Source organism: Cydia strobilella, chromosome 24, assembly GCF_947568885.1.
Source record: "Cydia strobilella chromosome 24, ilCydStro3.1, whole genome shotgun sequence".
NCBI classification, from domain to species: Eukaryota; Metazoa; Arthropoda; class Insecta; order Lepidoptera; family Tortricidae; genus Cydia; species Cydia strobilella.
In genome coordinates this window covers 6,827,833-6,972,011 of record NC_086064.1, presented here as the reverse complement: position 1 = coordinate 6,972,011, position 144,179 = coordinate 6,827,833, and the positions used below count along the sequence as shown (strand labels likewise).

The following is a 144,179-nucleotide window of genomic DNA, read 5'->3' as shown; positions in this document are numbered from 1 at the left end:
TTGCGAGAAGTAATTTTCGTAATGTTAAGCTTGGATAATGGTGCCTAAGGGAATTTCACTTCTTTATTTAGTTTGTTTGTTTTGTGAGAAATTTATACTAGTAAAATTACTCTTAGTTATTTTAGTGTTTTTTCTATGGGGTCTTTTGCTATTTTTGAAGCCAGATCATTGCTTGGACTGACAGTTTGTCCAACTAAACATTCATCACGCCTGGCGGTGTTAAAGGTGATGGGTGGTTAGGAGTCTTTTAGTTCCAGGCTTGAGAGGGCCTGGCATCTCTTCTTTACCAACATAAGAGATGAACTATCTCCCAGGTCTCAAAGCCCAGCTGTTAGATGGAAGTGAGGGCATCACGTGCGTGCCATTCGGAGTAATCTGAGCTCACTAAAGTCGGCAGTAATTGGGATCTGGTCCCCTATTAAATATATTTATATATTTCGGTGCTCTGGCGCATGCTAGTGCTGATTGCGGGGAAGGATTCTGTCGTGACTGTTATTATATACTTAGTCTTAGTTGCGGCAGGACCTCTCATGTGGTTGGTGCTGGTGTGTGCAAAGGGTGCCGATCCACTGATAGACACGGAATAGGGCGACTTACTTCCTACTTCTTTTAGCCCGCGGGCGTAGGAGGGGGAGTCAAATACACGGACCATTAGTTTTGCTAATCTCGGTTTGGTCTACCGAACTTTCCAGCTTCTAGTAGGGATACACTTGTGTATATTCCAAGGCACTAGGTCAATGGTAAGTGCGATCTGTGCTTTGGGTGTACCTAGAGTAGGGCCAGAGGGTAGGATTATAAATAGGGTAGAGTCATACACTATATGTCTGTAGGTATTTGTGTGTAGGGTCTCTTTTATGCTTGGTCTAAGACTCTGATATGGTTGATATAAATTCTTCTTTTAAAGACTTAAAAATATGGCTTCATTAACCTAAAATATGTGTATTTAAAAGGTAAAGGATTCTTTTGCCTAAATCTTTCAAACTTTTAATTTATCTGGGGAAAATAAATTAAATTCCTATGAAATCTTTATTTTTTTATCTATTAAATTTCTGGTTTTTGGAGTAAAGACGAGGTACTGAGTTTTGCAATCAGGTTTCTAAGGTATTTGCAAAATAAATTCTTAAAATATCAAGCTGGGTTTAGGCATACAGATCGTTCTGGGATAGAAGAATGGTTTGTTTTAGGGACCCCTTGGCAGGCAAGAGCAGTCCAATGGGAATTTGAGTGGAATAATGCTCAACTTGATATTTCAGTCTCATAAAATATAGCAAATGACATTAGTGCTTCGTTTATACATCTAAAAGACTAGAAATTTAGTCTATACTTTTAGTTTTGGGAATTGGGAAAAGGGATTAGTATCCCTAGCTTTCGAACATAAAAAAAAAAGAAGTAATTTTGATTGACTGATGATACTTGGCGCTTCTTTCATCAGATCATCTAGGAATGCTTAGGTTGCGAAGCGTTGGTCATAGCCCGTCTGGCTACAATGTTAGGATAGGTGACCCGAATGATGTTTTAAAACGGGATAAGGCCTTCTGACCCGCATCGAGCATGCGAAGCAGTACGTGTGAACTCACACATCGTTTAGAAGGTGATAGTATAATTATAACTTTTCCTAAAAAGCTAGGGTGTAAATGGGCTTATCCTGGGAGTGCTGCTTCGTATGTTATCCCGAAGGCTTAATAGGCGTAGCGGGACTTCACCAAAAACATTTTTAAACTCATTTTTCCAATAACATTTTTTAACCTCATATTAACCATATATGCTGCAATTACCTAAATAATGTCATATGTAGTAAGCCTTTAACAGCATTTACATTACACAAATAGATTTATCAAAATTGTAATATTAATTTCATCACTACGCTCGGAATACTATTTTAGAATGCTTCGCTACGCTCAGTTTTCAATTATGGAATCATTTGCTTCATTCAGGATTCGATGTGCGGCCTCACCGTAAATATGTCAATTTCCTCCCAAGCTACACAAACTACTATTTCTACTACTGTAACTATTAAAATATTCTTTGAATTATTCTTTAGTTTCATAATAATATATCTTCAGTACCATAAATATTTATTTCTTAAAATATAGGTAATAATAGAATAATACCAGAGTCCAAAATTTAGTCGATACTCATTAAAGAATCTAGGGTTCCGCGGTACACTTCGAGGGGTTCTAACTATTATCTAGACGATCACATGGCCAAATTTTAGGGGTAGATTCTTAAGAGGTGTTTAGCATAAGAGTAGATTTTAATAATAATAGTTGGGGTGGTGACAGTGGTCAGGGCCGCAGAGAGAGGAACCGGCGGACTATCCGCGCCGTGTCCAAGATAACCGCCTTCTGCATCTGACCCTTGATCCAACCACCTAGCGAGAGTCTCTCAAGGTGTTGGTCGAGACTCTTCGCTATGAGACCGTTCGCTGAAACGACTATCGGGACAATGATCGTCGAATCAACATCCCACATGGCGGTTATCTCGTGAGCCAAGTCTAGGTACTTACTGGACTTGTCCTTCTCGGCTTTCACGAGATTCTCATCATGGGGGATGGTGATGTCGACGAGCACGGCCCGGCGCTGCGATCGATCTATTATCACAATGTCAGGCTTATTGGCTACAATAGTCCTGTCAGTGATGATAGATCGATCCCAATAGAGCGTGGCACGACCATTCTCGAGAACTGGCACAGGTAAATACTTGTAGTACGGTACTTCGCAGTCCACAAGGCCGTATAGAAGAGCAAGCTGCTGGTGAATAATCCTGGCTACGAGATTATGTCTGTGCAAGTACTCGCCGTTAGCAAGATGAGAACAACCGGAAATGATATGCCTGAGTGACTCTCCGGGACGGCGGCATGCCCGACAAATGTCGACCGTACCGTCCTTCAGGATATATTTCCGATAGTTGTTCGTCATCATAACTTCGTCCGCAATTGCACAGGCAAAACCCTCGGTTTCTCCGAAGAGGTCCCCGAATCGTAACCAGTTCACCGACGCGAGCAGGTCTACATCGGGTCCCGTGAGGGCCTTGTAGAACCGCCCGTGTAGCACCTTACTCTCCCATACCGCCTTGCGGCCCGCAGCACTTTGTACCACAGGTTTGTGCCAGTTCTCGTTTGCCAAGGAGAGCGGCGTGAAGTGCCTGTCCACTGCCACCACATCACGATGCATCCCACACTCGTTGTTAAGGAAATAATTCCTGAGATTGCACACCTCGCGGTTGTGGAGATCTTTGGCGTTAAGGAAGCCTCGACCTCCACACTTCCGTGAGATATACAATCTCATAACTGACGAGCGTGGGTGTAGCATACGGTGTGTGGTGAGTAGTAGACGGACCCTCCGATCCAGGGCGTCCAGCTCGGTCTGAGTCCACCTTAGTATGCCAAAGGAGTATATGAGTATGGGCATTACCCAGGCGTTGAAGGCGCGCACTTTATTGCCTCCTGACAAAAGACTGTTAAGGACTTTTGTGAGCCGACTGAAAAAGCACTCCTTCACCGACCGTCTAATACCCTCGCCCTCAATACCCAACGACTGTGACATACCAAGGTATTTATAGGTTTCTGATTCAGAGATAGATCTGAAAGACATTGTCTCATTATTATTATTATTATTATTATTATATTAAAATAGATCTTTACCTATAGATTACAGCTAGGAAAACCTATTAGAAATGTGCAGTCAAGCGTGAGTCGGACTTAATTACTTAGTTTTTGATCCGACCCCTACGGGTTTTTTAGACATTTCACTCACGGTTCACATAAAAAATACATTGTTTAAATTGTGTAATGTACGGAACCCTTGTAACGCGAGTCCGACTCGCACTTGGCCGGTTTTTTATTTCTTAGTTTTTAGCATATTGCGTTTAGAATTTGCGCTCGGCTCCAAAGGTAAACCTCTAAATTATATTTGGAGATTTTATGAGTGATGAGTCACATGGACCTAGCCACACCACACACATTACATACATTACATTCGTTACATTCTCTTTGCCGCCGCCATGTCTCGCCCGAACCATTGTATTGTTAACGTGTTTATTTCAATATACAGTCAATATAAAAGTACTTATTATTCCACACCAACATAGGTCACCCTAGCCGCTTTATATAAAACTACCGTAATACTTATTTTAAAGTGGTGACCTCCCAACGTTTGATTAGACTAAAATTAGTGAAAGACAATATTATCGTGCTAAGTGTCAAGTTCAACAATGGGACCGCCTAAGTTACCTTCAGACGGCGAGACTCGATCCAGCGAGGCTGATTTAAACAACCGAGACCATGGTCATTTCAGTGTCGAGCCGGATACCGGATTTCTGGGTAGATCAGCCCCGGATCAGGTTTATCCGAACAGAGGCGGTGTTAACGCCACAGCGTATAGGAGAGGAAGTGACGCAAAATTCGACATGGTAGTCTACTACTATCACACCACTACCAAAGGAGGTCATTCTACGTCTGACAGACTTCCTCACCAACCCACCAGAGATGAATAGATACCATCAGGCCTTGAAAAGAGAGGACTCAAAGAACAGACAGATTGAGAAAGTGCTGAGTGAAATGGATTTGGGGGACCAGAAACCCTCAATCTTCAACTTCAAACTTCAATTGTTTTTATTGTAGGTACACAATAGTACATTTCGATGCTAGTGCGGAAAGTATGTCATGACATTTCCGCGCGTGTATCGAACGACGTTTTTTAATACAGTTGCGAAAAAATAAGAAAAACAACAAGTAAGGAATTCGAAACTTCTTCTTCTTCTTCTTTTAAAATTATGGCTTCAGCCCAGTGGGACTATTTCGCCAGTATCAAGGTATTAAGAGGTTTAAAAACGACAAAAATTGTACGGTTGTACAAGACAGTGTACGGTGATTTGTTAGCTCTTGTAAATCGATAGCTAGACTTTACAAGAAGCACGTGGACTACCGGCCGTTGACTCCAAGATGGTGGTTAAACGCGCTTCAAAATTAATTCTCCATTCACTGCACACTACCACATTAGTTTATATTACACTTTAAACAATATTAATGAGCAAAAAACAAAGTAATTAATCACGATGCTAACTATCAAGATGGCGCTCGAACCGGAAGAACCAATTCGAAACTTTTATATTATTAATTCTGTGACATCATTGACATTGACATTATGAAGAGGTGTTTTTTAGCTGGGTGTTATTATTATTGAACCCACTTCAATGAGTTTTTTTTAAATGCATGTTCTATAAGACAAAAACAATTGTAAATATAAAAACATTGTACTATTATTACCCAAATATGGTTAATTACGATTATTTGTGTATCGTACATTTATAAGAACAATATCGAATGTTGCCTTCGGAAACTTGAAGCAGAAAGAAAAAACGCCTCTTCTTTGACAGGCGTTCCGTTCCATTCAGACAACTTATTAAGAACGGTTTTTCAATATTCAATATTAAAAAAATAAAAAATAAAAGTAATAAAATATGAAATATGTATATTTTTCGTATTCTTACATTAACAGTAGGTTTTTAAGTTGATTACGACGTTTAAAGGAAACTAATATTAACACTCATCAATAAGTAGTCATGAATTGGAACAAGAATAAATTTAAAAAAATTGGAAAAGTAAAAAGCACTAGTTCGCGAAAACCAACTTTCCGCACGCTAAACAGCTACGTAAAGTAAAACACTTTTTGAGCAACTGTATTAAAAAATATTTATAGGGTTGTTAAGATTAACCTAATTAAATACAGTTGACAAAATGTACCTGGCATAAAAATATACTAGTCAGGTTGCTCTAGTTCCTACACGAGGCTAGGCTTAGCCTGTCTCGTAGGTAACCCAGACTCGAATGAGTTTATACAATTAAATAACATAACTTAAAGCCTATAAGAAGAGGAGATACAAAACAGAATTAATTTTACATTTTTTACAATAAATTATTAAGAAACATGCATTCTATCTGCTAGTTAAGTTTTACAAATTGTTGTGACACCGATTATTTATCTTATTTTTATTTTATTTTATTTTATTTAAAAGGTCTGCCAACAGCGGTTACAATTATACATTGTTAGGTTACGTTGTTTTACATTTGATTCTTAAGGTTATTAAAGAAAAAGTGATAATAAATTGATTACACAAAATATAAAACTAAATCTAAAAATACCCATAACCCTACCTACCAAAAACCTACTAAATATAAAATACCTCTCCCAAGCTACCCGCCTCTGGAATGGAACCTAGAATTATTAAGCTTATTGAACAGCTAATTAACTTAAAATATCTCCATATATTTACAAGTAAAAAATGGGAGCTAGCTCGGCGACGGATGGTAAGGTGCCCAGAAGGCTGGTAGCATTGCCACGCTGAATTGCGATGCCAATTCGCTGGGCAAGGAAGTAACCAGCCTTCTGGGTCACCCGTAGCATCAGTGAGACCAAAGACTCCGATAACTCCGTAATAGATGGATACAGTGTAAGGAAAAAACGTGCCTCGAAAATCACGAAAGTTTGATTCTCGATCAGATGGCGCCACTAGTTTTGGCCTACTCTCATATAGAGGGCGTTGAAGGTTTCATTTGTTATTTATAATTTTAACGTATATCAGCATAGAGTAACTTATACTAGAGCGGTGAAAGAACATGGGTCAAAATCATAAAAATAATTAATGCAAATAAAAAAAACATTTATCCTTATTTAAATACATTTTATCGTATTTTTATAAATCTTCATTTTTGGTTTTAAAGTGTGTCGATAGATAGCAGTGAATTTACTGTGGTTAAAAAATTTACTATGACAGTACCGCTCTATCCTATTATATCCTCTTTAGAGAGACGCTTTTCTAGCTCCCTAAATATACAATATACTTACTTAAAGTTAAAGCAAGACTAAGAAATTAAATAGGAAACTGAAAAGGTGTAATTCTACGCTTTTACCGAGGTGGATGATGAGAAGTTGCTGTGGTTGGCCGCAAAGCGGCTGAATGCTTGGCTGGGTGGAGCTGATCTCTTGTATGTCAAGTGTGTAGGTAAAGATTATTATTTGTAAATTAGGTTTTAGTCCTAGAACCTATTAGTTATAAGCATATCGCAATAGGGTATTTGACTACTAGTCAAATCAGTTTCTTTTTTCGAACTGTCAAAACGATTTTGTTTCTATGGAATTTATATGAAACACTAGCATGTGACGTCACAATCAAATTACCTACTCTTTATAGTTTTATACGAGTTTTAAAATAGAAATTGTGTCTAAAAATAACTGCTGTCTACGATTCTCTATTATTCTTCTGGTGCTTTATTTCATGCATGGTGTAAAATAATTTATTTTAAATACAGTCAAAATACCCTATTGCTGAAAGTCCACAGTGAAAGAACATGGGTCAAAATTGTATAAAAATAATTAATCATCATCTTCCTCGCGTTGTCCCGGCATTTTTGCCACGGCTAATGGGAACCTGGGGTCCGCTTGGCAACTAATCCCAAGAATTGGCGTAGGCACTAGTTTTTACGAAAGCGACTGCCATCTGACCTTCCAACCCAGAGGGGAAACTAGGCCTTATTGGGATTAATCCGGTTTCCTCACGATGTATTCCTTCACCGAAAAGCGACTGGTAAATATCAAATGATATTTCGTACCTAAGTTACGAAAAACTCATTGGTACGAGCCGGGGTTTGAACCCGCGACCTCCGGATTGCAAGTCGCACGCTCTTACCGCTAGGCCACCAGCGCTTCTATAAAAATAATTAATGCAAATAATAAAATCATTTATCCATATTTAAATACATTTTAATGTATTTTTATAAATCTTCATTTTTAGTTTTAGAGTATGTCGATAGATGGCAGTGAATTTACAGTGGTTACAAAATTTACTATGACAGTACCGCTCTATCTTATTATATACTCTTTGGTTCAACCAACAGCGGTTGTAGTCTTGTAGTGCGCAGCAGGAAGCAGGCCCAGCGCCAACCCAAACAACAACCTGTGACGAACCAGTGAAGTGTCTTAACCCTTAAATGCATAATGATGTATATATGCATCGTATATTTGATGGTCCGTGGCTCAATATGCAGCTATCCAAAATCACATTTATTACTTTTATACAGCATGACACATCTATTTCAATTTATTAAAAAGTTATACAAAAAATCATGCATTTAAGGGTTAAAATAAAACAAATAATGTGGTTATCAAAGTGATCAAGTGTATTTCGGTATATCAAACTAACATGTTTTCTTTAAATATTATGCAATATGAATGACATTTAACCAAAGTTTTGTTTATTATCATAATTTATTTAGCAATTTCCTAGTTCAATAATGTATTATTTGTAAATAGTTCAGTACCTAGTATTAAGATTGTTGCAGTGCCCTAACGGGGTATCATGTACCTACTTCAAAATGTTTTGTACCATCCTCTGTAATGAACATGATCGCAATAAAGATATATGAATATTCTAACATTTTTGTAATAACTTTAGTTCTTATATCTAATTATCACTGTACAACAATGTTACTGCATTAATCGAATTTAAACTATCGTGAGACATATTAACTTAACTAACTTAGCGGTTAATGTCATTGCATTCATTGCGTATTACGACTCGGTACTCGTATCACACAGTTAAGCCCGGTTCACATTTGTCTGTCGTATCGTGTTGTGTTGTGTCGTGGCGCATATCGGTTTCATACATTTATTATGGTTGCGTTACTTGTGTTCACATTTTTCTGATGCACGCTGCGTCTAAATGAAAGATAAGGTAACACTGAGGCTATGGTCTCCTATTTTATGCTATACGCGGCGTCTGACGTTAGCGTCAACGTTCAATTCCGTTCCGATCGACGTCTGAACGCAACGCACAGCGTCGGCGGTCAAAACGTCTGCATTTCAGTCGCTGCTCGCGAACGATCTCGTGGTCGTGGTAGTGTGTGTGTAATCATGGACGTTCTAACGCTTTTAATGGTATATTTGATACTAGAAGAAGAGGCAAAAGACAAACGTATAAGAAGAAAAATAAGGGCAACACGGCATCGGTCATCCGACTGCATCACATTTTTTTTCCCAACATTGATGTATATAAATATTGTTTTTATAATTCTTGTCACTTTTATCATATACCTAATGTATTAAAAGATTTAACCGATTCTATTAACAATTCGTCTGTTTCTTTATTAAATCTCTTTATTTTGTGTGACGCGAGAGACTACCTTTCACGCTGCAATGGTCCGAAATGACTAGAGACGCGGCGCACAGTGTTAAGATGCCGCGTACGTCAAGACGCCAACGTCGACGTGTGAAAGAGACCACAACAGTACATCTCTATAGTAAGCATTGTGACGCAGCGTACGACGTGACGAGACGTCGCGTATAGCGTAAAATAGGAGACAATAGCCTGATCCCTATTGTCCTTCCGCCTTAGCCTCTTCAACCAGTATCTCCTTCAGTTGTCGACGCATGATCTTCTGCAGGTCGTGCCTGGGGAGCTCAGAGAGGAACCTTATGCCGCCAGTCAGTCGCATGTACCAGGCGACCTGGAATTAGAATAATTTAAAGTAGTCGCGCATACTTAAGGTGGTTCGATTTTCATGCAAAATTCAATCTGCTTTAATTAAGGCACTACACACTATTACTACACAAATATTTGCTCATTTATCTACTTTCGAATATTCGTTTGCGCTAAATTAATAGAAAAACTTTGTTTCATACAGAAATCATACATAAATCAACGTAATTTTTTCATCAATTTTACGTATGTGTGTGTCACAAATGTCGTGTACAAATACGTTGCGTGCGGCGTTGCCACTCTATGACGTTGGCGACGTTGCCTGGCCGACCTGGCAGGATTTGCAGTGCCGTCATGTTTAGTGCATTTTTATTTGACAGTGTTGACACTGACACATAGGGTCATGTTTATTGTGTCAATTTGTTTGTATAAATTCAAAATGATAGCAACGTCTAAATCAAGTTACAAAAATCATCGGTGTTCTGGTCCGCGAAAATCCAGAAAAATTCAGACTCAATTGAAGCGGAATTCATGATGGTGAAGTTTCGTAAGGTAGGTACAGTTTCATTCCTTCATTGTACATTGTAATTTTCTCGTGCCGATCTTTTTAGAAAATAATTCTCACTTCTTCCGTAATGGTAGATATAAGCAGTGAACAATACCTATATAATGTAATTATTACTGTTTTGGTTGCCGAATAGTCAATGTGTCACTAACTCTAGGTTTTTCAGGACATCCTCACTGCAATAAAGTAAAATAAAACATTTCCTGGGGATGAAAATTATGGAATTTTGTCTATGAATGAAAAACACAATTATTACTAGGTAAGTAAATGATAACTTTATTAGAATCCATATTGTTGCATCATCTTTCTTCCTATAACATTAGAGAATTTGTGCTATCATGATATTATTTTTCTTTCAGGTACAGGGACAACTACGGATAACAAATATGAAAAAATGTTATTTCATTTGTTGTGTGAATCCATCTACACCAACAAGACATCCACTGCTGGACATAGGCCACCCCAGGGATCTCCACAACGACTGGTCTTGCAAGACCGGCCAAAATATCGAGAAATAAATAATATAAATAAACATGATAAATATCCCGTTTTCTATAATAGTTATAATTAGAAGGCCATGCAATGTTGTTACTCACTGTACCTACTTGAATCCAAAAAAAATATATAAAAAAGTTTTAATTTTATTTTACAATTACTACTTTATTATTAGTACATTACGATACAAGTGCGAAAAGTAGGAAATTGGCAACGAGTGGCGATAAATTGAAACACGACCGAAGGAAGTGTTTTAATCGACACGAGTTGCGAATTACCTTTTCGCACGTGTATTGTACAACGTTTTACAGTACATAATTATGGCCCTTTACATTTTCGACATATGCACGTATTGTACTAATTACCGCACTAGGGCGGTAACGTATATGTAGCACCATATGTACTAAAAAGTATTTTACAGTACATATGGTGCAACTTTCTCGCCCTAGTGCGTAAAGAGCACTTTTCATGCATATGTCGAAAGTTTAAAGGGCCATATGTACTGTAAAACGTTGTACGATACACGTGCGAATAGGTAATTCGCAACTCGTGTCGATTTAAAACCCTCTCTGCGGTCGTGCTTTAATCTGTCGCCACTCGTTTCGAATTTTCTCTTTGCCGCACTTGTATCGTAAATAACTATTTCAAACTGCAAGGGTACGATGATAGATCTCAATTCAATTTAATTTTGCAACATTTGGCTTTATTAGGTTATAAATTGTATGGAGATGAAATCTATCACCGTACCCTTCTAGTTTGAAAAATACTATAGAGGCTGGGCAGTAAGGGATTGCTTTACTTGTAGAACTATATTTCGCCCTTTAAAAAAAAACTGATACCTGACACTTACAAACCTGGACTTCCTTGGGCTAGTGCTACTAAGAATCGTCAGTATTCTCCATCCTTTCTGAGTTGGAAGAACCCAAAAAGGTGAGATTTGTGAAAGTCAGGTTTTCAATATATGTGGCGTTTTCAACCAAACGGGTACCTACTTATTGTTGTCATATTTCCATAAAGCTTCAAAATGAAATCAACCTAATCGACAACCGACAATGTGGTACCTTTTAGTTCAAAACGTCACATATTTTTATAAAACGTTATAAACTAATTTATTAATAATACTGAATATCTGGGAGAAAAAGAAAACATAAGTAAAAACTCAAAAATGCTCGTTTTCCCAGAGATAAGACCTAGCTAGATCGAACCCCTTACAGCAAATTTCATCGATATCGTTAGAGCCGTTTCCGATATCACTGAAATATATTTCGGTTATTCTTTATTTATTCTTTATTCTTTATTCAAACAAACACAAGTATAAGTTTACAGCAACCTACGCCAAGACACTTATACTGTTAATACATAGTCAGTATCATAAACATGTATACATTTTTCGAACTACGAGTATCTCTAGGAACTTAAATTAAACATACATACTACAAAGTTACATAGGTAGAGTTTAAAAAAATCCTGACACTACTTTGTAAGGACGGCCACTTGTCTGCGAATATGTCTGCGTTTTGGATTGAAGCTAAGAAGTTATTTAGTAATTCTATTGCTCGGTACGTGGGTGCGTTTGAACCGTGATAGGTGCGGACATTTGGATATGCGAAAAGGTTTCTGGCTCTACGTGCGCTACGCCCTACTGCAGCTATGTAGTTGTCTGGGGTAAAAATACGCATACGCTCCAGAACAGATGGGTTGTCAATTTGATTTCTTAGAAGTAGACAGTAGTGTAAGGCAAGCGTTTGCTTACGCCTTAGCTCGAGAGACTCCAACCCTACCATTCCCAGTACAAAGGATGACGGAAATAAGTACGGGTAGTATCCATAATACCTTTTGTAAAGATGTCTAGTAAATTTACGTTGGACGCGCTCGACCATGATGTTATACTTTGCTTCCCGAGGGTCCCATGCGATGGAACTGTACTCAAGCTTGCTACGGACATAGGCATTATATAGAATTATTGCAATTTTTGGGTCACGAAACTCTGAAGTCGTTCTTATAATGAACCCTAAAATTTTGTAGGCACTTTTGCAGATATTTATAATGTGAGAGTGCATGTTTAGCTTAGTGTCGAGTGTTAACCCTAGATCTTTTATTTCTGTTACTCGGTCAAGGGGAATGTTTGTAAGAGTATATGTCTGGAGGATAGGATCTAGAGACCGGCTAAAACTTATTACTTTGCACTTAGATTCATTTAGGTACAAGCGGTTTGTTTTACTCCAGCTGTCGACCTCGTTGATTGTTTGCTGTAGTACCGTACAGTCGGATGCATTTACGACCGGTTGAATTATTTTAAGATCATCCGCATAGAATAGTGATTCCACACCTGATATATTACTTGGTAGATCATTAACCATTATTAAGAAAAGAGTAGGCCCCAGAGTGCTACCTTGACTAACCCCGGAACGTGTGTAATACCTTTCAGATTGGTAACAGTTTAATTGGACATATTGTTTGCGGTTCCTGAGGTAGTCAGAGAAGAAAATAAGAAGTTGAGGGGTGAAACCTAAAGCTGATAGTTTGCATAGGAGAGTATCATTGTCAACTAAGTCGAAGGCTTTCTTAAAGTCAAAATAAACAACATCAACTTGTCGTGCAGTATCCATTTCGCGTAAAACGCTATCGAAGAAGCAGATGTGGTTGGTGGTAGTTGATCGGGAAGCGCGAAATCCATGTTGACAATCTACTAATTTACGATTTATCTGATTGAGTAAACAGTGGTTTAGAATGGTCTCAAACACTTTACCAAACACGGACAATACAGCAATGGGCCTGAAGTTTGTGATATCAGAAGACTTGCTTATCTTAGGAATTGGGGTCACTCTTGAGACCTTCCATTGGGATGGGTATACGCCCAGCTTAAGCGATAGGTTGTATATGTGAAGTAGCGAGTGTTCTAACACATATACACAGTCCTTGACTAGAAACGGGGGTATACCATCAGGCCCAGCTGACGACTTAGGTTTGAGTTTCCGAATAGCGGCTCTAATTTCTGAAATACTGATCGTTGGGATAGCAATTATAGATTCATTGTTATTACCAGCCTCCCGTTCCGCCTTTTTGGGATCTAGTTGTGGAGCTTCAGGTTGGAATACTGAGCTGAAGAAGGACGCAAAAGCATCGACTGCTTCTTGATCAACGACTGTTTTACCTTTATATATGTATTCAGATATTTGATTTCTATTCTGTTGTTTACTTTTGACGTATTTCCAAAATTCTTGAGGGTTTCTACTTATATTACATTCAATATCGTGAAGATATTTTTTATAATATTTGTTAATTAGCTCCTTTACTTGAGACCTGTAATATTTAAACATTTCGAGGTTAAATTGTAGGCCTAATGATTTAAATTTTTTTAAGTGATAGTATTTTAGTTCGATATATTTTTTCATTTCCGGAGTGTACCACGATGGATATGTATATACTTTAGTTTTGGGTAGACGTTTGGGCACAGTAACATTGAAAACGCCGTAGAGTTTTTTGTAAAAAACGTCCACTGCAGAATCAATGTTGTCTGTATTAAGAACATCAGACCAGTCAATAGACTCTAGCTCTGTATACAAGACAGGGAAATCAGCTTTAAAAAAATTCCATCCGGTCGGAGCATCACTATGTTCAACACTACGCGGTAAAGGTAGGGCCCGCCTTGCCTGTCCTCTTGGCAGGGTGACAGTCACTCCTAAAGGTGGATGATATGGATCTATAGGTATCAACGGCTCTACATCACTACCCACGCACACATCACTGAGACTAGTTAAAACTAAATCCAAAATGCCACCATATTCGTTACAAATTTTGTTTAATTGCCTAAGTTTGCAAAATTCAGTGAAACAATTAAATTGGTCAACTACTTCTTTTTTACGAACCCGAATCCTCTTGCACGTATTTCCACGAACATACCGCAACGCCATTGCAGCATACTTACACTGCATGAAATTGTCTACTACAAGCATCACGGAAACACTGTTTGCATGTGTGAGTAATAGTAGGAAATAGCATGACAGAAACACTCTGTCGACTTTAAAAGTGTTTTTTGCACTAATGAAGTATTCAATGTTTATTATAATAGTTCAATATTTATGTAAAGAGTGCGCTAAACATACTTTTAAGTATACAGATACCAACACTATTCTACAAAAAAATAAAACCTGAAAATTTGCGAAAGTGACGCCATCTAGCGGGGTTTAAGCTTTGGGTAACCTAGTCGAACCACCTTAACATGTTTTTTTGTTTGTCTTAGAACACAAACAGTCATAATAACATGTTACATATGTTGTACACAATGTACAAAAACTGAGAAGTGATACAAACAGACCTAACAAATACTAGTTTCTATTAGGACGTTTAGGTAAACGCGCGTAAAGATTTTGTCGCTCTTATCTGTAAATTTCGTAAAGTTTGGACTGCTAAAAATTTGAATTTGTATCCAAAGTTGTTTGTTTTTGTTGTTTGGTTGTTTGATTACGCATATCCTGTACCCTGTACTCCACCTTTAATGGACTACAGTTTTGTTATTATGACTGAAGTGTAAATGAAAGTTAGACGAAATCAATTTTCTCCAGAAATTACTTTAAAACAAGTGACAATTTCTCTGAAAATCGACTTTATTTCAACATAATTTTGATACTTAAACAATCTACAACATTTGCTGAAACTGTTCTTATACATCATTTTGTATAATTTACCACCATATTTTTTTGATTAATTTTAAAAAACTGCCCCATCTCGTCATATATATATTAGGGCTTGTGCACAAATGACGCGAGGTTCGATAGGGGGGAGGGGGGTCACGGAAAAATCACGGCAGATCACGTTGAAGCTCACCAAATATCAAAAAGTAGCCAAAAAAACCTCGCGTGATTTGTGCACAAGCACTTCCCGGTGACGTTCGCGACCTCATAAAAAAGGCAAAATGAGAAGACGTGCTAATAGAAACCAATACTTGTTATTTAGATATTACGACAGAAGGTGTACATACAATTTCAACGACTAAATCTATCAATTTTACATTTTTACGCTTAAATCGTTACCGGGCTCTTAAGCTCAAATTTTTAAATGACATGCTAAAATTTTATGAAACTTACCATGAACATTTACGTAACAAAAGGAAATAGAGCGAGTAGATATTATGTTTAAAAAACTTCTACTTCTACGTTACTTATAAGATGTAATGTTTTGAAAAGATGTGTCCCGCCGAGTTTGTTGCCGGTCCCATATATCAATTATAGGATTGAGGGGGGGGGGGGGGTTTCAATCTTCTCAGGGCAGAGGTGTAGCCTACTTGAATAATAAACCATCTTTATCTTATCTTTATCTACTCTCTGTAATTACTAGTACCTACCTAATTTCAAAATATATATTATTTTTTTTATTTGGGGAGAGCAGACCCCACAATCAGATGGGAATAATGCTAAGGAGAGAGAGAGAGAGAGGTACCTACCCAATTTCTAACAACGAAAATATGCACTAGACATATATATTTGCACTAGGTATATGTTGTTACTTGAATGTTCATGACTTTTATTATCTTAATTTCATACATTTGCGTTTACCTGAGGGTTCACGAACTCGACCAGCTCGGCCTCGGTGGCGGAGGCCCCGGGGCGCAGCACCACGAAGGCCGTGGGCTTCTCGGTAACTTTCTCAGCCGGCTTGCCCACCACGGCCGCCTCTAACACCGCGGGATGCTCAAGAAGGACTACCTCCACCTCTCCTGGGGATACCTGCAACACAGATTAATTAATAGTTCTTCCTGCACGAAAGTTCCGTAGTCAACTAGGAACACTTATAGTTTCGCCATGTCCGTATTGTCTGTCTGTCCATATTATACACGAAAAGTGGAGGTGCTTTTTTTCCGCTTCAACCCTTATAGTGTGTGGTATCCTTGGATATGTCTTTTATAGTGGTCATCCTCATAAAACATTTTTTGATAAACTATATTTTCGGCAATAATCACACTGAAAGAAAAAAAATGTGTTCGTGCAAGCGCACGCACGCGCAAACCCGCATTGTGTATTTAGACTCTGACTACGCTAACTTTGCACAAACTTGGCAGTGAAAATGCACATATCTCTAAATTTGTTACCTTAGAAATAATGATGTGTTCTTATAAATTTGGCCACTTTAGCCATCACTATCTATTTGATGTTGATTGTACTGTCAAAATACATTCTTCGCGTATCCACTAGTACCTACTCAGCATTGGCGACTGAATGTCTGGCCAATTCTTTTGGGTGATTTAAGAATTGTTCCCATCGGGGGTTTCAAAAACACCTTGTATAAAATAAAAGTGCACGTTGTATCTTACCTTATATCCAATAGAAACAATGATGTCCTTCAGCCTGTCCAGAATATAGAAGTGTTTCTGGTCATCGTAGTACCCCAAGTCTCCCGTTAAGTAGAAACCTTCCTCGTCTATTGGCGACGTTACACCTGAGATATATAAAGAGAGAGAGATATAGATAAAACTAAATTCGCTGTGTCTCGGATTCTGATGATGTCAATGAGATCAATTGAGTCCAGTGCACTTTTTACCTAATGGATAGAAATATAGATAAATAAGTAATATACTCTATAGCACACCTCAGTAGAACATACAGCTTTTGGAAAACAATTGGATGTTGATATTCCTCACTTTACTTCTACATCGTACAGTAGGTCAGGTACAGCCGGGCCGGGTAAGACCGAACTATTTTCGGCGAGTTAGAAGGACGTCGCAAAAAAAACCTACTTAGTTAAGTACACTACTACCACTACTACTACTACTACTACTTACTACTACTACTTAGTAGGTAGTTACCTACTTAATTTTCACTAACTTTTACCTCCGAATGTTTAATGCAAATGATAAAAAGAAAACAAGCTTTTATATAAATTCGTGTTGATTAGTCTAGGATAATTTATATTGTAATTTTATATTATGAGAATAAATATATATATCTAAATCTATTATTAATTTATATACACGAGTAACTTACATTCAAAGTTAATTTTTTTTTTAAGATAGCAAACCGCAAATCCATTTTAGACTAATAAGATCGGACTAATAACTAATTCTAACTCAAGCAAGGAGAATAAGTTGCATACTTTGAAAACGTCCGGTCTTTTGTCATTAAAGATTAACTTTTTCACACTTTTTTAAACGTTTTTAACACGACTGAGCGGTTACCTCAAATTTTTGAGAGGAAGAGAAAATTAGACTTTATTAGCCGCATGGTATAATAATATACTCCGCCTGGTACTCTCTTCCGAGACTCGCAAACCACGTGACTGACTCAAGTCTACGTCATCGTGAACCTGTGAACAGCATGATGACGTAGACTTGAGTCAGTCACGTGGTTCGCGAGTCTCGGAAGAGAGTACCAGGCGGAGTATATTATTATATCATGATTAGCCGTTAAATTTGGGTATGTGACAGGAGAGAAGTGAACCTAGGTTGTATGACTCACCTATGTATCCCTTCATGACTCGTGGGCTTCGAACGCAGATCTCCCCGCGCTGGTTTGGTCCAAGGATTGCTCGAGTGTCTACGTCCACCACCTTTAAATATGATAACAAATTATAAGTTTTATTTTTCTATTGATAATAAAGATATTGACAAGACAAGACAGCGGACCTAAGGGCCCACCATGAACATCGTAATTATATTTTCGAATGATAGAGCCAGATAACGAAATTTAGATTTTCGACGTTTGTAAAACACTACCAACAAATGGTATCGTTGTGTTCAGTAGTAATAGGGGTCATAAATAAATAAATAAATAATAAATAAATAAATATTATAGGGACATTCTTACACAAATTGGCTAAGTCCCACGGTAAGCTCAAGAAGGCTTGTGTTGTGGGTACTCAGACAACGATAAATATAATACCTATACAAATACTTAAATACATAGAAAACATCCATGACTCAGGAACAAATATCTGTGTTCATCACACAAATAAATGCCCTTACCGGGATTCGAACCCAGGACCATCGGCTTCACAGGCAGGGTCACTATCCACTAGGCCAGACCGGTCATAACACATTTTAATTCATGTAAAGAAAATGAAAAGCAAATCTTTAGGTACCTATTACGCTGCACTCTTACAGGCGCAACTCTTGAGACACAAAAAGAAAAACGGGATATATACATATACGTGTCGGAGAATGGCTGAATTGTGCCATCTATCGACTTTAAGAGGCGTTTTATCACGCAATCTTTGACAAATAAAGCAAACTAGGGTGATAAGTCTGTACACCTGTGGCGTTCGACGCAGTTACGCCGAGGCGTCATAGAGTGCGCTATTAAAAACAAATGATATCCAGAACAATTGAAGTTATGCTGTCAATCAATCTTTAGATGAGAGGTTGAGACCGAACGGGAGAAGATAACGTCGCTGGCGGTTCCTGGGTCTAATCCACTGGTTTGCTTTGGATAAGAAATGTAACGTGTGCTGTGATTTGTAAACAGTCTTGTGCAGTAAAGACTGTGAGTTGAATTGAATTTCATTAAAAGCCCTCGTGGTCACCCACGATTGAAGGTTCTGATGTGCTCCCGAAAGTATGATACGCCCACGATTCCCGACATATCTAATTATTTGCCAGAGTTAACTTTTATTGCGTTATCCCCAGAAGTGACCTTTTTCTAAACGTGTTTCAGTACTTTGACCCACATGAAACACATTTAGAAAGGGGTCACTTGGGGATATACGAGTATGATAAATAAATTTCTAAACTTGCCTTTAATGTGTTGCCAGCACACGCAACGCCCAGACTGGTGGTTCCCACTGAAGTAGCATCTTGCGTGGTTATCGGACTCACTTCAGTCGCGCCATACAGGTTTTGCAACTGCACATTAGGAAATCTGCAAACATGTTATTTTTTTACAGTCAATCTTATTTATTAGAAATGAATATAAAACTAAAACTAACTACAATTATAATAACTAAAACCAAAAATTAAAAATACCTATCAAATTTTTGAGCCCTTGGTAGGGTGCCCATCACGCAAGCAGCGTTCCCGCGCTGGATTGCTATGGCCAATCTTTGTGCGAGAAAGTCGCCCGCGCGAGGGTCACCTGTGGCCTCCTTTAGGCGTTTGCTGATCGCCTTGTGGAGCCCCCGTGCCCCCTATCTCACGGACCTAGTGTATTGACGCCAAATGCTACAAACTCGTATTAGGTAGTGTGCGCCGAGACAACTATATTTTTTTACCTTGAAGCTTGTTATGGTCAGTGTCCGACCGAAGTTTCGGTTTTATTCTCGGAATAACTCATGTCTCGGCCGAAGGTACGATATGGAACAAAACCGAATATTTGGTTTCATCACAAAAACCGATTTTGATTAAGTACCTATATAATTTATTATTTGGATATTAATTTGGCTGGTTTAAAGAGCTCATTTTGGGCGGGATAAATACGAAATTATAACTTGTCCCAAATAATAATTGGCTTATGTAATTTTCCCCTGAGTTACGGAAATACCATACTTTATCGTAATTCAGTGGAAGGTTTGTTAGGTAGGATAGGATATACGGTCCACCGCTTACGGTTATATTTTACAAATATTGTTAGTACAAATCACGAAACTCTATCTAAATCCACCAAATTTATCGAAAACAAAAAAAGTTAAATGTTAGATAAATTGTGGCTTTCTATTACAGAAAGGTCCATATGCTTCAAGTGCAATAAGGACCTTTTTATCTGAAATTAAAACAGAAATTCTGATAGAACGGTCTTTATAGCACATGAAGCATAAGGATCCTTCTCTAATGGAAAGCCACAATGTTTCACTGGAACAGGGAATTTGAAGAGCATCTACACTCTCTATTTAGTTTTCTAATACTATCCTTATTACCAGATCTGGGCATCCGGCAGGGTTTAATCGGTGGAGGTCAGAGTAGCAGCCCACCACAAGAGATTTAAGAGCAACTGATAGTGTGTACATTTTTAAACTGTAGCAGACGAGCGTACCGGATCGCGACTTTGGTCTGGTTTGGTCCGAAGCCTGTTCGATTGAGTGGAAGGTAGTTTGCCGTACGTCAGTTAAGGACGCAGGTATAAGAAGTGAGAGCAAGAAATAAATATGCTGACCGGATCAAAGTCGCGGTCCGGTACGTCCGTCGATTACAACTTTAAATGTTTTGTTGGAAATTTTGGGTGAACTTACTTCTTCGAGAATGCCTCCAACAGTGAAGGCTGAAGCGGTGCAGCAGCGGTCATAATCACCTTCAAAGAGCTGAGATCGTACTCGTCTGTGTTAGCGTTGACCAGCTCTTCAACTAAGTTGGGAATGACCGGTATCGTGTTCACCTAAAACAGTTTAACGGCCTCTTAATCTAGGCGGTAGCATGCCTAAAAAGCTGAAGGTTGGATCCAAATCCCGGTAGATGAAATAATAAAGGTCTGTCTTATAATCAGCTTACGTGTGTTATTTATTCCTCCGTCACAATACATTTTTTTTCTCTTAATGATTCACACTAGGTACGTATAAAAAAGTCATATGTCTATTTGTGTAATTATATGTGTAAGTTTATCAATATAACAATATTCATCTAGTGTCTCGGTTACAAAGTTCATTTTACTTCAAAAGACCCTGCACCTACTTAATCTTTCTGGTTTAGCCCTATGGTTGACTGGTAGAGAATGCCTTGTGGCATTAAGAAAACCTATTGTGCTATCATGCATTGTGCAATAAAGATTAAATAAATATATGGCGCAGTCGGTAGGATACGAACTTACGCTCCCAAAGGACTCGAACTTTATGGGCACTTTTCAAGTGATTGGAAGTTCCAACATATTACATCATCCCCAAGATACGCTCAGTCAAATAGTCTTGTGGAACGAAGTGTACAAACGATAAAAAATTAACACTAACTCGGACTTCAATCTCGCACTTCTCGAATTTTTGAATACACCTATAAGTAATGACATACTTTCACCTGCAGAATTTCTATAATTGGAAGTTCGATTCCAATTATATGAGCTGCACAAATTTCGAAATGATGAAAAAGCCTTCGTATGCTATCTCACAACACAAATACACACAAATACAAATCAAAATAGTTTGATATGTTCCCTAGTTAAAACTTTGAAGTTGAGCAGAGGAAAGGGAAGGTTCCAGGCGCTCCAGCCAGTTGGTGGCGAGTCAAGGGTCTAGTGGCCCACTGGGTCATTTTTGAAAAAATAACCATCCAGAAAATATCAGGATTTTTAGTGATATCCGGACTTTTGCCAGGATATTCCATTCTTTCATATGATTATGACAACATTGACAACCGTGACGTCCGTGACTCGTGACTTTCTTTTTGGTATCCGTATGGCTATTTACAAATACTCCGTCCTTTCTCGAAGCAGCATGTCAATGCAAAGAAATCTAGAAAGCCTTAAATCATCCTTACCTTATAGTCCTGTATAACTTTCAAGTCTACATGCATATCTTCTGTGTTAACAATTGTTTTGCCGGCGCACAAGAACGGGTAAGCCCGGAAAATGCCGTAGGCTCCGCACAGATTCGATCCCGGGAAATAAAGGGTTTCCAAAGATTCAAAGTCGTACCACCTGAAATCAAATATTTATAATAATATTTACTCTGTGCGGAAAGAGGACGTGGAATATATGGGGCCCAATTCCACGACTCTTTTCGAACAAACTCTGCAAGAAATTGTAGAAATTAAATTGAAATTGAACTAAAGGCGAAACATAGTGGCAACACCAGTTGACTTGTCACCACAATCACATTTTTGTCATATTTTAAAGCTGTAAAAAGTAATGAAATAAACTATTTGTATTTGTATATTTTTATTAATATTATTTTTACTTTAAAACATTTGGTGCTGGAACGCAGAGGAGTAGCTCCATACAGGGCAACACATTTCGGTTCTCCGAGAGATCTCCCCGAAGTCCTACTCAACATCAAAGGTGTGATATTAGGATTCCTTGATTGAGGAATTGCATCACCTTCACGCAATAGGCGCAGAAACCAGCCCGTGCTACAACACAATAGAATACAACACTTACCATCGTGGCTCAGCGCAGTGCGCAATAAAGTTTAAATGAGTATGCTGCACTCCCTTGCTGAGTCCCGTTGTCCCAGAGGAATACAAAATCAAGGCCACGTCAGTCGCCCCGTTTACGCTAACTGGCTCGTAAGTGTTTATATCCACGTCCACATTTGACGAAAACGTCTTCAGCGACTCGATGCCTGCGATGACTCCATCGAAACATATGAAGGATTTGATGAAATCTAATTTCTTCAGTACGTCGCTGTGCTTTTCCCAGAATAAGCGGCTGCAGAAAGCGTATTTTGGCTTCGTTAGTGTTAACTTGTGTGTCAAAACAGCTGAAAATAGCATTTTTATTTTCAATTTGTGATGTAATTATATTTCTCAAAATAAATAAGAAACTAATATTTGTAGACTTATTTCCTATTAATTTGTAATTGATGAGGAGACAGCCAGCAGCTCGTAAAGACTTTTGTTCTTCAAAAACTGACGAGAACGGTCCATTTCATCTTAATTTTGGACAATAGTTGATGTTTTTGGAGTATATTTGAGTGTTTTTAAAGGTACCTGTTCCGCAGTCAAGCGCGATTGGCGTGCACGTAGCGCCCGCCATGATTACGCCAAGGCCAGTAGGTAGCAGCGTGGCCCTCGGCTCGCCCATGACCGCCACCGTGTCCCCGCGCACCACCCGCTGCGCCAACGCACTCGCTACTCTAACCGCATGCTGCGTGAACTGTGAGTACGTCAGCTGATCGTCCCTCGTACAGTTGCGCTGAGTATAAAAACCATTACATAGATGTGCTATACACGTGCGCCCCAGAGACACAGAACATACGCAATGCGACAAAATTAAAAACACGTTTTAACATTCCTGACAACATACCAAAAACAACCTACGTAATTTGGTCGCGTTTATTGTTACCCACCATAAGAACGGTGGGCAACAAAAAACGTCTACGTCTCTTAGGACTTTTTAGAAATAGGCAGAAAGGAAAACTGAGACTATGACAAGGACAAACAATAATAGCCATATAATAGCGCTTTCTGTGCTATATTAAAGCTACGGTCAAATGGGGGAGGGGCCATTTCCTCTATATTATTGTACCTCTATGATAAAACCCACAAATTATCAATGAACTATTAAAGGAAGTATCAGGCGTAAGTATTCGAATGTTATTGTAGAGGCGTATTGTAATGTATAACTGGAGAATACCAACATTTCTTATGCGAACTGCCAAGGAGTGGAACGCCCTGCCCGAGTCTTGTGTTTCCGCATAATTACAATCTGGGGCTCTTCAAGGCAAGAGTTAATAGGTATCTCATAGGTAAGCGTGCTCCACCGTAGACCGCATCATCACTTACCATCAGGTGGGATCGTGGTCAAACGCCTGCCTATTCATCTTAAAAAAAGAAAACTGGTGTGGAAGAAGGGGGGGACGGAACTGTCTTATGGAACTTTGGGTAGGAGTAACAAAGCGCTATTATTGTTTCATATTTACCTACTTCTTAAAAGTACTTAGAGCCACTTCAAAACGGTACACACCGGGAATCGTGGGAGTTAGTATCATACTAGAGAGAACACATATCAGGGTGCCTAGCCATGATTCCAATCGTTATCGCCGTAGCGAACGATGCGCTGATATCTCTCTGTCGCTATGGAAATACACTACACACTAATGTGCATAAATATAAATAAAAAAATAAAAAAAATAATACCGACTTCAAAAAGGATTAAGTAAAATATCATCTCGTTTTACATGGGGCATTTTCTATGAAAAGGGACATTATTGTCGATGGCGCTTACGCCGCACAGCGTCGCACAGCATTGTATTTATATCGGAGCATCGTTTATAATGGCGTAAGCACCATCGACAATAAGGTCCCTTTTTATAGAAAATACCACATATGCGCTAGCAACTTATACGTTTGTAGTCGGTGTCAACACACCGCCAACCAGAATGCCAACCCTGGTGTTGTTCGACGAGAAAGCAAGAACCAGCATTATAATATTTGGCTTGGCATCTACCTCAAACTAAAAGGTCGGGCGAAACCCGATATCCAGCGCGCTTCGCGCGCTCTTACATACAAATATTAAAATCGTTAATATATGTATGCCTATAACATTTGAGGAGATCCCGGGATTCCTCATGAACCCATCATCAGAACTGGGTTTTGACAAAAACGGGACCAACTAGGGACTATGTACATTCAAATAAAATAATTTTTTGGCAAAAATTTCATTTTTGGTACAAACTTTTATCGCTGACTGTCATTTTTTTGACAGGCAACTAATACTCATCGAGACAATTCTAAAAACCCAAATAACGATTAGGTTTTGTTGTTTTACCACAGAGTTCCTATGGCCACCTCCTGTCTCCATCATCAGATCAGCTCGATGGTACCATAATATTGCATTGTCACACGATTTACATATGGATGCAAATTTTCAGCTTCAACGGACACCGGGAAGTGGGTCAAATTTAACTTGCAAGATTTGACCCTTACAAACATAGTTACATACATACTTACATAGGTACATTGCAAGTTAAATAAAAGCTTTTAAATAGTTATTTACGATACAAGTGCGGAAGAGAGGAAACTCGAAACGAGTGGCGATAAATTAAAACACGACCGTAGGGAGTGTTTAAAATCGACACGAGTTGCGAATTACTTATTCGCACGTGTATCGTACAACGTTTTACAGTACATATGGCCCTTTAAACTTTCGACATATGCACGAAAAGTGCTCTTTACGCACTAGTGCGAGAAAGTAGCACCATATGTACTGTAATAGTTATTTGTTATACAAGGGTGCAAAGTTGTATTTTACCCGCGAGTGTGGAATTGAAACACGAGCAAGCGAAAGGATTCTATAGTTGAACCACGAGCGAAGCGAGTGGTTCTAAAATAGAATCCTGAGCGTAGCAAGTGTTTCAACACACAAGAAGTAAAATACATTTGCACCCGTGTGTAACACAAAACTTTTCACCTCACTATAGCGAGGAAAGTGCAACATCCACAGGCGTTAGATCATCTTCATCACTGAAATCACTAATTTTTTTACGATATTATAACAAAAAAAACTGGAAATTCTGTATTTTTACGTGAGAAGTTTTTAAGTAAAAATTTTGTTGACAATGTTGACATTTCTGACGTATGAAATGTCAATGATGCGTTTTGAAATTGCATCGACTCAACTTGTGCATTCAGAATTATATTTAACATCATTATTAAAAAACAAACGTTTCTTATGGAACTTTAAGGTTTATGACATACAATCATTAAATAAAGCTAAATTTGGTATTTTTTTATTAGATTCTCAAACCATTTGTTTAATGATAATTAATATCAAACGAATCATTATTATGAGCGTTTTACGTTTTGTTATCTGTCAAGCTACTTAAACACGCTCCATCCAAGGTCAAATTACTTTCCCCACTAGTGGATAAAATGCGTTTTTCCCCGCTTGTTTTAAAGGATAAAAGACAACTTTCCGAGCTAGTGAGGGGAAATAGTTATTTGTTATACAAGGGTGCAAAGTTGTATTTTACCCGCGAGTGTGGAATTGAAACACGAGCAAGCGAAAGGATTCTATAGTTGAACCACGAGCGAAGCGAGTGGTTCTAAAATAGAATCCTGAGCGTAGCAAGTGTTTCAACACACAAGAAGTAAAATACATTTGCACCCGTGTGTAACACAAAACTTTTCACCTCACTATAGCGAGGAAAGTGCAACATCCACAGGCGTTAGATCATCTTCATCACTGAAATCACTAATTTTTTTACGATATTATAACAAAAAAAACTGGAAATTCTGTATTTTTACGTGAGAAGTTTTTAAGTAAAAATTTTGTTGACAATGTTGACATTTCTGACGTATGAAATGTCAATGATGCGTTTTGAAATTGCATCGACTCAACTTGTGCATTCAGAATTATATTTAACATCATTATTAAAAAACAAACGTTTCTTATGGAACTTTAAGGTTTATGACATACAATCATTAAATAAAGCTAAATTTGGTATTTTTTTATTAGATTCTCAAACCATTTGTTTAATGATAATTAATATCAAACGAATCATTATTATGAGCGTTTTACGTTTTGTTATCTGTCAAGCTACTTAAACACGCTCCATCCAAGGTCAAATTACTTTCCCCACTAGTGGATAAAATGCGTTTTTCCCCGCTTGTTTTAAAGGATAAAAGACAACTTTCCGAGCTAGTGAGGGGAAAAATCATTTGCGATACATACATTACATACATAATAAAAATACGGTCGAATTGATAACCTCCTCCTTTTTTGAAGTCGGTTTAAAAGTGATAGAGAGATGTTACCGTTTCGTTCGCTACGGTGCAAACAACAACCGGATTGCACAAACTCGGATTACACGCATTTAGGACCAAAATTCAAGATTACTTACGAAACATAAGCGATCGGGTTTTGCCTTCCGCAGCCGATCCAACACGTACTTCCCAAAATTGAGGTGCGCCGGCACCAACAACTCTCCTTCACCGTGTACGAGCATGTTGCTAGGGTAACTTTTATTATAATACTAAACATACACGCACTTCGCTTAAGTTGTATGGCGTTTGGCCTTGAAACTAAATTCGTTGTTAAGACATTGGCAATTATCTAAACCAGCGGTCGGCAACAGGGGGCCCGCGGGCTAGCCTCCCTGGCTTTATATATATTGTAGCCGGCTAACTAGAGCGGTAGAAAATGAAAACTAGGTTCTTATAGTAAAACAATATAATAGTAAAAACATAATAAACTAATTCTGTCAGTACACGAGTCAAAACCAATAAAATATCGTCACTGGCTTTTACGTTTTCGTATTCCAATCTTCGTCGAGCCGAACGATGAATTCCGGCAGCGGGTACAACTGCGGGCTACGCGGGCTCACCAGGCGCAAGCAGATAAAAACTTCAGGAGCGAATATCCAGAAAAATAAGTAGCTTCTATCATGCGTCTTCAGTTTTAAACCAATAGAAAGGGCTGCAACAATCGTGCGTTCTTAGTTTCCGGGTTGAAACCTAACCCAAGCCTCATTCATTTACAAGAACCAGTGACGTACAAATAAGACTTAGATTAGGTTTAATTTAAACATAAACTTAATACATTATATACAATTATACTAATATTACCTGCATTAGACGCAGCCCTCGTATTACTATCGTATTAGTACTTTTAACACAAATCATAAACATGCGAGTCACATTAAATAAATATAAGTAATCAGAGTTGTGGTTTATTTGCAACAAAATTCCAAGAGAAAATTTATGAGAAAAAACAATTTTACAACCGGCCAGTGCGCGCGATGGCTGCACTATGCAGGTTTGCCATGTTACAATGAAATATTGACAAACGACAATGTCTGATAAAGTCACAAATATTAACAAAGTGGGGCCCGCTTCTACTTCGTTAACTACTATTACTATGTGGCCCTTGGCTACTAAAAGGTTGCTGACGCCTGATCTAAACGATGTTATCAGTTATAGCTCCTAGTAAAGATACGTGTACAAAACATGAAATGGACTAGAAGACTAGTTTTTATTAATCTTATACCTTTAAACGAGCATTCATAAATAAACATATATATTTATATATACACATATATATATATATATATATATATATATATATATATATATATATATATATATATATATATATATATATGTGTATATATAAATATATATATATATTTATGTGTATATATATGTCTTCTAGTCTATTTCATGTTTTGTACGTACCCTAAAAGGTTGCTGACCCCTAATCTAAACGATGATTATCAATTGTAGCTAGGGCTGCCATCCGTCCGGCAAAAGCAAAAAAGGAAGGAAGGAATGGAAAAATTCGCATGCTTCTGCAAACAGTAAATGTAGATAAGATAAGGGGAGGTAATGACACAACGGTAATTAACAAAACAAAATGATACGCAGATAATGCGTTTATCAATTTTCGCTCGACTCCATAAGCAAAGCTCTAAATTTTATTTGAATATTTTATGAGTCACATGGACCTAGCCGCCACTTACATTCTCTGCTTTTTTTTTACATACAATCGAAATAACGCAGCGCTCTCATTTTAAAACGAGACTTTGAAATAACATTAAATTAAAAATTTTAGGTCTGTGGAAATTGTATACGTAAGTATGGAACATTTAATTTTATTCAAGTATATAGGTACCCAAAGTCTGGCAAACACTTCTTGTCAGTCAGTAAGAACTAGGAAAACTGGACTCATCCCTTTCTTTTGGGTGCTAGTACTAGCGTAAGACAAAGACAGGATGAATCTCTCTGTCTACGTTTGAAATGAGACGGTCCTGGGCCAAGCCAAACTAGTATGACGTATATATAACACTTGCACCGCGTGTGCTATCAAAATCGTTGCAGACTTATCATGGTCTAACTCTATATTTGTATATCTATATATATGAACATTCAAGTTGGTAACATATAGTTTGTAGAAAAAGGCGGCAAATTTAAACAATGTAGGCGTGAAGGATTGTCCTCCCACAGAAAATTTAAAGTTCGCGCCTTTTTCTACTGACAAAGTGGGTTTGCCAGAGTATAGTTTGCAAGTCATTTCCGTCAGTAGACAAAAGGCGGCAAATTTAATAATGTAATCTAGCCGTGAAGAGTTTTCCTCCCATAGAAAATTTGAATTTCGCGCCTTTTTGTACTGACAAAGTGGGTTTGCCAAAATATACATATAAATTGTAATCTAAACTTGGCTTAATAAGTTCACATCAAATGTCAATAAAATCTATGAATCTAATAAGGGCCCTCCACAGTCGTGCGCGAATCGCGGCGCGAAGCCGCGAACGCGAGTGTGCCAGTGTGGAGTCTAGTTCGCTAATCAGCGAAATCGGCTGCACACTCGCGTTCGCGGCTTCGCGCCGCGTAGTCTGGAGCGGGCTGTACAGTAATACCCCGCTTTACGCGAGGGATACGTTCCGCAAAAAATCGCGTTCAGTGAAATTCGCGTATGCTCAGAGATAGCGGGGATTTCCGCAACCAAAGACAAGTAAAATGACTGCATATTTTTAAGTATACTCTGGCGGACCCACTTTGTGAGTAGAAAAAGGCGCAAAATTCTATTTTTTCTATGGGAGGTCAACTCTTCGCGCCTACATTATTTTAATTTGCTGCCTATGACGGAAATGGCTTGATAAACTATACAAACAAGCGAAACCGTGCATAACGGGGTCGCGTAAAGCGGGGTATTACTGTATAGCTAAGGCATGAGGGGAGGGGGAAAATTGCCGAACGGGATAGTCTTATGTGTCTTTCAGTAGGAGTACCAGAGAAAGTGCTATTATTGTTTGTCCTTGTCACAGTCTCACATTTTTTTTATTCACTACCGTAAATTTAGTATAGTTTATGGTGGGCAACAAATCTACCCGACCAATCATTTTGTCGCATTGCGTATATATTGTCCCTCACGGGCGCATGCGTATAGTACATCTATAGGATCCTACCATCTATAGTTGGTCAAACCAACTTGTCAGTCAGTAAGAACCAGAAAAATTATACTCATCCCTTTTTTTGAGTACTAGTACTAGTGTAAGACAAAGATAGTATGATTCTCTCTGTCTATGTTTGAAATGAAACAGTCCTTTGACAAACTATATGATCAAAGCGAATCAGAATTCTGAATGCGGTCAAAGCAAAAACAAAACGCGTTAAACGTCAATGTGCCATTCGATGGACATAACCATTAACCTCAAAATCATTAAATCGGGTATCACGATTACGTGAATAAATTCACTTGAATTCACTAAAAATGTCTAACAACAGCCTGTTTTTGAAGTCAGGCTTTGTGCGGGCGCCGCTGCAGAACGGCGTTGGCCGCTACGTATGCCAATTGCAGCGGATTGTGCTTAAATTCTGTAAAAGTCATGGAAGCAGTCGCGGTATGAGGTGAGGTTCTTATTTACAAAATAAAAATAGTATCCATTACTTCCGCTAAAAAGTGTTTATCGGTGGAGCGATTAGCTAGTTGGGTACGCCATCTAACTAGGAATAGATATATGATTTAGATTAGTATCGGCCATCGGGTATTCTTGCAAAATAGTATTTTACTGATTGACAAAAAAAAATTAAAATTTAAACTGTTTATTTTTCATAAAGAACAAAAATTACAATATTCTTAGCTCTAATCTTATATGTTTAATATTATATGGGCTAAGGGATATGGGGATGCAACCCCTGCTTACAACTCCAATATCTAACATATTTTGCCCGATTTGTTTTTTATTTTATTTCATCAGACACCAGCGTTCGTAACCATAAGCAGATTATATAATAAATAAATAAAAATTGTATGCCCGATTTGTTGACCATAATATTATCCCAGTGACTTTATAAAATAAAATAAATAAAAATAAAAATAGCCTTTATTTCTGAAGTTTTGTAACAATCTACTTAAATATACCTTATTTTTCTCTATAATTATATATATATTACTATTTACTATTTTCTAGTTCCCATCGACAACTTCAGCTTGTCCTCCGACATAGGCCTCCTCCAAGTCCTTCCAGGTATCCCGGTCTCTTGCTTTCCTGGTCCAGTCCACTCCGCCTATCCTTTTTAAGTCATCCGACCATCTACGAGTAGGCTTTCCTCTCTTCCTTTTGTGCCCCCTTGGGTACCACTCTATAAGGTCTCTTGTCCACTTTTCTAGCCCTTCTCTGATGATGTGACCGGTCCACCGCCACTTCTGTTGCTTGACCTTTTTAACTACTCTCCCACACTTTGATCTGGCTCTAATTATGGACAATTTCACTCTATCCTTGAGTTTAATGTTTAACACGCTTCTTTCCATGTTGTTTTGACATGTAGCGAGCCTTTTTTCTTGTTTTTTCGTAAGTGCCCAAGTTTGGCATCCATAGGTGAGTACAGGTACAATGCACATATTAAAAACTTTAAATTTCTGGCTTGTTGGTATTTCTTTCGCCTTCATAACCTCTTTTAATGACCAAAATTTCTTCCATGCATTTGATATTCGTTTTTCAATTTCCTTGTTAGACTGATCTGATGGTGATATTATTTGACCAAGGTATACATACTCAGTTACATATTCTATTGTATTTCCGTTTATATTGATTTGGTCTTTAGCTTTCCGGTTGTCAAACTGTCATCACGTCATTGTTAAAGCTCCAGTTAAAATAAATGATTAAAAGTGTTAAACCGCGCATCCGAAGATAAACCCGAATTAATCAACTTATTGAAGGTTCAAATAATTCGGCAGTCCGAACTATCGTGAAAAAGTGCAAGATAAATCGCGTAAAACACATCGCAAAGATAGGAAGAAGTGAGGTTATCTATAACCCGACCAAATCACGGAGAGACAAATTACCGTCTGCAACTAACTTCACTACGGAAAGTGACAGTCGGCTTGTCCGGTGTGACCAGTGAGCAGAAAAAAATAATCCTACTACAAACACGTTCCATTACACGAAAATGAATGCCTCCCTGCAAGTACTATTTGACAGCTTAAAAGTGGAAATGGAGAAACAAACAGAAAAAATACACGATTCTGTAACGAAGACCATGAGTGACAGAATGGACGAAAAAATTACATCGATCCTCGATGAAAACAAAATACTAAGGTCAAAAATAGAAACTGGAAGAAAAAATCGTGCTTTTAGAGAGGGAAAATAAAAAGAACAATATAATGTTATTTGGACTGGAGGAGAAAGAAAAAGATCAAAGCGACCTGATAGAAATAGTGAAAGAAAAAATCAAAAATGACCTGCAAATTACCTTAGAAAAATCTGAAATAAATAAACTGCACCGGATTGGTAAGAAAAAGGAAAAAGTGAGACCTGTTCTTATATCTTTTGTCAACGAATGGAAGAAAACTGAAATAATCAGAAATAAAAAACGTTTCCAAGATGTGTATGTAACAGAAGATTATCCCAAAGCAATATTGGATAAGAGGAAGGAACTTCAAGCAGAATTAGAGGAAGAGAGAAGGAAGGGAAACCATGTATTCTTAAAGTATGATAAAATAGTGATAAATAAATCAGAAAGAGCCCAGGAAAAAAGGAAAAGATTGCCATCTACATCACCCGGACACAGCAATCCAACAAGGAAAATGCCCTGTAATTCTTCCAACCCCAACAAGCCTAATGCCTTTGATGTAATGAGGAACAGGACAAATTCGCTGACTTCATCACCCGCACCGGAAAGTAGAGAATAGGCCAGGTCCATCGACAACTTGAAACATACACAACACAAAAGCAGAAACAAGAAAACAAAACTTCACCCCAACCCGGTTGGTCTCCGTGGGGTTAGCGACCACCACCTTCCAAAGTCACATAGAGAAACCCAAACAGAAAGCGATCAAAAACAAAAAGAAGATAATATTTACATTGCAACTTTTAACGTTAGAACACTTAAAACAGAAGAGTCATTATTGCAACTGGAACATGCTGTAGAGAAAATAAAATGCCATATCATCGGCTTAAGTGAAGTAAGAAGGTTAGGCGAAGAAATTCTAGACCGTAGCGAATATATTCTCTTTTATAAAGGTGAAACGAAAGGCATGTTTGGAGTTGGTTTCTTAGTAAAAAAGCAGCTATGCAAGGAAATTGAACAATTTATAGGTATCTCAGAAAGAATAGCTGTTTTAAACATAAACTTACCAGGATCTAGAAACAAATGGTCCATAATTCAAGCATATGCACCCACAGACATAGCTAGCAAAGAAGAGAAAAACTCCTTCTATACATTATTAAGAAGCACCATAGAAAATACCCACAAAAACATTATATTGATGGGAGATTTCAACAGCACACTGGGATCCGAGGAGACAAATAATAGTAGCGTTGGCAAATACACTACAGGAAAAAGAAATGATAATGGTACCAGATTAATAGAGTTTGCGATGGAAAAAAGATTATACATAACGAATACATTTTTCAAAAAAAGATTTAGCAAAAAATGGACATGGCTAATCTAATCTAATCTCTTTCATCTTTTACTGGGAGTAAAAGATGAAAGAGATTTTATATTAACTAATAACAAAAAAGCATTTTTTGACGTAGAACCACTAAACAATGTGAATTTTAATTCAGATCACCGACTGATTCGTGGAAGAATTACTACCAAAAATACCCAAAAATCAAGAAAGCATATAACTAAAAATAAGACTGTAATTCCACATCACATCCCAGAAGAGATGAAAAAACATATATCGGAGAAACTTTCACATGCAGACCAAATTACTAACATACAAGAAAAATATAATATCATAGAAAGAGAACTAATTGATTTAAATAAGCAGTTCAAAAACATATCTGAGAAAAGAGACAGAATGGGACCAGAAGCGAGAAACCTCATAATTCAAAGGCAACATCTGCTTATAGACAAGAAAACCAATAGAAAAGAAATAACATCTATCAGCAAGCAAATAAATGAAAGTATCAGAAAATACAGACATAAAACAAGGACAGATAGGATTCAAAATTGCATTGAAAAAACAGGAGGAGTAAAGAAAGCCATGAAAGAGATTAAAGAAGAAAAATCTTGGATCCCTTCGATTCAAGACAAAAATAAAAAACAGACATCCAAACGACTACATATAATGGACGTGGCCACTGAATTTTATAGAAACCTCTACAACGACGATGAAAGTCAGGAAAATGAAAATAAGGACTATGATTTCCAGAGTAACACCGATGAGGTTCCCGAATTCTTAAAAAGAGAAGTGGAGCTTGCTATTTTAAGTCAAAAAAACGATAAATCCCCTGGCGATGACAATATTACTAATGAGTTATTAAAGGCAGCCCTTAACAGTATTATTGATCCGCTCACTAACCTTTTTAATGAAATCTTAAAGAATGAAAAAATACCAACACAATGGACAAAAACTACAATCACACTCTTACATAAAAAGGGAGACAAAAGCGACATAAATAACTACAGACCTATAAGCTTAATGAGTAATATATATAAAGTGTTTTCGAAATTAATTTTAGGACGAGTTACAAAAGTTTTGGATGAGAACCAACCAAGAGAGCAAGCTGGATTCCGAAAAAACTTCTCCACAATAGACCACATCTCAGTCATCAAACAAATTGTTGAAAAATGTCATGAATACAGAAGACAATATTACGTGGCATTTGTAGATTATAATAAGGCGTTTGACTCACTTAAGCATAACAAGATATGGGAAGCACTTAAGGAACAAGGCGTCCCGGAAAAATACATTAGGATTATAAAAGAAATATACTCAAAAAGCACAGCAAAGATTAAATTAGAGAGAATAGGTGAAGAATTTAATATAGGAAAAGGAGTCAGACAGGGTGATCCTTTGTCGCCAAAGATATTTATAGCAGTCCTCGAAAGTGTGTTTAGACGGATGAACTGGGAGAGCTATGGTCTCAATATTAATGGAAGAAAACTTAACCATCTACGTTTTGCAGACGATCTGATTCTGTTAACAGATAATCCCAAAGAACTCCAGTACATGCTGGAAGAACTAGACACACAAAGCAAACTGGTCGGCCTGTCCATGAACATGTCAAAAACTAAATTAATGACAAATAACTCTAAAGACCAAATCCCAGTGACTTTACTGTGTAAAAAAACCGGCCAAGTGCGAGTCAGACTCGTGCACGAAGGGTTCCGTATCTATCACGATTCATGAGATACAGTCTGGTGACAGAGGGACAGGACAGATGGACGAACAGCGGAGTTAGTAATAAAAAGTCAATATCAAAAAGGGATTTTAATATATTCTGTAAATTATGATTTTCATTACATCACCTTTAAATATAGTTCATTGTTAAAGGGACTTCATTGAGCAAGATCTGGTGGAGTTTGCTCGGGAGAACCCCGGTGTGGTGGTGTACCTTAAACCACGGCGTCACCGCGCGCCCGTCGTAGTTGGAGAGTACTGTAAGTTAAAATATCCACCTGTCTTTTTATGGACTAATAGTATAATAGAATTTAACCCTTTTCCAGGCCGCACCAATATACACAGTTTTGTCAAAAAAATCAGTTTTATTGGCACATAAGGCTCTCGAGTTTTAAGAAAAAAATTATTATGGTTCTTTAATTTAAGTCACTCAAATAATTTACATTGTCACTATGCTAAGTTAGCTAAGTTACAAGTTTCACTTATTATTATTAAGAAAAACGGGACTATAATTAAGTTTTTTATCTCGAACGTTTCAAGGATGGTATTGTCCTCGTGGTCTCGGAGAAGACTGGCTAAAGTTGACATCGCGATTGGTATTATCCAAGTTTGTATAAGTTTGAGACCTCTGAAAGGACATAGGGTAGTGTTTGTCTATGAAAGTAATGGACAGAAGCTAGTTTCCTATAATTTATGAGACAAGTATAACCAGTGGGGGACAACTCCTCCTTTCGGGCTTTCTCGGCTTCGTACAGACGACATCGCGCGGCGGCCATAGGTTGGAGCGAGACAGCGATCGGACCTTTCGTTCCCACCTATGGCCGCCGCTTGCCGCTGCCGCCGCCGCGCGATGTCGTGGCCGGGCCTTTAGGGGCCAACTTGACGTCCCGTGCACGACCACGGTTAAGATAATGACTTGAATTTTGACAACCCTAAATAGTCAAAAGGGATAGTGCCATACATTCGTAAGGGACAGCATGATTCGTCCCTGAATCGCTGTCAAACTTCGGTTTTGTAGTGTCCTTTCTGTACGTTGGTACAGTATTTTAATATATTCTGTGGTTTATCACCATGGTTTATTATCACGCAGAACGGCCACGCACCGCCGCGCCCCGACTCGAATTACCTCGCCCCGCGAAAGCAGATTGACGGCCGTTTGCCGGCCGCTCGGTACTATTTTTAAGCAACTTACTCACACTGTGACGCATAACGCGTGTACAGACGTGCCATTCACACATAGAAACGCAAGTGATTTTACTTCCAGTAAACGGCGACCGTGTCTGGATGAACATGTGCAATAAGCAGCAAACAGAAATAACCAAATGGATGGAAGTACTCCGCACCCAACAGGGTGATGTGTCTAACACCCGTCTCCGGAAGTATCAGCACACAGACCATCCGTCCATACAGGGTGCCTGGACACCTTGGACGTTTAAAGTACCTGAACTTAATACTGCTACGCTACCGGATACAGAGTTCGGAAGGAATGACAGGTAATCTTTCTGATATCGACTGTTTTGATGTCTTTTCAATTTCCATCCATATAGTGTAATTTGCTAGTGGCGTAGCGAGGAGCGCCAAGTGGTTGTCCACAGGGCGATGTGTCTATCATCCGGCTCTGGAAGTATCAACACACAGACCATTCATACATTGACCTGACATTTTGCCATAGCTCGATCAAAGATATGTAAATCCGTATAAGATAGGTATATCCGTATAGTCTAAGAAAAAACTTGCCTGGGAAAATCAAGAAAAATTTATGCTCGAATTGATGGCACCATACCTTTGGCCTATCTATACTAGTGTAGATAGCTACACAGATTGATATTTAACAATTATAACACATATCAGTGAAACAACATGGGTCAGTCATATGGCGTTCTAAAAATAATTAAAAAAATAAAAACATTTATCCACATTACACATTATTTTTATTGTTTTTAATTTTAATCCTGTGTCGAAAGTTGGCAGTAAATTTACTGTGACTACAAAATTTACTATGACAATAACCCTCTATACATTGAAGCGCTGGTGGCCTAACGGTAAGGGCGTGCGACTTTTAATCCGGAGGTCGCGGGTTCAAACCCCGGCTCGTACCAATGAGGGTTTCGGAACTTATGTACGAGATATCATTTGATATTTACCAGTCGCTTTTCTGTGAAGGAAAACATCGTCAGGAAACCGGACTAATCCCGATAACGCCTAGTTTACCCTCTGGGTTGGAAGGTCAGATGGCAGTCGCTTTCGTAAAAACTAGTACCTACGCCAATTCTTGTGATTAGTTGCCAAGCGGACCCCAGATTCCCATGAGCCGTGGCAAAAAAATGCCGGGACAACGCGACGAAGATGATGATGAATAACCCTCTATACATTCTATTCTCTTTGGCTCAATTGAGGCGTTTATTTGCCGCCTACAGTTCAGACACACACCTAATATTCGCGTGCTTTTGTCCATAGACTGCCGCGTTCGGCGACGGAAGAGCTTCGGCTGCTGTTCGAGAAACAGAGGATGGACGAAAAACAACTCAAGACTGGAGAATAGATTACAAACAGTAGCTGGGCGTGGGCGAAGCGGGCCCCCGCTCACGGCCTCACACTCAAAGGGGCCTCGCGCAAGCCAACCCTTTTTATCATCTTGGGAATACACATCAAGAAAAGGGCTTCGAAGCGTGTATTATTTGAAATGTTTGTAATTTTTGGGTAGTTGTGTAAAAGTCTGTGACAACCCTATATGTGCCATTTTCAATCAAAAGGGTTATTGTCGGTTGTCAATAAGGCGCTATTTCCATACAGCTTGCAATTTGAAATCAACCTTATTGACAAGGGACAATGTGGTACCTTTTGTTTTGTTTGAAAATGTCATGTTCTTGTGCGGTGTCGGTTACTTTTTCGGATTGTATGGATCGTGTCTAATAGTGCAACAGTGACAACCCTAGTAAATGTACTGTGCTGCATTCCTCTAGGGCCGCGCCTATGTTTAACTAAGTTTAACTTGTAACTTAATGGAGTTGATCGAAGTTTTTTACAGATGGCGCATAGGCTTAACGCGTCAATCCTATATGTTTTATTTTATTTTATAATATGACCTGGATCTATGTCCTTTAAGCCAAATTTCATAAAACAAAACTAGACAGGCAAAACTTATGCTGGTGCTATCTATAAATAACCTTTTGACACACCATGTACAGATCTGATGTAGTGCATAATTGTTTTCCATCGTGTTTTCTCGGAAACGTTCGTATTTGTCATGCTACCTCAGTCAACCTCAGTACTGTTTGTACCGAGACTGAGTGAAATAGCAAGACACGTTCGTACAGTCAAAGGCAAAAATATCGATCCAGACAAATGACTCAAAAATATGTGAACATGACTTCATTGTCTAAGGTGTAAGAGCGTACACATATTTTTGAAACTTTGGGAATGTATATATATTTATGCCCTTTTACGTTTCCGTGAAAATACGATGGAAAATAATTATTCATTAGCATCTGTAATAGAAATATTGATAAAGAACCGAGGAACAATCTTGTTAAAATAATTATAATTAGTTTTAGAATTTAGATTGTACAAATATATGTTTATAAAATTACGCTCGTGTTTTATTTTACTTTGTTCTTGAGAAAATGAAACAAACATTTTAGTAACAAAATATATTATTTCGAAGTTGACAAAACTAAGGTACATAACCTTTAACCTTTTGGACGCCAATGACGGATATATCGGCACTGCAGGTCCAACGCCAAAGACCGATTAATCCGTCACAGACCACAGAGCAACATAGCTGTAGGTCTTTATGCATGTGCATAAAGTTCAATTTCAGTTTTGATTTTGACACCGGTGATGTGGCGTCCGAATGACAGCTTTTGTGTTTGACACGGCGTCGAAAAGGTTAACAAAAACTTTAATGATTACTTACAAACTATAACTATAGATCTTATAGAGAGATCAATAATAACAATAACTTATAAGAATCTTCTATTGTACAGTTGCCACCATATATATCCGTGCGGCCAAGGTGTTCACAAATCAAGAGTTAGAAATTATCCAGATAATTATAGTCTTTGATAATTATCGCGATAAATATCGGATAATTATCCCAGGTATGGATGGTGCTATAAATCTCGTCTTAGAATCTTCGTAAATTTTAGGTTATTATCAAATCGATAATTATCAGGCATAAAAATCACGATAATTATCAAGATAACTATCATTGATAATTATCCTTTCGAACCCTGTCACAAATATCTGAACAAAGCCTCTATTATCAAGACGTTAAAGCGCATTGTATGTATTATATGATGACCGTACAACAATAACAAAAAAAAAACATACCTAACTAAACTTTGGATAGTTTTTCATTCCCATTGGCATGGTAACCTAAAATTCTTTTCAGTTATATTGCGTCCTGGGCCACCCCACACATCTACTGACCGCGCGCGAATTCCGTGCACGGCTGAGGAATGTTAGGAATGTTGGGCGTCATCACCGAGTGGTGTCATTTTGACGTACGGACGCGGCGCACACCCTCCCACTTCCTCGACCTCCGAATGCACGGAATTGGCGCGCGGATAGTAGTCAGCGCTATGGATAATGGCGTCGCTGCGCAGTTGCGCCAACGTTGCGCCGAGCAGCAGCCATAAAGTTGACTAGTCGCCGGCGCTGGTGGGGGCTAATTAAGGGCCTGACACTCTTTGATAGAGAAAGATAGTCTTATTGCGATTCCTATAAGAGGAAAGAGAAAATAGTGCTATGCTTTGTCTTTATCACCGATCGGGCATTTTTTCGTGGTCGGGTTATGGCATCATAACAAGGAGGCTATGGCGAAATACCGAAATTTACAAGTGAAAGAGAAAAGACATTGGACATGCAAACCGGATAAATTGCGTATTATACATTTTATATTATTTCTCTTACCCCCGGTCGCTCGGTAGCGCTTCTATAACTACTTGTATATACTATATCTATGGGTGGTCCCAAAAAAAAACGCATAAGCGTACCAGAAGGATTTTCGATGCTGTCACTCCCGCAGTGACATTGACAGCCGGCATCATGGGTGGGACAACAATATAATGAGGGCTACCGCGTTTAATTTCGCCGCTAGGGGCGCTAGTGTTGATGGAGGTCTTTCAAAATGTCAAATACATAGAAGTTTTGGGGGTTTCAAGCTTTTTTATCGGGAATTGTCACTCCTTATTCATAATTGTAGTAAATCTTTGTCCATCTTTGATTAATCATGGTAAACAATAGATATAGCTCAACAAATTTAAGTGGTTTAAAAAAGTGCCAACTAAAATATATGCAAAATGAAACAGGTTGAAAAAATGGCACATTAAGACGTTAAAATACCTTTGTGTATATTAGAACGTATTGATTTTATAAAAATAAGCATCGAAGAATTTTGAGATGTTTTTCTAGACCTACATCTACAGTGGCGCCAACTGGTGAGTACAAAAACGATAGCCCTTATTATGCGCTTGCAATAGAGATAGCAACAGGCGGGTCAGTATACCAAAATCCTTGTGGTAAGCGTAATTGGTTTTAAAAAAAGGGATGGAAATTTACTTAGTGCTTTTTGTACTCATTTGGTTTGTGCGATACACTTTAAATAAACTTCAGTAGATGGCGTTGTCACAATACTCGTTTCGAATACGCAATGACAATTTTTTGTGGTTTTTCATGATTCTTCAGTCTTTACTTTTGGCTTCAATCTATCCATTTTCTTCTTTGAATGTGCATTCCGTTTATGCACCAATAAATACCTGCGAAAAGGAAAGTGATATATAAAAGTTCCATTGGGGACATATGGCAACCCTTGAAAAATGCTCAGAGCATTGACGGGGCCAATTTACTTAATGGCGGGGACACCGGGACACCAAGCTTCAAACGGGGACATGTCCCGGTGCATGACCTATGGCAACCTTATACTGCTTGTACTTTTATGAGTACGGGACCACTTTATTCTAGGGCTCGCGGTCGAATCCGTGTTTCGTTTACACGTTTCGAATACCCGTCTCCGAATAATACGTAAACGGTTTTCTGGCCCGTTCCGCACGTTTAATTAAGAAACGTGTAGTTAAGACCCGTGTACACGGATAAACGGGTATTCGAAGATACGTATCTTATTTATCCGTGGCTCCGGACACGTCCTTGACGATTGTAGCGAAGGAACGAACGCCAGCTACAAATGAATAGACAAAAGATTCATGACGAGTTTCTGTCATATTTAACCTTATTCCGTGGGGTCATAGAGTCGAAATTTAATAAACGGTTTAGAAAACCCTTTCTTGAGCAGGTAGTTTTTGCTTGCAATAGATATTACGAGTATTCACGCTTCTTATCAAAGTAGTATTTCATATAGCACTTTAAATAGCTACTTTTTTTACGTTGCGGGTTAGCAATAAAATAAAATAAAAACCTGCTAGTACCTATTTAAAAAAAAAAATTAGAACCATCGAGTTCAGTATGTAGGCAGGAAGTCAAACTAATGTTCGAAATTGGCATTAAGTAAGTATTTATAAAAAAATACAATTTTAACTTGCTTCTTTATTTTTAGTTTAATTTAAGAACATGATATGAAATTGTATTTCTTGTCATATAATGTAGGTACACCTTATAAAACAAAGTCCCCCGCCGGGTCCGTATGTCTGTCTGTGTGTTCGCGATAACCAGGCCTCACCTATCAATGAAGTTTTTCTTTGGGAATGTTTATGCGTATATTTTGTTAAGGTTTTGTTTAAATTGGTAGAAGTATGACGATGTTTGCTAATGAAGTTAGAAAAAATCACGCTGGCCAGGAGCTTAATCGGAAACGCTGCCCAATCTATTTGAGATATAACGACACAATTTATGGTGGAAAAAAGTCTACAAAAAAGTGCGCGATGGCTGTCTGTCTATATTTTAAGAATAATTAACCCATTATTAACTTCTAAAAAAACCGGACAAGTGCGAGTCGGACTCGCCCACCGAAGGTTCCGTACAAAATTTAATTTTAAATTTTAGTTGTTATAGCGGCAACAGAAATACATGTGTAAAAAATTTAACTGTCTAGCTATCACGGTTCATGAGATACAGCCTAGTGAGTGGTGACAGACAGGTGGATGGAAGTCTTAGTATTATTGGGCTTCCGATGTGAATACTTGTTACAAAATGTATTTTATTATGCTTGACTCTCCATGCGAAGCCGGGGCGGGTCGCTAGTTATTAATAAACATTTTAAATCAACTAGATAAAATTGCACCGTCTCAATAAATTCTAATTGTTTTTGCTCTAGGTACCTCTTACCATAATAAAACGCTTTTTAGTGCGGCGCGGCTACAAAACAATGGAAAACATTTTCTTGTGCAGATGTTTTGACCTTATTACAACGACATAAAGCTTATAATTCGCGGTGACACTTGTGATAATAGTTTGGGAACCTACATGTTTTCGACGATGACAAACAAAAGGATATTGGAAAACAATGGATGGATGGACCATTTAAGTTTATTACCTGAACGCTAGTGAGAAAGTGACCAAAGTGAATTATGAATGATTACCAATTTAAAGATCTATCTTAATGTAATTAGCAATATTATCGCAAGTTATCCAAGGTAATATGGGTTTTTATGGTTCTTGGGTAAAGTTCTGCTTTTCATTTGAGCATGATTACTCGATAATCCCGCTTTTGTGTACCTAACTTTTTTTGCGCCGTTGGCAGGTTTGTTGTTTTCGCAAAGCAGTAATACACCTGAGATAAAAATAACCACGAAATAATTAAACTGTTATTTTTAATGAATATTGTATTCTGTCTGCACACCTATTATTAATGAAAAAATACAATACCATAATGTAATTATAAAAAAAAAACTATGATCGATATCAAATTTATGTAATTAGCTTAGAAGCAATCGGTTTTATTAAATGATATAAATAGTTTAAAATAAAAATTATATATACCTACTATTAAACATAGGAAGATGGCTCAGTACCTATGTTTCATCAATACGGTTAAAAACAATTTAAAAAAAAGTAATTGTGCGGTTTTATGAAACCACGATGCAAGTGAAACTTTTCGGATTGTAGGCATTTAACTGAAAATTTTCGGAAATTAATTCGAATTACGGTATTAAAATCGCGGTTTTAATGTTAACTTAATAAATTGGGGCGATAGAATAAAAGTTTTACTTTAAAAATCGTAGACAAACGAATTCATCTGAAGTCAACATAATAATAGTGGAAAGTGGACCTTGTTACCATTGTACATTGGCTCAAACTGGTTCGGAGTATTCAGACCCGTTCGGAACGGTCTTAAGTACCCGTGTAAACGGAGATACGTGTCTGAGATACGTTTCTTGGGAACGTTCCTTCGAAACGTTTTCGAATCCCGGCGGTTCCGTGTAAACCGGGTTCTTAGTACCGCCGGGCTTAAGAACACGGGTATTCGTTTCGGCGTGTAACACGGATACCGGGAGCCCTACTTTATTCTACCTATATAGCATCAAGTGAGTTATGTTTTTATTTATTTTATTTTTTATTACATACACAATACACACAACCAACAATTACAGGAAATCCTAATTCGACAGTATGGAAATTGACACAAAAATAGGTACAATACATTAGCTTACAGATTACAGTAGCACAATACGTATAGCAAAAGATAGATATAACTCCGTAATAGATGGATACAGTCTAAGAAAAAAACGTGCCTCGAAAATCACGAAAATTTGATTCTCGATCAGATGACGCCACTAGTTTTGGCCTACTCTCGTATAGAGGGCGTTGACGGTTTCGTTTGTTATTTAACAATTTTAACGCATATCAGTGAAAGAACATGGGTGAAAATCATATAAAAATAATTAATGCAAATAAAAAAAACATTTATCCATGTTTAAATACATTTTAACGTATTTTTATAAATCTTCATTTTTAGTTTTATAGTATGTCGATAGATGGCAGTGAGTTTACAGTGGTTACAAAATTTACTATGACAGTACCGCTCCATCTTATTATATCCCTCTTTGGTATAGCGTAGCCCTTGTGAATTCGTTCAGAGAACAAGAGAACAAATCTAACTCAATCGCTACTCGATTATGGTTCGAGCGAGCGGCTCGGCCAGCAGGCTCGGCCGCCGCCACTCATAATAATCACTCATAGTGCCTTTTGCAACGTTTTGGTTGCAATGTTTTGTATCTAATGGACAATTAATATTATTATTATTCACAACGACGGGACTTACTCGCGTAAAATAAGTTTTAAATTTACCTCCGACGTTTCGAGGACGGCGTTGTCCCCGTGGTCTCGGAGAATATCGGATGAATATTAGGTATTTTTTTAATAATTGTCATATTACCACAGAATAAATAATAGTACTACCGTACTGAAAGGCAATTTCCTACAAAACCGAAGTTTGACAGCGGTTCAGGGTCGAATCATGATGTCCCTTTCTAATATATGGCACTATCCCTTTCGGCTATTTGGGGTTGTCAAAATTCAGGTCATTATTTTATCTGTGGTCGTGTACGCAAAGGGACGTCAAATTGTGCCAACCCTAATAATTGCTCGGAGCAATGCTGAGCCGAACGGAGCCGAGTTTGCCCGAAGCTAGAGTTTCGCACCCCTGATATTACTTTATTAATTTTCATATGGGGCATTTTCTATGAAAAGGGACCTTATTGTCGATGGCGCTTACGCCGCACAGCGTCGCGCGGCATTGTATTTATATCGGAGCATCGTTAATAATGGCGTAAGCGCCATCGACAATAAGGTCCCTTTTTATGGAAAATACCACATATTAGGTGAGTAAACGGTTCACAGTAGACATTGTTATACGCATCCCAAAGAGCCGATACAGGTGGACTGCAATTTGTATGGACAATTTGAGCTGCACGCCAACTGCAATGTCGGCGTGCAGTTCCCATACAAGTTTCAGTTTGGTAACTGGTGGTGTTGTTGCAGGGGTGTAAAAAAACCGGCCAAGTGCGAGTCGGACTCGCGCACCGAGGGTTCCGTACTTTTTAGTATTTGTTTATATAGCGGCAACAGAAATACATCATCTGTGAAAATTTCAACTTTCTAGCTATCACGGTTCATGAGATACAGCCTGGTGACAGACAGACGGACAGACGGCCAGACGGACAGCGGAGTCTTAGTAATAGGGTCCCGTTTTTACCCTTTGGGTACGGAACCCTAACAAAAGGGAAGGAACGGAAAGATTTGTATCTTTTTGGAAGCTTTGGTAGCTCAGATGGTTAAGATTAAGAGTCCCGGCAAACTCGGCCGAATTGCACCTTCCCATGCAAACGGAGTTTCGGTCTCATTTAAAAACTACGTGTTGTTATGAAACTTTGCACATACAATGACAAGAGGTATATCTAGGTCTGTAATTAGTTTATATATCTCCAGTTTATAAAACAAACCAAATGGAGCAAAAACAAGTTTTGTATGAAAAAGTTAAATTCGCTGTGCTGTATTTTTTTTCCTATGGTATCTGAAACTACATAAAGTCATCGATATACCTTATCCTATTGTAAGTACAAAGTTTCAGAGCAATCTAGCTACTCGTTTTAAAATGAGAGCGTAACTACGCTTGTATTGAGAACGAAGCTTGCCGGGGACCCTAAAGAGCGATTGGGACGGTATTCTGAAAGGTCGCAGATTCGAGTTCGAGTCTTGCCCAAAGCGGCATTTTTTTAAAATACTTATAAACATTTCTACTATTGCTCACAGTCATAAAATTAGACTATATAGTAAAAACTTAAAAAGGGTAATTACTTACTACATACGTACATACCTATGAGTCTTAAAACTCTTCCCACATTCACATTCATGCTTTTTCCCGTCACTATGCACTCTCCGCATATGCCCCAGCAAATATGACTTGCATTTCAGTGTCGACTTACAAATATCACACACATGTTTACTAGCACTATGGACATTCCTTCGGTGTGTAGTTAAAGCATTTAAATTCTGCAAAACAGCATCACATTGGTCACATTTGACGTCCATTTTCAATAATCCTTTTCGCTGATTTTTCCCAAAATGTTTATTCCGTAAGTGCCTGTTCAAATATCGCTTGCACTTGAATACCATATCGCATAATTCACATGTGTATTTACCCATACCATGTACGTCATGCATGTGACCATGCCAGGCCCTGTATGAGTATGTCTTTTGGCATATATTACATTGGTGTTGTTTGTTTGTTACTCTATCAGGTGCCAATGTTCTTGGTTCATCGGAGGAGTCAGTCATACCATCTCTTAATCTTTTTTTAGTTTCGTAGTCTTCATAATTTGTCTTTAGTTTTTCGTAGGAGTTGATTAGCTTAAAATCATAATCTGTTTTATTACAAGGTTTGCCTTTAGGTTTATATGGTAACGTATTTGTAATACTTTTGTTATGTGTAGGCATATGATGCTCAATAGACTTTATGTTGTCGAAGTAGGTGTTGCAGATATCACACCGGAAGTATGCCGGATTGGTGATATTAACTTGGAGATGGGTCAAATTGTGTTTGTAGACGTCATGTCTGGAATAAACAATATTTGTTTCTTAGTGACCAGCTGCTAGACTTAAATTATGTAAAAGAAATAGATATAAAAGGGCAACTTTTAGACTGGAGAAATGAGCATTCAGGAAATGTCAGGGTTTTTAGGGTGATGTCTGGACGATTTTCAAAAAGAGACAGACAATTACTAGCGACCCGCCCCTGCTTCGCACGGGTAAACCTTAACAAATTGTTCACCTAAACCTTCCTTAAGAAAATCCGTTCAGTTGTTCTTGAGTTTATTGCGAAATCCAGACTGGTTTTGTAGGGGTACCCTCATATTTCAATTACACTACACATACAAACAGACAGACAGACGTGGTGGGGGACTTTGTTTTATAAGATGTTATCTATACATCTTAAAAAATCTCATCTATACACATATATTAACCTTTTGGACACCAATGACCAATATATTGGCACCCTAGGTTCAACACCAAAGACCGATTAATCGGTCATAGACCACAGAGCAACATAGGCCTACATGCATATGCATAATTTTGCGTTTGACATGGCGTCGAAAAGGTGGTTAGTGGGGCAAATTTTATTTTGTGGTATTTTTTTTTGATTAGATTCTAAAAAATTGGTAAGTATGAAGAGTATTCTGGGTGGATAAACACCAAATCCTAATTTGGGACAAAAAAACTGGAGAAGTTCGAGTCGGACTCGCCCGCCGAGGGTTCCGTACTTTTTCGTTTTTTTTTGTTATAGCGGCAACTTTTTAACTGTCTAGCTATCACGGTTCATAAGATACAGACAGACAGACGGACAGTGGAGTCTTAGTAATACCGTTTTTACCTTTTGGGTACGGAACCCTAATAGACCTGTACCAATAACTTCTGAGGTTATAAGAATATTAATGTTGCTTATTTTTTATATATAGTTTCCAGACCATATACTAAACCTAAAAATAATATTTTGTGTCATCCTAGGTATTTGCTTAGGTAGAAATTTAGGTATTTCTTTTTTCAATCAGCATTCTGTAAAAAAAATATTCGAGACGAAATTCTTTGTTTCCCTGTAAAGGCAAAGTGGCTTCCGACGTACACACGCATTTTGTGTCATTTTCATCCACGGGTATAATGGCATTTAATAAATACCTAATATTGATCCTAAAACGCCTAAAAAAATATTAGAGTCGGTAAGTGAAGTGTTGTACTTTACAGAACATTGTTATATGTTATTCAAACAAATCTGTGTCAAATTCATCCACCGCTTTTATTTAAAAAAATTTTTTTTCTAATTAACACCCTGTATCTGCCACAAAAAAAAATTCATGTTATTAAGTTTACGTCTACAATATTATAATACCACATTGAGACATCATTCATAATTTGGGTCATTTTGATCCACGGTTTTTTTACTATCTGGCAAAATAAAACTCAATTGAGCAAGAAGGGCGTGCGCGGGGAAGGGTACCTACGCGGGTGGGGTGCTTATTATACTTGCCGCAATATCAGCTGGCGACTGAGATCTTAATACTATCTCCTTTACCCTTGTTAAGACCAACCAAGAGATGGCATTATGAGCTGTCTCGCCACTTAGTTTTGCGATACAGTGTATTTATTTCATTCGGAGGCATAATTACATTGTTTTATCAATCTTACCGTAGTAGGTATATAAATATAATTAAAAATAAACTGTAGGCTGCACTCCTCATACTGACCAACATTTGTGACGTTCCTAATCAAAAGGTACCACTTTCTCTGACAGGTTATTTGTATAAAGATATAATCAAATTTCGTCTTTATGGTAAACGACAAAGTGGTACCTACCTTTTGATTGAGAATGTCACAACAGCGACTTAAAAATTACTTTTGTTTCGATTTTTAGTAGACTTTTTAAGTTTATTTTAAGACGCAATTTATTGTGATTTTTGTTATGTTTAAGCGTGGCAAGCAACATTAATTACATTGATGATGATGTTCATTAAATACAATATTTTTTCATACTATACTGAACTGTCACCCTATACATGAGAATGAACAGCGCCCTCTTGACAATGATCATATATTACTGGTCAGGCTTTAATATGTGTCATAATTTAGTAAAGTCCCCTTTGTGGATTCTAAGTTTCCGAGTTACAGCAGTTTAGTGAAAGCGTTTTTTTTTTTTAATATAAATTAAGGGTTGAATAAAGAGGAAAGAAAATTTGATTATTTTTGCGCTACGACGCACGGTTTAGGAGATACAGCCCTATAAAGTTTTTTTTATTGTTTTTTTCTTTTTTACATTGTGTTTTTTGTATATTACTTTGGGGTTTCATAAAGGGGAACGAAAATTTAATTATTTTTGCGCTACGACGCATGGTTTAGGAACTTTAGGAGATCAAGTCCTATAAAAAAAAAACTCTTTTTTTTTTTATAAATTAATGGTTACATAAAGGGGACCGAAAAGTTGATTATTTTTGCGCTACGACGCACGGTTTAGGAGATACAGCCCTATATAGATTTTTTTCTTTTTCTTTTTTACGTTTCTAAATCTTAATTAAGGGCTTCTTAAGGGGAACGAAAATTTGATTATTTTTCGCTACCATGCACGGTTTAGGAGATACATCCCTAAAGTTTTTTTGTTATTATTTTTTATTTTTCTTTTTCTTGTGTTTTTGTATATTATTTAGGGGCTTCATAAAGGGGAACGAAAATTTTATTATTTTTGCGCTACAACGCATGGTTTAGGAGATACAGGCGATACAGCCCTATAAATATTTTTTTTTTAAATTTTGCGTTTTTTTAAATATAAATTATGGGTTGCATAAAGGGGAACGAAAATTTTATTGTTTTTGCGGTACCACGCACGGTTTAGGAGATACAGCTCTATAAAGTTTTTTTTCCTGGTTTTTTTTTGTTTTTTTTTTTAAAGTATTAATTACGGGTTTCTGAAAGGGGTTTTTTAAATTATTTATGCGCTACGACGCATGGTTTAAGAGATACAGCCCTATAAAGATTTTTTTATTGTTTTTTTTTTTCTTTTTTTCTTTTTTACATTGTGTTTTTTGTATATTACTTTGGGGTATCATAAAGGGGAACGAAAATTTTATTATTTTTGCGGTACCACGCTTGGTTTAGGAGATACAGCTCTATAAAGTTTTTTTTCCTGGTTTTTTTTTTTGTTTTTTTTTAAAGTATTAATTACGGGTTTCTTAAAGAGGTTTTTTAAATTATTTTTGCGCTACGACGCATGGTTTAAGAGATACAGCCCTATAAAGATTTTTTTATTGTTTTTTTTCTTTTTTTCTTTTTTACATTGTGTTTTTTGTATATTACTTTCGGGTTTCATAAAGGGGAACGAAAATTTTATTATTTTTGCGGTACCACGCACGGTTTAGGAGATACAGCTCTATAAAGTTTTTTTTTCCTGGTTTTTTTTGTTTTTTTTTTTAAATATTAATTACGGGTTTCTTAAAGGGGTTTTTTAAATTATTTTTGCGCTACGACGCATGGTTTAAGAGATACAGCTCTATAATGTTTTTTTTTTAATTTTGCGTTTTTTTTTAAATATAAATTATGGGTTGCATAAAGGGGAAAGAAAATTTTATTATTTTTGCGCTACGACGCATGGTTTAGGAGATACAGCCCTATAAAGATTTTTTTTTTAAATTTTGCGTTTTTTTAAATATAAATTATGGGTTGCATAAAGGGGAACGAAAATTTTATTGTTTTTGCGGTACCACGCACGGTTTAGGAGATACAGCTCTATAAAGTTTTTTTTCCTGGTTTTTTTTGTTTTTTTTTTAAATATTAATTACGGGTTTCTTAAAGGGGTTTTTTTAAATTATTTTTGCGCTACGACGCATGGTTTAAGAGATACAGCCCTATAATGATTTTTTTTTTTAAATTTTGCGTTTTTTTTTTTAAATATAAATTATGGGTTGCATAAAGGGGAACGAAAATTTTATTATTTTTGCGCCACCACGTACGGTTTAGGAGATATTATATTCGTTCAAAATTTCGCGCCGACCTCGAAATTCGAATAAATATGATGAACAAACCGACCAAAACAAACAATGCGCTGTCGCCATTCCGTGCGCTAGCGACTCTGACCCCCATCCCGACCGCATCATCTATCCATCACGCCGCGTGAGTGAAGTGAAAGAACGAACGCTGGCTCACTCACTTCATTGCAGTGCTTGGCTTGACTAGTTTTTTTATGTGATAGTCAGCAAACGAGCAGACGAGCCGGCTGATGAGAAGCAGTCATCGTCGCCCATGGACATAAGCAACAACACAGGAGCCATTAAGCATTGCCGACCCTTGAGAACCCTAAATACCCGCTTCTTGAAGAATCCCATGTCGAAGCGCAAAGGAAATACCTCAGGAGGCAACTCATTCCACATTTTGCACGTTCTGGGAAGAAACGAGCGAGATGCCCGCTTATTCTTGGTGTGCCATGTGTCTAAGAAGTGAGGATGAGTTTTGCTCCTTTGGCGGGAGGTGCGTGCGGTGATAAAAACGAGACGATGACACCAGATCAAAAAGTTCTTCGGAACATTCCCCATTGTACAGTAAGTTCGGGATCGCCGACAATACGAACTGCCCGCCGTTGGATGGAGTCAAGGGGAAGGAGCTGGTATTGTGGAGCGCCAGACCAGTGATGAGATGAGAACAGTACTCCATATGAGGTCGAACCTGCACTTTATATAACAAAAGTCGGTGACCCGGTGTGAAGTACTGTTTGGCTCTGTTTTTTGGAGGCCAGTTTGGCTTTTTGTTCCAGATGACTACGAAACTGGACTTCGTTCGTAATGTCGACACCAAGTATCGCGATACTTTTAGCGGTGGTAAGGGGAATGCCCTGAAACTTTGGCGCCGTGACAAATGGGGTTTTTTTTGGCGGAAAACGCGCAGACTTGTGTCTTACTAGGGTTGAACTGGACGAGGTTACGTCTACCCCATTCGGAGACCTATTCAAGGGACGTCTCGATCTCAGACACAAGTCGCATCCTGCACTCCGACACCTGCTCAGGGGGGGGCGTTTGCACGACCTGTATAACAGCTATCACCAGTGCTGTCATCCGCATAGCAATGAATATTGTTAGTAAATAACATATCATTGATATGCAGAACGAACAGGGTAGGCGATATTGTATTGGGAACAAAAAAAAAATGTTTCCTTAGCTTGCAGGGTTGGCGCGGTCACTTTTAAGCATTCCAGCTACAAGTACACCCAGTGAAAGGGTGTTTTCTGTAGCTGGGATGGTTTTGACTGCTAAGCGATCGCGCTTAAATCCGGCAAAGGTGAACAAAATATTTTTTATTCACGATAATTACAACCACTGTAGCTGTACTGTAAACAATTTTTAGTCAGTGATTGATGGAGATAAGAAATAAATGTTTATTCCTAGCATAGTTATGTTTTTTTTAATTATTCCTCCTAAAAAATGTCCTCACGCCGGCGACGCCGCGCCGCGCCGGGTTCAAAACCCAGCGCGCCGCCGCCGGGTTTTTTGGCTGCGGCGTGGATCTCTAATATATAGCTATAATAGCTCTATTAAGTTTTTTTTCCTGGTTTTTTTTTAAAGTTTTAATTAAGGGTTTTAAAAAGGGGAACGAAAATTTGATTATTTTTGTGCTACGATGCACGGTTTAGGAGATGCAGCCCTATAAAGATTTTTTTGTTGTTTTTTTTTTCATTGTGTTTTTTGTATATTATTTTGGGGTTCCGTAAAGGGGAACGAAAATTTTGTTCTTTTTGCGCTACCACGCACGGTTTAGGACATATAGCTCTATAGAGATTTTTTCCTGTTTTTTTTGTTTTTTTTAAAGTATTAATTAAGGGATCCTTAAAGGGGAACGAAAAATTGATTATTTTTGCGCTACGATGCACGATTTAGGATATGCAGCCCTATAAAGATTTTTTTTTTGTTTTTTTTTTCATTGGGTTTTTTTGTATATTACTTTGGGGTTCCGTAAAGGGGAACGAAAATTTTATTATTTTTGCGCTACGACGCACGGTTTAGGAGATACAGCCCTAAAATGATTTTTTTCCACTTTTTCTTTTTTGCGTTTTTCAATCTTAATTAGGGGTTTCTTAAAGGGATTTTTTTTAATTATTTTTGCGCTACGATGCACGGTGTAGGAGATACAGCCCTATAAAGTTTTTTTGTTATTTTTTTTCTTTTTTTTCATTGTGTTTTTAGTCAGCTTTACTTTGGGGCTTCATAAAGGGGAACGAAATTTTTATTATTTTTGCGCCACCACGCACGGTTTAGGAGATATTATATCTATATATATAGCTATAATAGCTCTATAAAGTTTTTTTCCTGGTTTTTTTAAAAGTTTTAATTAAGGATTTCTTAAGGGGAACGAAAATTTGATTATTTTTGTGCTACGATGCACGGTTTAGGAGATGCAGCCCTATAAAGATTTTTTCCTCTTTTTTTTTCTTTTTTGCGTTTTAAAATCTTAATTAGGGGCTTCTTAAAGGGGAGCGAAAATTTGATTATTTTTGCGCTACGATGCACGATATAGGAGATACAGCTAATACAGCCCTATAAAGATTTTGTTTCTTTTTTTTTCATTGTATTTTTCATGTATTACTTTTGGGTTACATAAAGGGGAACGAAAATTTTATTATTTTTGCGCTACGACGCATGGTTTAGGAGATACAGTCCTATATATTTTTTTTACAATGCATGTGCTCGAAAAGTGCGTTTCCTACGGAGCCATATCGTGCGGAAAGTACTTCTTTTCCGCACTAGTGCTTTTTGTTTTCAATTTTTTTTTACAGTACATATGGTGCTACTTTCTCGCACTAGTGCGGAAAAGAGCACTTACCGTGCATATGTCGAAAGTTTAAAGGGCCATATGTACTGTAAAACGTACGATACACGTGCGAATAGGTAATTCGCAACTCGTGTCGATTTAAAACACTCCTTTTAATAATTAATCTTATTTGCCATGACATGTTTTTTTATTTACTCGCACAATGCATAGTAAAACATTGTATGATACACGTGCGTAAAGATGATTTCCGCACTTGTTGCATAAATAGCAATTTTTTTTTATCAAAGAATGAAAGAAAGTCACGGTATTAATAACCAAATTTTACTTTAGTGGTACCTTTTCCCTATCACTGTCACAAATGTATGTGGCGTTCACGTAAACGCGATATTTTTAAGATTTCCCTGCGCAATGTTGCCAGCTCGCTCGCAAATCAAACATGTACTTACAGTTCTTTTGCATAATGGTGACATTGTACAATATCTATGAGTTTTAAATAGGTAAAAGATAATTCGACGCATTCTTTGCTTGCTTGTTGCTTGTTGTTGTGTTGTTTGCGTAACTTCTTTGAATAAGTTGCGTTAATTTGGCGCACAGGCGAAGTAAACATGCGTTGCGTACGGCAAGGTCACGCCGCGGCCCCACCCTGCACGGCCTCCGTTGCCCATTCAGACCGCCCGCTAGCTTCGTTTGAACGCAAATAATATTTTTGTAATATTTGTTTATGCAGTGGATGCAAGTGACACAAATTCATACATCTTATTTATCCCGCATTTCAAATTAACAAGATGTAAACTCTAATATCTTTAATATTCTTTTGTAACGGTGACAGCCTGTTACAACAAAATCATCAAATATCTTATGAAGCTATGCCTTAATAAGACACAAAATCATTTAATGGACCTATTTAAACGATTAAATTCGACCTAAGTAATTTTTTTTAACTCTAATTTTTTTTTGTGTCATTTAGAATATTATGACATAGTATCAGATTGCAGTGGACGTAATTGACACAAACTATGTTTTCACACTAAAAACACTATCCTAAATGCAACACAGTTACATGTTTTCTCTCGAATATTTTTTTCTCCAAGATAATTCAAAATAAAAAATAATTACCACAAAATAACAAATTACTAGAAAAGCAAATTATATATATGACACAAAACAAAATGTAAGATTTACATCTTAACAAAGTATTCATAAGCGAAAACAGAATTGACTTTAATATTTTTATAACCTAGGGGTCAAAATATAACCAGCGGTACAGGTCTATAAAAATCTAGGACCTAGGAGAGAAATAACAGTAACCGAAATATTACATTGCACACTTTTTTTTCCCGATTCATGGCTTTACTCCTGGCTAAGTTCAGCAAGGTGGATTCTGCCATGGTCGAGGTGTAGACTTTTGACTTGTGAGATGAGAATGTTCGGTTAAATTTTGATCTCGTGGAAGGATAGGCTGGGAACCGGTTGGACTAAAGCGAAGGGGGTGCCGACACTTAGAAAAATTTTCATCGGAGTGATGTTATTATGACACCTGTTTTTTATTGTGTTATCGTAGAGAATACGCTAAAATAAGCATGTTTTGTAGGAAAAACTTTTCTCTAAAATCAAAAATGGCCGAGATATTTGACCCGCAAGTTGAAACCACTACTTGACAGATTAAAAGCAATCATTTGGAACAGTAAATTTAAGTAATAGAGACAAGATAGGTACGACGACGAGCGAAACGAGGAGGAGTGTGTTAGGTTGACCGCGATGATCGCGATCAAACCTGTTATTGTACCTACAAAAAAAATTCTACGTCTTTTTTTTGCACCTTTGCTTTAGGCCAACCTGGGAACCTACAACAAACAGACAAACACACAGATTGCACACTTACCGATCTAAAAAGTGTCTATAGCACAACGAGCATTGTATACCCTGGGGCTCCACCACCTGTTTAAAGAACAGCGGCACCAGAAGATTGCCGGCTGCAAAATTATCTACACACCAATCTTCGTCGTCATTTGTTTCTGCCTGTTTTTCGATCTTTATGTCCACGCTGAACAGCAATTCTAAATTGTCCTTACTGTCGCGTTCCACATTTGTTTGGTCCACTTTTAACGCGATATCTAAAGACTGATCCATGGTTTTATAATGCTTCTTTGTTTTGCGGTTTTAAAAGCATTCTCAATCGGACAGATTTATTTTGCTACTTAATATTGTCAAGTCACGTGTGCCGTTGTGCATAGCAGTAGATGAGTAGTTTTGACTTTGACGTGACAGCTGACAGCGTGACAGTGACACTGACATAAAACAATATTTTTTTTAAATTTATTACGAGCATTGGCAGCTTGGCCATCACCTCAAACATAAAACACAAAAGTAATTATACAGCTTATACCTAAAATCTAACTAATACACAATACAATGTGATACGAATCTAAAAGTTATTACATTTTACATACATTTTATGGTTATTTCAATCATTTACAGACTGCCAATAGTGTGAATAACAAATTCATAGATTACAGGATATAATGCCCTTTCTACAACATAAAACAAAGATGGTAGGATCATAGATAAGCCATACGCAACCTATACCACCTACCTACCACGGTGAAGGACAGAACATTACGAAAACCTCAATTAGATGTTTTATCTGTTTCTTACAAATAAATCCATACTAATATTATAAATGCGAAGTCTGTCTGTCTTTCTGTCTGTGTGTTCCCTCTTCACACTTAAACCGCTGAATCGATTTAGATGAAATTTGGCATAGAGATAGGTTGAGTCCCTGAGGACATAGGATAGTTTTTATCCCGAAAATTATCCCTTAAGAATGTAAAAAGCGGGATATTGAGATAATTAATGAAGTGCCTGCTAATTTGGGTGCATAATATGCTCAAATTGATTGATTGCTATGAGAATTTTTCCAGGCGCTATACTTTAGGTGCTGTTACTAAGTCCACGCAGACGAAGTCAAATCGACAGATTAAAGCCCCCTATTCGCACTCCTACCTTGCAGTCCGCCTCGCAGGATATATAGTTGGTCAAACCAAAACATAGACAGAGAGAATCATACTATCTTTGTCTTACACTATTACTAGCACCCAAATAAAAACGAGAGTATAGGTTTTTTGTTCTTATTTACTGAAAATTGGGTTTGACCAACTATAGCTTCAAGTGGTTAGTTGAGGTTCCTAAAAAACTCACTCCGCAATCCTGACAAAGATCCAAAAATCATGATATGTCAGGGAAAATTCTGATATACGGCCACCCTGGGAGGTTCAAGGATATTAAAAGGATTTAAATATATTTTTAATGTAATTTTTATTATAATAACAAAACTTCCGTGAGACACAGACATATTAAATATATTATTAACGGGTCACAGGTATTTAAGTCGAAAAACGCTCGACATGTTTCACTTCGTACCGAGGAGGAGCGATTTTCGACTTAAAACACGTGAGTGACCCGTTAATAATATAATTTTTATTATATTACAAACTTGCAAGTTTGCAAGTTCTACTCTATAGTCCCCAGTTGCCAGACAGGCTGAATGTATTGCGGCGGATCGCGCGACCTACCCTTTTTGTGAATTTTCTTCAAGACTAGGTAATAATACTCGAAATCCACATACATCTTGGCCACCTTGTGGTGAAGAGTGAGAGGCGCCGTGACACTGTTCAACTGACCCCATTTCTTTTTCTTCTGCTCGCTGTTCAACCACTCGAAAATCCTCACAGAGTTCTTAAATATCCTTCTGAGCTTTTTACAAATGAAGCCGACCCTAAAATTTATCGATGTCTTGTCTATATATTGACGTTTTTCAAACTGTTTGAAATAATGCCGCGCCATGTATACAAGCTGCAGCATACTGTCTAACACTTTTGTCCTAAATTGGTGATTGGTAGCCGTAATATAGTTTATATCTTCCGGATTATTCTTATTCCAGAGATTCGGTCTATCGTGATTTTCTATGAACTTCTGTACTCGTCTACTCTCTGGTTTTAATTGTATAGTTCCCTGGAGACTTCTTCTTATATATTTACGTAATAACGCTTCGTCAGTTATAAATTGGTCGATGTCCACTGCCGATTTTAATTGTTTCATTAAACTGGGGATATATGAGTCTATGGGTACTTGTGAAATAGAGATATTGTCCTGAATTCCTAGGTGTATTTTTCTTAGTTCTACTGGAGTCGTGTATATGCCTAAAAATAAAAATTTGGTATAGGGAAAATAAGATACCTACGTATATTACATTTTGCATTACACCTTATCGCTCTACTGTAGGTACATTATACTGGTATCTAGTAAATAGTTGAAATACAGTAACCAATTATTTAAATGTACCTATTAAAAGTATTAAACAAATAAACAAAATATTTAGCAGGTACTCACATATCAAAAAAAAGATTTTCGTGAAGCTACGAGGCATCATTATAATTTGTAATAAAATATCTCACAACACATTTCTATTATTGTGTTTAACGGGTTATTAATCGGTTTATTAAGAAGTTTAAATACCGGTACCGAATCTTAGATTAGGTATACCTATACTTAAATTGTAATTAGTTTTGTATTAATCGTATATATTTTTTGTCGATTAGCGGATTTATCAGTACCGCTACTTGTCACCAGATGTCACGAGTGTCGCGACTGACGAAAAGTGTATTGCTCAACAATTTACAACTAATGTTACAAGCCGAAGAAGTTCAGAACAGAGTTCCGATTAATCCGGTTATAAGATTTTTTGTTTGCCGCTACATCTATTGTCGAATAGCAGTACTGAGAGTTCCGCTGTTCCGCTACTTGACGCTAGATGGCGACTACGAAATAAGGCGCGCGCACTGATGTATGGAGTTACCACTCTTTCTTTACTTATATTTCTCCATGATATATACACTTGTTTGATGCAAGTAAATTTTCATTCGTTCTAGTAGAATAAAATAGAGGTTATAATTTTTTTGGACTTTTTAGTCGGTTTGATTCCCGGGCGAGACAGGCGAATTTAAAAAATTCTTTGAGTGCAGTTTTATTTATAAAAAAAAAGAATGTTTCCTTTAAGCAAAATGAGCTAACTTAAGGTTTTAAGGTACATTCCCTTCAGGGCCCATAATTTACTTCCACACTGTATATATATTATATTATTAAATTTTACATATAACTTGGCATGAATATTTACTTAAAATATATCCATTTGCATAATATAGGTATAGGTTTATTTTTTTCATCGACAACTGAACAAATGAATTTACGATATTTTTATACAAATTACTCAAAATACGTCCACTGCCGACGTTATACATAAAGCGTCCAAGAGAGGCGCGACTTTTGTGTTTAAAAACAGGCCAAAGGCCGAGGTCCGCGTGGGGCCGAAAGCCCGAAGCGTCCGAGAGTTTAGTGCTCAAACACAGAACAGTCGTACAAGTGTCTAAATGTGAAGGCCGAAGGCTTCGCGGGCTCTGACATAGACTATACAGGGCGCCGCAGTTGTTCTCAATGTAAGGTCTGGCCAAGCGACACTCAGAGCGCGCTTTGACCATAGAGGTACAATAATATAGAGAGGAAATGGCCCCTCCCCATCTGACATAACGAGATGCTCTTGTGGAACTTTCAGTAGGAGTAGCAGAGAAAGCGCTATTATTGTTTGTCCTTGTCAAAGTCTCACTTTTCCGTTGTCCACCGTTTTTATTAAGAGGCCGTAGTCGATTTTGGAGCAAAAATGTAAAATTGATAGATTTAGTCGTTGAAATTATACACGTTTTGTTACGTAATATCTAAATAACAAGTATTGATTTCTATTAGCACGTCTTCTCATCTTGCCTTTTAATAATGAGGTCGCGAGCGTGCGTCACCGGTAATGCATGAAGAGAAGGGGCAGTTTTTAAAAATTCATCAAAAAATCATGGTGGTAAATTATACAAATTGATGTATAAGAATAGTTTCAGCAAACGTTGTAGATTGTTTAAGTATCAAAATCACGTTGAAATTAAGTCGATTTTCAGAGAAATTGTCACTTGTTTTGAAGTAATTTCTGGAGAAAATTGATTTCGTCTAACTTTCATTTACACTACTTCAAAGTCCTAATAATAAAAATGTAGTCTGCAAAACGTCAAGTACAGGATATGTGTAATGCAAAATTACCATGTTTAGCAGTCCAAACTTTACAAATAAGAGCGACAAAATCAGTGCTTTACGCGCCTTTACCTAAACGGCCATCAGAAAAGCAAACATTACTAATTTAGTGAGTCTGTTTAAAAAAAAAACTGATCTGATAAAAGGTAAGATAAGAAGACGTGCTAATAGAAACCAGTACTTGTTATTTCAATTAGGTAACAAAAGGTGTAAAATTTCACGGACTAAATCTATCAATTTTACATTTTTGCGACTAAAATCGACACCGGCCTCTTAACAACAATAAACCCGACCAAATTACGTAGGTTGCTTTTGGTATGTTGTCAGGAGTGTTAAAACGTGTTTTAATCTTGTCGAATTGCGTATGTTCTGTCCCTCACGGGGCGCCCTTCACACTGTAACACGATATTCAGATTCTCTTATACACACTGTACCACTGTACTATACAGTGTACTATTGTTCTGTGTCTGAGGACCAACCTTCGGCCCTACGTGAAGCTCGGCCTTCGGGCCTAGTGTTAATACCATCTAAGATAGATATAACTCCGTAATAGATGGATACAGTCTAAGGAAAAAACGTGCCTCGAAAATCACGAAAATTTGATTCTCGTTCAGATGGCGCTACTACCTTCGGCCTACTCTCGTATAGAGGGCGTTGACGGTTTCGTTTGTTATTTACCAATTTATCGCATATCAGTGAAAGAACATGGGTCAAAATCATATAAAAATGATTAATGCAACTAAAAAAAATCATTTATCCATATTTAAATACATTTTATCGTATTTTTAAAATCTTCATTTTTAAATCACATTTACAAACGGGTCTATCGCGAATTTTGTAAATGTGATTTAATATGTGTTCAAACCGCGAGTTTAAAATGTTATATCTTCATTTTTAGTTTTAAAGTGTGTCGATAGATGGCAGTGAATTTACTGTGGCTACAAAATTTACTGTGACAGTACCGCTCTATAATATTATATCCTCTTTGATACAATTTAATCCATTAGAACTAAGTACACAGGTTGGGCGTCATTTTCTTTAACCCTCTCCTTGATAGCTTCGTATTCTTCTTTCGTAAAACCAGGATCGTATTCCGTATCTTCTTCAGTAAGATCAGGATTGTACACTCTTCGGCACCATTTGGCTACGGTTTCTGGGTGAGGTAAAGCCAAGTCGAATTCCTCTCTCACGAAATTATACGCGCGCGGTGAAACTAGATGAAGCGTCATCGCATATTTCTTCAGACCAGCGTTGTTCTCTGATAACTTCCCCCTCGCAGAGGAAATAAAGTGATCAAGTAACGGGTTCTTCCTTAAACACTTCATAACAGTGATGTATTCTTTGTCATCTATTTCTTTCTGTACGAACCTAATCAGGTTCTCGCTTTCAGCTTCTTTACGTTTTCTAAGTCTTTTAAGTTGCGCTCTCAAAGCTGCAATTGTTAATTGGCGTCGCGTTGCTACCTTTTGTATTCTATTTACTGACTTTTGTAACAGTTTAATTTTTTTTGAAAGTTCTTTATTTATGTCACAACACGAGTGGACTTTGTTGGCAGAAGATACGACAGTAGTTTGGGTCACTAATGGATCCTGAAAGTAGACACGAAGTGCGTTAATAGTACATTACGATACAAGTGCGAAAAGTAGGAAATTACGAATAGCGAATTACCTTTTTGCACGTGTATTGTACAACGTTTTACAGTACATATGACTTATTGCCCTTTAAATTTTTGATATACGCACGTACTTATTCTTAGTGCTAGTTACTGCGAAAGGGCGGTAAATTAGCACCATATGTACTGTAAAAATAAATAAATTTGGACCCGGGTATGTCCTTAAACTACGTCCGGACCCGGATATGTCCTTTAACTACGTCCAAAAGAGAGGTATGGGCACTGTGAATGACATCTCGCTTTGTATGGTAGGGCACAGGACAGCGGATGTCATTCCAGATCTAGAGCAGAGCCCAACTGGGGAAGTACCTCCACCTTACAGAAAACCGCAGCCGAATAACACTAGACCCTACTCATAGTGTTGTGTTTCTGCCGGTAAGTAAGGTTGCCAGAGCTCAACGAGGGAGAGGAGTGTTAGGGACGGCAACGCGCGTGTAATATCTCCGGTGTTGCAGGCGTCCATAGGCTACGGTAACTGCTTACCATCAGGCGGGCCGTATGCTTGATTGCCACCGACGTGGTATAAAAAAAAATATATATATAATAGCGAATTTGAAAGACGATTCATTGTTACCAATTGTCTGACATTTTATTCCCTTCTTGTATGTAATTTTGATATTGATTCTCTATTAATTTATCAATTGTTACCAATTGTATTTATTTAATTCTTGTTTAAAATTTAATTCAATGAATGTTTGTTATATTTTATTTTTTCTTGATTATGTATGACTTGTCAAAAGTGCTTATTTTTAAGCCTACTTGGGCTACTTGAAATAAATAATTTTTGAGTTTGATTTAGGGGCAGCTGCTTTACGATTATTAATGAGTAGGTAGAGTTAGACCAAGCTAACCCTGCAGCAATCGATAAAAAGTAGTTTTTGAAAATCAGTATGTGATAACAACACACCTAATATGTTTGCAAGTTAAATTTGACCCACTCCCCGGTTTCCGATGAAGATGAAAATTTGCATACATATGTATGTCGGGTGACAATGCAATATTATGGTACCATCGAGCTGATCTGATGATGGAGATAGGAGGTGGCCATAGGAACTGTGATAAAACAACGGAAAGTAATTGTGTTTGGGGATTTTAGAATTGTCTCGATGAGTATTAATACTTGCCTGTGGAAAGAAAAGTACAGTCAGTGTTCGCCCTGGCTCTCCGAAACCTGTCGCGCGAGTGACTACAAATACGTGAATTAAACCGTATACATTCACAAAAAGTTCACGATAAAGCGCCGTGCACGATAGGTGTGGTATTCAAAGGGTAAAACAAACTGAATAGGTACCTCATCAAACTCCTCCAGGACTTCCATTTCATAGCTGGGGCTTGATACCATGGTGTCGGATGACGATGGACTCTGAAATTAACATGTACACTAAATTTAAGTTTAAGTCACAATTTAAGTTTTGTCCCTATTCACCACGGTTGACATTAATATTTAAGTACCTATAACATTTAAAACTTTCGCGGTTTAAACACATATTAAATCACATTTAGAAACGGGTCTATCGCGAATTTATTTTGTTACCTTTATTTACCGACGTTTCGACACAGGTTTCACTGGTCGTGGTCGCGGCTAACTGACGTCCCAGCAAAATGTCAAAACAGAGATTTGTGTGACTACCCCACGAAAAGTCCATTTAAAGTTCGAAACGAAACGAAACGTCCGTGTCGAAACGTCGGTAAATAAAGGTAACAAAATAAATTCGCGATAGACCCGTTTCTAAATGTGATTTAATATGTATTTAAGTACCTAATTGTGTAGTCTCGTTTAATTAGTAAATAGGTACCTTTTTAATTTCATCTAGGTATTCCGTATCGCTACTGGAGCTGCCCAGTGGGTCCGTGGCCGATAAACTCTGAAATTACAACGTACGCCAGTAATTAAATATGGCACACTTTTAGGGGTTGGAAGGGGGTCAACCAAATAAGGATTACATAATCTATCTGGATATCTATAGGATGTCTGTTATATATAAGGATTACTGTCTAAGCTATTAATTATTTTGTTCAGGTGCATGATTCCATTTTGTTATTGAGCGCTTCAATCACCAACAAACTGGTTACAGTTTGGCGATGCATAAATTTTGTTTGTAAGCATGTACCCTTTGTGTAAATAAAAAAAAAAAAAAAATGTGACAAGGGTAGGAGTGGAATCAGGATGTCCGCTATCTGGCGTGGTTGCAGTGAGCGGAGTAACGAAAAATAGTATAAGCGACGCTAAATGAAGCGGACGCGTGCGACAGGTGCCCACACTAGCGGTTGCCTTTAACAAACTAAAACTACTACTAGTAACTAGCGGAATTATCAGTACTGCTACTCGACACTAGATGTCACGTGTGTCGCGACTGACGAAAAGTGTATTGCTCAACAATTTACAACTAATATTATAAGAAGAAGGAGTTGAAAATAGAGTTCTGGTTAATCCGGTTATAATATTAGCTGAAAGTTGTTGAGCATTACTTTTCGTTCGTGGCGACATCTATTGTCGAGTAAGCAGTACTGATAATTCCGCTACTTGTAGCTAGATGTCGACTACGAAAATAGTAGTCTTTTTGGTAACAAAACTGATGTATGGAGACCCACTTCCCATTATTCGATCTAATTGTGTTTAAGTTTTTTAGAATTGCCTCGATGAGTATTAGTTGCCTGTTGAAAGAAAAGTACAGTCAGCGATAAAAGCTTGTATCAAAAAAGGAATTTTTAAGAGAAAACGTAAACTAGTATTGTAACCCTAAACCAGAAAGGCATGACAATCGTTTTTTTTATCCTACTATTAATATTACTGCCGGACTACCTGTCCGAGCGCTCAAATCTACTGGAGCAACCTGCTTCAACGTCGCAGTCAGTTACTTATAACCGTGGTGGAATGTACAGTATCTTATCGCAGTCATAGTATATCGTACCTCTCTTATCTCATCTGGGTCTCCCACAATGGTACTGGGGCTGGGTACCATGACCATGACGTCAGAGGCTGATGGCATCTGTAACAATAATGTGTGCTGTAATGATTCTGATTTTTTTTCAACACACTTGCTCGTAACGTGGAACTTATTGATGCGCTTTTAGGCTCATAATATTACACACGCGTGCTTTTTAGGGTTCCGTACCCAAGGGGTAAAAACGGAACCCTATCCGTGTCTGTCTGTCCGTCTGTCTGTCACCAGGTTGTCTCATGAGCCGTTAAAATTTTCAAAGATGATGTATATCTGATGCCGCTATAACAAATTACTATAAAGGACGGAAGCCTCGGTGGGCGAGTTCGACTCGCACTTGTCCGGTTTTTTTTTATTATACTATCGCACTCGTGCGGTAATGTATGATAATCTGATCGAATTAAGATTGTAACTAATTGCTAATAATATGTATGGAGTCGGAGCCTTCTTAAATTGGTCGAGTAGATTTTACAACAAGGAAAGAGGGCGCCGGCAGGCAGTATGGCAGATGCAAGACGCATACTAGCTGTTTTAACAATTAAAATTTGATTAATATGAATGTTTCGTTCTCTTCCTCGCAAGTGTGTTGAAAAACGTCGTATGAAACACGTGCGTATTGGTCATTACACACATCGGCTTTCTTGTTGCGCGATCGCTTTTACCACGCGCGCACAATATCGCCTCGTGTGTAATGACCAACGTAGCACACTTGTATCACTATGTATTATAATTATATTTATTTGCTCCTTTTTGGGACCGTGAACGACGACAGCGCCATATAGCGGTTACAATATAGGCAAATTTGGGGCTTTTTCTATGAAAAGGCACCTTATTGTCGATGGCGCTTACGCCGCACAGCGCCGCGCGGCATTGTATTTATATCGGAGCATCGTTAATAATGGCGTAAGCGCCATTGAAAATAAGGTCCTTTTTTATAGGAAATACCGCATTTTGTTACAACTGTCAAGCGAGAAGTATGAAGTAAAAATCGTAATAAATTCACCTTTTTCTGTGTAACATTAACATTACGTGAAACCTTTTTATTAGTGACGGGGCCCTGAAAAAATAACAATAAACTGGTTAATGATTATTATCTCTAAAATGTATCAGACATATGTAACTCCGTATAAGATGAATACAGTCTAAGGAAAAAACGTGCCTCGGACATCAAGAAAAATTGATTCTCACTCAGATGGCGCCACTACCTTTGGCCTACTCTCGTATAGATGGCGTTGACGGTTTCGTTTGTTATTTAACAATTTTAACGCATTTCAGTGAAAAAACATGGGTCAAAATCATATAAAAATAATTAATGCAAATAAAAAAATCATTTATCCATATATATGTATATACATTTTTTGGTATTTTTAAACATTTTCATTTTTAGTTGACATGACAGTAACCCTCTATCCTATACACGGAGTTTCATGACCCACTGAAAACCTAAAAACAGTTTATTCAGAATCGATAGGAGAATCGATTGCGCTATATTTTAATGGGGATAATTTTTGTATTTTTTTTTACATGCTCAGTCAACAAGTTTGTAATGCAACAATATCAATAACTAGCATTTGACACGTTATTTGCCAATGAGCAACACCCTTAACTGGCCATTGGTAAACCTTATCTCGTTGCAGTAAGGTATGCAAGTGGTCAGTTAACAATGGTAACTAGCAATTGTTTGATGTCACAAAAACGACGAAGTATCGTGTGTAGAATTACCAGTCTAATAGAATTGTTAAGAAAACGAAGCAACAAATATTTTTTTAAATATTTATCGGATTAAAGAACGACGGACGAACGGATACTCAAGATGAGTTTAAAATAAAAAAGAATCTGTTGGGGTGTCTCAGGTTTTCAGTGGCTCAAGTAACACCGTGTATATTCTCTTTGAATGTATAAAACAGCATTATATTAAGCTTAGAATATGGGCACAGGTCAGTTGACGTCTTTGGCGGTCAAACGCTTAATGACTTCAAAAGTTGTTGGCAAAAATATATTTTTATAGCTTTATATACTCACGATTATTGTGGGTACAGCTTGCTCCTTTAAATAAGTACGTGAATTATTGAAGTTTATAAAAAAAGAATCCGTGGTGAAATGTTTCGAACACAGCTTGTCACATTTTCTTGGCAGCCAATCGTTATCTTCATTGCAAAAGCGCAAAAAATTTAGCCATTTCTCTCCAACCGGGGTGTTTAATTTGGGAAATCTGAAACAATATCTGTTTTAAAAAACAAATAAATATTATAGGATATCCTTACACAAACTGACTACGCGTTGGGCAGACAGAATAATGTCAGAGAAAAACGCCACAATGCAGGCTAACATGCACTGGGCCCAAGAAAGAGCGGCTTGGAGAGCACTGGTGAAGAGTGTCCACATTTGTCACGTGCCTTACCCATGAGGATATGACAAGGAAGAAGAAGAAGAGAAATTGACTAAGCCCGACAGTAAACTCAAGGCTTGTGGTGTGAGTACTTTAGACCACAATATATATAACCCAAACGTATTTTCATTTTATTTATTTTCCATTCAATCAGCACTAACAGCTAAACCTTACATGCTAATTGGTATAAACACTTAAACAATTTACATAGTCGCCATCAGATATATCGGAGCGGCCGAGGTGCTCAAAAATATCTGAACACGCACTCTAACGCCCAGACAATAGAGGCGTGTTCAGATATTTGAGAGCACCTTGGCCGCTCCAATATAAAATACCCAGTACCTGTGAAAGCTATAACCTTCTTCTTCCTTCCTCTTATGGTGTGAATTGCACCAGCGCATAGCACAGGACATTGTAAAATTGTTATAGATAATGAATATTAATATTTATATTGTCTTTTTTACTCGGATAGCGTCTCGATAGGGTTATTAAATAGTGTTTGAAAACAATGCACTGTTCAGTTTTTGTTTTTAATGGCATGTCCAGCAGGACAATTTTGCCAACGACAAGGTTGCAGGAGTTCGGTTCTAAATGTTGATCCAGGCCGTATAAACGTGTGATCGGTTGGTAAATCTTAAGAAAAAACAATAACGCACAATTAAAGCACATCACATTCAGTACTGCCAGTGTCAAGTCAAGTGTGTCAACTTGTCAAGTATCAATGTATTGACATAAGTCGATGCGTTTGGAAACTACAAACTAATAACACCTTTAACGTAACACACTACCGCACGGATCCAAGGGCCTGAAGTTGCGCTCCAGACTACGCAGCACGAAGCCGCGAACGCGAGTGTGGACTACTCCACTTCGCTGATTAGCGAACTAGACTCCACACTCGCGTTCGCGGCTTCGCGCCGTGATTCGCGCACGAGTGTGGAGGGCCACATAACAAATACACCTTTTCATTATTAGCATTTATGATAATGGAAACGCACTCACTTAAAACCTTTAATGCTGTATAAACTTAACAAAGAGAAACTTATATTGGGTTCAGTAATTACAAGAATATCGATTTGGTCAATGTTGTTGTTTATAGTTAGCAATAACTCTGCAAAGTTTTTCTTTAAAGAACGAATATTAACGTGAAGTATACATAAGCAGTTATTAAAACTATTTATAGAAGAAAACCAGTAATTAAATTTATCATGTTTAACAGTATTTATTGACAGGTGGGCAGCATAATCCTTTTTCTCTTTCACTCTTATAAATTTCGGTATTTCGCCATCGCCTCCTACCTATGCTGCCATAACCCGACCATGAAAAAAAACCCGGTCGGTGATAAGGACAAAGCATGGCACTATTTTCTCTTTCCTCTCATATGAATCGCAATAAGACTATCTTTCTCTATCCAAGAGTTTCAGGCCCTTGGGTGCGGTAGTGTTTTATGACTTTTAACCTGCAAGAATGTTTGTTTTCATTCCAAAATTAAGTTTCCAGGTAATTAACAAATTAAAACTATGAATAATTTATAATTCAGCTATAGAGCAAATTTTTTGGACGCGCGTTGGTAGAATGAGGGCTATCGTTTTTTTGCTCACCAGTTGGCGCCTCTGTTGATGGTGGTCCAAAAGACTAAAGAACAGCTGTCAGTCATTGAAGTGACAAGTGACATTTGACATTTCGAACTATGGAAAAGACCACCATCTACACTAGCGCCCCTAGCGGCGAATTCATACGCGATAGCCCTCATTGCTGGATCGACTCGATGGAAAGTGTCAAGCCGACTTAACAGCTCTGAATTGCCACCTAGTGTTGAGTAGCATTTATCATTAAATTGTATTTATGTAATTAATTTGGCTTTGTGAGCAAACTTCAGAATACATAATATACTAATATGGGATAACAGATGGCGCTAGTAGGTTAAGTGTTGCTTGTTAGACTAGACACCTGGACCAACCTGGACAAAAAGTAAGTTTTTATTTTTACGGTGAAAATGGTTTAAACGAAGCACATACACACGTTTTAATCATTCATAATCTTAAACATTTGTCTCCAATATATATTTGTAGTGCCCTATTAGAGTTCATAGCTGTTCATTATTTAAAATATACCACACATTTGAACCTATAAAAACAATAAATTAGAACAGGGACTAACCCCGAAATCGAAAAAGAGGTTTAGCTATAATCGCGAACACCGAAGTTCGTACATAGCGGGCATTTTTCTCTATCAATCTAATTAGGCCTTAATTGTAGTAAAAGAGAAAGATGCCCGCAACTTCAGGACTTCGGTGTTCGCGGTAGGCCCTCAGCCCCTCAGACATTTTAGTTGATCCGGGGCCGCGGCCGCGGGGCTCAAGAGGTACCATCTGTCCAATGTGTATTTGCGTCTCACGATTTGCTTAACGAGAGAGTGAGACGCAATGCGCATTGGACAAAGAAATTGGACAGGTGGTATTACCATCCTACCCTTTTATAGACCTGTACCAATAACTTCTGAGGTTATAAGAATATTAATGTTGCTTATTTTTTTATATATAGTTTCCAGACCATATACTAAACCTAAAAATAATATTTTGTGTCATCCTAGGTATTTGCTTAGGTAGAAATTTAGGTATTTCTTTTTTCAATCAGCATTCTGTAAAAAAAATATTCGAGACGAAATTCTTTGTTTCCCTGTAAAGGAAAAGTGGCTTCCGACGTACACACGCATTTTGTGTCATTTTCATCCACGGGTATAATGGCATTTAATAAATACCTAATATTGATCCTAAAACGCCTAAAAAAATATTAGAGTCGGTAAGTGAAGTGTTGTACTTTACAGAACATTGTTATATGTTATTCAAACAAATCTGTGTCAAATTCATCCACCGCTTTTATTAAAAAAAATTTTTTTTCTAATTAACACCCTGTATCTGCCACAAAAAAAAATTCATATTATTAAGTTTACGTCTATAATATTATAATACCACATTGAGACATCATTCATAATTTGGGTCATTTTGATCCACGGTTTTTTTACTATCTGGCAAAATAAAACTCAATTGAGCAAGAAGGGCGTGCGCGGGGAAGGGTACCTACGCGGGTGGGGTGCTTATTATACTTGCCGCAATATCAGCTGGCGACTGAGATCTTAATACTATCTCCTTTACCCTTGTTAAGTTAAGACCAACCAAGAGATGGCATTATGAGCTGTCTCGCCACTTAGTTTTGCGATACAGTGTATTTATTTCATTCGGAGGCATAATTACATTGTCTTATCAATCTTACCGTAGTAGGTATATAAATATAATTAAAAATAAACTGTAGGCTGCACTCCTCATACTGACCAACATTTGTGACGTTCCTAATCAAAAGGTACCACTTTCTCTGACAGGTTATTTGTATAAAGATATAATCAAATTTCGTCTTTATGGTAAACGACAAAGTGGTACCTACCTTTTGATTGAGAATGTCACATCAGCGACTTAAAAATTACTTTTGTTTCGATTTTTAGTAGACTTTTTAAGTTTATTTTAAGACGCAATTTATTGTGATTTTTGTTATGTTTAAGCGTGGCAAGCAACATTAATTACATTGATGATGATGTTCATTAAATACAATATTTTTTCATACTATACTGAACTGTCACCCTATACATGAGAATGAACAGCGCCCTCTTGACAATGATCATATATTACTGGTCAGGCTTTAATATGTGTCATAATTTAGTAAAGTCCCCTTTGTGGATTCTAAGTTTCCGAGTTACAGCAGTTTAGTGAAAGCGTTTTTTTTTTAAATATAAATTAAGGGTTGAATAAAGAGGAAAGAAAATTTGATTATTTTTGCGCTATGACGCACGGTTTAGGAGATTCTTTATTCTTTATTCTTTATTCAAACAAACACAAGTATAAGTTTACAGCGACCTACGCCAAGACACTTATACTGTTAATACATAGTCAGTATCATAAACATGTATACATTTTTCGAACTACGAGTATCTCTAGGAACTTAAATTAAACATACATACTACAAAGTTACATAGGTAGAGTTTAAAAAAATCCTGACACTACTTTGTAAGGACGGCCACTTGTCTGCGAATATGTCTGCGTTTTGGATTGAAGCTAAGAAGTTATTTAGTAATTCTATTGCTCGGTACGTGGGTGCGTTTGAACCGTGATAGGTGCGGACATTTGGATATGCGAAAAGGTTTCTGGCTCTACGTGCGCTACGCCCTACTGCAGCTATGTAGTTGTCTGGGGTAAAAATACGCATACGCTCCAGAACAGATGGGTTGTCAATTTGATTTCTTAGAAGTAGACAGTAGTGTAAGGCAAGCGTTTGCTTACGCCTTAGCTCGAGAGACTCCAACCCTACCATTCCCAGTACAAAGGATGACGGAAATAAGTACGGGTAGTATCCATAATACCTTTTGTAAAGATGTCTAGTAAATTTACGTTGGACGCGCTCGACCATGATGTTATACTTTGCTTCCCGAGGGTCCCATGCGATGGAACTGTACTCAAGCTTGCTACGGACATAGGCATTATATAGAATTATTGCAATTTTTGGGTCACGAAACTCTGAAGTCGTTCTTATAATGAAATACAGCCCTATAAAGTTTTTTTTATTGTTTTTTTCTTTTTTACATTGTGTTTTTTGTATATTACTTCGGGGTTTCATAAAGGGGAACGAAAATTTAATTATTTTTGCGCTACGACGCATGGTTTAGGAGATCAAGCCCTATAAAAAAAAACTTTTTTTTTGCGTTTTTTTTTGTATAAATTAATGGTTACATAAAGGGGACCGAAAAGTTGATTATTTTTGCGCTACGACGCACGGTTTAGGAGATACAGCCCTATATAGATTTTTTTCTTTTTCTTTTTTACGTTTTTAAATCTTAATTAAGGGCTTCTTAAGGGGAACGAAAATTTGATTATTTTTCGCTACTATGCACGGTTTAGGAGATACATCCCTAAAGTTTTTTTTTCTTTTTTTTGTCATTGCGTTTTTTGTTATTACTTTGGGGTTTCATAAAAGGGAACGAAAATTTTATTATTTTTGCGCTACGACGCACGGTTTAGGAGATACAGCCCTAAAATGATTTTTTTCTCTTTTTCTTTTTTGCGTTTTTAAATCATAATTAGGGGCTTCTTAAAGGGGAACGGATATTGATTATTTTTGCGCTACGATGCACGGTTTAGGAGATACAGCCCTATAAAGTTTTTTTGTTATTATTTTTTTCTTTCTTTGTCTTGTGTTTTTGTATATTATTTTGGAGCTTCATAAAGGGGAACGAAAATGTTATTATTTTTGCGCTACGACGCATGGTTTAGGAGATACAGCCCTATAAAGATTTTTTTTTTAAATTTTGCGTTTTTTTAAATATAAATTATGAGTTGCATAAAGGGGAACGAAAATTTTATTGTTTTTGCGGTACCACGCACGGTTTAGGAGATACAGCTCTATAAAGTTTTTTTTCCTGGTTTTTTTTTTGTTTTTTTTTAAGTACTAATTACGGGTTTCTTAAAGGGGTTTTTTAAATTATTTTTGCGCTACGACGCATCGTTTAAGAGATACAGCCCTATAATGTTTTTTTTTTTAAATTTTGCGTTTTTTTTTTAAATATAAATTATGGGTTGCATAAAGGGGAACGAAAATTTTATTATTTTTGCGCTACGACGCATGGTTTAGGAGATACAGCCCTATAAAGATTTTTTTATTGTTTTTTTTCTTTTTTTCTTTTTTACATTGTGTTTTTTGTATATTACTTAGGGGTTTCATAAAGGGGAACGAAAATTTTATTATTTTTGTGCTATGACACATGGTTTAGGAGATACAGCCCTATAAAGATTTTTTTTTAAATTTTGCGTTTTTTTAAATATAAATTATGGGTTGCATAAAGGGGAACGAAAATTTTATTGTTTTTGCGGTACCACGCACGGTTTAGGAGATACAGCTCTATAAAGTTTTTTTTCCTGGTTTTTTTAGTTTTTTTTTAAAGTATTAATTACGGGTTTCTTAAAGGGGTTTTTTAAATTATTTTTGCGCTACGACGCATGGTTTAAGAGATACAGCCCTATAATGATTTTTTTTTAAAATTTTGCGTTTTTTTTTAAATATAAATTATGGGTTGCATAAAGGGGAACGAAAATTTTATTATTTCTGCGCTACGACGCATGGTTTAGGAGATACAGCCCTATAAAGATTTTTTTTAAATTTTGCGTTTTTTTTTAATATAAATTATGGGTTGCATAAAGGGGAACGAAAATTTTATTGTTTTTGCGGTACCACGCACGGTTTAGGAGATACAGCTCTATAAAGTTTTTTTTCCTGGTTTTTTTTGTTTTTTTTTTAAAGTATTAATTACGGGTTTCTTAAAGGGGTTTTTTTAAATTATTTTTGCACTACGACGCATGGTTTAAGAGATAATGATATGTTTTTTTTTAATTTTGCGTTTTTTTTTTAATATAAATTATGGGTTGCATAAAGGGGAACGAAAATTGTATTATTTTTGCGCCACCACGCACGGTTTAGGAGATATTATATCTATATATATAGCTATAAAAGCTCTATAAAGTTTTTTTTCCTGGTTTTTTTTTAAGTTTTAATTAACGGTTTCTTAAAGGGGAACGAAAATTTGATTATTTTTGTGCTACGATGCACGGTTTAGGAGATGCAGCCCTATAAAGATTTTTTTTGTTGTTTTTTTTTTTCATTGTGTTTTTTGTATATTATTTTGGGGTTCCGTAAAGGGGAACGAAAATTTTGTTCTTTTTGCGCTACCACGCACGGTTTAGGAGATATAGCTCTATAAAGATTTTTTCCTGTTTTTTTTTTGTTTTTTTTTAAGTATTAATTAAGGGATCCTTAAAGGGGAACGAAAAATTGATTATTTTTGCGCTACGATGCACGATTTAGGAGATGCAGCCCTATAAAGATTTTTTTTTTGTTTCTTTTTTTCATTGTGTTTTTTGTATATTAGTTTGGGGTTCCACAAAGGGGAACGAAAATTTGATTATTTTTGCGCTACGACGGTTTAGGAGATACAGCCCTATAAAGTTTTTTTTGTTTTTTTTTTCATTGTGTTTTTTGTATATTACTTTGGGGTTCCGTAAAGGGGAACGAAAATTTTATTATTTTTGCGCTACGACGCACGGTTTATGAGATACAGCCCTAAAATGATTTTTTTTCCTCTTTTTCTTTTTTGCGTTTTTCAATCTTAATTAGGGGTTTCTTAAAGGGATTTTTTTAATTATTTTTGCGCTACGATGCACGGTGTAGGAGATACAGCCCTATAAAGTTTTTTTGTTATTTTTTTTTTCTTTTTTTTCATTGTGTTTTTAGTATATTACTTTGGGGCTTCATAAAGGGGAACGAAATTTTTATTATTTTTGCGCCACCACGCACGGTTTAGGAGATATTATATATATATATATAGCTATAATAGCTCTATAAAGTTTTTTCCTGGTTTTTTTTTAAGTTTTAATTAAGGGTTTCTTAAGGGGAGCGAAAATTTGATTATTTTTGCGCTACGATGCACGATATAGGAGATACAGCTAATACAGCCCTATAAAGATTTTGTTTCTTTTTTTTTTATTGTATTTTTCATGTATTACTTTTGGGTTACATAAAGGGGAACGAAAATTTTATTATTTTTGCGCTACGACGCATGGTTTAGGAGATACAGTCCTATATATTTTTTTACAATGCATGTGCTCGAAAAGTGCGTTTCCTACGGAGCCATATCGTGCGGAAAGTACTGCTTTTCCGCACTAGTGCTTTTTGTTTTCAATTTTTTTTTACAGTACATATGGTGCTACTTTCTCGCACTAGTGCGGAAAAGAGCACTTACCGTGCATATGTCGAAAGTTTAAAGGGCCATATGTACTGTAAAACGTACGATACACGTGCGAATAAGTAATTCGCAACTCGTGTCGATTTAAAACACTCCTTTTAATAATTAAACTTATTTGCCATGACATGTTTTTTTATTTACTCGCACAATGCATAGTAAAACATTGTATGATACACGTGCGTAAAGGTGACTTCCGCACTTGTTGCATAAATAGCAATTTTTTTATCAAAGAATGAAAGAAAGTCACGGTATTAATAACCAAATTTTACTTTAGTGGTACCTTTTCCCTATCACTGTCACAAATGTATGTGGCGTTCACGTATATTTTTAAGATTTCCCTGCGCAATGTTGCCAGCTCGCTCGCAAATCAAACATGTACTTACAGTTCTTTTGCATAATGGTGACATTGTACAATATCTATGAGTTTTAAATAGGTAAAAGATAATTCGACGCATTCTTTGCTTGCTTGTTGCTTGTTGTTGTGTTGTTTGCGTAACTTCTTTGAATAAGTTGCGTTAATTTGGCGCACAGGCGAAGTAAACATGCGTTGCGTACGGCAAGGTCACGCCGCGGCCCCACCCTGCACGGCCTCCGTTGCCCATTCAGACCGCCCGCTAGCTTCGTTTGAACGCAAATAATATTTTTGTAATATTTGTTTATGCAGTGGATGCAAGTGACACAAATTCATACATCTTATTTATCTTGCATTTCAAATTAATAAGATGTAAACTCTAATATCTTTAATATTCTTTTGTAACGGTGACAGCCTGTTACAACAAAATCATCAAATATCTTATGAAGCTATGCCTTAATAAGACACAAAATCATTTAATGGACCTATTTAAACGATTAAATTCGACCTAAGTAATTTTTTTTAACTCTAATTTTTTTTTGTGTCATTTAGAATATTATGACATAGTATCAGATTGCAGTGGACGTAATTGACACAAACTATGTTTTCACACTAAAAACACTATCCTAAATGCAACACAGTTACATGTGTTCTCTCGAATATTTTTTTCTCCAAGATAATTCAAAATAAAAAATAATTACCACAAAATAACAAATTACTAGAAAAGCAAATTATATATATGACACAAAACAAAATGTAAGATTTACATCTTAACAAAGTATTCATAAGCGAAAACAGAATTGACTTTAATATTTTTATAACCTAGGGGTCAAAATATAGCCAGCGGTACAGGTCTATTTAAGGAGTCTCAGTGTTTCTCAAATTCCTCGTTAGATTTCGCTGTGCTTACCGGACTAAAGTTATTAAAGTTATTTTAGTTAAGTTACTGAATTAGCATACATAATAAAGTGGCTTTTGTTTGTACGAAAATATTATACTATGCAATGTAAATTAATACATATAAATTTTTGAATGTGAGTGCATATTTTCTAATTTACGCTCTCACAATGTGGACAAAGAAACGACACATCGTACGTAACACTAACTGTCATATAATGTATTGGCTAGCGGTATTTTGAAATAGCAAACAAATTGTAAAATGAAAACGCGAAGGTTTGATCTCCAATACAAAATTTGAATTTTTTGCCTTTTACTACTAGAAAATTTGTATGCAAGACTATATACAGTGTGTAAATCCAATACGGGCAATAAATTAAATGAGATATAGAATTTATCCGTGTAATCATTAAAGGAGTTTGTTATAGTACATTACGATACAAGTGCGAAAAATAGGAAATTCGCAACGAGTGGCGATAAATTAAAACACGACCGAAGGGAGTGTTTTAAATCGACACGAGTTGCGAATTACCTTTTCGCACATGTATCGTACAACGTTTTACAGTACATATGGCCCTATAAATTTTTGACATAGTTGCGTAATATTGTAATTATCGCACTAGTGCAGTAAAGTAGCACCATATGTACTGTAAAAGTTAGTTACACTTAATTATGAGTATTATGACGTGAGTATTATATTCTTTATGACCCCGTAGTGTTTTTTTTTTACCGAGCAGCAATGTACTGTAAACTAAACATGACATTTACATTATGAGATACGACCTTTTTATTGTAACTGCCGTAGACATTACATAGATGAGCTATACGCGTGCGCCCGTGAGGGACAGAACATACGCAATGCGACAATATGATTGGTCGGTTAGATTTGTTGCCCACCATAAACCATACTAAATTTACGGTCGGGAATAAAAAAAAGTGAGACTGTGACAAGGACAAACAATAACAGCGCTTTCTCTGCTACTCCTACTGAAAGATACATAAGACTATCTCGTTCGGTCATTTCCCCCCACCCCCCATGACCGATCCAGTTATACTAGATTCATGGTAACTGCCAACAAGCGTGAACAGTTACTTTAAAAAGCTCGTAACTTATGTATCGCTTCATTGCGGCCCGTATTATTTTGTATGGTTAATATTTTCATTATATTTCTAAGCAAAATTTGTCTCAATATACTTTACGGTCCTATGCTAACCACCGTTTAAATATTCGCCCGCATTGGATTTACACACTGTATAATTATGATTTTTCAACGGGAAATGTAATCTCCTGGGCAAAAAGTACGCTTTTATTTTACGCTATTTCACTTCAGTGGGTTTTCCTGTCAACAAGTGGCCAAAGTTGTGCATAAAATAAAACGTAAAGAGCTCAACCGATATCAATGACATGTCGACACGCTTGTTTGACCTACTCCCGCCTTACATTATAGATATTTTTACTAGATTATTTAATGACTGCGTAACAAACGGAGTTTACCCCTATATATTATACTACTCTTTGAGTTTACCCCACTAACTTAAAAAAGGTTAAGGTTCAACCTGTGTATAAAGGAAAGGCCGAGAAACACGCGTTAAAAAATTATAGACCTATTTCGTTAATTCCGATATTTTCAAAAGTTTTCGAGCGGTTATTAAGTGACGAACTTATGTCTTTTTTCAATAGAAATGATATGTTCAATAAACAGCAATATGCGTATCAACCGGGCCGGTAAACAATTGACGCGGCGCGTGACGTAATAGGCAGAGTAATGGGTCACCTGGACGGGCGAAGGCAGGTCGCTGCGATCTTCTGCGATCTGTCACGCGCTTTCGAACTGGTAAGTCATCCGCTTCTATTAGCCAAGCTCGATCACTACGGCGTCACGGGTAACTATCACCGAGTAATTAAATCATTTCTTGATGCACGCAAACAGCTCACGTCCGTAAACGGTGCAAAATCTGATATCCTAGAACTCGGTCCCTGCGCAGTCCCCCAGGGCTCGTGTATGGGAAACAACCTTTTTATTTTGCTAATGAACGACTTCACCTCTGCAACTGACCAGGCGGAATTCGTCCTATTTGCTGACGACGGTTGTGTCATTGTTGCGGCTGAGACTTACTTCTTACTAAAAGTAAAACTGCAAATGGTCATGGATCAAATATCAGCTTGGTTTTCAGCTAATGGCATGGTGCTCAATGTCGAAAAAACCAACATAATACACTTTAGCCTACGGTGCCCAAGTGATCAATCACTAAATAAATTAAACCTCATGTGCAATGGCCAACCTGTACCTCAATTTGGGACTAACCATCGATGCCGGCTTAAAATGGGCACCTCATATAGACTCGCTGTGCCTACGGTTATCTTCAGCTTGCTTCGCCCTAAGCAGATTATGCCCATGTATGGATTTGGCTAACGTAAAGAAAGCCTACTACGGCTACTTTAACTCCATATTAACTTACGGTATTGACCTTTGGGGCTGGACTGCGGAACGTGAGCGAGTATTCAAACTCCAAAAAAGAGCATTGCGCATCATCGCTGGTGTTAGTTGGGATCATCCTGCAAAGGACTTGTTCATAAAACACAACATACTAACCGTACCTAGTCTTTACATCTTGGAAATGAGTATGTTAGAAGTAATATTAACCACTTCCATACCAACGCTGATGCGCACGGCTCCATCACGCGACGGCGACATGACCTGAGCTTGCCACACACACGTCTGGCTAAAACTAAAAAATGCCTTAACTTCATTGGTCCAAAGATTTATAATAAGATCCCTCCGGCAATAAAGCAGGCCCCGAGTTACGCTTCATTTGTACGTCAAATGAAAACAAAATTAGTCAAAGATGCATTTTACACCATTGACTAATTCTTTTTGTAAATAAGTATTTAGATTGTAACAGTAATAGTTGTTTAATGTATATTTAATATGTAATGTAATGTGTAATTGTAAACCGACGGACGTATAAAATGTAAAATTTTATGAATAAATAATTGAATTGAATTGAATATGAAAAGTGTCATATCACTGTGTTATACACCAAGTTACAAGCGGGGACATGTTCCGGTGTACGAGGGCGTATGGCAACACTATCTAAGTTGTTCACATGTAAACAGCGCCGACGACACAATTCGCTATGTGCGAAGAAGGAAATAAAGGGAAATATTAATAACCACAAATTACAATACAAAATGCTATTTAATAAAAATTACACTTTGTAAACAATATACCCCTCAATACTGAGGAATACGACGCAAGGAGGAGGAGGATAAACAATAAGTACATTCCCGTTGCCAGGGAGGTTTTGGGATTATACTGAGCAACTTTTACTATGGGACCAACCATATATACATTTTTTGATATTTTAAATTTTTGACAAGCCACAGATGAAAGGTTACATAAATTTTTTGATATTTTTATGTTTAGTGTTAATCGTGTGTCGATAGATGGCAGTAAATTTACTGTGACTACAAAATTTACTATGACAGTATCCCTCTATCCTATATATTCTCCTTGCCACAGCACAAACCTTCTTGAGCTTAATGTGGGGCTTAGTCAATTTGTGTAAATAAGTCCAATATTTTATTTTATTTTATCAAATTTGGTGTGTATTTGGTTTGTTAGCTTGGTCTCGTTTATGCCTGGTTAATGCTCTGTTAGACGTATACGATTTATTACATACTTCACACGTATATATATGTCCCTCATGTATTTTCATATGCGCAGTCAGTTCGTATTTCCGTGCCATATGTTTTTTGCATATTTCGCACGTATATGGTTTGATTTTGACGTCCATGTGAATTGTTTGATGCCTTTTTAATGCATATTGACTTTCAAACTTTTTACCACAGATTTCGCAACAATAATTTCTCTCTCGGGGGGCTTTCGGCCGAGAATATCCTGAATGTGTTCTCAAGTGAGAAACAATGTCACTTCTTCCTACAAATTGTTTATGACATATATCACACTTGAAAGGTTTGTATCCTTCGTGTCTTCTCAAATGCACGAGTAAACTGCTTTTTTGTGTGAACTGAGTTTCACAAATTTTACAAGAGTAGCGTTTATCACCCGTGTGTACTATTTGGTGTCTTCTTAAGTTCGTACTTTCAACAAACGCTTTATTACATATCTTGCATTTATACGGTTTTTGTCCTGTGTGTATTCTGATATGCGCAATCAGATAGCTTTTCTGGGCAAACCGTTTTTCGCAACTACTGCATTCGTAGGGCTTGTCTTTCAAATGAATCCGTTTATGAACGTTCATGTTATTCTTATATTTAAATTTCTTCTGGCATATATTACATTCATAAAGTTCCTGTGTCGTATGTGTACTATGTACCTGTGTTGTATGTGGACTACGCACTATACTATGCGTATTAATATGCCTGATCAAATTAAATTTTGTTGTGTAATCCTTACAACATATTTCGCAAGAGTATATTTTTACTTTTCCGCTAGGTACTACCGTCACTATGCTCGAGTTATCTGTGATGGGAATGTCGAAAGTAGAGCCTGTGGGAATATCTTTCTTGATTAACTTTTTTTTCACACTCCTCGCGGGGTTCGGCTCGCGGTGTGACGTCATGGGACACGGCTGGCTCGGCTCGCGGTGTGACGTCACGGGACACGGCTGGCTCGGCTCGCGGTGTGACGTCACGGGACGCGGCTGGCTCGGCTCGCGGTGTGACGTCACGGGACGCGGCTGGCTCGCGCGCGGGGAGTCGCGGAGGCGCTCGAGCCTCACGGAGCACCCCAGCGCGAGCTGTTCCTTGGCGCACAAGGACACAGCCGCTGGAGAGGCCTCCGCGTCAGCTGCGTCGGTCGACCCTTGACACAAAACACTATAATTAGTACAGTAAGGACATGAATCATGGTTAATGTCATGATACATGGCCAGCACTAGTACAACAGTATATCCCAAACTATACATCCCAGCAAGCTGACCGATTTAAAATACATCTAGGTAAGTGCGTGACTCATATGGCTTATGACCGCACACTATGGAGACGGAGCATACATGGTCGCGATCCTCAGCAATGAGGGACCAAGGAAGAAGAAGAAGAGAAGTGGTAATTAAAATCATTTATTTTTACATGAATGTTTAATATTATGTTATTTCTACACTAAATACTCTCCAAAATGCTATAAAATGTTCGTATTATGCCTTTGTTGTAGCCACAACGTTGGTTTCATTTTCACTTAAGATCCTGAAGAAAGGCTATGTAAAGAGCACCCTAAACCGGCGAGCGTGTACTCGTATGAGGAATGTTATGAAACTGAAGGAAGCGAAAGAGGTATGTCAGGATCGTAGCATGTGGAAATCCGTGGTCTCTGCCTACCTCTCCGGGAAATAGGTGTGATTATATGTATGTATGTATGTATGTTAAGATACAATAAAAATAATAAGTAAATCGTAAATGATGGTGGATCAATGGAGTTTTGTGATAATACTATTTAACAAAGGGGAAACATATGATATGAGCGACATAATTGTTTGCATTTGAACTTTTTTTATAATCTGCCTTCGCAATTTTAATGTATAGGTGGCTATAGAAGCGCATAATGACGACTGACCTGCCTCCGAGGCCTCGTCATCCGTCACATCGCCGTCCATGGCTGAGGCAAAGTCGGGTACAGGGTGTGTATCTGAAACTAAAAACATGAATGGGATTAGAGACTGTCAAATGTTTTAAGATGGCGCCAGCATAGGTTTAACTTGTCTCTAGTTGTGTTCTATGGGATTTGGCTTGAAGGGCTAGACCAAAACATAATATTCCAATAATAAAACAAGAATTGAACACCAACATGACTGACAAGTAACATGCTAGCTGTATCTGTAAAATCGCCTCAGAAACACTATACTACTCTCCAAAACCCAAATAGCTGACGCGGCTGAAACAGCCTCCAACTTCGAGCAACACCGGGAAGGGAGATGGCATTCGTACTATTTCCCTTCTGCCGAAGCATAGGTACAGTCAAGTGCATAAATATATATACATTCCCAAAGATATGTGTACGCTCTTACACCTTAGACAATAGTCGTTTTCACATATTTTTGAGCTATTTGTCTGGATCGATAATTTTGCCTTCCACTGTACAAGTGGCACAACTTTACCTATAGCGGTGCGTGTCGTGACTCGTCCGTACACAAAAAGAGATCGAGGTGTGCAAGATTTGTCTTTGTGACGTGTGTCATATTCAATGTATTTGTGTCGTCATTACAGATTGGACTTTAGTAGTGAGTGAGCAGTGCGACTGTGTGCACATTTCCCCTCGCAAAAAATGGCAGAATGATTTGTACGGTAAGATATCGCTTAGGCTCCTCCCTTCCGATATTTCGAAAGCCGGTGTTGCTCGAAGGCCGCCAAGCTGAAGTGGGACTGGGCGGGACACGTTTGCCGTATGCCAGATGACTTGTGGGCTAAATCAACAACCAATTGGGGACCCAAAAAATCGAACCCGAGATCGCGGCAAACCTTGACGGCGTTGGCGGGATGACCTGGACGCCTTTGACAGGAACTGGTGGGAGACGGGTCAAGAGCGGGATACGTGGAAAGGGAGGAGGGGAGGCCTTTGCCCAGCAGTGGGACACTCTAGGCTCAAATAAAATAAATAAATATAATTAAATAACTTACCAGTTTCATTTTCGTATTCGCTGACCTGCTCTAGCTTTACCACGGGTTTTCCTGAAGGGATAAATCAATAATATGAACACAAGATCATAGGCAAGTGATAGATAGAGGAATCTTCCACAAAAGTCTATCCAAAAGCTAATTGGCGAAACTGTCATAGGAATCATCATTCGCCGCGCCGATTATAAATGAAACAGTTTTTTTTTTTCATTTTGTTTAGCTGTAGGTTTGTAAGCTCTAAATATATGTTAAGATCCAAAACCTAGCCGCCGCCATACAATCTAAGTTACCCTCTCATTTTAAAATAACATTTTCAAAAAATTAGAGTGAGTATACATTTTACATACAAAACTTCGATTTGGTCTTTGCTCTATTTTCTTTGTATAACAATTTTAGACACAAAAACTAGTAACTTACCAGACATAGATCATACATGAATGTTTATGCCAAGTTTCATGTGATTTTATGTGTGTGTAACAGGGTTTGAAATTATCCAGATAATTATAGTCCTTGATAATTATCGGGATAAATATCGGATAATTATCCCAGGCATGGATGATGCTATATTCATTTTCTTTGAATTATTTAGTAAATTTTAAATTAAATTAAATTAATGTTTATTTCAAGCTCGTGGCTCATAAAATGTTAGTATGTAACAATAAAACTTAAAGGGCTATGTTAGTGAAAATAAATATCCTAACTAAATTTACAATCTCGTCTTAGAATCTTCGTAAATGTTAGGTTATTATCAAATCGATAATTATCAGGCATAAAAATCACGATAATTATCGCGATAATTATCAAGATAACTAACATTGATAATTATCCTTTCGAACCCTTATGTGTATTTTTTTTAAATAATAAGTGCCAAATTAGAGTGTAACTTTGATTGCATTGGAGCAGCTTTTTGGTGGTGCATTTGTGACTCTAGATGTCAAGTTGTGTACTTACGCAATGCATCAAACAGCATATTATCATCATCATCTTCGTCTTTCTCAACCTTATGTGTTGGTTTTACGTCTAAAACATAAACAATACACCGAATTTAAACTATCGTGAGACATATTAACTTAGCTAACTTAGCGGTTTAAGTCGCGTATTTTTAGTCACTCGCGCGACATGTTTTGGAGAGCCTAGGTCTCCATTTTCAAGCACTAACAGTGCCTGAGTAAGTAGGGGTCACGACGGGCGGGCGTCACGTACACGTAAGTCACGTACGGGCGAGTGACTAAAAATATGTGAGTGAAACCGCTAAGTTAGCTAAAATAAACAAAACATTTAATTTGAATGTTTATCATGATATCATTACATAAAGTTATTGTTTACTGGTATTTTAAATTAGCTGGTATTTTTTTTATGTAATTATAAGATTTGATGTATAATTATTCAAAAAAACATCTTCTCTTTAGGGGCAGTAGTGTAGGTTAGAAGTTAGAACTGGTGGTAGTTTTAGATATAAAAGTGCTTTATAATATGCCTAAGTTGAAGAATAATAAGTTACACTTTCACTAGATTTAGTTGTTAAGAGTCCCCGGCAAGTTCGGTCTAATTGCACCTTTTAATACAAACGTAGTTCCGCTCTCATTTTAAAACTACTTATTCGATTTGAATGAAACTTTGTACATACAATGACATGAGGTATATCTAGGTCTGTAATTAGTTTATATAGCTCCAGTTTATAAAACAAACGAAATAGAGCAAACGAAAATTGTATGAAAAAATTTCAGCACTAGCAGGACTATGGAATTCTCCGCGCGAGCTCGGATTTATACCTACGACTCGCTTCCCGCCGGCGGTACTAAAGCTAGCCTGGTAAAGCTAGCTTGGTTGCAACTCGCGCTCACGCACGCACGTCACCGCGCGCTATGCCAAAAATATCGTTTTTTCCTCTTTCAACAGATGAGGAAAAGTAAGTCGACATTCTCAATATAGGTGCCTACTGTTATTATACAGTACACCGCACAGTTTATACTTATCATAAGTTTAAAATAATAAGAAATAGATTGTTTATTAGTTTTTAAAAGTAGTTTAATTTAGATTTATATTTGCAACTCGTATTTTATCTGTATTTTTTTCGCATCATCTTATTGATAAATCTACTGAATTTCCTCACGCCACAGGCTTGACCTAGTGTGAGAGCTACTGGTAACCAAATTGTCATATTTGTAAGTGAAACCAATTGTTTTATCCTATATTTTATCTATGCCTGGTAACGCAGTAAATTTTTGTAGTTTTTTGTATTATTTTTACGATAGTTACAAGCTACATAGGTACTATTAAATTGTTTTAAAGATGTAGGTAATGTTTTTTACGACACTTTTAAATTGTTAGATATCTACCTAAGACACCTAAGTCACCCTAAGTGTTTGAAAGAAGCGTCGGCAACCCTAGCGTTGTGCCGGTGCGGGGAGCGGCGCGTTGAAGGTCACTCCATTGTATTTTTGTGTAGGTATCAAAAACTATTTCTGTTCGTAAAAACTATTATATAATCTGTGGCACTAGTCTTGCTTGCTGCCGCCCCTAACGTCTTGCCGCCCTAGGCCCGGGCCTGGCGGGCCTATTTGGCCTTAGGGCAAATCCGCCACTGGAGAAAACCGTCAATAAGGGAAGACTGCCTACAAGTTATTTTGTCGCTTTAAACTCTTGCATAGTACACTTACTCCACCAGCAAAAGGTAGAGGCGAAGGCAAGGCTTGGAACCGATTTTTTCTTCATACAAAAAATACCGGTATTATTACGTTTAATGGGACAATCTAATAATACAAAGTCAATATCTAAATATATGATTTAGTCCTACGTACGGAGCATACATATAAATAAATAAATAAATATTATAGGGACATTCTTACACAAATTGGCTAAGTCCTACGGTAAGCTCAAGAAGGCTTGTGTTGTGGGTACTCAGACAACGATTTAAATTAAAAAAAAATTAAAATTATTTATTTTCGTAAAATATACAGGTGTCTATAAGTAGGGGATAGTGCTGCCCGGTAAGCAAAATTTGCCTGTGTTGGGCAACACCGCTCTTCCTTAATTAACAGATTGTTACACGAAACATTTTTTTAAGTACTAGTTTAAGTAATATAAACATGTATACAATTAAAATTTTATATATAACATTTGTTTAAAGAACTAAGTGAATAACTGGGTTGTTAGACATGCAGTAATAAAAAAGGAATTAGAGGAATTAAAATTAAAATTAAAAAAGGAGTAAAGGAGCCAGTAATTTGTGTGTGTGTGTGTGTGTGTGTGTGTGTGTGTGTGTGTGTGTGTGTGTGTGTGTGTGTGTGTGTGTGTGTGTGCGTATGTATGTATGTATTTAGTAAGTTGATGTGTGAATCTCTAGTAACATATAGTATTTTATTTTTGTAAGTCTTCTATTTCCTCGTAGCTTTTTGATTTTAACCATTTTGTAATTGTTGATTTGCAATCGTAGTAAAGTTTTGGGTAAATGTTTAGGCACCTATTGACTTTGTTGTACATGTGACTAGACTTCACATTGTATTGTGAGCGCGCAAACTTGCTTTTAGTTTTAGTTATATTAGCAACGTTTTTTATTGTCCTTCTGGAGTCATAGTCGGCACTGTAAGAAAGGGTTTTATGTTTTTTTAAGGTCATTTGTAAAATATATAGTTTCCTTATTGATAATAGGTCGGTTAGATGGTATAATGATTCTGTGGGGAAACGGATCTTTTTAAAATACATTGTTTTTAAGAGTGCACGCTGAGCTCTTTCCAGGTTAATGAGTCGCGTTTTAGCCGCCCCACCCCAGACAGGTATACAGTACACCAAGACGGACTGCACCAGGGATGTGTAAATTTCTGTTAATATATTCCGTTGTTTATACGGGTTGTTAGTGCTCTACCTGGTACAATATGCCTTAGCGTCCTGAAGATCCAGTGCAGCTTACGGACCCTACAGATTAGTTGATCAATGTGAGCGTACCAATCTAGATGCTCGTCCAAGGTGATCCCTAGGTATTTAATTTTTGATACTTTTTCAATGATCGGGCAGCTACAATTTTTTAGATTCGTTCTGTCACAAGTGTGAATTTTTAGATCTTCATCAAAGTTGGGTTGGGTGGAATTCGTGATGCTAAAACTCATGTATTTTGTTTTGTCTGTGTTTAGCGTTAGCCGATTTAGTTTCAACCATCTAGAAATCTGAGCTAGACCCTTTTCAGCACTTGTTTTTGCTTCCATCCAGGTTTTACCAGAGAAGACTATGGCTGTATCGTTAGCATATGAGAAGACTTTAGCATTTGTTATTGCCATGTCACAGAGATCGTTTATGTAAGCCAAGAACAGTGTTGGTCCCAAGACACTACCCTGCGGAACTCCGTACGATACATATTCATCATTGCTCACATGCACACCCAGCTTAACTCGTTGCTTCCTGTCCGAAAGGTAACTTTTAAATAAGGACAGAGCAGTTCCCCTAACCCCCATCTTTTCAAGTTTTTGAATAAGGATAGGGATAGAGACGGTGTCAAAAGCCTTTTTTAGGTCTAGAAAGACTGCCAAGCATTTATTCTTATCATCTACGTTATCTACAACTACCGAAGTGAGAGCTGTTATAGTATCTTCTGTCGATTTCCCCTGCCTAAAGCCAAACTGCGATTCTGATAAAAGATTATATTTTGTAAAAAAGCTTAGCAGTCTAGCATTAAGAACTTTTTCAAGGATCTTCGACACTGCAGGCAAAACAGATATTGGCCTATAATTGCTGACATCGCCTCTATCCCCACTCTTATAAACAGGGGTGATTAGTGATTTTATTAGGGAATATTCCTGAGTTGATACACAGGTTTATGAGGTGTGTTATGGCTGGAACTATTTCTTTAGCTGCATATTTTAGAAACTTTGTTGACACATTGTCCCAGCCAGGGGCGCTACTAGATTTCAGACTGGACAGAGTGTTAAAGACTTCATCCTGGCTTACGGATAATAGCACCAAAGAACTGGGTTGAACAGGTAGGCTATTTATATATGCATTTAAATTGTCTTGAGGATCAGGGATTATTTTTAGGGCTAGCTCTCTCCCGATATTGACAAAGTACTTATTTATAAAATGAGCTGATTCCGATGGGGTGGTTTTAATGTTTAATAGTTCTGTGTTTAGTTTATTTGAGTTCGTAGTATAAGTTATGTTTTTTATATTTTTCCATAAAAGTTTATTACTATGCATTGAGTTAGCTAATAGCTCCTTTTCGTATTTTCTTTTTAATGTTTTTATCAGATTATTGCAATAATTTCTGTATCTGGTGTAGGTTATTTTCAAAATTTTATTGTCGGGATCATTATTAAATTGTCGTTGGAGTTTATTACGGTTACGGATACAACGCAGGATCCCGGGAGTGATCCAGGGCTTCACTATACGACTTTTGCTAGGTATAGAAGTAGTAATAGTATTATTTTGTACTGTTTCGTTTAACATGTGTATTAATCGATTGGTTAAATCATCAGGGTCATTTGATAACAACAAGTTAGATAAGTTTTTTTCCTTTAGGTATTTCAGAGCGTCTTCAAAGTTTATAGTTGTTTTAGTTTTATTTACCGGTGGAGTTGTGCATTTATTTTTTGACAGTGAGAGGAAGGTTGAATAGTGAACGATATATATAATACTTATACAAATACTTAAATACATAGAAAACATCCATGGCTCAGGAACAAATATCTATGTACATCACACAAATAAATGCCCTTACCGGGATTCAAAGCCGATGGTCCTGCTTCACAGGCAGGGTCACTAACCCACTAGACCAGACCGGTCGTCTTATAGCCAGATATTTGGCTATTTCAGGTATAAAAAAAAAACGATTCTGAACCCTGGGCGAAGTAGTGAAGCTTTTCCTGTTTAACTGTGTCTGAGCAACATGCATACATAAATACAACAGTTCTTGCCCTATAATGGTTTTACGGTGAAAAAAATATTCTGCTATTGCTGGTGTTCCTCATACCTTAAGTAAGTTCGGATTGGAATTTAATGTACAATCTGAAACTAACCTGCCGCAATTGTAGCTCCATTGAGTCGTGCCTGTAGCTCTGCCTGGCTGTGCTGCACTTGCAGCTTAAAGTCGCTCGCATCTTGCAGACGGCCCACACACACCAAGCAGGTGCCGCATGAGTCACTTGCCAGTGTAAGCTGCATATATTATATATTATGATAAGAATGTAAACAATAAATCGTAGATATTAAAGGATTATGATCTTGAAAACGTCTATGCCTAGTGTGGGGTACACTACACTGTGTTTTTGTGTGTATGCCTTTATGATAAATGATTTAGATTTTTTTTTATAGTATAATAAATAGTAGTATAGATAGAGTATGATGATAAATCAATAAAGATGTCAAATTTAAGTTTCAACCACATCGAGTAAGCGTACGGCCTCATTCGCACGAGAGTTTAAAAAGCGTCACGTTATACCCTGACGTTAGCAGTTCCAAATGCTAAATTCGATTTAACGGCCAACACTTAAAGTTACAAATCTAACAACGCCCGATATCATAACAAACACAATATCTAACATAATATGGATTATTTGTATCTGAAATAAATGCTTTCATTTCATTTCATTTCATTTTTCATTTCAATTCATTTAATTTATGTCATATCCATTTGAGTCAAAAAAATGCTAAAAGCGCTCGTGCGAATGAGGCAAACGGTTTTATCTTTTATAGTGACACGCCGAATAGTTTAAATCACTGCGAATCCGCACCCCCAGCGTATTTTGAGCAGCCAGGTCGGTTTCGGCCTCGGCGACAGAGTACGACGATCGTGAGCTCTCAGGCGGCTAACGTAGCCCTATTTTTGCAGTAAATGTACGGCCACTTTACCTGTATATCGAAGCAGTCTTTGAGCATGTTGGAGTATATCTCAATTTTGCCGAGATGGATGTACGGCGTCGTCAGGTCCTTGTCCGGAGCACTTCGTAAGCAACAGCTACACAAGTTCATCTCGTCCATCAGATAAATATAAACTACCGTATTCAAATTAAACAAGATTTTATAATATGTAAACAGTGAACACAAACACATCCAAATAGTAGTCTCAATTTTCATCAAGAATTGACATTGACACTGACAAGACAAGATTGACAAGTGGAGTGTAAAAAATGTTAATAAAACAGACTGGCGGACTTCCGGTTCGAGCGCCATCTTGATAGTTAGCATCGTCATTAATTACTTTGTTTTTTGCTTATTAATATTGTTTAAAGTGTAATATCGATAGCTTATTATACAGTAAACTAATGTGGTAGTGTGCAGTGAATGGAGAATTAATTTTGAAGCGCGTTTAACCACCATCTTGGAGTCAACGGCCGGTAGTCCACGTGCTTCTTGTAAAGTCTAGCTATCGATTTACAAGAGCTAACAAATCACCGTACACTGTCTTGTACAACCGTACAATTTTTGTCGTTTGTAAACCTCTCAATACCTTGATACTGGCGAAATAGTCCCACTGGGCTGAAGCCATAATTTTAAAAGAAGAAGAAGAAGAAGAAAACAGACTGGCAAACCGGACCCCGACTTTGGTTCGATCAGCATCAAGTCAGTATTCTCAGCATATAATTTGTGACGCCACTTTATAATAATAATTAGTCATTATTCACAACGACAGGACTTAATCGCGTAAAATCTTCTTCTTCTACCTAGCGTTATCCCGGCCTTCGCTTAAATAAGAACCAAAAAAACCATACATCCTTTTTTTTGGGTGCTAGTACTAGTGTAAGACAAAGATAGTATGACTATCTCTGTCTATGTTTGAAATGAGACAGTCCATCCTTTTCTCGCTTTTACTTATGGATGCGTCGAACAATGACCTTGGTGCGGTGCGACGGTGTGTTAGCGCCTTTACACCATAAATTCGCTTCACACTCGTGCGCGAATCGCTGCGCGAAGCCGCGAACGCGAGTGTGTAGTCGTTCTCGCAGACTGCGAAACTAATGCAATGCAAATGCCGCGGAAAGTCGGAAACACCTCTTTTATTCTGAGGGAAACACTACACCTAAAAATGCGCGTTGACGTAAAATTATGTTGAAAAGAGCTAAACAAACAATATATTAAGTAACTAAGATGGAATCGCTAAACCAGTGCCACTGCTGCCTGCAGCGGCCTTCGGAGAGAGATTTGAGGACACCATACACCCTTCTCGGCATAACGGAAATATATTCGGTCATGTTAGAAGAATGCTTTGCAATGAGAGTAAGTAAATATAAGTACACAATATTAATTAGCTTGGTAGGGAAATACCTAAAAATTACCCTTTGCGAAGGCCTACACTCGCCTGGAATGCGCTGGCTGTATCCATCAAGTCGACTACTTTCTTCCATCCATGCAACTACTTCTATACTGTTACCAGTGTTACCTATTATGTTTTACTTAGGTTCAACTAAACGAAAACCTAAAATTAACCCAAAAAAAGGTTTATCAACATGGTATCTTTACAAGTTCTACTGCTTACTATAAGTTCTATTGCTATAAGTGTAACATAAATTTAAATACTTACGAACTCTCTGTGGTTCCCAAGATACAGGCTCGGCCTAGTTTGGGGACCACTGTCAAGTTTTCTGTGATGTAATGTTTTTTGCCTAATTAAACCTTTTTCATTTTTTCATTTCATTTCATTATAATATTATTGTGTAATATTACACAGAAAACATGCATTTTTGATCGTGTAAAAACACGAACTTATTCCTAAATTTATGAATCTTGTGTGCCAAGAATATGGACATAAATTACTACACATATGGTAGGGTGTAAGGACTAGTATACATTTGCAGCTAACACCGTGTCATGATGGCAAGAGTGGTATCTGCGAGGTGTGTCTGGGGCGCTTGCGAGAGGCATGCCAATTCAAGATGCAGGTGCAGCACTGCCAGGCCGAGCTGCAGGAAAGGTTGGAGGGAGGACTGAGTGTCAAAGGTGAATATTAAGTGTTTAGATCAAGATACATACAGCATACAGCCATGTCACACTAGATAAACAAAAGCAGAAAAAACGGTGGATGACTCTTTAAACTATGGTTTTATAACATTCAAATTAATTAAAAATGAAGTATATTATCTGATTTATAGGTCATGTTACATTATTTCTTTCAACAATCTACTACTATTTCCTCCTGGCTGATGGGACAGAATAACAACTAGACACAATTGAAGCACCAACTAATAAATAAGCACATGCACACTATGGGGAAACGTGACATGGGGCGGTGCAGACTCTGTATGGAGGCAGAGGAGACGCCCCACACATCCTCACAGAGTGCCCCTGCCTAATGCGCACTCGTGACTTGATTCTGGATGGACATATATTGCGCCCGGAGGAGTTAAAGTCTCTCGAAACCAAAAAGATCCTGCAGCTGTTTGAAGTTGCAGGTTTGGATCGAGAGTTGTAGTAGGTGGCGATCACAATAGATCAGAGATGGTCGCAGTGATACATAGGCTCTGGAGCCTTACATAGCCCCTAGAAAAAAAAGAAGAAGAAGAAGCACCAACATTTCTGGTTTACTTTTTATATATTTTTTTAAAGGATGTTTCGTCAAAACCCCAAAAAAGAGGTCGTAAAGGGTGGGGTGTATAGCCATAAGCGAAAATGCATTGGCAGTCTCAACCGCTCTTGACACAGCGTTGCAACTTACACTACTATACTATTTTAAAGTATAGATTGCACATCATCCTGGCCGCGTCTAATAGTGGCGATGCCAGGATGATGATGCTACTTTAGATATTTGTATAAAACCTTATCACGTTATATTTTAGATGAAGAAGCCTTAGAAGAACTACCTGAAGATGGCCCGTGCAGCGAGTCTCCCGAACCTTCTCTACGTAAGTGTCTATCTAGTGTGCTATTCAGAATTTTGTAGAATAAATTGACAGCAGTTATAATAAAAGGAAACGAGTTGAGCGCTATTTAGCAATAAGGCGTGAAACCTTCGAATATCATTTGTTATTTTACGAGTTGCTTATGTAACATGTCATTACGTGTTCAGCTTCAGACGAGGAGCCCCCGGGGCCGCTGCCTGAAGATGAGCCGCTAGACCATTATCCATTACGTAAGTACACACTTCAAATTTTGCTAACCGTTTTAACACGAGTATAGAAATAGTTGGGTACTTCTAATTAACTGGTTAGTGGTGACCTTGGTGCTAAAAAATAAGCAATTTAAATTGACTCCGTATATTAAATAAATAAATATTAGGGGACATCTTACACAAACTGACATGTTCACCTGGAGTGTCCAAAGCCTCCATAAAAACCAGATAAAAAAAAAAAAAAAAAAACTTACACAAATCAACTTAGCCCCAAATTAAGAAAAGCTTGTACCATGGGTGCTAGGCGACGACATACATACTTATATAGATAAATACATACTTATATACATAGAAAACACCCATGACTCAGGAACAAATATTTGTGTCCATCACACAAATTATTGCCTTTACCGAGATTCGGACCCAGAACCATCAGCTTTTTTTTTGCCTGCCAATAGTTTAGTTTATTTAAAAAAAAAAACTAAATATAAAATTATTTATTTTTTAACTAATGTTTACAAACAAGGCCTTTTGCCAATAAGTGGCATACAGACAGCAATAAAATATGCAAGAACTGTAAAATATGAATTTACTTTACTGTCTGAAATAAAGGATAATATAATATAATAATGTTTACAAACATAGGGTGTCAAATCCTCCTTTTTAAGTTAAAAAACTTGTGTTAGGAGGTATTCGCTCTTTCATACAGTTATATTCAGCGCTAAAAGTAAAAACAAAATTTTTTATCTCATATATACAATTATCACACAGGTAAAATATACGTACATTTCAGCTTGTACTACTTATCATATAATGATCGTTTTTATGTAATAATAATAAGAATTAGAATTGAACATCAGAATATAGAAATCATGCTAACTCGGTATTGGGTATCTATCAGATTTTGTTTGTGCATTTAAGGCGCAGTTACCAGTGAAGCGACCAGTAAAGGCGCCAGTCGTTGCGCTCCGTTTAAAGTAATTTTAATATGCTTGAGTCTCACGGGAGTTTTATAGTTAAAACCCTTTGAACGCCAAGAGCAGGTTTAGTTTTAGTTTTTAAGTTTAGGAAATAAGAATTGTTTGCGATGCCCTCACAGGGTTCATGTTTGAAGCATCTTTTGTAAACATTATCATCTGTATAACAACATGAGTGCAATAAATTACTTGATAGCATCGTAAGAAGTCGTACCCGTGGCGCCAAGGACGCTTATAAATGCAATGGCGTAGGTAGTAGGTACGTTCTCAACGTAACCTTGAACGTTTCTAGTACGGTTTATATAATTTGTATTTGCTATCTTATGCCAGTATTGGCGTGTGAATGACGTTCTTGGGGCGACAGATGTTTCAGTGGCTTCAGCCGGTGAGTACGGAGTTAGCACGGCGCCTCTGTCCTCGCGCGCCAAGGAACAGCTCGCGCTGGCGTGCTCCGTCAGGCTCGAGCGCCTCCGCGACTCCCCGCGCGCGAGCCAGCCGTGTCCCGTGACGTCACACCGCGAGCCGAGCCCCGCCAGCATTGTGAAGGATGAGCCCGGTGACACTATCGCCGAGGAACAAGCCTACATGTCCGGTACTCGCCCGACACACTTCATACACAACTCTATTTTAATCAAATATCCCAAATAGGACAAATTTTCTACCCAATCATCATGTTTAAACTAGGGAATGCAAACCGGTTAACCGAAAAACCGGTTAACCGAAAAACCGGTTAACCGAGACATTTACGCTCGGTTAAAAACCGGTTTTTGGAGCCAACAACCGGTTAATAACCGAAATGATATTTATCGTATGAAACGACCTAAAAAGGTATAAAATAGCTTTAAAGTTAAATTATTTTAAATGTAATGTAATCGTTTACGTATTATTTATTATTTTTCAATGTGAAAACCATTGGAAGTTGTTAATGCCATCCTCCTTATTTTTTATAAGGGTGCTGTGTGTAATCCTGACAGTAGTTAGAATACTTGTAAGGGCCAAGTCATCTTAAGCCTAAAAAGGGGGTCAACCTCGGAATGAGAGATAATAAGCTGGAAACTCGTATACACCTTCGTTATGACGTATTAAAGGTTCTCTTAAAAATCGACGCATCGATCGTGTGCGCGTCAGAAGTTATTCAAGGTCAAATGTCATACAAATCGGATTTTCGCGGATATCAAAATTTCCATAGCTCCGATGTTATTTACATGTAGCAAAGAGTTGTAGCAAAGAGTTATAAAATGTACGACAAGTTAGGTACCAAATATTTCTTCATGAGATGAGACGTTTTCAAGATATAGGGCACAGAAAGCGTAGTGATCAGACATACGTAGGTACTATGAGGCAAGGTCAATCGGCGAATAATACCTAATAATACCTTCTATAGAGTTATTTAATCATCTTTTATTGATCATATACAGCTTTTAAAAGTTATCTGTCCTGTAGAAAATATAAGTAACCGCTTGTGTCCAGGTAAGTATACGTAAGGCGTACTTACAGGTTATTATTGAAATCGATCGTACACTGAGTTCCTATGGCCATCTAAGGTTCCCATTAACAGATCAGCTCGATGTTATTACATTGTCATCGGTCTTTAATAATGTATGCCAAATTTTAGCTCAATCTGAAACCATTAAGTAACCGAGAAATGGTGGGCAAATTTTGTAGCCAAGTTTCATAGTTAGATACGAACATCGGGAGTTAAATATAAGCTTGTGAAAACATTTATTATTATTATTACTTAATTTTTTTTTATTGGGAAACAAACAGCTTACAATCTTACACAATATGAATTAATATTAATAAAACACAAGCCAAAACAGCAAGATGTACCTCTTTCCTGTAGTAATACCTAAAGTTATAGGCTATAAAGCTCAATTTCCTGATTAAACCTGTGTAAAGGGGGTCATAAAATCATTACATATATGCACACAAGCTGATAACTAATGTCCACAGGAGGGGCAACTTTTGGTTTAAAATCTATGTATGACCCACAAGTGTCATTTTAACGATTTAAAAACTTTATAGAATGTAGTATTCACAGAGATTACCAGCCAAACTTGCGTCATAGTGCGTTTGGCTGGCCACTGCGCCTTCTATGTCATGTATTTTGAAAACGGCTATTCGCATGAAAACATTTTTGGTACCTAATTGTCGCAAATTTTATGCTCTACAACTTTTTCCTACATGTAAATAACATGGGAGCTATATAAATTTTGCACAAACATCTGACGCGCACACGATCTATGCGTCGATTTTTAAGAGAACCTTTAATCAGGGACCGGACAACCCTTTCCGCGATAAAACCCTTTCAATGGGCGACACTTAAACACGGCTAACACATTGAAAGACTTTCCCTTTTGAACTGCAAGCCCATTACCCTTACCTTTGACTAACCCTTACCGAAAAGCTAACCAAAAATAAGGCTAGCTCTTAATAAGGGTTACCCTTATCTTTAAGCGCTTTTTATAAAGGTTTCCCTTTGCGTGAAAGAGACAGGATTAGTATATATCTACGTTAGTGTATGAAAAGGAAAGAAAATACGTGCCTAGTCAAAGAACGCCGCCGTCGCCGCCGACGATCGCTCGGATTCGAAGTAATGTGTGCTTTATGAACAAGGTAGACGACTTAAATTAGCACGCTTATATGCTAAAAGGGAAGCCCTTTTATAAGGCTAACCCTTATAAGCAATATGCAAGGTGTTGGTGAGCGGATGATAAGGGTTTTGTAAGGGTATTTGGGCTACCGATTACTCAAATGTGGTAGCTTTATATAAGGGTTTTTAAAAGCAAAACAAAGGGTTCGTCTGGCAAAGGGTATGGTGATTTAAGCCTTACGCAATACCCTTATAAAACCCCGATAAGGGATAGCGGGCCGGTCCCTGCCTTTAATACGTCATAACGAAGGTGTATACGAGTTTCCAGCATCTCTCATTCCGAGGTGAAACCTTTAATTTAACTGGGCCATAAAGTAAACGCAATATCCGTGATGAAACAAACAGCATTTATTTTCATGCACATATCGCAATTGAATACTTAATTCCTCCTCTACACTATCTTGCCCGCCAGTCATCGTCTATCATCGCCGATAGTGTAGAGGAGCCATAAAGTAAAGCAGAACATCTAGTTGGAACCCTAAAGCGCTGAAAAAATATTCAGAAATAAATTTTTACAATGTTTTTCGTAAAACCGATTTTTAACCGTTAACCGGTTTTGTGTCATGTTTTCGGTTAATAACCGGTTTTGAATTTTGTCCGGTTTTTGCATTCCCTAGTTTAAACCCAATTTTGTACTAAAATGACATATTAGATGGAAGATTTGGGGCAATCAACCTAATACAACCATTTTAGTATGTGCTGGTATCTGGAATATAAAACCAAGAACTGGACAAATAATCTTCTGCACTAGGTACTATACTTTTTCTGCTCAGGAATAGGTTCCTTAATTTGACGGTTTCAATGGGGTTTCAAACTTGTAACCGTCAGATTAAGAAAATACGTGCAAATAATTGTCAGATTAAGTATTAGAACAATTATAGCATCAACGTGGTCCATTTGACCATACTAACTAACAATCTGGCACGCTCTAGTAACTCCAAAAATCCCCTTTTGGCCCCCCTACTATTATCACTGGATATTGTATCACTTTTTTATTATTAGAAATGTTAATCTAATGGGGAATTTCCTTCAAATATTGAGGTTATTGTCAATTATATAATTACATTGTCCGGCCGAAACTTGAGCTAAACCGAACCTTCCGTTTCGGCAAAATATCCGATTTCGTTCGGCCATTAATAATCATAATTTACCTATAATAACCTAAAATCCTGATGATATAATAAATTTTATTTTTTCTGTTTTAGATCTAGAATCATCGATTAAATCAGAGCCTAATGATGACGACGTGGGAGATGAGCAGCTGCTCGACGTGTCATGTACTCGTAAGTACCTTATCCTTACCCCAGTAGCATTTATACGTCATTATGTCGTCAGTGACGTCATTATGACGTAATAATGCCGTCATTATGACGTCGCTGACGTCATTTTGCTACCTGGGTATATTAACATGCAATATGACCGTGAGCATTATGATTTAACTGAAACAGATGTCATAGGGGTTTTATTAACAACAATTACATAGGTACATTTTTACAAGCTTTTATTTAACTTGCAATGTACCTATGTAAGTATGTATGTAACTATGTTAGTACGGGTCAAATTTTGCAAGTTAAATTTGACCCACTTCCCGGTTTCCGATGAAGCTGAAAATTTGCATACTATGTAAGTCGTGTGACAATGCAATATTATGGTACATACCATCGAGCTCATTTGATGATGGAGACAGGAGGTGGCCATAGGAACTCTGTGATAAAACAACGCAACCTAATTGTGTTTGGGGATTTTTAGAATTGTCTCAATGAGTATTAGTTGCCTGTGGAAAAAAGTAGTCAGCGATAAAAGCCTGTACCAAAAATGAAATTTTTGCTAAAAACTTATTTTAGTGATTTCATATTTATTTCGGAGCTCTCCAAACCAGCCACATTGTTACAAAATCTAATGAAAAAAAACAATTAACAAGATATAAATCTATTATATATATATTTTAATGTTATTTGAGTTTCTACATTCTTTCGATCTACATAGGTGAAAAAAGTGGTGTGTATGTGTACAACTAAATAAAATGGTCAACATATTAATTTTTTTTTTCAGCAGCCATTGAGCTGCGGCGGCGATTGTCGACGTCCAGCACCATGAGGCTCGAGGCGTGTCCCGTGACGTCACACCACGAACCGACTGCAGCGAGGAGTGTGACGTTGCCTGATGACACCCGCCAACAAGCCCACACACACCAACCTACCTTAAACAACCAGCACACAGACACTAATGCAATGTATTCATGCAAAATCTGTTCACAAAAGTTCTCAAACAAAACTCTGTTCGACCGACATGCACATACTCAAATGGAACTCGAAACATACATTTGCGATATGTGTAACATGAAATTTAGGCAGAAATCAGATTTAATTAGACATATTTTTACGATACATATGAAGATAAATCACGTGTGCAAAATTTACAACAAAAAGTTTGAAATAATGAATTCATTAAAAAAACATCAAAGACTTCACACTGGTGACATACCATACAAATGTACGGTATGTGAGAAGAAATTTGTTCTTGTTTCAAGTTTAAATTTAGACCAAGGAATTCACACTATTGAAAAACGATACAAGTGTGAAGAATGTCACAAACAATTCAAATATAGAAATGGATTAAACAAACATAAAAAAATCCACACTGGAGACAAAAGATTTAGTTGCGATCAATGCGGCAAACGTTTTTTAGAGAACAGCACTTTAACTATACATAAAAGAGTACACACGGGTGAGAAATTATATAAGTGTGACGAATGTAACGAATTATTTGGATACCTAAATTCTTTTAAAAGGCATATAAAAAAACATGCTCGAGGTGATATTTACAGCTGCAACATTTGCGACGAGAAATTTCCAATAAAAAATCTTTTAGCTAAACATAAAAAAAAGCACATCGGAGAAAAAGCGTACCACTGCGAAGAATGTAACAAGAGATTTAACAGAAAAGATTATTTAGATACCCATAAAATAACGCACAATGGAGACAGACCATACATCTGTGATAGGTGTGGTAAGCGATTTAAACGAAAACATAATTTAGATCAACATAAAAAAAATCATGCAGAAAAATCTCACAATTGTAGTATATGTAACAAGCAATTCACACACAAACATCAGTTAGATGCTCATAAAATAACTCACACTAAAGAAAAAGCATATATTTGTGAAAAATGTGGTGCGCGATTCGCGCAAAATTATATTTTACAGAAACATAAACAAATTCATGTTGAAAAGGTACTTGGTGACGGAGTGACTGTGAGTAAGATAACTAAAGGAAAGATTAGTAAAGATTAATACAAAATAGTGTATCAAACGTGCTTCAGTGTGCAAACAAAATCTTATTATAAAACACTAGCTTTTGCCCGCGACTTCGTCTGCGTGGACGTAGTAACCCCAGCTAGAGTAAGAATAGCGCCTGGAGAAAATCTTATAGCAATTATTCAATTTGAGCATATTATGCACACAAATTAGCAGACACTTCATTAATTATCTCAATTCCACCCCGCTTTTTACTTTCTTAAGGGATAATTTTCGGGATAAAAACTATCCTATGTCCTTCTCAGGGACTCAACCTATCTCTATGCCAAATTTCATCTGAATCGATTCAGCGGTTTAAGCGTGAAGAGGGAACACACAGACAGACAGACTTTCGCATTTATAATATTAGTATGGATTAACCTAAATGTATATTAAAATTTAGTTTAAGATAAAATAAATTGTATGCCCGAAAAGGGTAAAACCAAGGACAATAGAAGACAGTAGTAGGATAGTAGTTTTCTATTGTCCTTGGTAAAACTGTTGATAATCATCAAAAAATGTACCTAGTTATACTTCTTGTACCTACACAGTTTACACAATAAATATTTCTGATTTCTGGTTATTATTTATCTGTAGTTTTATACCACTCTTACTAAATCAAAATATATAAACATGAATGGTAAAGGCAAAGTATCCTGCCTTTTCGCCGAACTTCTTTTAGCCGAATTTCACTTGCCAACCAACATTTCGCCGATGATTCTTTTTGACAACTAACTATTTATTGTCATATTTTTGTATGACAACGTTTCATTTGGCAGAATTATTTTGAAGCAGATTATTATAATGATTCACAACTTGCGGGATACTTATCATTTGTCAGATGTTTCACTAGGCCAAACAACTATTAAACGAATAACGTTTCGTCAGTGTAACAGTTCCCTTTTCATACATGAGGCAACTTTTTAATTAAACTAAGTTCATTTGGTAGAAACCCAGCTCTTGAACTTTCCTGAAACAAATATGAATTTGTAATAGATATAACAACATTAATCTTATATATGATAGAGGACAGGTAGGTGCGACAACGAGCGAAGCGAGGAGGAGCATGTTAGGTCAACCGTGAGCAAACGACGGACAGAATCGACTTTTTAATAATTTTACGTATCTTTTTACATAGTTACTAAACGATACTCTGCTATAATAAAACATTTAGTAAACATTAAACAGCGAAATCAATATTACGCGTACTAAAACATTCTACTACTCGAAACGTGGCATTTTGAAAAGTGACTTTATAAAACACAGACCAAACGTACAGTTGGTAACTGTGAGGTTGGGAAGTAAAACAAAATCTTTTGATAAGTTGGCACATGACCATTCCGCGAAATGAAATTATACGAAAAGTTGGTTGGGAACTGATAATCGGCAATACAATTTTCGGCGATAAATTAGTGAACCGTCACATAATAAATAACCGAGTAAAGTTGAAAAATATGATCATATTAGCTTTTGCCCGCGACTTCGTCTGCGTGGACTTAGTAACAGCAGCTAAAGTAAGTATAGCGCCTGGAAAAATTCTCATAGCAATCATTCAATTTGAGCATATTATGCACACAAATTGGCAGGCACTTCATTAATTATCTCAATTCCACCCCGCTTTTTACTTTAAGGGATGATTTTCGGGATAAAAACTGGGATCCAGAAAAGGAAATCAGGGTGAGAATAGAAATAGCCCGTATATAGTGCTTTCATTAAAATGCAAAAATTGTAAACCAATAAAGACATTAAGTTAAAACTAAGATGGAGACTAGTATATCTACTGAGCTCGTTTACTTACCTGTACTAACAATGGCATTATGTTAGACAAAAGCCATTATTTATTTTGTGTGAGCGCGTGGCCTTTGTGCCTGAGGCTCACACACAATGGCCACGTGCTCAGGCACAAAGGCCACGCGCTAACACAAAAGAAATAATGGCTTTTGTTTAACAGAATGCCATTGTTAGTACAGGTAAGTGAACGAGCTCAGTAGAGATAGCGTTAACTATACAATGCTATGTACTATCTATACTTTATTATGGTGTTAAAACATGGACCTTAAATAAAACAATGGAGAAGAAAATGGAGGCCTTCGAAATGTGACTGTACAGGCGTATGCTGAGAGTATCATGGACCGCAAGAATAACGAACATGGAGATCCTAAAAGGAATGAAGAAGAAAAAGGAAGTACTAGCCACAGTTAAGCGGAGAAAGATTGCATATTTTAGACATCTACATAGACATGAAAAGTATAATCTGCTGAAAGTTATAATAGAAGGAAAAATAGAGGGAAAGCGGGGAAGGGGAAGAAGGAGGATGAACTGGCTCAATAACATCAAACAATGGACAAACATCAAGGACGCGGCCACGCTAACAAGACTGGCCAAGAGTAGAAAAGACTTTGCAAAGGTGGCCACCGACGCCCGCTAGGGCATGGTAGCCGAAGAAGAAGAAGAAAAACTATCCTATGTCCTTCTCAGGGACTATCTCTATGCTAAATTTCATCTAAATCGATTCAGCGGTTTAAGCGTGAAGAGGGAACACAGACAAACTTTCGCATTTATAATATTAGTATGGATGGATACGGATAGGGAAATTTTTCGTCTTCTGACTAAGGGAACCGCCTTAAATACATAGAAAATAACCATGACTCAGGACCAAATAGCGAAATAGCTGTGCTCAATCAGACTGGAAACCTCATGCAATCGTTTATCTTGTTCTATAAGGTCTTTATTTAAGCATTTTTTTTCATGTGTAGTGCATTAGCGATAATCAGAGCATACCGGGATTCGAACCCAGAACCATCAGCTTTATGCAGGGCTTTACCCACTAGGCCAGACCGGTCATCAGTTAAAAAAAAATTAAAATTTAATTAAGTAGCTCAATGTCGTAAAATGGTTTGTATTTTTTTTCCATGACCTCTTGATTTCATAGAAAAATTAATAAAATGATGATAGACTAGCTTTTGCCCGCGACTTCGTCTGCGTGGACTTAGTAACAGCAGCTAAAGTGCGCCTGGAAAAATTATCATAGCAATCATTCAATTTGAGCATATTATGCACACAAATTAGCAGGCACTTCATTAATTATCTCAATTTCACCCCGCTTTTTACTTTCTTAAGGGATGATTTTCGGTATAGAAACTATCCTATGTCCTTCTCAGGGACTCAACCTATCTCTATGCCAAATTTCATCTAAATCGATTCAGCGGTTTAAGCGTGAAGAGGGAACACACAGACAGAAAGACAGACTTTCGCATTTATAATACTAGCTTTTGCCCGCGACTTTGTCTGTGTGGACTTAGTAACAGCAGCTAAAGTAAGCATAGCGCCTGGAAAAATTCTCATAGCAAATTCAATTTGAGCATATTATGCACACAAATTAGCAGGCACTTCATTAATTATCTCAATTCCACCCCGCTTTTTACTTTCTTAAGGGATGATTTTCGGGATAAAAACTATCCTATGTCCTTCTCAGGGACTCAACTTATCTCTATGCCAAATTTCATCTAAATCGATTCAGCGGTTTAAGCGTGAAGAGGGAACACACAGACAGACTTTCGCATTTATAATATTAGTATGAATTACGCTACGTCTTACGTAAGCGAACAACTCGCGAAGCGGCGCGGCGGGCCCACGGCGTTCGTAACGAGATCGCCCACGCAGGACACTTCTATAGGTATCAAAGGATTGATTCAACCCCGCGCCGCATCGCTTCGCTTAGCGTTCGCGTGTTGTTCTCTTACGTAGTACGCTGCGTTAGAGTCGTAAAAAACGGGTTTGTGTTAGTCGGGCCATATCACTGTTATTAAAAACGGGTTTGTGTTAGTCGGGCCATATCACTGTTATTAAAAATCAACAATCAAAATCCGTTTTTATCTTATGTAGATATCGTACTCATTTATTTGTAAAATACACAATTTTATATTTATAACAGAATTTAAATAACATTTTTCAAATTTATTGGTCACACATAATTCATAAATCAGAAATTTTATTTGCATAAAACATGGTTACAAAGGTATTTACAACAGATGAGTTTCACATGCTTTGTCAATAAAGACATGCAAATATAAGTATACTTATTCTAGTATAACTAAAACTATTATTACGAATTTACAGTCAATACATTCAATAACATAATAGCTACGGGCAATTTTATTTCTCTTCAGGAATTCGTTAACAGAGTAGAAACATTGCTCTAGCAACCATTATGAAAGTTCTCTTTTCAGTTCCCTTAAGGACAAGTTTTTGAGATTATTCGGAAGAGCATTAAATAATCTAATGGCCATCGGATAGCAACTGTTTTTAAATAATTTCGTTTTTACTTTCGGCAAATAAAAGTTATCTGGGTAACGAGTATTAAAATTCCCCACATCACACACTTTTTTTATAGATTTGGATTTGTCTTTACAAAAACACACATTATACATGGCAATGTTTAAATTCAAATACAAACAAGAAACCTTTGTACCCACAGTATCCACTGTGTCAGAATGTCCACTTTAAGAATAAGAATTGTTTATTGCCACATTATCAAGTACAAAAGAAAATAAAATAAAATTACATAAAACAAGAATAAGAAAAAACAATTATTAATTTATAAGTAAATACAATCAATTGGGCAAAGGGTTTCCAGTCTCAGCGTGTGCCGGGCCGAGATGCCTGGCGCTGGTTTTCAGACCGGTCCCAGACTAGGACGGCCGGAGAGTAGCATAATTATTAACTAACTTTAAAATGTCTAGTACTTTATCAAATCGTCCTCTTTACCATTTCAGCCACTCAACCAAATGGTCGCCTAGCTGTATCGATACGTCATCTCTATAAAAAAGGTACACCCTACCAAAGACCTATGTAACTCCGAATAAGATGAATAAAGCCTAAGGAAAAAACGTGCCTCGGAAATAAATAATAGTCATTCTCGGATAGATGGCGCCATACCTTTGGCCTATGCTCGGCTAGATGGCGTTGACCATTTGATATTTAAGAGTCCATCAAAGTGCTCACTAGCGCCACTGCTAAATAATTGTAATTATTTAAAATCAACGATAGATATTTAAAAAAGGGGGCCGCTACGTACTGTATTTTGTTCTTAAGTACCTTTTTAATACATTATAACAGTTATTACGTTTGCTGAATTCGTCAATCTATGCGTCCAAAGTTAAAACGGCCGTTTTTGTTTTGAGTTAATGTACAAATACGATAAATCTTGCCCTATGACGGTCTTCCTAACCAAAACTTTTAGACGCATGTCATTTTTCTGCACATTGACCCTACTGTGCTTTAGTAACAATGATATCATCTTTAAGAACAATAGTTATTTGTTATATAAGGGTGCAAAGTTGTATTTTACCCGCGAGTGTTTCAACACACGAGAAGTAAAATACATTTGCACCCGTGTGTAACACAAAACTTTTCCCCTCACTATAGCGAGGAAAGTGCAACATCCACAGGCGTTAGATCATCTTCATCACTGGAATCACTAATTTTTTTACGATATTATAACAGAAAACACTAGAAATTCGATTTTTACGTGAGTCGGTGAGAAGAACAGTAAAAATTTTGTTGACAATGTTGACATTTCTGTTCTGACGTATGAAATGTCAACGATGCGTTTTGAAATTGCATCGACAACTTGTGCGTTCAGAATTATATTTAACATCATTACAAAAAATCTAACGTTTCTTATGGAATTTTAAGGTTTATGACTTAAAATTATTAAATAAAGCTAAATTTGGTATTTTTTATTAGATTCTCAAACCATTTATTTAATGATAATTAATATCGAACGAACCATTATCATGAGCGTTTTACGTTTTGTTATCTGTCAAGCTACTTAAACACGCTCCATTCAAGGTCAAATTACTTTCCCCACTAGTGGATAAAATGCGTTTTTCCCCGCTTGTTTTAAAGGATAATAGACGGCTTTCCGAGCTAGTGAAGGGAAAAATATTATACTTTCAAATTAGATTTTGTTTGCACACTGAAGCACGTTTGATACACTATTTTGTATTAATCTTCCTTTGTTGTTTGTGTTTATCTTATTTTGCAACTTTTCCTTTAGTTAGTTTCTTCACAGTCACGGGTACCTTTTCACAATGAATTTGTTTATGTTTCTGTAAAATATAATTTTGCGCGAATCGCGCACCACATTTTTCACAAACGTATGCTTTTTCTTTAGTGTGAGTTCTTTCATGTGCATCTAACTGATGTTTGTGTGTGAATTGCTTGTTACATTTACTACAACTGTGAGATTTTTCTGCATGATTTTTTTTATGTTGATCTAAGTTATGTTTTCGTTTAAATCGCTTACCACACCTATCACAGATGTATGGTCTGTCTCCATTGTGCGTTATTTTATGGAGATCTAAATGACTTTGTATCTTAAATCTCTTGTTACATTCTTCGCAGCGGTACGCTTTTACTCCGATGTGCTTCTTTTTATGTTTAACTAAAAGCTGTTTTAGTGGAAATTTCTCGTCGCAAACGTTGCAGCTGAAAATATCACCTCGAGCATGATTTTTTTTATGTGTTTTTAAAGAGTGCCTATATCTAAATAATTGGTCACATTCATCACACTTATATAATTTCTCACCCGTGTGAACTTTTTTGTGTTCAGTTAAAGTTCTGTTTCGTATAAAACGAAGGCCGCATTGATCACAGCTAAATTTTTTGTCTCCGGTGTGAATTTTTTTGTGTCCGTTCAACGAACTACGATCCCTGAATAGTTTGTTACATTTTTCACACTTGTATCGTTTTTCACCAGTGTGAACAGTTTTATGTAATTTTAAATATTTATCAAGTGCAAATTTCTTATTACATACCTTACATTTGTATGGTTTGTCACCAGTGTGAAGTCTTTGATGTTTTTTTAAATACCACATTCTTGCAAACATTTTGTTGCAAACTTTGCACACGTGATTTATCTTCATATGTAACTTAAAAATATGTCTGATTAAAACTGATTTCAACCTGAATTTCATATTACACATATCACAAATGTATGTTTCGAGTTCCTTGTGAGTGTGTACATGTCGGTTGAACAGAGTTTTGTTTGAAAACTTTTGTGGACAGATTTTGCATGAATATATTGCATTAGTGTCTGTGTGCTGGTTATTTATTTGTCCGATTGAGCTAGGTTGGTGTGTGTGGGCTTGTGGGCGGGAGGCATCAGGCAACGTCACACTCGCTGGAGCCGGCTCGCGGTGTGACGTCACGGGACACGGCTGGCTCGGCTCGTGGTGTGACGTCACGGGACACGGCTGGCTCGGCTCGTGGTGTGATGTCACGGGACTCGCCTGCACGGGCACCGAGTCATGGGGCGCCAATGGGACCTCAACAGCTGCGGCTGGACACAATAACAAAATATTGCATATTTACACGCCACTTATTATAACCTAAATGAGGATCGAAAGAGCTTGTGAGTTTGTGACTCTAAGTAGAAACACAAATAACATTAAAAAATGCAAATAAATACAGTTTTAAATATGATAGTCCATGAACCTGATTGTGTTAAAGTGTTAAGTGTCAATTATAAGTTAGAACCGATTTTAAGGGTTCCGTACCCAAAGGGTAAAAACGGGACCCTATTACTAAGAGTCCGCTGTCCGTCTGTCTGTCACCAGGCTGTATCTCATGAACCGTGATAGCTAGACAGTTGAACTAAAAAGTACGGAACCCTCGGTGCGCGAGTCCGACTCGCACTTAGCCGGTTTTATTTTGTTAATTAGTTTTTCGTTATCCCCTAAGGCCCAAGGTCGTACCTATAGTACTTCTTCAGTTCGATGAAATTTAAACCATATTCAATTGGAACAGAGTTGCATTTCTTTTATTTCGTTAAATTTTCAAACAAATAAAAATCAAATCTATTCCCTGCACTATAGGTTCAAATTTCAGTGGCAAATTTTGAATTTTTCATTTGTATGGCCCATACAAATGAAAAATCCACTTCGCAATTCACCACACGACTAAGCGTGCTGGTGTAACTATTATAAATGCGATTTTTTTTATTTTTTTTATGATGAATAGGCAGGCGTTTGACCACGATCCCACCTGATGGTAAGTGATGATGTGGTCTACGGTGGAGCACGCTTACCTATGAGATACCTATTAACTCTTGCCTTGAAGAGCTCCAAATTGTACTCATGCGGAAACACAGACTCGAGCAGGGCGTTCCACTCCTTGGCAGTTCGCATAAGAAATGTGGAAGCAAAACGCTTCGTGCGTATTTTTGGAATTCCCACCATGAAGCGATGCCGGAGTGCCGTTTGTCGTGACTCCAATGTATCGGGTCCCATTTGTAGTGCTCGTAAGGCCGATCTTTACGAAATAATATGTGCGATTTTCAACCAAAAGGGTACTTTTTGTCGCTTGTCAGTAAGGCGCTATTTCCATATAGCTTCAATTAGACATCAACCTTATCGACAACCGACAATTTGGTTGGTCACATATATCTGTCTATGACTTGGCTTGGCGTGTCTAGATAAATGTATGTATTTTTCCGTAAACGAAACTATCTTACGTTTTTGTAACTCACATGATAAAATTCGACTCCTATGGTGTCTTAGTTATCTGTTAATGGGCACGACCATATGATGTATTAGGACAAAGATAGATATAACTCCGTAACAGATGGATACAGTCTAAGGAAAAAACGTGCCTCGAAAATTAAGAAAATTTGATTCTCGTTCGGAGGGCGCTACTAGCTTTGGCCTACTGTCGTATAGATGGCGTTGACGGTTTCGTTTGTTATTTAACAATTTTAACGCATATCAGTGAAAGAACATGGGTCAAAATTATAAAAATAATTAATGCAAATATACATTTTATCATATTGTTATAAATCTTCATTTTTAGTTTTAAAGTGTGTCGACAGATGGCAGTGAATTTACTGTGGTTACAAAATTTACTATGACAGTACCGCTCTAGTATAAGTTACTCTATGGTTAGGATAAGGTACTTACGTGACACAGCAAGCAGCTGGTCTTCTTCCACTTCGTCATCATTTGGTTCTGATTTAATTGATGATTCTAGATCTAAAACAGAAATTTTAAAATTTATCATATCACCAGCATTTTAGATAGGTAAGATGATTATTAATGTCCCACTGAACCCGGATTTTTTGCCGAACTCGGTTTTGTTCCAGTTTCGACCGAAACCAAAACTTCGGTCGAACACTAATATAGTATAGGGCATTTTCTATAAAAAGGGACCTTATTGTCGATGGCGCTTACGCCGCACAGCTTCGCGCGGCATTGTATTGATATCGGAGCATCGTTAATAATGGCGTAAGCGCCATCGACAATAAGGTCCCTTTTTATAGAAAATACCACATATAATTATTGAATTGATAATAACCTCAATATTTGAAGGAAATTTCCCATTAGATAAACAACTCAAATAATCGAATTTAAACTGTTGTGAGACATACTAACAGTTAATAATTTCGCGAGTGACTAAAACAAGTGAGTCTAAACCGTGAAATTATTTAATTCAAATAATATCCAGTGATAATAAGTAGTAGGGGGCCCATAAAGGATTTGCCACACTGGATGCGTTTTGTGGGCAGCGGTCAGGTCAAACTTTAACTTCAAAGGTTGCTGTCAATGTTGTTTATACATAATGCGGGTTTGATCTGACCGCTGACCGCAGAACGCATCCAGTGTGACAAATCCTTAAGGGTGTTTTGGAGTTACAGCGTGTCAGATTAAGATATGAGGCATTTTCTATGAAAAGGGACCTTATTGTCGATGGCGCTTACGCCGCACAGCGTCGCGCGGCATTGTATTTATATCGGAGCATCGTTAATAATGGCGTAAGCGCCATCGACAATAAGGTCCCTTTTTATAGAAAATACCACATATGTGTGATATCTTGCTACCGGTGGAGATCTATTAGCCGTCTATGTTGATGGGTTGGTTGGTGGGGGTGGGTGGGCAGTTAAAAAAGTAGTGTAGAATTAGTTAGTATTGTCCACGGAAATGCTATAATTGTGCTAATACTTTATCTGACAATTATTTGCACGTATTTTCTTGATCTGACGGTTACAAGTTCGAAACCCCATTGTAACCGTCAGCCTGTCAGGAAACCTATTCCTGAGCGGAAAAAGATCTTGCAGAAGATTTTTTTGCCTTGTTCTCGTTTTTATATTCCAAAAACCACCATAATAAAATGACTGTATGATTGTTGATTGCCCCAATTTTTTCAACTATTCTGTCAACCTACTATAAAACAGGATGATTGGATAGAAAAGTCCTATTTGAGCGTTTCTTTTTTTTGCCATTTTTTTTATGTGACCTTTTTGCCACTTTTGTGTTATTTCTAGTCAGGATCACGAGCCCATTTCATCCTTATAGGAGAAAAAAAGTGTCCCAAGATTTCGATACTTTTTTGAACTTTCCTTTTTGTTATCGCCATACAAAGTATATGGGGAAATGGTAACACAATAGGAAAAAACCTTGGGACATTTTTTTATGCCATTAGGATCGAAAGAGCTCTTGATTCTGAGTAGAAATAACACAAAAGTTGCAAAAAAGGTCACATAAAAAAAAGGCAAAAACAAAAGAAACGCTCATTTGGGATATAATGTGTGATTAATCTAGAATTGTGTATGAAGTCCCAAATCTTCCATCTAATATGACATTTTAGTACAAAATTGGGTTTAAACATGATGATTGGGTAGAAAATTTGTCCTATTTGGGATATTTGATTAAAATAGAGTTGTGTATGAAGTGTGTCGGGCGAATACCGGACGCGTAGGCTTGTTCCTCGGCGATGGTGTCACCGGGTTCATCCTTCACACTGCTGGCGGGGCTCGGCTCGCGGTGTGACGTCACGGGACACGGCTGGCTCGGCTCGCGGTATGACGTCACGGGACACGGCTGTCTCGGCTCGCGGTATGACGTCACGGGACACGGCTGGCTCGGCTCGCGGTGTGACGTCACGGGACACGGCTGGCACGGCTCGCGGTGTGACGTCACGGGACACGGCTGGCTCGGCTCGCGGTGTGACGTCACGGGACACGGCTGGCTCGGCTCGCGGTGTGACGTCACGGGACACGGCTGGCTCGCGCGCGGGGAGTCGCGGAGGCGCTCGAGCCTCACGGAGCACGCCAGCGCGAGCTGCTGCAAGGCGCGCGAGGACAGAGGCGCCGTGCTAACTCTGTACTCGTCGGTTGAAGACACTGAAATATCTGTCCCCAAGTAAGTCATGCACACGCTATACTGGCATAAGCTAGCAAATATAAACCGTACTGGAAACGTTGAAGGTTACTTTGACAACGTACGCCATAGCATTTATAAGCGTTCTTGGCGCCACGGGTACGACTTCTTACGATGCCTTAAGGGTTCTAGGCGTTCAAAGGGTTTTAACTATAAAACTCCCGTGAGACTAGAGCATATTAAAATTACAGTCTGGCAAAAAAAGAGTAGAAATTAAAAAGTGGCAACACTGTAGTGTCGTCCCGTTTTTCTTAAATTGATTTGAAAGGGACGACACTACAGTGTTGCCACTTTTTAATTTATACTGTTTTTTGCCAGACTGTACTTTACACGGAGCAGTCTGCATCGCCTTTACCTTCACTGGTTTGGTGGTACACGTCGCGCTCTCGACCAGTAAAGGCGGTGCTTGCTCCTAGAAAGATATCCTGAGCATTTATTCGACTTAATAATACGTGATTAACCCGTTTAAAATAATTTTAATACTGATTTAAACTTTCACGATTTTTACTCATTATTATTAACAACGACGGGACTTAATCGCGTAAATTTAAAACTTATTTTACGCGATTAAGTCCCGTCGTTGTGAATAATAATTTTAGCACTCATGTGTTCAAAGGGTTAGTGAAATTCGAAGTGTGTACTTACGTAACAGATAATGGTCTTGCGGGTTATCTTCAGGCAGCGGTCCCGGAGGCTCCTCGTCTGAAGCTGAACACGTAATGACACAGCATATGAGCAAGTGGTAAAATAACAATAGTACATTACTACAGAGGCCGGGAAGTAAGGGGTTGCCGGCCGAATGCATATATACGGCCGAACGTAGTGAGGCCGGATAGTTATGAGGCCGACAACCCCTTTTCACGCCGATGTATGTATAGTGCTTTTCTCAAACATGCAATGAAATAAATAAAGAAATCTCCACGAAATCAAAGTTTTAATTCTAAAGAAACTAAAAGTAAACTAGGCACAAAATATAACTACCACTTGTACCTATCTTTATCACACGTGTCGTATATTTTACACATGTAGTTAATCAATTTATTACACAAATGTTCAAAGGTATATTTATGTATCTTTGATTTTTCGCCTTGTATCCTTCTGACTGTAGTTTTAGCCACATAACTAAGATTACATCGTTTTTTATGTTGATATTATGCTTCACATACATCGTTGCCTTAAACATGGAGTATAATTAACAGGTATTCATTTAATATTTTCGTCGGAACTCATATTAAATAACACAATAAACAACGCACAATAAATCCAATAAAATATAATTACAGATACACAATGAAAAATGTTCAACTTTACCTCCAAAACGATTAAAAAACCACCAACGCGTGTTTGAGTAGACATTTTTACCGCTAATATTTAAATGAAATATGTTTGTCAAAGGACTGTCTCATTTCAAACATAGACAGAGATAATCATACTATCTTTGTCTTATACTGGTACTAGCACCCAAAAGAAAAGGATGAGTATAGTTTTTTTGTTCTTATTTACTGACAAACTGGTTTGACCAACTATATTTTAAATCTGTATTTGTAGGTAAATTTGTAATTAAATATTATTGGAATTTGTTAATAATGTTTTATTTATATATTTTTTGTAAATTTGATACAAATAAAACTGCAAAATATATTAATAATCGTTTATTGTTTTTTTTAAGGGGTATTGGCAGAATGTCATTCCGAACCATAAGCAAATATTGGTTATAATTTTTTTTTTTTGGCTGAATGCCATGATGCTGTGTCTCAAATATATGTGAAATGGAAATTAAAAAAGAGCCACTTCCCGGCCTAGGCCTGCAACTTTGTATGATATTTCATTACAGGCCCCTCGTCTAGCCGCGCCGGAGTCGTGATACTTCCCAGCCTAATATAAAGAACGTAATATCAATATTACATAGCATGTTTGAGAAAATGATATTTAGTATAGAGTCTTCACGCCTTACAGCCAAATAGCGCTCAAATCGTTTCCTTACGACATTCTCTACCAGTCAACCTTCTGAATAGCACACTAGATAGTACAGAAATCCAGATACTTACACAAAGAAGGTTCGGGAGACTCGCTGCACGGGCCATCTTCAGGTAGTTCTTCTGAGGCTTCTTCCTCTAAAATATAATGTGATAAGGTTTTAAACAAATATCTAAAGTAGCATCATCATCCTGGCATCGCCACTATTAGACGCGGCCAGGATGACGTGCAATCTATACTTTAAAATAGTATAGTAGTGTAAGTTGCAACGCTGTGTCAAGAGCGGTTGAGACGGCCAATGCATTTTCGCTTATGGCTATACACCCCACCCTTGACGACCTTTTTTTTGGGGTTTTGACGAAACCCCATCCTTTAAAAAGATATATAAAAAGTAAACAAGAAGTGTTGGTGCTTCAATTGTGTCTAGTTGTTATTCTGTCCCATCAGCCAGGAGGAAATAGTAGCAGATTGTTGGAAGAAATAATATAACATGATAATATAATTAATTTTTGATTGATTTGAATGCTATAATACCATGGTTTTAAGAGGCATCCACGAGAATATAACTATAACAATGAGTGACAAGAAACTGTTGATTCACCCACATGAAAGAAAGAGCCCAAAAGAAAAAGTGACCAAGGCCTCCAGTGCCCCAGGCTGGAATCGAACCAGCGTCCTCTGCTATCGTTTTTTTTTGCTTCCCTGACCAGGGAGTTGATCTACTGTGACATGGCTGTATGTATCTTGATATCTTAATATTTACCTTTGACACTCAATTTTTCCTCGAACCTCTCCTGCAGTTTGGCCTGGCATCGCAGCACTTGCATCTTAAAGTGGCACGCCTCCCGCAGGCGCCCCAGACACACCTCGCAGATACCACTCTCGCCCTCAACACATGTTGTTAGCTGCGAAATGTATACTAGTCTCTACACCATGAAGCATATGAAGTAATTTATGTCCATAAATATATGAAGTAATTTATGTCCATATACTTGCCAGGCAAAATTTATAAATTTTAGGAATAAGTTCTCTACAAAAACATGCAGTTTTGAGTGTTTTTCCAATAATATTATAATCAGAAGGACTTGTAAGGCCGCTTGTAGGCGTCCAGTGTTTACGCCAGACAACGATACGATACGATCATTTATTGCTAAAAAATATTTTTACATGTCATTATGTCTTATACTAGGTACTTAAATCTATTACAGTATTCATTATTTGAAAATTACTTCGTTAACTAGCCAGTTTCTATTTGTCATAAGGATCAATTTTTATTACTTAGTCTGGCACTCGAAAATAGGTGTCCAACGAGTAGTAGACCTCACGCACTAGTTTATTTTTAAGTTTATTTTTAAATGAGTAGTAGCTTGTAGCATTTCTTATCTCGTGTGGCAATGCATTGTATATATTGGGTCCCATCGTGTGTAGACATTTTCTCGATTTGGCAAGCCATGTTCGAGGAGGTCGCAGTTCGTCGCACCTCCTGCTATTCGCCCCTCGCGTCTCACCACGTGTAGGAAAGTGCGCAAGATTACGTCGCACGTACTTTGCCACCTCGAGAATGTATACACACCGTAATGCGAGTATTTTAGTGGCTTTAAATAGCTCTTGAGCCGGATGGTCCCATGGGACCCCTGATATACAACGGATCGCGCGTTTCTGCATAAGGAATGGTCGCATTCGGTCAGCGGCATCCCCGGACAGTGTTAAGCGAAGCGTATCGCGTTTATCGCATAAAACAACCTCGAGCCCAAGTAAAACATAATAACAGTAAACAAGGAGCTGCATGGATCTGTAGTCTATAAGATTATGGTTAACTCACATTTCAGACAGGCGACGTAGGGATTCGCAAAGCACCATGTTTAAATCTTTCCCTACCAACTTAATTAATATTGTGTACCTATAATTACTTACTTTCATTGAAAAGCATTCTTCTATCATGACCGAATATATTTCCGTAATGCCGAGTAGAGTGTACGGTGTCCTCAAGTCTTTCTGCGAGGGTTGCTGCAGGCAGCAGTGACACTGGTTTATTGATTCCATCACATTAGTCACTTCAAAACGCTCTTCACCGAATTTATATTCATATATGCGAGTAAAATACTGTGTAAAACAGTAGAAATTTTCACATGTTCGGTTCGCTCGGCATTTGCACTGCACAGTCAGCAAACATTCAAACAATAATAGTCAGCAAATACATATACTATTATACCATAGATCAACATAGATCTAGTATATTTCTATAGATGCGGCCTACCGCGTGCGCCCGTAAGGGATAGACATAGATGACGTCATAAACGTGGGGATACCATATTGGTAAAAATTACCCCAATATTTGATATCACGTTGGGGCGATTACCCTGGAGGCAAAGTTAGCTTGTTTTTGTATAAAAAAATGTTAAATAAAACGTCAATGGGCCGTTCTTTTTAGGCGTATGAACAATGAAATACCTCCTATAATTCGCACAGGTGGTACAAAACTAAACATGTTTAGTAATTAAAACGTAAAATAAAATGTATTATGAGTTTTAATTTTAAGAAATCACAAATCGCAATCACATTATTCGCACCAATTAATGTACACCACGTTTAATCTTCACAACATTTGTTTTTTTTTGGAATTGGAATTAGAAGTACGAAAAAACTTCGAGGTCAAAATTACCCATAAAATTATGATATTTTCATCTGGTATCCCTAACATGATTGTTATGCAGCTAAATTAAGAAGAAGTTTAACAATGGCTGACCTCAGACTCCTACCTACCTACGTAATTTGGGCGGATAATTTTACAAATAATGTTTTGTTAATTTGCGTAAATAATTGTGATATTTTTATTGTAATCGTTTGATTCTACATTGCTTTGAGTGTAACGTAATTTTACGATGTTATTCTCACATATTGCGTTAAGAGGAAGGTGTAAAATACCGTACTTACGTGTGAAAGGTTATGTTCTCATATTTTTGCGAAGAGCGGCTATTACACAACAACACCACCATTATTTTATCAAAGTTCAAGCATTCAAAACGCTAACCATCACTACCTATAAATTTCATAAGAGAAAGCATAATTTCATACAAAACAACAACAATAATTAAACAAGCAACGAACAAGCATGACATGTCACGTACTTATTTGTTTGCCACAACCTCGATTGTGGCAGCGCAGGAAAAGTGAAACTATGACAAAGACAAAAAGTAATATATTGCTCTCTGTCACTACTACTGAAAGATACATAAGACTATCCCGTTCGGTCATTTCCCCCCACTCTTCATGACCGATCTATGTTATACTAGATTCATTACTCTTTGGTCAGCAAACTATTCAATATACTATGCTATGATGCCTATGATCAGCAAGTTCAGCAACAACGAACCTGTCTACAACTGACGTCTGACAGTGTGACAGTGACATGTTTGAGGGTGGTTCGGATTAGCTTTTAGACGGGCGTAACGGGACTTTGGTCAAGTTGGACCTTAGCGCAGTGCTATTAAGGGCAGTCCAGACGGGATGATCAAATCGAACCATTTGATCAGATTAGCAATTGGCGGCAATCTCCAATTCAATCACTTATTTTAAATTTATAGTGATATTTGAGCGCTTTAAATAAAAAAATGTCCCCAAACGCAAAGGCTAGCGTCACAAATTGGTATTCTTGCGTGCGCACCTCCATTTATCGGTTATCCTTAGAGGATATAACCAAACGGAATAGCCATTAACAGGAAAATAATCGGCCAATGGTCATAAATAATATATGGACTGACGTTTATCTGACATGGCTATTTTTACGTTACGTATACATTTGACGTTCCCCTCCCCCACAAAAATCGGCAGACTTTTTTGTCCAGAAAATTACAGACAAGGCGTCTCCGTTTGGTTATATCCTCTAAGGTAATATCGGTCATAATCGACGGTTGAAATCGGCTAGCTAAATGACAATTTTTTTATATTAGACCATGGAGCCTATATAAAGGAGCCAAATCTCTATGTATGAAAAGCAAAGAGTAGTATAATATATAGGATGAAAAGTGTCCATCAAAAAACAGTAATTAGACGGCGCCACCATACACTGAAATACTACCAAAAACAACCTACGTAATTTGGTCGGCTTATTTGTTGGTTCATGTTATACTTATGTCCCAGAGCCTAACTAGCGCCACCGGAGAGATTAGGAACTATTATTTATAGCTGAAAGCGGTCACTTTTGCAACAATTCTGCCATAAGAGATTGGCATCCTTTCTATACCATCCATATATTAGACAAATGCAAATTACCTGATCAAATCAGGTGGTCTGGACGCAAAAATGAAATTGGCTCGCCGATCCAACTTGATTTAATTTTAAGAACAGTCGCCAATCAGCCGCAGTCGTAATTTCCGACGCTATTATGCACGTCTGGCGGCCATTTTTTATTTCAAGCATTCGAATCTCACCATAAATCTAAAATTGGTGATTAAATTGAATTCCTGACCATATCGGTCGATTTGATAATCCCGTCTGGACTCTTAATCCTAGAAATGTCTGTGGGTGGTGTGGGTGTGTGAGATGGTGTGAGAAGTAAAAAAAAATACTGTCACTCACCACTCACCTAAGTCACTGTCATGTCATGTCAATAATCATAATAATCTTGATTTGATTTGATTATTAGTCTGTGATTGTTGACTTGAAAATTCGGTTGAGAAGAGCTATTTTTTCTTATATAAATGAATATAAAATCGGTAAAAAGCGTAAAAAGTAACTAATGTGATGGAATCGACAAACCAGTGCCACTGCTGCCTGCAGCGGCCTTCGGCGAAAAATTTGAGGGCACCGTACACTCGTCTTGGCACAACGGAAATATATTCTGTCATGATCGAAGAATGCTTTGTAATTAAAGTAAGTAATAATATATTATTGTCGGTGTAAGATCTAAATATGGTGCTTTTGCGAAGCCCTACGTCGCCTCTGCCTGAAATGTGCTGTAACCATTATCTTATCACAAACATTACATGTAAAAGATGCGTCTCGCAACACAGTTCTGCTACAAAAAAGATTTGAAATGCAATGTTATTTTTAGGGTTCCGCACCCAAAGGGTAAAAACGGGACCCTATTACTAAGACTCCGCTGTCTGTCTGTCTGTCCGTCTGTCACCAGGCTGTATCTCACGAACTGTGATAGTCAATAGTCAATAGTGAATATATTCTTTATTCAAATAGGCCCAGCAACAAGCACTTTTATATCTAGACAGTTGAAATTTTCACAGATGATGTATTTCTGTTGCCGCTATAACAACAAATACTAAAAAGTACGGAACCCTTGATGGGCGAGTCCGACTCGCACTTGTCCGGTTTTTTTTTTGTACAGATCTCATAGAATAATATATGAGCCTTGTGTGTTAAGAATATAGACATAATGTAATCATGTATGGCATGATGTAGTCAGTGACTTGTGTAACTTTTGCAGCTAACATCGTGTGACGATGGTATAAGTGGTATCTGCGAGGTGTGTCTGGGGCGCCTGCGGGAGGCCAGCCTCTTCAAGATGCAGGTGCAGCACTGCCAGGCCAAGCTGCAGGAGAGGTTAGAGGGAGGGCTGAGTGTCAAAGGTAAATATTAAGGTTTGATATTAAGATACAGCCATGTTACAGTAGATCAATGCCAAGCTTGGGGAACCAAAAAACGGAGCTTCTCAATTTGTTCAGCTTCTCTTCTTTTTCTTTTTTTTATGTGAAGAATCAAACAATTTCTATGTCACTTATTGTCTTGGTTACATTCTCCGGATTAATCTTTAAACCATGGTTTTATACCATCTAAATTAATTGATAATTATCTATATTGTGGGTCATGTTGTGACATGTGCCATAATTCTCATAAATACATTTATTTCTTCTAAAAATTTGCTCCTGGCTGATGTGACAAAATAACAATATTCAATTCAATTCAATACATTTATTTCATGTAACCAATACACATTTTATTAGTAACACTGACAAGACTAAGGGGTTAGTAGGTAGGTACAGCTAGATTTAAATTTAAAACAAAATAACACTAACGGGAGAATGCAATCCCTCGCAGTGTGACAAGTAGGGACAGTCAACCCTGTCCGCTATCAATCGCAGAATGCTGTTGGGACTGCCGCGCACCCGGCGCACCAGGGATGCCGCGCGTGTACGCATGGTAGTGTAGAAACAGTCCACGTGCGCCGCCGCGAACATCCCCGATGCGCTACAGAAACGAGGCAGCCCCATCAACACCCGAAACGCATTGTTGTACTGGACCCTAAGAGCCCCATATGCCCGTTGCGAATACTGAGCCCACAGATTGCAGGTGTAGAGGGAAGTGCAAAACGCCCTGAACAATGTAACTTTCACCTCTTTGGAGCACCTTGCAAATCTGCGAGCGATCATATTCGCCCGGACCGACAGGGCCCTTCGTTCCCTTTCTATGTCCCTGTCGTCTTTGAGGTCGGTCGCGATTACATGGCCTAAGTACTTAAAATGGTCCACTCTATCTATAGGGGTACCATTGAGGCAAACCCCAGGGACTTCCGTTGTGTTCTTGCGACCGCACTCAAACACCATGAGCTGGCTTTTGGCCACATTATATTTAAGGCCATGCTCAGTAACATACGTTTCGCAAATTTTCAAGAGTTTGCGTATTCCACACACTGACGCGCTCAACAGAACCATGTCGTCTGCATAACTTATGTTATTAACACAGACTCCATCCATATGACAGCCGACATGGGTTATACTGAGCGCCTCGATTAGTCCGTTGATGTACAGGTTAAAGAGCGTAGGTGAGGTCAACCCCCCCTGTCTCACCCCGCACTCCAACCTGTACTCATCGGACAACGCGTCTGCCCATCTAACACTGTTGACCTGGTTTCCATACGTTTCCTGCGGTAAACTTATATTTTCCAGCTTTTTCCACAGTAGGTCATAGGAAACCAGGTCAAAAGCCCTAGATAGATCGAGGAAACAGGCCAACACCGGGGTTTTACTTTTGGCATAATACCTGACAGTGTGCTTAAGACACAGGATCGCCGACTCTGTAGATAACTGTGGTCGAAAACCTAGTTGGTTATCATGCAGTTTAACATGGCTATTTAACTGGGAATTAAGCACACTATCAAGTATTTTTGCCATGACTGTTGCCAACGAAATGGGTCTGTAGTTACTCCTATCTGCCAGGTCTCCGGTCCTGTTTTTGGCAATAGGTACGACGATCGTCCGCATTAGATTATCTGGCAGATAAGAATGCCTAATACACAAGGTATAAAACATTGCCAACACTCTCGATATGTGGGGACCTGCATGTTGGAGGTGCTCAATAGAGAGACCGTCGTATCCCGGGGATTTACCTCCAGACATTGATTTTATAATTTTGGCAATGTCCTTAGCAGTAAGGCTAGGACCCACACTCTCTATCTCGGTCTCACTATCGAGCCCCCCAGCTTCGTTGGGCCTAAAGCCGATTTTATAACGAAATGATCCTTAAAGAGGTTATGAAATGAATAATTATTAATGAATAATAATTATTAATTATTTCTCCATAAGAAATCGAAAGAACACTTATAATATTATAGGCACACCTATAGTGATTTGGAGTCGAGTGTTTTTATAGTAATGTATGCTATATTTAATATGTAATGTATGCTCTCGAAAAAGCATCATTTGGTGAATGGGAATTGTTTGGATGTTTACTTTAGACATTTGTTGTTAACCTTATACCGTGTTATATTCTAGACGAGGAAGGCTTAGATGAACTATCTGCGGATGGCGCGTACAGCGAGTCTCCCAAGCCTTCTTTACGTAAGTATCTATATACTTAGTATGCAATTCAGAATTTGGTAGAATGAATTGAAAGCAGTCATAATAAAAGGAAACGAGTTGAACGGTACTTAGCAGTAAGACATGCGGCCTACATACTCAATATCATCTGATATTGTATCAGTTGCTCACATCACATGTGAATAAAGACACATTCCAAGCAAACTGGCTCCTTCCGGCAAGATTAAAATTTCCCTCAGAGTTGATAAAAACTATCCCCATACCAAATTTCATCTATATCTATTTAGCAGTTCATCATCATCAGACAGGCAAAGTTTTTTTCCTATTTATAATATTAGTAGGGATTGCAATCCTAAGATGAGGAGGAAAATAAATGAAAACGAGAAGGTATAAATCTAATGTTCAATTTTGATTTATATCATCAAAACACTCTCGTAAACAACATCAGTTCACTGTGTGTATTATTGTGTTCAGTTTGCCTCTGTCCTCGCGCGCCATGCAGCAGCTCGCGCTGGGGTGCTCCGCGAGGCTCGAGCTCGAACATTTCTTACGTAAGTACACACTATTAATTGAATTAATGTTAAGTTCACTAAAGACAATAGTCTACTCCGTAAATACAAACCTTTATGCTACAAAATCGATTCATGAAACGTCTCTGCCAAGAGCAAAGTTTACTTTCATATTTACTTCAAAACCAATAACCTATGCCATTCAATAAACTTATGTGCTATAAAGAATTTATTTCTGGCTAAAATTCATCAATGTTATTACTTAGTTATAGTATAGGAGCACAAGAGGACATTTTTGTAGTTACTCCAGTGTGTCAGATTAGCGGAACTCTCAGTACTATTAGTGTCGAGTAGCAGTACTTGACGCTAGATGTAGACTACGAAAATAATAGTCTTTTTGGTAACAAAACCGATGTATGGAGTGAGCACTCTGTGTCTTCTTAATTCTCATTGGTGATATCTTGCTACCCGTGCGTCGATGTTGGCGGACAGTTGGACAGATAAAATGTGATGTTTCAGTGTCTTTATCCTCGCCTCTGTCCTCGCGCGCCATGCAGCAGCTCGCGCTGGGGTGCTCCGTGAGGCTCGAGCGCCTCCGCGACTCCCCGGGCGCGAGCCGGCCGTGTCCCGTGACGTCACACCGCGACCCGAGCCAGCCAAGTCCCGTGACGTCACACCGCGAGCCGAGCCAGCCGTGTCCCGTGACGTCACACCGCGAGCCGAGCCAGCCGTGTCCCGTGACGTCACACCGCGAGCCGAGCCAGCCGTGTCCCGTGACGTCACACCGCGAGCCGAGCCAGCCGTGTCCCGTGACGTCACACCGCGAGCCGAGCCAGCCGTGTCCCGTGACGTCACACCGCGAGCCGAGCCAGCCGTGTCCCGTGACGTCATACCGCGAGCCGAGACAGCCGTGTCCCGTGACGTCATACCGCGAGCCGAGCCAGCCGTGTCCCGTGACGTCACACCGCGAGCCGAGCCAGCCGTGTCCCGTGACGTCACACCGCGAGCCGAGCCAGCCGTGTCCCGTGACGTCATACCGCGAGCCGAGACAGCCGTGTCCCGTGACGTCATACCGCGAGCCGAGCCAGCCGTGTCCCGTGACGTCACACCGAGAGCCGAGCCCCGCCAGCAGTGTGGAGGATGTGCCCGGTGACACCACCGCCGAGGAACAAGCCTACACGTCGGGTAGGTACTTACATACTCACCCAACATACACAAAACACTAGTTTAATCACACATTCCCAAGTACAAGAAAAAGAAATTCATATGCGTATCGAATTTTCTACCCAACCATCCTGTTATATCCCAATTTTATACCAAAATGACAGATTAGTTGGAAGAGTCGGGGTAAGTATGTGATGACATCTAGAATATAAAAATAAGTACTAGGCTAGACATACTTTTTTCGCTCAGGAATAGGTTTCTTAATCTGACGATTAGAATGTTAAAATCTGGTTTCGAACAGTCAGATTAAGAAAATACGTGCAAATCATTGACAGATTAAATATTAGCAGAAATAACGTCTAACCAAATCGTTTCTCTTTTCTTCTCTTATTCTAATTGTATTGACAATCCTTATTGGAGCTATGATTTGATTTAATTAGTATTAGTAACTTTATAATTACTATTATTATTATTATTATTTTGACGATCATGGTAGAAATTCATATATTTTTGTCATCAATGAAATAGTGATATAAGTAATACATGTTAATATATTTGTTTTAGATGTAAAATCATTGATCAAATCAGAGCCTTATGATGATGATGTGGAAAATGAGCAGCTGCTTGATGCGTCATGTAAGTACCTTATCCTTACACACAATACGGCCGTGTATACAGGGTGGCTAAAAAATACGCGCATTCCCGTTGCCAGGGAGGTTTTGGAATTATACTGAGCAACTTTTACTATGGGAAAAAAATGTACACTCCCATAGAAAATGGACCAGCCAAAATGTATTTTTTTTTTTTAATTATTTATCACAAAAAAAAACTTAAATGACTATACTCCGCCAAACAGAGGACGACAAAATGAAACAGCCATTTTTTTTTTCGCGATTTCGGGGTTGGTCCTATAATAAAAGTTGCTCAGTATAATCCCAAAAACTCCCTGGCAATGCACTTATTTTTTAGCAACCGTGCATAGAAGTCAATATCATATTCAATCATCATATATATGCAGCTAGGAAACACTACTCATATGTTGGAACTAGGCTTTTTGACAAATTACCAGGTGACCTACAGGACATAATACAACCTAGCTATTCAAGCGTGTCTACTCAAAATAATCAAAGTTACATAAGTAGGCTAAATAAAAAAACTAAAGTGTTTCTCCTGAGTTTTTCTTTTACTGAATTTAAAGACTTCTACACAAAAATATTTCCTCAGTGAATAGATTGCTACGTAAATCCGTGTCATATTTCTCTATTTTTCCATATAATATATATGTATGTATGTGTATTAGATAGCAAATAATATATATAGCTACTTACATAATTATAAAAACCCAATATACGTATATTAAATACGTACATAAAAATAAAAAATACCAGTAATGCATGTTTATTTAATAAAGCTTTTTTAAATTGAATTAAGTAAACTTTATATTATAAGAAAATTGTTTATCCAAAATCCGATCGCTCTCTAAAAATTGTGTCACATATATTGTAACTAGCCCTAGCACAGGCCCCGGTCTTTTTGGGCTGTTACTGCACACTATGTCTTTAAATGCTGGCTTAAATTAAAATGTATAATTAGAAATAGTGAAAAGTTTGTTGTATATATTTAATGAATAAAAAATATAAATAAATATATAAAAATATTCAATATTTAGTTTTTGTGTCCTGCCGCAGCTGTTGAGCTTCCGCCGGCGCAGCCTGTCGCCCGCACAAGTGAAGCCGAGCTCGAGCATCGCCACGACTCGGCGCCCGCGCAGGCGAGTCCCGTGACGTCACACGAGCCGACTCCAGCGACGAGTGTGACGTTGCCTGATGCCACCGGAGAAAAAACCCACACAGAACAACCTAGCTTAATCGGACATATAAATAACCAGCACACAGACACTAATGCTATGTATTCATGCAAAATCTGTTCACAAAAGTTCTCAAACAAAACTCTCCTTAAACGACATGTACACACTCACATGGAACTCGAAACATACATTTGCGATATGTGTAATATGAAATTCAAGCTGAAATCAGTTTTAATCAGACATATTTTTAAGATACATATGAAGATAAATCACGTGTGCAAAGTTTGCAATAAAAAATTTAAAAAAATGTGTTATTTAAAGACACATCAAAGACTTCACACTGGTGACAAACCATACAAATGTAAGGTATGTGATAAGAAATTTGCAGTTGTTAAATATTTAAATGAACACAAAACTGTTCACACTGGTGAAAAACGATACAAGTGTAAAGAATGTAACAAACAATTCAGAGATCGTAGTTCGTTTCACAGACACAAAAAAATTCACATCGGATACAAAAGATTTAGCTGTGATCAATGCGGCGGACGTTTTTTAAGAAACAGCACTTTAACTGTACACAAAAGAATTCACACGGGTGAGAAATTATATAAGTGTGATGAATGTGATGATGTATTTGGATACATAAATTCTTTAAAAAAGCATAAAACTATTCATGCTCGAGGTAATATTTACAGCTGCGACGTTTGCGACGAGAAATTTTTACTAAAAAATCTTTTAGGTAAACATAAAAAGAATCACATCGGAGAAAAAGCGTACCGCTGCGAAAAATGTAACAAGAGATTTAACAGAAAAGATCATTTAGATTTCCATAAAATAACGCACAATGGAGATAAACCATACATCTGTGACAAGTGTGGTAAGCGATTTAAACGAAAAAGTAATTTAGATCAACATAAAAAAAATCATGAAGAAAAATCTCACTGTTGTAATAAATGTAACAAGCAATTCACACACAAGCATCAGTTAGATGCTCATGAAAGAACTCACACTAAAGAAAAAGCATATATTTGTGAAAAATGTGGTGCGCGATTCGCGCAGAATTATATTTTACAGAAACATAAACAAATTCATTGTGAAAAGGTACCCGTGACTGTGAGGAAATTAACTAAAGAAAAAAATGGAAAAAAAGACAAAGGAATATTAATACAAAATAGTGTATCAAACGTGCTTCAGTGTGCAAACAAAATCTGATTTGAAAGTATAATATTTTGTTCGTGAAGATTATATCATTGTTACTAAAGCACAGTAGGGTCAATGTGCAGAAAAATGACATGCGTCTAAAAGTTTTGGTAGGAAGACCGCCATATGGCAAGATTTATCGTATTTGTGTATTTATTTGTGTTAGGTTTCAGTTCAGTTTAATATATGTAGTATGTGTGTTTGTGTTTAATAGTCTTCATATTTAGCTCCTTGCACTACCTGTTGATTTTTGTATGAGCTCTAAATTTCCTGCTACCCAAAGGTTGTCTGGAAGAGATCGCTTTTTAGCGATAAGACCGCCTGTTGTTACCTGGTTCTATTTTTCTTTAATATTTCTTTATAGTTTGACATAAGAAATGCAGGCAGTGACACAATTTTCAAAAATAAATTAAAGGCGTTACTAATTAAATGTGCTTGTTACGATATAAATGAATTTGAAAACCTAAGTGATAATTTGTAGTATTAAGTAGTGGATATTTGTTGCATGCATCTTTTGTTTGTAATTTAATTGAATCGATGACACTGACATTTTGTAATTTAGTTATTAATTTATAACATTATTCTATGATTATTAACTTGAACCAATAACTGACATATTGAAATTGTATTTAATTATATCTATCGTACATTTAAGTCTAATCTTATAGCACTTGGAAATATGACGTGTAAAAAATTGTATTATTTTTACCAATAAATAATCTGAATCTGAATCAAGGCAACAAATAACCCCACCAAATTACGTAGGTTGTTTTTGGTAGTATTTCGGTGTATAGTGGCGCCGCCTAATTACTGTTTTTTGATGGACACTTTTCATACATAGAGATTTGGCTCCTTTATATAGTCTCCATGGTTACCACATTTTTCTTTTGATTGACAGAACAAGATAAGAGTTTTTTTTAAGTACAGTCGCAATATACAGGTCGTGTTGTTTTGTTTTTGGTTATTGTCTTTGGAAATTAATTTTTAGTTCTATGTAGAATAATTCTTATCTTTTTGGGAATATTGTTTTGACTGAAATAGATTAATGAATTGTACTAAAGAATATTATTGTGAATTAATGTTTCAAGCAGACTCGATTGAGGGGGTGTGTGTTGTTGTGAAGAGGCTTACGAGCAATCGACTCGAGCGTGGCAAAGCTATTTTAAACTAGGAGGATATAACCAACCACACAGAGTAGCTATTAACAGGCGTTCTCCTCTGTTGAAAATGGTTGGCCAATGGTCATGCGCAATGTATGGACTAACATTTATTTGACATGGCTATTTTGACGTTCCACTCCCGCGCAAAAATTGGCAGACTTTTTTGTACAGCAAATTACAGACAAGGCGTCTCCGTTGGTTATATCCTCCTAGATTTTAAACGTTGAATCTCAAATTTGAATTTGTATGCAAGTCAAATTTGAGAACTTTACTTCCAACTGTCTAAGCATAAAGTCATATGTTATAAAAATGTTTGTGTACATTTAATAATAAATATGTTGTTGTAATCAAGAAATGCCTTCCAGTCATTTTGATAAAGCTCCAAGTACCTCCTATAATGTTTTACAGTGTTGCCACCTGCACTTACGTACAAATTTACAACATGCTCATGCGCGAAGCCGCGAACGTAACGTAACGTAAGTGTGACGTCGATTTCGCAGATTGTTCACGCCTTCGCGCCTAGTTCCCCGTTTTTTGTCGGTGTATTAGCCCGCGTCAAAGGAGGCGCGAAGCGCGAACTGGCAAGACTCCACATTACACACTATTTTGACTCATATATGTGGCAAGATAAATAATAATTATATAATATAAAGCAGCTATATTTTACGGTTTTACAACAAAACAAAATGGAAAAATAGCTAAATCACGTATGATAGATAACTAGTAGTTAAGCTCGATCAGCTGATGGTTTTCCGCCATCTTCTTTCTTTTCTTGATGGACTTGAGGGCGGTGTTGCCCGTAGCCAATGTCACGTAAAAGGGTAGGAACAAAGTAAATGCTCTTAGAGCACGACGCTGTTCGGTGGTTGTTGTAGTTGTCTCGTAAAACCGATAGCTGGATTTTACGAGAAGCACGTGGACTACCGGCCGTTGACTCCAAAATGGTGGTTAAACACGCTTTGAGATTAATTCTCCATTCACTGCACACTACCACATTAGATTATTGTATAATAAAGCTATCGATATTACACTTTAAACAATATTAATGAGCAAAAAACAAAGGAATTAATCACGAGGCTACTATCAAGATGGCATTCGAACCGGAAGTCCGCCTTCCGCCATCTTGGCGAGAACCAAACTGCGAAATCGCCGTGAAGTTTGCGAGTGTGAAGTCACGTCAACGTCGCGACATGTTCTCTCCGCGAAGTCACGCACATAGTCTGGAGGGACCTTAAGAGTTGCCTCTCCAACACGTCGAACGTGGTTTGCGGTAGGCCCTCAGACCGCCATTAAGGTATAACGCACCATCGCACCGCACCTAGGTCATTGTGCGACGCACCCTTAAGTAAGCGATATCTCTTTCTCGCTCTTACTTATGAGTACGTCGCACAATGACCTTGGTGAGGTGCGATGGTGTGTTACTTTAAAATGAAAGAGAAGAAGAAGATTAATAATGGCATATTATGGTAAGTACGCATCGCACCAATTCGCTCGTATGTATAGGGCCAATTAAATCCACACTTACGAACGGGCCCGAGCAAGAGTCGTTTTCCGTTTCACAAAATACCAGAACATCTTTAACAATATTTAACATGTAAAAATACTTTGTTTCTAGTGGCCAAAAATGTTCAATGTTTGATATTTTTTTGCATTTGAACTATTTTTTACATTTCAAATATTGTTGAGCTCGCTCCAGACTACGCGGCGCGAAGCCGCGAACGCGAGTGTGGAGTCGATATCGCTGATTAGCGAAATAGACTCTATAGCGGGTGTAGGTATAATAATAACCGGCACTGAAGTTGAAACAGTTTATTAAACTTAAAGAACACGGTTTATGATACAATACAGTCCACTATACGTTAAAATTACTAAAACTATTACAATTCAATGCTATGATACTCGTGATCGGTCGTAGGGTCGGATACGCGCACACGTCTACACACAAAGGTACCGGCTTCCAAACTAAACTCGCGCTCTCGCGCGCAGCGCTGTTGCCCTCCGCGCGATACTCAAACATGGCCGCGCAACGACTACTATAAATTGACCCGTGGCTTAGTCTGTTAATACGCGAGCCGGGGTCTACTTAGATTAGCTATATTGGGAAATTGCCCACTAGGCGTGCTATCTCGTACTAACGCACGCTTAGGCATTCCGTCTCTGTCGTACGCTATAACTCCACACTCACGTTCGCAGCTTCGCGCACGAGTGTGGAGGGCCCTTTAACAATGTGCTAACGGGATGATCCAGTCGACCGATGTTGACAATATTTTGCCAATCTGATTAAATTGTCTGATCAAATCAGGTGGAGTGGACGCGAACACCAATCTGGCTCGCCGATTATGACCGACATTGGGGCCATTTTTTTAATTTAGGGCGCTCAAATCTCATCATAAATTCGAGATTGGCTATAATTTCTTTTCTGATCAAATCGGTTCATTTGATCATGCCGTCTGGACTGGGGTAATAAGCCCTTTGATGTCCATCAAAGATATAGCCGGTCAAACAACTTTGTCAGTAGAAAGAGGCGCGAAATTCAAATTTTCTATGGGACGATTACCCTTCGCGCCTACATTTTTTAAATTTGCCACTCTGCTACTGACGGAAATTGCTAGACAGACTATATTATTCTCTTTGATATCCACACAGTCGCCGGGCGTGATAGCTGTTTACGCTCGCGGCTCGTCTCGTCTCTCGCCTCGAGGAAAGTAAAATACATGTGCATTTAAAAAACCGGCCAAGTGCGAGTCGGACTCGCGCACGAAGGGTTCCGTACCATTACGGAAAAAAACAGCAAAAAAATCACGTTTGTTGTATGGGAGCCCCATTTAAACATTTATATTATTCTGTGTTTATTAGTATTTGTTGTTATAGCGGCAACAGAAATACATCATCTGTGAAAATTTCAACTGTCTAGCCATCACGGTTCATGTGATACAGCCTAGACGGACAGACGGACGGACAGCGGAGTCTTAGTAATATGGACAATATACGTTTTTACCCTTCGGGTACGGAACCCTAAAAACGGCTAAATATAAACTTCAGTTACCTAGTATTTCTTGAGGGTACTTTCAATTAACAAGGTAAAAATATCGTTATATATGGAATGGGGAGTTAATTATATCAGAATGGAAATAATACAACAAATCCATGTAAAACCAAAATTTTAATTGCTTATCGTAAAAAAAAAGAAAAAACGTACTTAGAAAGTACAGTGCTCTAGAGCAGAGACGTATCATTTTCTGCACAGTTTTTTATTAAACTCGCACTTGCTTTATATTTTATCAAGCAAATCTTGTTAGTAGAAAAAAGCGGCAAATTTAAAAAAATGTAGGCGCGAAGGGATATCGTCCTATAGAAAATTTGAATTTCGCGCCTTTTTCTACTTACAAGATTTTTTTGACCAACTATAGTAAAAAAAGTTTTTTCGCCTTAAAATATATTGAAACTGACACGGATCTGCATTTTTATCGGAACCCTAATGCTTCTAAGACGCACGCTACGATTGCAAAACAAACAAACAGGTGAAGAAGCGTCAAGTAGATTTTAGAGGTCTTGGGTCACATTCACCTAACCATTTTACGGCATTAACGACTAGTCCTTAGCCACACGTCGCCGCGATAACTTGGCCTAATTAAAAAAGTATAGTCATTTTGCGCGGGAAACGGGCGCGCGAACTTTTTTAATTTTATTTAGTAATTTTGACAGTTTGAGAACGAGGTGTAGTTTTCAAAATAAAGTTATTTTAAATTTTGATTTGAGATAAATTGAGATAAATACATATTTTTAATACTATTATTACTTTGTAATATTTATCAGTTTTATCACGAACCAAGATGCATGCCGTTGGATTTTTGACTGTAAGTACATTATAATATGTTTCAGGCTTTCATTTTGTGTCGTTTATTTATACTCTAGCAAACCCACTTTGTCAGTAGAAAAAGGCGCGAAATCCAAATTTTCTATGAGAGCATGACTTTTCGCGCCAAATTTTTTTTAATATGCCGTTTTTAGGGTTCCATACCCGAAGGGTAAAAACGGGACTATTACTAAAATACTCTTCTGTCCGTCTGTCTGCCTGTCTGTCACCATGCAAGCTGCATCTCATGAACCATGATAGTTTGGCAATATGTTTCCGGTGAAGAAAAAAAACCGGCCAAGTGCGAGTCGAACTCGCACACGAAGGGTTCCGTAGCATAACGCAAAAACGGCACAAAAATCACGTTTGTTGTATGGAAGCCCCACTTAAATATTTATTTTATTCTGTTTTAAGTATTTGTTGTTATAGCGGCAACAGAAATTCAATTCAATTATTTATTTCGAATCATTTTGATCCATATAGTGTTAGAAAGTACAACAAAACTTAAAATACAAAATGCATTACCTGTGAAAGACCAAAGATTAACCAAAGACTAACCTAGAGATGTGTAAAAACAGTCCCCAATATAAATGTATTTTAATCACAAATAAAATTCTCAATTATATTAAGCTAGAAACTCGCAACGCAGTGTTTAAAAACAAATTAGAAAATTTATTAGTAGATAAATGTTATTATTCGGTCAAGGATTTTCTTAATGACGATAGTTTATAATTTTTTTTTTTGTAATATATTATTAATTGTTATTTATAAATGGAAAGACTTGTATAGTTTAGTTTTTAAGTTAATGTTGTTTGCCCTTACAGGGTGTCATGGTCTGACTTGTATTTTATTGAATAACAACTTGATTTACCATGTACATGACTTTACAACAAAATAAATGAAATGAAATGAAATGAAAATTTCAACTGTCTAGCTATCACGGTTCATGAGATACAGCCTGGTGACACAGACAGAGGAGTCTTAGCAATAGGGTCCCGTTTTTACCCTTTGGGTACGGAACGGAACTCTATAAAACAGGTTCAGGGGCCGGTGAAGGTCCCTGTTGTTAACACAGCATAGTAATAGCAAACGACATTTTGCGAATTACATTATCATAAATTTTCCAGTTATAACCTTGGGTTAGGTACGGCCATTTCCATAATGTTAGCGATCTAGAAGCTAAATACGTTCTATATTTTTTTTTTTTTACTCAGGCCATGAGGTCAATTGGGGCGAGTGCAACCACGGTCTGATACAATTAAGGATGGCACACTAGAACGGTCCGAGTCCGGGCGGAGGCTTCTGACCACTTCTGACACTTCATTTTCTATAGCCCGCTCCAGACTACGCGGCGCGAAGCCGCGAACGCGAGTGTGGAGTCGATTTCGCTGATTAGCGAACTAGACTCCACACTCGCGTTCGCTGCTTCGCGCCGCGATTTGCGCACAAGTGTGGATGGCCCTTATGATGTTTGAATGGTGTATTCTCAGCGTTCTGCTTTAAGGAGCTTACTGGTGTCCGATCGAAAAAAATTATGCCGAAACCGACACTTTGGTCGGAAACTAGAACTTATACCCACATTGATGCGTAGGTATGCTAGTGCTCTCATTAATTGGGTCAAATACTTTTTAGGGTTCCGTACCCAAAGAGTAAAAACGGGACCCTATTACTAAGACTTCGCTGTCTGTCTGTCACCAGGCTGTATCTAAAAATAAAATAAATATTTAAGTGGGGCTCCCATACAACAAACGTGATTTTTTGCCGTTTTTTTGCGTAATGGCACGGAACCCTTCGTGCGCGAGTCCGACTCGCACTTGGCCGGTTTTTTATTATAAGTTAAGGTTATGAGACTTTTCTGTGGACATCGTAAAATAAAATGGACACCTAATTTTTTGTCGGACCTTGCTCCACCCTTTATCTTAAAAGCTGTACCGACCCTGGCAAAGGGAATGCACTTATTTTTTAGCCATCCTGTATAGTACAGTATTCCAAATCATTTACTTTCGTATTGCCCACAGAAAAGACGCCAGAGAGAGCCTACCTACAGTACCTACCGTCAATAACGAAAATCGCAATTTCGTTTTTCGCGTTAGGTCCTCACCCTCAGTTTTCCAGAACGTTTTTGACCCAATTTATGACTCAGAGAGAGAGGTCATGACCCGCGTTCCGGGTCATTCCTGATGCAGAGGCTGTCTATCGCTATTCAGCGCGGAAACGCGGCGAGCGTGATGGGCACCTTTGCGTCAGGAAGGGGCGCGGGACGAGTTGTTTGGCTAGGGTATTATTTGTTTTGTTTAGTTTTAATTTAATTAACTTTATAATTAATTTTAAATTTTAATGTAACTTATTTATGCAATGTTTCTTTAAAAAAAACCGGACAATTGCGAGTCAATACATCATCTGTGGAATTTCAAGGGGCACCTAGCTATCACGGTTCATGAGATACAGCCTGAAGACAGACAGACGGACAGTGGAATCCTAGTAATACGGTCCCGTTTTTACCCTTTGGGTACGGTACCCTAAAAACAGTGTCAATAAATATATGTCACATTTTCAACGAAAAGGTACCACATTGTCGGTTATCGTTAAGGTTAATTGCAATTGAAGCTATATGGAAACAGCGCCCTATTGACAACCAACAATAAGTACCTTTTTGGTTGAAAATATATCGATTTATGAGATTATGAGTTATACTATAGTACATTGTGCAACATGGGGCGTAAGTTAAATTAAAAAACGAGAGTATATAGTACATTGTGCAACATGCAACATGTGCAAAACGAGAGTATAGTTAAGTTTATAGACTCGAGTTCGCGGTATTATTACGCCCCGAGTTACACACAATGTTTTTCATCACACTTGCGATACAAAATTGAAGTATAAAGACAAAAACTGTTAATTATAATACCTACTAGAACCTTCATAACTCCCTAGGAAATTATTATTTCATCATAATTAAAGCTAATTCTTAAATAACTGTATTTGAATGGAGATGAGAATATAATTGATCAAAGCAGATTAAAAATAAGTTAAGAAATGTCAAATGGGTACGTAGGTAATGATGTCTTTCTCAACCTCTCTTTATCTTCTTGTGTTGGGCAATTTCGGCTTAAAACTCCTACCTACTTTAACCAGTTATTGAGTTAGACCAAGATAAGTCTGCAACTATTTTGATAGCGCACAATTAATTGTTACCTATTTATACGTTATAATTTCATAGAAGTTTGACGTTTAAAATAGGTAACACTTGCACCGCGTGTGCTATCAAAATCGTTGCAGATTTGTCTTGGTTTAACTCTATTTTAAATGCCAATTAACGTTTTAGGTCATTCTCAAAAAATATGCCTGCGGTCTAATTGCCGCGATGCATATATTTTCATTCAAAATGAAAGGAGTCGTGGCAATTAGACGCAACCGCAGGCATATTCTCAGAGAATGACATTTTAAAGAGCGTAGGCTTATTATGTCAATATCCGGGGAGGAAAATGAGGATTATCTACGTTTATATCGTGGCCCCTTACCTCTTAGTAACGCTCCATGGCGTAGCGTAGTCATCTCTCTCTATCACTCTTCCATATTAGTGCGACAAAGCCAGTTGCGTCTCGTTCGCTACGGAGCGTAAACGATTGGCACGTTGGCTATGCACCCTGGGCAAAGTAAATAATACTTAATCTACGTCTACAAACACGCCATTTATAAATTTCAAATATAAAGGGGCCCACTGACTATATCAGTTCGCCTGACGATATCGGTCTGTCAAATTTTTGTTCTAACTGACAGGTCGATATCGTCCGGCGAAGTGATAGTCAGTGGGCCCCTTAAAACGTCTATACGAATACAATAAATAATAATAAATAAATATTATCACGAGAAGCCCAAGGAGGCTTGTGTTATGGGTACTCAGACAACGATATATATAATATATATAGGTAAATACTTAAATAAATAGAAAACACACATGACTCAGGAACAAATATCTGTGCTCATCACACAAATAAATGCCCTTACCGGGATTCGAACCCAGGACCATCGGTTTCACAGGCAGGGTCCACTACCCACTAATAGGCCAGACCGGTAGTCAATATATATTTCAATCAATACCGGACCGGTAGTCCGGTAGTTGACCGGTAGTAAATATTTTTAAGTATTTTTTGGTACTAACAAAGTATGGACACTTATTCGTCTGAAATAAATGCATTTTTTTTAAATATAATATTGACATTCATGTTTCTTTTTTTTTTTTTAACATGATTTTACTGTTTGGCCTCACCAGTTACAGTTTGCGGTGTGAGTGATCAGCATTGCGGCCTGAAGGGCCGCGACGCTGCCAAGAAATAAGGAGTGAGAGAGAGAGAAAGTAAGAAGAGTGAAAGATGACAGAGAGATGAATAGAGGAGAGTAGGTAACAAAATTGGTAGCAGAAACTATGACGCTATATAAACTTAAGTGAGATTTAGTTTTGGAGAAAATTTTTTAATTAACAATTTAAAAATGCCCTAAGTCCTAGGGCGGAGGGCCCTGTGTGTCATTAACTATTTTCCTACGATTATTGACATTCATGTGTTTACATAATAGATATATATACTTACAGAGGTACTACTTGGATACTACAGTCTTAACTGTAAGTACAAATACGCAAATTTTCTTCCTCGCGTTGTCCCGGCATTTTGCGACGGCTCATGGGAGCCTGGGGTCCGCTTGACAACTAATCCTAAGAATTGACGTAGGCACTAGTTTTTACGAAAGCGACTGCCATCTGACCTTCCAACCCAGAGGGGGAACTAGGCCTTGTTAGGATTACTCCGGTTTTCTCACGATGTTTTCCTTCACCGAAAAGCGACTGTAAATATCAAATTATATTTCGTACATAAGTTCCGAAAAACTCATTGGTACGAGCCGGGGTTTGAACCCGCGACCTCCGGATTGAAAGTCGCACGCTCTTACCGCTAGGCCACCAGCGCTTCAAATACGCAAATATTGAACTAAATTAATAACTAGCTTAAATCTATAAAATAGGCCCCTGCGGCATTGTACATTGTACCAAGGATGCTGGCGGCATTTCCTCGCTGTATCACACTTCTATCCGAATACTTAACTACTTAACAGATACAAAAAGGAATTTAGCTAACTCATATAACCTTTGAGATTCATGTTTTTGAGTTCCTTGAAGTGTACATACTCTACATATAACCATACTAGAGCGGTACTGTCATGTCATAGTAAATTTTGTAACCCCAGTAAATTCACTGCCATCTGTCGACACACTTTAAAACTAAAAATGAAGATTTATAAAAATACGATAAAATGTATTTAAATATGGATAAATGATTTTTTTAATTTGCATTAATTATTTTTATGATTTTGACCCATGTTCTTTCAGTGATATGCGTTAAAATTGTCAAATAACAAACGAAACCGTCAACGCCATCTATACGACAGTAGGCCAAAGCTAGTAGCGCCCTCTGATCGAGAATCAAATTTTCTTGATTTTCGAGGCACGTTTTTTTCTTAGACTGTATCCATCTATTACGGAGTTATATCTATCTTTGATATAACTAGGCCAAACGGTTGATCTTTACAGCATACCTATTCTAAATGACAAAATGTCAAAATTCCGACATTATCGTGACGCGTTCACACGATAGGTATGTCATGTCAACCACAGTAGCATTTACCTCTAACCTCTGCGAAATGAAAGGTAACGTTATGTCAACTTGTTGCATTTAATTCGGGCGAGACAGTTAATGAATATAGACTATTCACCTGAGTATAGTCAGCAATCAGCATCAGTAGCGAAAAGTAGGTAGCTATTATTATAAGAATTAGTGTGCATGGAGGATATATAAAGGAGCCAAATCTCTATGTATGAAAAGTGTCCATCAAAAAACAGTAATTAGGCGGCGCCACCATACACCGAAATACTACCAAAAACAACCTACGTAATTTGGTCGGGTTATTTGTTGGTTCATGTTATACTCATGTCCCAGAGCCTAACTAGCGCCACCGGAGAGATTAGTAACTATTATTTAAAGCTGAAAGCGGTCACTTTTGCAACAATTCTGCCATAAGAGATTGGCATCCTTTCTATACCATCCATAAGAGTGTGTACAGGTCATTTTGACACCCGCTCAGCTACTTCTGCTGACGTCAGTACTGTACTAGTACAGTCAGAATCAGTAAAAATATATAAAAAGCATTAAGTATTTGCCAAACTCGATTACTTTTCCAATATATCTCGACCGTATGCATTCAAGGATATCTGCAACAGTGTAATTGTTTTGTACTATACTTATTATTAATTATTTGAGGTTTAGTTCACGCCATGCCCATCGTGTGAATAAATACACATGTACTTCCATTTGTCATTCCAACGCTTTTTTAACGCGCGTTGAAAAAGCGCTCGTGAGAATGAGGCCTTAGACCTGAGTATATTATGGTTTAAATTTCAACTCTATACCTCCACGCGTTCCCGAGATAAAGGGTCTTGACAGAAAGACGGACGGACGGACAACAAAGTGATCTTATAAGGGTTCCGTTTTTTTCCTTTTGAGGTGCGGAACCCTAAAAACAACCCTTCGTGCTAATATTGATACTCGAGCAATCAAAAAAATCCAAATTTGAACCACGAGCGTAGCGGCATCATCTACTTTCATCTGTGCTCTGTCAGGGGTGCGAAACTCCTCACTTCAGGCAAACTCGGCTCCGTTCGGCTCAGCATTGCTCCGAGCAATTATTAGGGTTGTCACAACTTGACGTCCACAGATGGCGTGCACGACCACAGATAAGATAATGATAATGACTTGAATTTTGACAACCCTAAATAGCCGAAAGGGATAGTGCCATATATTAGAAAGGGAAAGCATGATTCGACCCTGAACCGCTGTCAAACTTCGGTTTTGTGGGAAGTTTCCTTTCTGTACGGTAGTACTATTATTTCTTCTGGGGCTCTACACTTAACACGGTAGGCGGTCTAATAACTCAGCACAGATTGAACAGACACACTTGACCTTTGGCGGTTTGTATAACCCATAGACATTAGTAGTTATACACATGAAACCGAGCGACCGGGGTAAGAGAAAGACATATTCATGTATTGACAGTTTCATGTATGGCAGCATAATCCTTTTTCTCTTTCACTCTTATAAATTTCGGTATTTCGCCATCGCCTCCTTGCTATGATGTCATAACCCGACCATGAAAAAATGCCCGGTCGGTGATAAAGATATAGACAGACATATTTTCTCTTTCCTCTTATAGGAATCGCAATAAGACTATCTTTCTCTATCAAAGAGTGTCAGGCCCTTGGATTGAACAGACACACTTGACCTTTGGCGGTTTGTATAACCCTTTGAATGCCACGCCCCTATCGTGCGCGGCGCGTCATCGTGAACCTTGTCGGCACGCACCAAGGGCCTGACACTCTTTGATAGATAAAGATAGTCTTATTGCGATTCCTATAATAGGAAAGAGAAAATAGTGCCATGCTTTGTCCTTATCACCGACCGGGTGGCATCATAGGTATAGGAGGCGATGGCGAAATATCGAAATTTATAAGAGTGAAGAAAAAAAAATCCTATGCTGCCTAAATCTTATATGAATATTCTTTCTCTTACCCCCGGTCGCTCGGTGGCGCGTCTATAACTACCTGTATATACTATGTGGTGGTCAGAGTTAGAGGGCGCGCCAGAGCTGTATGCCAAGTTCGCACGCTTCGCCCCAGTTTAAGTTAACGAGCGATTGCGACACAGAGTTCGTGTAGCTTTGAGTTTAATCTATATAAGGTTGATGATTACTTGCAAAATAAATACACATATTTAAGTTTGCAATTATTAGTATTTTCTGTACATAAGTTAAGAGGACTATATATTTTACGTAAAATCATATAAAATATTTATAATACTTAACGTAGAATCAAATATTGTTAACATTAGGTATTTAACGCGTAAAAGTGTCGTTTGATTAATTAGTTAGGTAACTATGTAATGTTTATGAAATCCGAATGTAAGCGTTTTTTATTTGAAATTTCCTCTACCAAAGTTAGAGCGTTTTCACATTATCCGATCACGTATCTAATAGCATCCTACATCTCCGTAATCAGGCCGCGGAGGCGGGAGGCGGGCGCGCCCGGGCGCCGTCTTTAGCGGTCACGCACACTGCAATAAACATTATGCCTACACATACGCACACAAACAAATATTATAGGTCCGACAGCTGACGTGACGGGGGGCTCCGACATGGCTGAATTGATCGGAAGCGCCTTTCCGATATCGAATGCCGGAACGCGCCTGTGACAAAAAGTACAAAAACAACTGCAGGAGGGTGCCATTGGCATTAAGTCCGCCTTTTTGCGTCATTTAACGTTTTGTAGTAATAATGATTTATTAAATGCATATATATTGTATATATATATATATATATATATATATATGTTTATTTTATAATCTAGATTACAGGTTTTAATTATTTACGTTTGTAATAATTGAACCATAATTTACTTTCTGTTCATAGTGTTCGTTTGTCTATCTTGATCTGTTTATTGTTTCATTCTCAATTGCTCAAAAGTTGACTGGAAGAGATCCCTTATAGGGATAAGTCCGCCTTTGTACATTGTATATATTTATGTTCTTTTATTGTGTTTGTAATCTGTCTTATGTACAATAAAGTGTGACATACATACATAAATACAGAGAAACACATATCTTACATTTTACTTCCTTCCGACATCCGATATCGGATCGGACAATGTGAAAACGCTAAGAGCGTACTCTTTCTGTTTCCAAATATACTTTAGCAATACCTTAAAAGTGTTAATGAAGAACTTGGCCCACTTTTTCACACTTCATACCATATTGCAGTGATAGAAGCCACTTTTCAAGTTGTTATGACAGTTTGATTTGACCTTTGACCCGTTTTAACAACTGTTTAGCTATTTATGTAATGCCTTTCACTCCGCTCATCATACGATCTTACGTAGGCGAACAACATGCGAACGCGAAGTGAAGCTATGCGGCGCGGGGTGAATCAATTCTTTATAGAAGTGTCCTACGTGGGCGATCGTTGCGAACGCGAGCGCCGTGGGCCCACCGCGCCGTTTCGCGTTCGCGAGTTGTTCACTTACGTAAGACGCAGCGTTAAGGCAGGGACACACTTATCATACATACATACAGAGACATACGCAACATATGATTATGACAATCTGAACCCTGAGAGCTGTATGCTTAGAAACATACTTGTCATGCGTTTTTTTTTTTTATACCACGTCGGTGGCAATTAAGCATACGGCCCGCCTGATGACGTTGCGTTGCGTATAACAAGTATGTACTAATTTGCTAAATTACCCCGGTTTCGAAGATATCCCGATAAAAACTCCGAATGCTAGGTCAAGTTTTTGCTCCCGGTTATAATTACTATCTACCGGTTATAATACTCGTAACCAATGTAAACACGTTCTTTACTAAATTCCTGTGTGAACTGGCTCAAGTGATAATGACTCGTATTTTAAACATTAAATATTGTAACTAAACTGAACAGCCTGTTGAGAATGTTGTGTGAAGTGTGATGGTCACTGGTCAGTGGTTACGCAACGGAGGTTCAGTGTCAAGATCATCAACAAACACTCGGCAAATTAACTTAAACATTGGTAGTGCGTTTACATTTCCTATTATTAATCTAAGAAATTAGTGGATCCTTCATATAGTCTGGCTAATGAAAGTTCAATCTGAAAAAACGCGGCAATTTCAAAAAATCTGTAGCAGGCCGCTCTTTGATTACAAGGATTGGATAATTTTTATACTTTTTATGATTTCTGGAATATGAAAATTATAAAAAGTATAAAAGTTATGCAATCCTTGTAATCAAAAGAGCCGCCAAGAGATTTTTTTGAAAATGCCGCGTTTTTTCGGGTTCAACTTTCATTAGCCAGACTAATAAACTGGTAACTAATATTTTTTTACCTTAAGAATGGTCCAAAAAACGTAAAAAATTTTTTTTTACATATTTAATACAAGTGAATCAAGTGATAGTCTTACCCCACCTTACCTTACAAATCTTTACAAAATGTTATTAAAAATCTAAACTAATATATTTGACTGTAATAAAACGTATTTTGTTCAAAATTCTCCCTTAAGGGGCCCACTGACTATCAGTCCGCCGGACGATATCAGCCTGTCAGTTAGAACAAAAATTTGACAGTTCCGAACAACTGACAGGCCGATATCGTCCGGCGGACTGATAGTCAGTGGGCCCCTTTAGTTTTGATTTAGATGGATACAGTCTAAGGAAAAAACGTGACACGGAAATCGAGAAAATTTGATTCTTGAACAGATGGCGCCACCACGTTTTCCTTGGCCTATTCTCATTTAGATGGCGTTGACGGTTTCGTTTGTTATTTAACGATTTAAATTTTGTTATTCCTTAAAAATAGCACATAACCAAAAGTAGGTTCGAGAACAACTTTTTAGCTACATCACACGTTTCTAGTGGAAAATCAACATTAGCAACACTAATGTCAAAATGTGGCAATCATAACCAATCTACTAAATCATGATTTCTTCATCATGACTGATATTATCTAAATTTAACGGTTCTTTTGTGGAGTGTCCTCAGTGTGGGATGATTTGAGTATTTAACATATGAATGACTTCCACTAGTATGAAGGTTATTGATTATTGATTGAATCACGATGAATTAATAAATCAAATCAGATGATTTACTTTCAATATTACAAAATTATCCGATTATATAATTAACCCTTAAAAAAATACCGACTACAAAAAAGAAAAAGTTATCGCAAAAAGTCTTCCCTTCTTAGGTATATATGTACTAAAAATACGTACATACAAAGCGCTGTAAAAATGGCTGAATGGATTAGTCCAACATTTATATACAATGACTGTGAATATCCTCTATATTATATCTAAAAATAATTAAACAGATATATCCAAAAAAATTATAATATTTGGACTAATCCATTCAGCCATATTCAATTTAGAGCAGTTCAGTCAACTCTGAATTGTGAAATTTTTGATCATTTTCTAATAATTTGTTAGACCAACTAGTGAGAAAATGTTAGACTGTTATATATTTGTAATCTACTCACAATGCCCTTTCAAGTGGTACCCCACATGGTATGTTTAAAAGAAAAAAGTTAAAAACTCTATACTGCCGATTTTGTGACGTCACAGTTATCCCCCCCACACCGAAAAAAAATCTGGTTGTTGTAACGAGAATTCGGTAGACCCTACAATTTTTATCGTAGTATATGTGACAACTCTACAGATAGTAAACTCAATTATACACTACTACTACACACTATATACTATTGCCCGTTACAAACGAATTGTAATCGCTTCAAATCAAATGGTTGGCTAAACAGAAAAAAATGTTAAGAGGACGCAAAATTTGTTACAAGAACAAATTCCCATTTACTATACATTCTGGTAGTATTGTAAAAAATATTTTTTTCCGTGCACACTCTTAGAAAGTGACAAGTTCTTATTTCGTACTCAGTAGACTCTACCACCGAACACAACGATACCACTTGTCGGTAGTATACTGTACAGTCACATCGAATGGTGTTTTAGGCCATCTGGCCGCTGTACTGTATATTAAGATGGATACAGTCTAAGGAAAAAACGTGCCTCGAAAATCACGAAAATTTGATTCTCGATCAGAGGGCGCCACTAGTTTTGGCCTACACTCGTATAGAGGGCGTTGACGGTTTCGTTTGTTATTTATAATTTTAACGCATATCAGTGAAAGAACATGGGTCAAAATCATAAAAATAATTAATGCAAATAAAAAAAATCATTTATCCATATTTAAATACATTTTATCGTATTTTTATAAATATTTATTTTTAGTTTTAAAGTGTGTCGACAGATGGCAGTGAATTTACTGGGGTTACAAAATTTACTATGAAAGTACCGCTCTAGTATAAGTTACTCTATGATATTATTTTGACCCATGTTCTTTCACTGATATGCGTTAAAATTGTTAAATAACAAACGAAACCGTCAACGCTATCTATTCGAGAGTATGCCAAAGGTAGTGGCGCCATCTGTTCGAGAATCAAATTTTCTTGATTTTCGAGGCACGTTTTTTCCTTAGACTGTATCCATCTATTACGGAGTTATATCTATCTTTGCCGCTACTAAACATTTAATAAGGAATAATAAGGATACAAACATACATTAGACTGCCAAAATCACACCAGAGTTCTGCCTCTCTATCGCTCTTCTATATTCGTACGATGGAGGGGCAGACAACAAAATTTCGATTTTTGTATTTCGCGGTAGATCCTCTGTACCATCCAGACATACAAGACAGTTGAAAAGCAAGCCTATTACTGCAACTATAAGGCTCATTTTTGTTACAGTTGCTACTGCTGAGCCTATGCCAGTGCCAGGAGGAGATCGTACGGAACGACTTCGAAGGTCCGAATGAGGACGGCTCTTACAAGTTCGCTTATCAGACGCGTAAGTATACTGCATCTGTGGCGAGCGACCACCGGTCACTGAGGGTGCAAACCTGCAAACGATTTTCGACGCTCAACAGCGCCATCTACCGCGCTAAGCGCTTAACGGAACTGGTTTACCCAATATCCCGGTAGATCGCGCTTCTGAGCGCCGAAAATCCTACGTTTGTTCACTGTAAAATTCATACCTATAGAATTTAAACTCGTTTTTGTAAATTTGTACACCTGTTGAGGATAACTGTACCCTGAGGTACACTCTGACCACGCGAACTTTGAGTAAGAATGCATAAACATATTCCTATAAGCTTCATACTTGACGTAGCACTTGGCATGAAAACTTAGCGTGGTCCGACATTATACCTATTTACCTATTTCGGAGTGAGTAGGTACTACGACCAGTGTGACCGAAAGAGAAGTCAAACTAGAGGATCGCATCTCGTTTTGATAAAAGGAGCAATGGCGTCATAAGAAAATAATTTCAACGTTACAATAAGGCAATATGTCAATACTGTAACTGTAACTAATGGGAGTGAGACTTAGTCCTCTGGTTTGATTCCCTCTTTTGGATCGTTTTCTGTTGGCCGGGTAATTGTTAGGAGTTATGTATTGTTCCAGAGGGCGGCATCTATCACGAGCAACGTGGCTCGCTCCAAGGACAGGAACCGGCGCTGGTTGTTGAAGGACAATACCAGTACACGGCCCCTGACGGACAGGTAATTGGCATGGCATTGGCAATTATTATTCCCATCTGTTAACTTACGTTAACAGCGCCATCTATGGGACACCCCACTCCATTCTGTATCGAACCCTCGATGGCCTATCTACTTTACGCACCCACCAGGGTACGTAGTTCAAGAGAAAGCCCATAGGTGGCGCCTTAATCAATAGACATAGTTTTAGGATAGTAATACGAAAGATGTACTCGTCCACTTTACCAATAGAAGCCATAAGATACACAAGCTGGTTTTCTCTCCGACTCCCGACTCCTTCGATCTCCGCCCACGTGCCATCACCATCTGATGTCTGTCCTTGACGAGGTGGGAGATGGAGGCATTTGTAGTAGGAGTAATCACTTTATTTGCCTGCCGATATGGATTTTAAACGGACGACTTTAAGCCTAACGTTACTTTAATATTACTATTCAACATTCCAGGTGATAAACGTGATCTACAGAGCAGACGAGAACGGCTTCCAAGCGACGGGTGACCACCTCCCCACTCCACCGCCCATCCCGATGGCGATACAGCGCTCCCTCGACTATTTGATGAGTCTGCCACCTTCTGACAATGACTATTAGATCCAGTGCCGGCCCGAGCCCTTGATCAGGGTAGAGCGAAATCGGGTTTTGGCCCCCTGAAGCTTTTTACCCAAAAGCAAAACGAACCGTAATTTGGGCCCGCGTCACACACGTCTTTTAAAACTTTTTGTTTTTCTCATTTGCCATTTTGGCGCCCCCCTTGCCATCCGGCGCCTAGAGCGGCCGCTCCACTCGCTCTACCCTAGATCCGGCCCTGATTAGATCTATATTGAGGCTTTCTTACATGGTGATATTTTAGGTATGGATTTTTTTACAAGATGGTTCTGCGTGTATATTAGTCATTTTATAGTTTTTTTGCCCATTTCGTGATAGTTCAACCACGTTAAGTGCTACGTCAACTAAGGCGCTCCCGTTAAGCACCTTAGGTACGTACATAGTCATGGTCTGTGCCAATTGTTTTTTTTTATTGTATGTCTCTATATGTAAATGTGAATGTTACAAGTTATGTAATGTCTTTATATTAGAGCAATATTCAGTGATATCAAAGAGAATTCAGTAGA

The 144,179-nt window shown here is 37.7% G+C and overlaps 10 protein-coding genes across 11 annotated transcripts; 5 read left to right on the top strand and 5 right to left on the bottom strand.

Moving 5' to 3' along the window:
- Positions 1-9,370: 9,370 nt before the first annotated feature.
- LOC134752506 (uncharacterized) lies at positions 9,371-23,739 on the bottom strand. Its single transcript, XM_063688199.1, has 10 exons — positions 23,734-23,739; positions 23,088-23,292; positions 22,537-22,858; positions 21,918-22,077; positions 20,687-20,829; positions 19,260-19,383; positions 17,986-18,076; positions 16,845-16,969; positions 16,090-16,260; positions 9,371-9,502 (listed from the first exon to the last, which is right to left on the bottom strand). Exons 1-10 carry the CDS (start codon positions 23,737-23,739, stop codon positions 9,371-9,373), a joined length of 1,479 nt encoding a protein of 492 aa, XP_063544269.1.
- Positions 23,740-30,253: 6,514 nt separating this feature from the next.
- On the top strand, positions 30,254-38,761 carry LOC134752020 (large ribosomal subunit protein mL43). The gene is made up of 4 exons (XM_063687580.1): positions 30,254-30,446; positions 35,326-35,432; positions 36,437-36,665; positions 37,630-38,761. Exons 1-4 carry the CDS (start codon positions 30,310-30,312, stop codon positions 37,712-37,714), a joined length of 558 nt encoding a protein of 185 aa, XP_063543650.1. The 5' UTR covers positions 30,254-30,309; the 3' UTR covers positions 37,715-38,761.
- An 83-nt stretch (positions 38,762-38,844) lies between these two features.
- On the bottom strand, positions 38,845-55,644 carry LOC134752270 (zinc finger protein 845-like). 2 transcript variants are annotated; one of them, XM_063687906.1, is made up of 3 exons: positions 55,307-55,644; positions 45,944-46,681; positions 38,847-40,931 (listed from the first exon to the last, which is right to left on the bottom strand). In XM_063687906.1, the coding sequence occupies exons 1-3, from the start codon at positions 55,552-55,554 to the stop codon at positions 40,847-40,849; spliced, it is 1,071 nt and encodes a 356-aa protein (XP_063543976.1). In that variant the 5' UTR covers positions 55,555-55,644; the 3' UTR covers positions 38,847-40,846. The 2 variants fall into 2 exon arrangements, with proteins under 2 accessions (XP_063543977.1, XP_063543976.1); XM_063687907.1 differs by lacking the exon at positions 45,944-46,681 and having other exon boundaries at positions 38,845-40,931.
- A 1,755-nt stretch (positions 55,645-57,399) lies between these two features.
- Positions 57,400-67,232, bottom strand: LOC134752007 (uncharacterized). The gene is made up of 7 exons (XM_063687561.1): positions 66,896-67,232; positions 66,187-66,376; positions 65,168-65,221; positions 64,135-64,212; positions 63,019-63,087; positions 62,514-62,585; positions 57,400-61,139 (listed from the first exon to the last, which is right to left on the bottom strand). The coding sequence occupies exons 1-7, from the start codon at positions 66,964-66,966 to the stop codon at positions 60,546-60,548; spliced, it is 1,128 nt and encodes a 375-aa protein (XP_063543631.1). The 5' UTR covers positions 66,967-67,232; the 3' UTR covers positions 57,400-60,545.
- An 11,593-nt stretch (positions 67,233-78,825) lies between these two features.
- Positions 78,826-89,320, bottom strand: LOC134751993 (zinc finger and SCAN domain-containing protein 22-like). The gene is made up of 6 exons (XM_063687538.1): positions 89,110-89,320; positions 88,278-88,416; positions 83,224-83,292; positions 82,276-82,326; positions 81,215-81,292; positions 78,826-80,467 (listed from the first exon to the last, which is right to left on the bottom strand). The coding sequence occupies exons 1-6, from the start codon at positions 89,308-89,310 to the stop codon at positions 79,236-79,238; spliced, it is 1,770 nt and encodes a 589-aa protein (XP_063543608.1). The 5' UTR covers positions 89,311-89,320; the 3' UTR covers positions 78,826-79,235.
- Positions 89,321-90,235: 915 nt separating this feature from the next.
- LOC134751988 (zinc finger protein 723-like) lies at positions 90,236-99,794 on the top strand. The gene is made up of 7 exons (XM_063687529.1): positions 90,236-90,474; positions 91,053-91,194; positions 92,031-92,096; positions 92,261-92,323; positions 93,644-93,871; positions 97,138-97,215; positions 97,985-99,794. The coding sequence occupies exons 1-7, from the start codon at positions 90,346-90,348 to the stop codon at positions 99,223-99,225; spliced, it is 1,947 nt and encodes a 648-aa protein (XP_063543599.1). The 5' UTR covers positions 90,236-90,345; the 3' UTR covers positions 99,226-99,794.
- A 3,336-nt stretch (positions 99,795-103,130) lies between these two features.
- On the bottom strand, positions 103,131-114,587 carry LOC134751981 (zinc finger protein 718-like). Its single transcript, XM_063687508.1, has 7 exons — positions 114,336-114,587; positions 113,185-113,326; positions 112,493-112,558; positions 111,090-111,152; positions 109,973-110,416; positions 108,189-108,260; positions 103,131-106,573 (listed from the first exon to the last, which is right to left on the bottom strand). Exons 1-7 carry the CDS (start codon positions 114,462-114,464, stop codon positions 105,267-105,269), a joined length of 2,223 nt encoding a protein of 740 aa, XP_063543578.1. The 5' UTR covers positions 114,465-114,587; the 3' UTR covers positions 103,131-105,266.
- A 2,429-nt stretch (positions 114,588-117,016) lies between these two features.
- On the top strand, positions 117,017-121,448 carry LOC134752335 (uncharacterized). The gene is made up of 5 exons (XM_063688008.1): positions 117,017-117,293; positions 117,862-118,003; positions 120,146-120,211; positions 120,665-120,741; positions 121,219-121,448. The coding sequence occupies exons 1-5, from the start codon at positions 117,165-117,167 to the stop codon at positions 121,279-121,281; spliced, it is 477 nt and encodes a 158-aa protein (XP_063544078.1). The 5' UTR covers positions 117,017-117,164; the 3' UTR covers positions 121,282-121,448.
- A 231-nt stretch (positions 121,449-121,679) lies between these two features.
- Positions 121,680-126,301, top strand: LOC134752056 (zinc finger protein 595-like). Its single transcript, XM_063687617.1, has 3 exons — positions 121,680-121,884; positions 122,428-122,499; positions 123,552-126,301. Exon 3 carries the CDS (start codon positions 123,770-123,772, stop codon positions 124,880-124,882), a length of 1,113 nt encoding a protein of 370 aa, XP_063543687.1. The 5' UTR covers positions 121,680-121,884; positions 122,428-122,499; positions 123,552-123,769; the 3' UTR covers positions 124,883-126,301.
- A 3,356-nt stretch (positions 126,302-129,657) lies between these two features.
- LOC134752321 (endocuticle structural glycoprotein ABD-4-like) lies at positions 129,658-143,658 on the top strand. The gene is made up of 4 exons (XM_063687992.1): positions 129,658-129,887; positions 142,263-142,362; positions 142,977-143,074; positions 143,515-143,658. The coding sequence occupies exons 1-4, from the start codon at positions 129,864-129,866 to the stop codon at positions 143,656-143,658; spliced, it is 366 nt and encodes a 121-aa protein (XP_063544062.1). The 5' UTR covers positions 129,658-129,863.
- Positions 143,659-144,179: the final 521 nt, after the last annotated feature.

Bases quoted from the DNA above. Each gene is read 5' to 3' on its own strand.
- LOC134752506 (XM_063688199.1), bottom strand. The intron at 20,830-21,917 runs GTAAGGATGATT...AAACTGTTTTAG, and splicing joins AAGTTATACAGGACTATAAG to GTGAACACGATACCGGTCAT. The intron at 16,261-16,844 runs GTAAGATACAAC...TCTGTGTTGCAG, and splicing joins TTGTTTCTATTGGATATAAG to GTATCCCCAGGAGAGGTGGA.
- LOC134752020 (XM_063687580.1), top strand. From the start codon at position 30,310: ATGTCTAACAACAGCCTGTTTTTGAAGTCAGGCTTTGTGCGGGCGCCG. The intron at 30,447-35,325 runs GTGAGGTTCTTA...TCATTGTTAAAG, and splicing joins GGAAGCAGTCGCGGTATGAG to GGACTTCATTGAGCAAGATC. The intron at 36,666-37,629 runs GTAATCTTTCTG...TTTTGTCCATAG, and splicing joins GAGTTCGGAAGGAATGACAG to ACTGCCGCGTTCGGCGACGG.
- LOC134752270 (XM_063687906.1), bottom strand. From the start codon at position 55,554: ATGGATCAGTCTTTAGATATCGCGTTAAAAGTGGACCAAACAAATGTG. The intron at 46,682-55,306 runs GTAAGTGTGCAA...TGTTTATTCCAG, and splicing joins TATAGACACTTTTTAGATCG to ACATGACGTCTACAAACACA. The intron at 40,932-45,943 runs GTATGTACGTAT...TCCTTTTCGCAG, and splicing joins AAGAGTTTTAAGACTCATAG to GTATTTATTGGTGCATAAAC.
- LOC134752007 (XM_063687561.1), bottom strand. From the start codon at position 66,966: ATGTCCTGTGCTATGCGCTGGTGCAATTCACACCATAAGAGGAAGGAA. The intron at 66,377-66,895 runs GTACTGGGTATT...ATATTGTTTCAG, and splicing joins GAAGGTTATAGCTTTCACAG to ATTTCCCAAATTAAACACCC. The intron at 61,140-62,513 runs GTACCTATTCAG...GTCTACTTTCAG, and splicing joins TCCTGGAGGAGTTTGATGAG to GATCCATTAGTGACCCAAAC.
- LOC134751993 (XM_063687538.1), bottom strand. From the start codon at position 89,310: ATGTGTTTGTGTTCACTGTTTACATATTATAAAATCTTGTTTAATTTG. The intron at 83,293-88,277 runs GTTAGTTTCAGA...TTTATGTTTTAG, and splicing joins TGGAGCTACAATTGCGGCAG to ACGTAAAACCAACACATAAG. The intron at 80,468-81,214 runs GTCAGTCGTCAT...TTTTGTGTCAAG, and splicing joins TGACGAGGCCTCGGAGGCAG to GGTCGACCGACGCAGCTGAC.
- LOC134751988 (XM_063687529.1), top strand. From the start codon at position 90,346: ATGGAATCGCTAAACCAGTGCCACTGCTGCCTGCAGCGGCCTTCGGAG. The intron at 93,872-97,137 runs GTACTCGCCCGA...TTTCTGTTTTAG, and splicing joins GGAACAAGCCTACATGTCCG to ATCTAGAATCATCGATTAAA. The intron at 97,216-97,984 runs GTAAGTACCTTA...TTTTTTTTTCAG, and splicing joins GCTCGACGTGTCATGTACTC to CAGCCATTGAGCTGCGGCGG.
- LOC134751981 (XM_063687508.1), bottom strand. From the start codon at position 114,464: ATGGAATCAATAAACCAGTGTCACTGCTGCCTGCAGCAACCCTCGCAG. The intron at 113,327-114,335 runs GTAAGTAATTAT...TACATTTCGCAG, and splicing joins AAGAATGCTTTTCAATGAAA to CTAACAACATGTGTTGAGGG. The intron at 111,153-112,492 runs GTAAGTATCTGG...TTACGTGTTCAG, and splicing joins GTCTCCCGAACCTTCTTTGT to CTTCAGACGAGGAGCCTCCG.
- LOC134752335 (XM_063688008.1), top strand. From the start codon at position 117,165: ATGGAATCGACAAACCAGTGCCACTGCTGCCTGCAGCGGCCTTCGGCG. The intron at 118,004-120,145 runs GTAAATATTAAG...GTTATATTCTAG, and splicing joins GGGAGGGCTGAGTGTCAAAG to ACGAGGAAGGCTTAGATGAA. The intron at 120,742-121,218 runs GTAAGTACACAC...GTGATGTTTCAG, and splicing joins CGAGCTCGAACATTTCTTAC to TGTCTTTATCCTCGCCTCTG.
- LOC134752056 (XM_063687617.1), top strand. From the start codon at position 123,770: ATGTATTCATGCAAAATCTGTTCACAAAAGTTCTCAAACAAAACTCTC.
- LOC134752321 (XM_063687992.1), top strand. From the start codon at position 129,864: ATGCATGCCGTTGGATTTTTGACT. The intron at 142,363-142,976 runs GTAAGTATACTG...GTATTGTTCCAG, and splicing joins CAAGTTCGCTTATCAGACGC to AGGGCGGCATCTATCACGAG. The intron at 143,075-143,514 runs GTAATTGGCATG...TCAACATTCCAG, and splicing joins ACACGGCCCCTGACGGACAG to GTGATAAACGTGATCTACAG.